General features: G+C 47.9%; 2 protein-coding genes across 3 annotated transcripts; both read right to left on the minus strand.

Moving 5' to 3' along the window:
- Positions 1-264: 264 nt before the first annotated feature.
- LOC132402532 (transcobalamin-1-like) lies at positions 265-81,518 on the minus strand. Of its 2 annotated transcripts, XM_059985387.1 has the most exons (8): positions 80,941-81,517; positions 80,331-80,415; positions 76,238-76,435; positions 72,783-72,932; positions 69,155-69,310; positions 21,287-21,462; positions 20,592-20,775; positions 265-604 (listed from the first exon to the last, which is right to left on the minus strand). In XM_059985387.1, the coding sequence occupies exons 2-8, from the start codon at positions 80,395-80,397 to the stop codon at positions 573-575; spliced, it is 963 nt and encodes a 320-aa protein (XP_059841370.1). In that variant the 5' UTR covers positions 80,398-80,415; positions 80,941-81,517; the 3' UTR covers positions 265-572. The 2 variants fall into 2 exon arrangements, with proteins under 2 accessions (XP_059841370.1, XP_059841371.1); XM_059985388.1 differs by lacking the exon at positions 80,331-80,415 and having other exon boundaries at positions 80,941-81,518.
- Positions 81,519-111,078: 29,560 nt separating this feature from the next.
- Positions 111,079-133,005, minus strand: LOC132402533 (transcobalamin-1-like). The gene is made up of 5 exons (XM_059985389.1): positions 132,956-133,005; positions 128,476-128,631; positions 120,358-120,533; positions 119,519-119,702; positions 111,079-111,474 (listed from the first exon to the last, which is right to left on the minus strand). Exons 1-5 carry the CDS (start codon positions 132,972-132,974, stop codon positions 111,443-111,445), a joined length of 567 nt encoding a protein of 188 aa, XP_059841372.1. The 5' UTR covers positions 132,975-133,005; the 3' UTR covers positions 111,079-111,442.
- Between the last annotated feature and the right edge of the window lie 9,055 nt (positions 133,006-142,060).

Here is a 142,060-nt window from a genome sequence, read left to right on the forward strand (position 1 = left end):
GGGGGATCACTGGCCGGCACGGCTCGAAGAGCCAGAAGGGCTTATTCCGTGCTGTGTCTCAGGGAATGAGAAAAATATCAGGGCAGCCTGAGGCTGTTTTATTTTCTCGAGTGGTGGAGGCTGAAAGGAAATTTCATTTATATTTATTTTATAAAACGTATGAGGCAAAGGTAGAGTAGATAGTCAGTATCTTTTTTTCCCCGAAGATTGTAATGTCCAGTATAAGAGAGCATTTATTTAAGGCAAGACGGGATAAATACAAAATAGATGCAAGAGACTTTATTGATTTAACATACACGCAGTGGTGGATCTCTGCAAAACACTATCGGGGTGGAGGTGAGGCACAGAGCATAGGCGTGTTTATGAGTCAACAGCGTTAAGGACTGTTTCAGGCATATTGATCATTGGTCAGGGTCCAGAGGAAGAGAGATTAACGGGGGTTATTGGTTTAATGATTCTGACATGGCATAGTAATCAAATGCCGTTCTATGGTCCATCTGTATAACTGCAAGGTATCCATTCTATGTAATGGACGAAAACAGCATCTTGGTCTTCATCGCTTGGTCCTCGTTTCACCTCTCATTTTCACCTTTGGGCAGATTATCTGAGAGAGAAAAAACAATATCTCGATTCAGATTCACAGTGAATAAAGTTGGGGATTTCAATATATGATGTACAAAGAAATCGAGAGTTTACCCAATGTCTTTTATTAATTTTAAACCCAATTAATTCTAACAAGTAATAAAACACAAAGGAAAAGAGAAGTTTGTCCATACAGAGGGGTGCGGGCCAAACGCGAGTGAATGGGACTGTTACAAGATGTTACCAACCGCACCAGTTTCCGGGGTTTGGACTCTCTACCTCTGGAGAACGGATAGCTGGCACAGCCCCTTCACGGGCTCAGGGTGGGCCCGCTAATTGGCAGTCATGTTTCGGGTACTCTGTATTGTGTGCCAGCTCTCACGAGGAGGATGCCAGAGCTGCTCAGGTGAGGTTGTCGGTTGCCCTCTTGTGCCGGTACATCTTCTGACCCGGGAGAGATTCGACGGAGACCTGGGTTCTTGCCGCGGATTCCTCACTCAATGCTCATGGGTGATAAAAACTGCAGCCGTCCTGGTTCCCTTCGGATCTGGAAAAGTGGCCTTCACAATCTCCATCCTCTCCTCACAAGGGCCACTGCGCGATGGGAACGAAGGTCGGAGATTTGAGCGCATTCGGAGGAGTTCATGGTCTCCATGAGAAAGGTGTTTCACCATCCCGCTGGAACAAACGGAGCCTGGCACGTTCCGATGAAGCTGCATCAGGGACGCCGGTCAGCGGCTGACTACGCTATTGAGTTCTGAACTTTGACGCAAGAGAGTGGGAAGCCTTGGCCACTCCGTACTTGCCCGGGCTCCGCGATGAGCTAATTGAAGCTCCCAACTTGGGAGAGCCTACAGGCTCCTCATCAACCAGTCGATGGGTTTGACGATCATTGAGGCTGAAGAGGGCTAGCAAGAGCCCCTCAATCCACTGTGGTTTCACCTCCCCCCACACCGCCCCCAGCCTGTTTCCTGCCTGGGGTTCTGTCAAGCCCAAGCAGATGGGTTACACCAGGCTCTCCGTCGACGAGAGGTCCCGGCGTCAGAATCAAGACTGCTGCTAATAGTGTGGGGAAGTGGGTCACTGGTGGGCCGAGTGTCGGAAGCTTCAGCAGCCTGGCAGACCGCTAAGACTGCGGTGTTGCAGATGAGGATAGGGGATCACGTGGAGATTAGCTTCTACATCATACCTGGTTATGCCCTTCGGCCTTGTGAACACTACAGCCATTTTCCAGGCCTTTGTCAACTACATGCTCCAGGATACTCTCCATAAGTATGCCTTCGTCTACCTGGATGATATCCTGATCTTCTCAAAGTCTGTGGAGGGGCATGCTGCTCACGTCTGGGACATTGCAAAGAGTCTTCTAGACCATGGACCTTATGTCAAGTTGGGGGAGTCTGAGCTTCACATGACAACCATTTCATTTTTGGGTTTCATCATCTCAAGATGGACCCTAGGAAGACCCAGGCAGACAGAGACTGGCCACCACTGTTACGCCTGTGGCCCCCTCCTTTTTGAGAATCGCAGGATCGCTATTGATTCGGGTCGGGAGACCAAGGAAATGAGAGGGAGACATGCAGATTCCTCAACGTTTGGAATGTGTCCTGGGCCTCTGAGAGACCAAGCCACAGGAAGCGGCCATTATCTCTTGGAGACGGAATTGTGTATTGAATACTGTACCATTCATCGAAGCCCCCAGGCAATGAACTGAGGGGGGGTTGGTGGAGGGATTGCATCATCCCAACCTGATTGACATCTGAGACCCTGTGAGTCAGGATAAAAGAGGGAGAGGGAGAGGGAGAGGGAGAGGAGACTGCTGGGCTTTGGCTCAGCGGGCTTCGGTGAGCCTGGGTACGTGTTTGCTGAGGTAAAAAAGGTAAGGTCAGTAGGTACTTTTTTCATTTGAAAGGCCATTAGTGTGTTTGAGTAGGTCAGTCAATGCTTTCCCATCACATAATTGGACAAGATGACCATCAGTATGGGGTGCAAAGAACATGTGATAAGAACATCAAATTCTTCCAGGTTGTCAGAGGAGATATTTAACATTATAAATAGATAAGCCAAGACAATGATACAAACCAAAATTCAATGCTTGTGGACAAAGTCATTCACCTTTGGTTTTTAAAGTTGCGCTGCACAATAACATCAATAAAATATGGGTTAAAATATCCCAGAAGGAAAGCATATGATGCACCATAGGACAAAGATCCAACTTGATCCTTCACATCCTTCAATTATGGCCTTTCACCTTTCATTTATTCTGACTAATCTGGGGTCAGGTAATGGGGGAGACAGCTAGAGCAGTGGTGTGCTCCGTATGCAGTATGTGGGAGGTCAGGGTCAACACAGTTGTCCCTGATGACCACACCTGCAATAGGTGCGTCCAGCTGCAGCTCCTATCAGCCCGAGTTAGGGAGTTGGAGCAGGAGCTGGATGAACTACGGATCATTCGGGAGGCAGAGGCAGAGATAGATAAGAGTTATCGGGAGGTAGTCACACCGAAAAGACAGGAGGTAGGCAAATGGGTGACAGTCAAGAGAGGCAGGGGGAGCAGACAGAGAGAGAAGAGCACCCCTGTGGCCGTTCCCATCAACAATAAGTATACCGTTTTGGATACTGTTGGTGGGGATGACCTACCAGGAACAAGCTGCAGTGGTCCTGTCTCCGGCACTGAGGTTGGACCCTCAACTAGGAAGGGGAGGAGGGAAGAGAAGAGAGCGGTATTGGTAGGGGATTCTATAGTCAGGGGGGCGGATAGGAGATTTCGTGGGGAAGATTGGGAGTCTCGAATGCTATGTTGCTTCCCTGGTGCCGGGGTCTGAGACATCTCAGATCGGGTGCAGGTTATTCTCGAGAGGGAGGGCAAGAATCCAGATGTTGTGGTCCATGTAGGGACCAACGACGTGGGTAGGATGAGTGAAGGGGTCCTGCGTAGGGAGTTCAGGGAGTTAGGTGTGAAGCTGAAGGGCAGGACCTCCAGGGTAACAATCTCAGGATTGCTACCTGTGCCATGTGCGAGTGAGGCAAGGAACAGAAGGATTATACAGATTAATACATGGCTGAGAGGATGGTGCAGGAGGGAGGGCTTCAGGTTTGTAGATAATTGGGCTTTGTTCCAGGGAAGGTGGGATCTGTTCCGACGGGACGGTTTACACCTGAACTGGAGTGGTACTAACATTCTTGCAGGGAAGTTTGCCAGTGCTTTTCGGGGGGGGGGGGTGGGGTTTAAACTAAATTTGCAGGGGGCAGGGATCCAGAATGCAAGAGAGGATAGCGAGATTGAAGAATAAAGGACAGGTGGGGACTACACGGTTCCGGAATATTAAGTGAGTAGTTGAGAAAGATGAGGCAGAACAAGTGATAAGGAGGACACATGTACAGAGGGATGGTCTGACAGAACATGGAGTTAAATGTGCTGAAAGAATAAATAAATTTAGGAATTCAAGGGGCGTATAGCCCGATGGGAGTTCGGGGAGCTGGGTTAAGCACAATAAGCAGCGATTTAAACAGCAGACAGACCCATTGGAATTTTCCTCTGCATCAGTGATGGGGCATAATGGCCACTGTATTAGATGTAATGCCCTGGTTCATAGTGTTTACTGTTATGTTGTATGTATTTCATTTTGTGCTGATGTGTGAGAGCAGCTTGTTTTCACCTTGCGTTTGGGTTACTGTTGAAGATAAGAGATGGGAGAATTGTGTGCCACTCATTTGTAACAGGGTAATGAATTACACACCATTCACACAAACAGGGGGTTTGAGGGGTGGGTTTGCACCTCAGTCTCACACGTTTGGCGGGGCAGAGATTGTCTTGATAAAATGCCAACACTCTGGAGGTTTGACAAAATGGCAGGGAAAGACTTTGTTTTGGTCCAGACTAGCATCGACGTTAAGGCAGTGGAACTGCCTGGTACTATTGGGGTCCCGGGAGAGGAGAGAGACTGTGGGTTGTCCATACTCTCTGGGACGAGGAGAGTGAAGGAGAGTGTGTCAAATCACAAGCTGAGTCTCCCGTAGCTGGGGGCGGAGACTTCAAAGACAGGCCGCCCTCATTTCTGCGAAGGAGTGGTCTGATTTGGAATGACTAATGAGTCCCCCAGTGAAGGGTGGGACTTCTGAGTTGGTATCAGCCCTTACCACCCTGGTGAATAACTGGCCCAGTGCCCGGGCAGAGCGTCCTAACTATCGAAAGCCGGGAATATACTCTGGGGTGAAGCCCACCCCCGAGGGGGAAGAGGAGTATGAGGCCTGGCCAGAGCAGGCCGCTCTGTTAGATGAGTGGTCGTGCTGTGATGACGTAAAACGACAGCCATTGGTTGAAAGTTTGGGAGGGCAGCTGCTGATGTAATGAGAGCTGGAAAGACACAGAACTCCTTTGCCAGCTCTGCGGCTCACATGCAAGCGGTAGAAAAGGTGCTTGGTGCGACGGGAAACCCAGTGGAGCTCATGATGGGGTTTCAGAACGTGCGTCAAGAGAAGGGGGAGAATCTTTCTGCCTACGTTTTTTGGCTAGAGAGGCAGCTAAATTGCCTGTGGCAATTCAGACGGTTGAGGTGAATCAGTGGCGAGAGGCGAATGGGCCTGATTGCTTGGGGCCTCCAAATGTCTCATAAGATGCGCTCCATGCCCTCGTTTGTCGAGTTGATCGGAGAAGTACAGGAGAAGAATGCGATGGAGGTGCAAGAGGTCTCTGTCTGTAGGGTACAGTCCTCAGTAGTCCCCTTGGCTGAGGTGAGCTCCTGGCAGGGTTTAGGACTGAGATGTCCCAGCTGTTATCAGTGGGTGTAGCCCCCCTGTGATGGAGCTGATAGGGAGGCGGACTCTCTAAAGGGTCGGACTATACAGAGGCCAGCTAGCAGTCGGGGTCCTGTGAGAAGGGGAGCGGCCGGTATTGTCTGTTATACCTGTGGTGAAGAGGGACACTTCAGGCAGGGGTGTGAACGACGGGAAGCCCCTCAGAGTGAGCCCCCTAAGCAGAGAGAGACATTGCGAAAGAGGAGAGACCCAGTGAGGGGATGGCCTGGCATATCGGGGGAACACATTCCCAGCAATATATCAAGGAACACCCTAAAGCAAAAGAAAACCAATTTCTGAAGGCTTATTGGGCCAGACTCCAGTGTATCACGATGATGGAGGGTATTTATGCTCGAGACAGGGTCGCGAGTTACTTTCTGTACTGTTCATTTCACAACCAGTATCTGACGCATTGGCCACTGATGACACTCAGTGCACTAGAGATCTGGGGTCTTAGTGCGGCTGATTATCTGTATGATGGTTATTTGTCAGTGAAGCTGGAGTTTTTGGAGGCTGATGTGGGAGTTGCTGAGGTCCTTAGTACATTGAAAATCTAGTCAAGAAGAAAAGGAGTATACAAAAGGTTCAAAAAACTAGGTGATAATAGAGATCTATAAGACCAGCAAGAAGGAGCTAAGAATGAAATTAGAGCCAGAAGGGGCCATGAGAAGGCCTTGGCGAACAGGATTAAAGAAAACCCCAAGGCATTCTACGTATGTGAAGAACGACAGGATGAGACGTGAGAGAATAGGACCTATCAAGTGTGACAGTGGAAAAGTGTGGATGGAACCATAGGAGACAGTTGAGGTACTTTTAATAAACACTTTGCTTCAGTATTCACTACGGAAAAGGATCCTGGCAATTGTAGGGATGACTTACACCGGACTGAAAAGCTTGAGCATATAGAGATTAAGCATCAAGTTGGATTCGTCACCGGGACCAGAGGGATGTTCCCCAGGCTACTGTGGGAGGCGAGGGAGGAGCTGAGCCTCTGGCAATGATCTTCGCATAATGGGGACGGGGGAGGTTCCTGAGGATTGGAGGGTTGAAGATGTTGTTCCCTTATTCAAGAAAGGGAGTAGAGACAGACCAGGAAATTATAGACCAGTGAGTCTTACTTCAGTGGTTGGTAAGTTGATGGAGAAGATCCTGAGAGGCAGGGTTTATGAACATTTGGAGAGGCATAATATGATTAGGAATAGTCAGCATGGCTTTGTCAAGGGCAGGTCGTGCCTTACGAGCCTGATTGAATTTTTTGAGATTGTGACTAAACACATTGATGAAGGTAGAGCAGTAGATGTAGTGAATATGGATTTCAGCAAGGCATTTGATAAGGTACCCCATGCAAGGCTTATTGAGAAAGTAAGGAGGCATGGGATCCAAGGGGACATTGCTTTGTGGATCCAGAACTGGCTTGCCCACAGAAGGCAAAGAGTGGTTGTAGACAGGTCATATTCTGCATGGAGATCGGTGACCAGTGGTGTGCCTCAGGGATCTGTTCTGGGGCCCCCTTCCCTTCATGATTTTTACAAATAACATGGATGAGGAATTGGAGGGATGGGTTAGTAAATTTGCTGATGACACAATGGTTCGGGGTGTTGTGGATAGTGTGGAGGGCTGTCAGACATTACAGTGGAACATTGATTGGATGCAAAACTGGACTGATAAGTGGCAGATGGTGCTCCACACAAATAAGTGTGAAGTGGTTCATTTTGGTAGGTCAAATATGATGGCAGAATTTAGTATTAATGGTAAGACTCTTGGCAGTGTGGAGGCTCAGAGGGATCTGGAGATGCGAGTCCACAGGACACTCAAAGCTGCTGCACAAGTTGACTCTGTGGTTAAGAAGGCATACGGTACATTGACCTTCATCAATCGTGGGATTGATTTTCAGAGCCGAGAGGCAATGTTATAGCTAGACAGGACCCTGATCAGACCCCACTTAGAGTACTGTGCTCATTTCTGGTCACCTCTCTACAGGAAGGACATGGAAACCATAGAAAGTGTGCAGAGGAGATTTACAAGGATGTTGCCTGGATTGGGGAGCACGCCCTGTGAGAATAGGTTAAGTGAACTCAGCCTTTTCTCCATGGAGCAAAGATGAGAGGTGACCTGATAGAGGTGTACAAGATGATGAGAGGCATTGATCGTGTAGATAGTCAGAGGCTTTTCCCCAGGGCTGAAATAGCTAGCATGAGGGGGCACAGTTTTAAGGTGATTGGAAGTAGGTACCTACAGAGATGTCAGGTAAGTTTTTTATGCAGAGTGGTGAGTGTGTGGAATGGGCTGCCGGCAACGGTGGTGAAGGCGGATACAATGGGGTCTTTTAAGAGACTCCCGGATTAGTACATGGAGCATGGAAAAATAGAGGGCTATGGGTAACCCTGGGTAATTTCTAAAGTAAGTACATGTTCAGCACAGCATTGTGGGCCGAAGGGCCTGTATTGTGCTGTAGGTTTTCTGAGTTTCTATTAGTGCTGGTTTGTCTGGACCCCGCTGAGAAGGGCGGAGTTTCAATTCTTGTGGGGACAACTACTGCTATTGTGAGGAGGTTAATGGGAGCCTGCAAGGAGAGAACTTTCTAAAAGCATTGTCCGATCACCCGGTGTTTGAGGAAGTGTGTGGCCGCGTTGGGCCAGACAATGAGCTTAGATGAGGGATTGTGTGGTTCACCCAGTCAAAACCAATCGAGTTATGCCTGGGGAAGTAGTACGAATGACGGGAAACCCCAAAGTTCTGAGAATTTTTGATGCCAAGGCCCTCTTGGTGGATGCTCCAGAAGACCATGAAGAGGAGAAGGGCTTATCTGCTGGGGTACTGGTGAGGCCCGAACTTCAGAAACCCTTTGATGTACAGGTGAACAGGATGACACATCTCTTCCCGGTGACGGTAATGCCTAATGTCCCTGAGAGACAAGCTGGGGAGAAACCCTTTTCGAGAAAGGGAAAGTTAACTGCTGAGTCATTCAACCTCGGGGACTCCCCAGTACCTGCGGATTGAAAGAGGAGGTTGACAGAGAAGATGTTGAAGGCTGGAAGGTGTCTTTTCCACTGACGAGTTTGATGTGGGTTGTTCCAAGAGCACTCGTCACACTGTCTGGGTGACCAAGGACACCCTGTTTAGAGAGAGGTCACTGAGACTGGCCCCCGCAGAGGCGGGGGAAGTTCGGCAGCATTTGTGGACGTTGAAGGAATCATCAGAGTCCCAAAGCCCCTGTGCGTCCCCAGTAGTGGTGGTCAGGAAGAAGAATGGGAAGGTACGGATGTGTGTGGACTATAGGACTCTGAGCAGGCGCACCGTCCCCGACCAGAATACGGCATCGAGGATCGAAGACACGCTGGCCTGTCTGATTGGTGTGAGATGCGCCAGTGTGCTGGACTTGAGGAGTGGACATTACCAGATTCCCATGAGGGAGGCTGACAAAGAAGATGGCATTTATGTTCACTGGGATTTTTCCAGTTCGAAAGGATGCCCTGGGGCATATCGGGAGCCCCTGCGATCCAGTGTGTCATGGAGAAAATGGTGGGGGATATGGAATTGCTTGAGGTATTGGTGCATCTGGATGACTTCATAGTGTTTGAGTCCACTCTGTAAGAACATGAAGCGAGGCTACTGAAGGTGCTGGGCTTCCTGAAAGCTAAAGGGTTAAAACTTTCCCTGGACAAGTGCCAGTTCTGCAAGACATCTGTCAGCTATGTCGGGCACATAATCTTAAGAGATGGAGTAGCTACAGATCTTCCTAAGATGGAGGTGGTGACCACAGGGCCAAGGCCCCAGACTATGAGAGCTTGGCGCTCATTCCTCGTTTCTGTGGGTACAATCGGAGGTTCGTGAAGGACTACGCAAAAGTGAGTTGCCCTTTAAATCAACTTCTGTGTGGTTACCCTCCCTTGGGGAAGAAAAGGATGAGGAGGGTAAAGAAGCCTTTTGGAGTGAGATGAATGTGAAGAGGCATTTCAGTTGCTAAAGGAGCTGCTGACACAAGTGCCTGTACTTTTGCAGACCCCTGGCTGCCGATATGTATTGCATACATATGCCAGCAGAGAGGGCTTAGGGGGTGTCCTGTATCAGGATTAGGGCACAGGGTTGCGGTCTGTTGCGTTTGTCAGCCGGAGTCTGTCACCCTCTGAGAAAAAGTATCCCATGCACACGTGTGGAGTTCCTGGCATTGAAATGGGCTGTGGTTGAGTGACTCCCTCTATGGTACCAAGTTTGAGGTGAGGATGGACAACAATCCCCTAACTTGTATACTGACCTGGTGAAACTGGATGCCATAGGCCATTGGTGGTTGTCTGCCTATGATTTCAGCCTGAAGTACCGGCTGGGAAGCAGAAACACTGATGCTGATGCTTTGTTCTGATGGGTACATGAAGGGCTGGACAGGGACGAGGAGTGGGAGAGCGGGGGGACAGGCTGGGTTTCAGCGGGACCGTGAAGGGGGTGAAGTGGAGCTCAGCCAAGTGGCAGAGGGATCCGAGTCGCAGGAGGGCACAAGTGACAGACCGGGGGAAGCCTACACATTCTGATCAGCGGTATCCCAAGGAGTGTTGGAATTTGAGGAAGTAGATGATAGACAATAGACAATAGGTGCAGAAGTAGACCATTTGGCCCCTCGAGTCTGCACCGCCTGACTCAGAGAGTAAGAAGGTCTCAAAGGATCAGGAGACCCCCAGATAGGGGAACAGGGTGCTACGGCTATCCCCCTAGCAAGATATGTCACTAGCCTTCACAAATGGATTTGACCTTCTGACATCATGAAATTCCTTTGAAAATGGTGTTATTAATGATGGGATGGCAAATTATTTCAAAGTCATGAGGACATGGCTATTTTGGTGGGGCGGAGAGTGTACGCCCTGGTCCCTGTTTTCTCACTGTTATGTTGTTCTATATTTCAGTTTGTGCCGTGCTCCGCCAGCTGCTTGTTTTCCACTGATGTTTGGCTTATTGTTGAAGATTAGAGATGGTAGGATTGTCTGCCATCCAATTAGGATGGTCAAGTTAAAGGAGGTTTCTCTTGTGAGAGACGTTAAGGTTGGGCTTGAGATTTTGGTTAGAGAGATGAAGAGACCCAGATCGGGGCTGCGATTCGACGAAGCCCGGGGGAGATCAAAGGAGGCTCGGTGACGGGGGAACCGTGAACTCCAACTTGTGCACATTAGACAGTTTATTGAAATGGGACCTTTTTTTGGTTCTTTCATTACTAACCCTTTAGTCAAACTAAGAATTATAAAGCTAAATATTTTGGTTGTATGTGGTGTGAAGCGAGCAAACCATTGATGTGTGGGAGTATTTGCTCACAGGGTGCGTGTGAAGTGTCTAGTTGTAGTAGTGCTTGTAGTTAGTGCATGCTGTCTGCCGCCTGGTACTCTCTGCTTACAGCTATTGCCGCTGGCTAGCCTTCTCGACAGAGGGTGGAAAGAGGAGCCGAGTGTGTAGGCCTCCTCCTGCCAGTCCAGAGCCTCTCCACCACCGAGACTCCTGCAGTGCCTCCTCGGGGCCACACACGGAAACTGGGTATCTTACGGTCCCAGGCTAAACTACAGGGGATCTCGGTGTAGCAGTGGGCTCCAGAGACGTGGTGTGCAGGCCCACCACTGTGTGGATACGCCCTGGTGCCTGTCAACCACTGCCCCAGCTATGGGCAAATAGCCCCACTGCCTTGTGGTAAGTCTGTTGAGACAAGGCTGAGGGAGCACACCCCGACAGAAAAGCAATAAGCGGGCCTTAACAGACCAAGGACCCGGCAGCCTCCTGCAGCCAAGATGTAGGACCGGATGTCCTGGGGTCACCCTTGCCACCGGGATTTACCTCATCAGGGTGAAGATAGTGCTACTGGGGATGGCGCACTCCCTGTGGCACTTTAATATCTTCCTTGCGCAGGTCTCCACCTCTGACCACGGTGAGCAATACCTGGACCTTACATTTGGTTGAAGTCTGTCGGCGATGGAGCGTCTGGCAATGGGAGCAGGTATGAGTGGACTGGGAGCTCCTGGTCAGAACCCTGCACAGCAGTGGCACAGGGTATTTGGTCACTAGCAGATGGGACTAAGTGGCAGCTGTTTTCGGCAGACCCCCGTGCGACTGAGCAGCCCTATTTAGGGACCGTGCTGCTCACCCCAATTGGGGAAGGGCCTAGAGAAGGTGGCTTAAACATTGCCCATTCAATCACTCAGCTGGCTAGCTTACTGTGCTTATCCGGCTGTTCCACTGCTGCGGTTGAAATCAGAAACAATACAACCTAAAACTGGCAACATGGAATGTAAGGACTCTCCTGGACTCATATGGCATCTCTGACAGACCTCACCGGAGAACAGCCTTGATCGCTGCTGAGCTGAGATGCTACAACATTGACGTTGCTGCCCTGAGTGAGACCAGGCTCCTGGATGAAGGCTCTTTAACAGAGGAAGGGATGGGTTACACCTTCTTCTGGAAGGGTTTCCCTCCCAGGTGGACAACATCTCCATGGAGTAGGATTGGCCATCAAGAACACCTTTCTACCAAGTCTCACAGAAACACCTGTTGGCATTAGTGAAAGACTAATGACCCTCCGTATCCCCCGGCAAGGAAACGTTATGCCACGCTTCTCAATGCCTACGCACCAACTTTGCCATCTGGGAATGAGGCCAAGGAATGCTTTTATCAGACATTGGATGAAGCTCTTTGCCGGATCCCTAAGAATGATAAGATCCTTTTGCTTGGGGACTTCAACGCTAAGGTGGGACAGAACAACAGGATATGGAGTGGAGTGCTCGGTAGGCATGGTATTGGCAAGGTCAATGCAAATGGCATGAGGCTACTTACTCCTTGCTCTGAGCATAACCTCACCATAACCAACACCATCTTCCAGCAGAAGGCAAAATATAAGACCTTGTGGATGTACCCTCGCTCTAAACATTGGCACATGATCGACTTCATCATTGTGAGACGTAGTGACATCAAGGACATTCTCATCACCCGTGCCATGAGAGGTGCAGAGTGCTGGACATCATATGATTGTGGCCAAGCTCCATATGAAAGTGCGACCACCCCCCCCTTGCGGCTGCAAAAACCCAATAAAAGTGACTAAATTGCAACTGCCTGAGAAACACTGAATCAAAAAGTGATTTTCGACACATCCTAGCTGAGAAACTAAGGGAGCTGAAATCTTGTCTGAGTTCAGAAAATACCACAGAACAACAGTGGACCTATATCAGCTCTGCGCTGTATGAGGCAGCAGCCCAATCCATCGGCCATAAGAGCAGAAACCACCAAGAATGGTTTGACGATAACTCAGACACCATCCACAGCTTGCTTAAGGACATGCACAAAGCACACCGGGGAACTTTAGATAACCCTTCACCCACAAGTATCAGGCAGCTTGGAGGAAAGTGCAAAATGAGAGGTGGACTGAAAAGGCACATGAAATCCAGTCCTTTGCCGATAATAATGACATGCATAGTTTTTACGATGCTGTCAAAACCATTTACAGCCCAATAAATTGATGCATTACTCCCCTGAAAGCAGCAGATGGTCTAACACTTCTGAAGAATCAGAATACCATTCTGCTGAGGTGGGCTGAGCATTTTAACACCCTGCTTAATCAGGATTCTGATGCAGACCCCACCATCCTGGACGAACTGCCTGAACTTCCACCTATCCACGACCTCAGTCTACCACCAACCTTCCAGAAGGTTCTATCAGCTGTCCATTCCCTTAAGAACAACAAGTCCCCTGGCACTGACAATATCCCTGCTGAGTTACTGAAGAACGGAGTGTACAAGTGTATGCACACCCCCTAGCAGTACATCACCAAGGCCTGGACTAATGAGAACATCCCACAGCAATGGAGAAATGCAAACATTGTTTTTTTTTAAACTTTTTAAATTAAGTTTTCAGATGATCACAGAAAGAAAAAAAATAATACCCTTCCCCCCTCCCCTTAGCCCCTCCCCCCTAACATCCCTTTCCCATTTTTGTCTTGACTTATGGACTCCTTGTTTAATTGCCTATTTTTGAATCAAGCTGTACATACAAGAAATAAATTTTTTAGTTTTTCCTTTTTGAATTAAAGTTTCTATTTCACTAGATTTCAGCAATAACATTGTTTGACCTAATTTTTCTCTCAAGTAAACCCTTAATTGGAAATAACAAAAAAGAGTGTTGTTTGATACTTTATATTTATTCTTTAATTGATCAAATGACATTAATATACCTCCTTCAAAACAATCTCCTATGTATCTAATCCCTTTTTGAAACCAGTTGTATAAAAGTTAGTTATCCATTGTAAAAGGAATAAATTTATTTTGAAATAAAGATCTCTTTGCTAATAAAGATTTCTTTATCTCATCATCAATATTTATCTTATTCCATAAATAAATCAAATGTTTTAATATTGGAGATTCTTTCTTTTCCCGTATCCATTTAGATTCCCACTTATATATAAATTCTTCTGGTATATTTTCTCCTATTTTATCTAATTCTATTCTAATCCATGCTGGTTTATCTTCATCAAAAAAAGATGCAATAAATCTAAGTTGATTTGCTTTATAATAATTTTTAAAGTTTGGAAGTTGTAACCCTCCAAGGTCAAATTTCCATGTCAATTTTTCCAACGATATTCCTGACATCTTACCTTTCCAAAGAAACTTCTTCACATATTTATTTAACTCTTGAAAAGACTTCTGGGGTAATTGTATTGGTAGTGATTGAAATAAGTATTGTATTCTAGGGAATATATTCATTTTTATGGTATTTACTCTACCTACTAATGTTATTGGTAATATCATCCATTTATCAAGATCTTCTTGAATTTTTTTCAATAATGGTAAGTAATTTAATTTGTATAAGTTCTTTATAGCATTATCAACTCTTATACCTAAATATTTTATACCATTTGCCGGCCATCTAAATTGAGTTATTAATCGACATTGACTATAATCTCCTTTAGTAAGAGGTAAAATTTCACTTTTATCCCAATTTATTTTGTAACCTGATATTTTCCCATATTCTTCTAATCTATAGGATAATTTACGCAACGAGTGCAATGGGTTTGTTAAATAAAGCAGAACATCATCAGCAAATAAGTTAATCTTGTATTCTTCCTGGTTAACTCTGAAACCCATAATATCTGGGTCCATTCTAATTAATTCAGCTAATGGTTCCATCGCCAACACAAATAAAGCAGGTGATAATGGACAACCTTGCCTAGTTGACCTTGTTAACTGAAATGATGTTGAAATTTGACCATTTGTCACTACTTTAGCTTTGGAATTAATATTTAAGGTTTTGATCCATTTTATAAAAGATACCCCTAACTCATATTTTTCCAATACCTTAAATAAAAAAATCCCATTCCAATCTATCAAATGCCTTTTCTGCATCTAAAGTAACTACCACACTCATTTCCTCCCTCTTTTGAGCCAAATGAATTATACTAAATAACCGAGTTACATTATCTGCCGATTGTCTATTTTTAATAAATCCTGTTTGATCCATATGTATTAATTTTGGTAAGTATTTAGATAGTCTGTTAGATAAGATTTTTGCTATTATTTTATAATCAGTATTTAACAAAGAAATAGGTCTATATGATGTTGGCTTTAAAAGATCTCTTTTTTTTGGGCAATACTATTAAAACAGCTGTCGAAAAAGATTCTGGAAGTTTATGCGTTCTTTCTGCTCGATGTATTAACTCCATAAAAGGGGGAATTAATAAATCTTTAAACTTCTTATAAAATTCAGGCGGAGAACCATCTTCTCCTGGAGATTTATTACTTTGAAATGATCCTAGAGCTGCTTCAACCTCTTTTAATGTAATAGGCATATCTAATCTCTTCTGTTCTTCCGTATTTAATTTTGGAAGAGTTATTTGTGATAAAATCCTTTCTATCTTGACATTATCATTTTGTGATTCTGATTTATACAATTCAGAATAAAAATTCTTGAAAGTTTCATTAATTTCTAAAGGTTTATAAGTAATTTTATTTACTCTTGTTCGAATTGCATTTATCGTTTTAGAAGTCTGGTCTGTTTTTAACTGCCATGCAAGGACCTTGTTCATAATATCTCTGTTTAGTTCTCATAATTGCTTTTTCTGTTCGATATGTCTGAAGTGTATTATATTGTAACTTCTTATTAATAAGCTGTCTTCGTTTTTCTTCTGTCATATATCTTTGAGATTCTTTTTCTAATTTTGTAATCTCTTTTTCCAATTGATCTATTTCTATCATATATTCCTTCTTAATTTTAGAAGTATAACTTATTATCTGACCTCTCAAATATGCCTTCATTGCTTCCCACAATATAAATTTATCATCAACTGAATGTGAATTTGTATCTAAAAACTGAATCTGCTTTTTCATAAAATCACAGAAATCTTGACGTTTTAGTAACATTGAATTAAATCTCCATCTATAAATTGATTCCTCTTTATCTATCATTTCCATTGTCATTATCAAAGGAGAATGATCTGACAATATTCTTGCTTTATATTCCATGTTTTTCACTCTATCTTGCATATTCATTGATAATAAGAAAAAATCTATCCTTGAATATGTTTTATGTCTATTTGAATAAAATGAATAATCTCTTTCTTTTGGGTTAATTCTTCTCCATATATCAATCAAATTTAAGTCTTTCATCAATGATAGAGTTAATTTTGCTACTTTTAATTTTGTGACAACCTTTGTTGATCTATCTAAAACTGGATCTAAACAAAAGTTAAAATCTCCACCTATTAATATTTTGCCATGTGCGTTAGCCAAATTCAAAAAGACCTCTTGTATAAATTTTACATATTTTTTGTTTGGTGCATAAATATTCATAAGAGTCCATAATTCTGAAAAAATTTGACAATGTATAATTACATATCTCCCCACCGAATCAATTAATACATTTTGTATTTTAATTGGTAAATTTTTATTAACCAAAACTGCAACTCCTCTCACCTTTGAATTAAATGAAGCTGCAATAACATTTCCAACCCAGTCTCTTTTTAATTTCTGATGTTCTATCTCCGTTAAGTGTGTTTCTTGTAAAAAAGCTATATCTATTTTCATTTTTTTAATGTTAAAATTCTTTTTCTTTTCACCAGTCCATTAAGCCCATTAACATTAAAACTTAAAAAATTCAGTAAATTAGTCATTATTTTCAATTATGTTACTCCAATCTATAATAATACCTAATCTTTCAACTTTCGTGGTATCTTGGGAAATCTTTCTAAAATTCTCCATGTTGCTATGTGTGTCCCCACCGATCTTCCAGGCAGAAAGATAGAAGAAAAATAGAGTATAAAGAAGAAAACAAAATACCCCCCTACTAATGTTGTGAAAAAAAAAGAACACAACATTACCCCCACTATTGTATGGGTCATGGCGATCGCCATGATTACACATGTGAATCCTGTAGTAATCAATCCAAAGAATCCCAGCCCCCCGCAACATAAGAAAGTATATATATAAGAAGAAAAAAAAATACTATTCTCAATTAGTATATCTGAAATTTTGCTTTTCTCTCCTATGTCGTCCTTAAATGTCCATCACTTCCATTCACTGTCTCTGTCTTCATCTTTAATCCATTACACTTGGAGATCTCTATGTGTAATTAGAAAGTATTTGGAAGTTTTTGTGCGAACTCCTCTGCTTCTCGATAATCAGTAAAAAATCTTCTTTTTCCCTCCTCAAAAAAAAATTATCAGTGTTGCAGGGTGACGCATTATAAATCTATAACCCTTTTCCCATAAAACTCGTTTCGCTGTGTTAAATTCCTTCTTTCTCTTCAAAAGGTTATAACTTATATCAGGATAGAAAAGAACTGCCTTCCCTGCTATTATCAATGGCCCGTTTCTCTTTTTGGCACATTGGGCAGCCGCCTTCAGGATCTTTTCTTTATCTTGGTATCTTAAGCATTTTATCAAAATTGATCGTGGATTTTGATCAGCTTGAGATCTTGACCTTAAGGCTCTATGAGCCTTTCAATCTCAATTAGAGTTTCTCCTTCCATTTCCAATTTTTCAGGAATCCATTTTTGAAAAAAATTTATTGAATCTTCTCCTTCTATATCTTCTTTAAGTCCAACAATTTTAATATTATTTCATCTACTAAAATCTTCAAGGTTATCAACTTTTTCCAACATTTGTTTTCTTTCTGATGTCCAGGCAGCAATATCATCTTCCATTTTATTCATTCTTTCAACCATGTCTTCCATTGTAGTTTCCAAATCTATAATTCTCTTTTCCAATTTTTCCTGTCTTTTTGTCATTTTCTCAAACATAATCTCTACATTTATCATTTTTTTGTGATTAATTTTAATGCACCTACTTTACGCATTATTTGCATCAAACTCTTTTCTATATTTCCAGAAGAACTTTTACCTCCATCTTCATCTGATTTTTCCAGAGAATCTGACTCTCCCTCAGGATCACTTTCACTTTCGGTTTCAGTCGTAACTGGGATTTGTAGTTCAGGTTGTTCTCGTTTGCGCATGCTCCTTCCTTCACGTTTGCGCAGTTCTTGTTGGTCTTTTTCTTTAGAAATGGTCAATGTTGCCGCAGTCTCCCGCTCTGCATCGCCAGTGGTACCTGAGCCCGCGGTTCTCGGCCTTGATTCTGTTCCAACTTGTGTTGTCTTCACGGTAGTAGTTTTCTTCATCTTCTGTTTATAAGGCATAACTTGAAACAATCTGGAGTAGTTTATAAGTAACTTTTAGAAAGTATTAACTAACTTTTCTTCACTTAAACATTAATTTACTGATTTTTTACGGGAGAGCTGGGTTCCAGTGTCTTGATCCTATGTCATCACGTGACGTCCCCCTAAATGCAAACATTGTTTGTAATTTATAAGAACAAGGGTGACAATGCCATCTACGGCAATAGTAGGGGCATCTCACTCCTTTCTGTTGCCGGAAAGGTCCTGACTAAGGTGATATTTCAGAGGCTCATCAGCAACATCACCGAGTCGATGCTGCCTGAATCGCAGTGTGGATTTAGGAAGAACAGGAGCACGATCGACATGATCTTCACAGCCCGGCAGCTTCAGGAAAAGTGCCGGGAGCAACATCAGGACCTGTTTATGGCCTTTGTCGACCTCTCCAAAGCATTCGACACTGTGCAAGGAGAGCTCTTATGGGATGTCCACCTCGGGTTTGGCTGTCCCAATAAATTTGTTAACATTCTCCACCAGTTCCACAATGGGATGACTGCTTGGTGACCATAGGAGGACAAGAGTCCGAGCCCTTCCTTGTACGCACGGGGGTGAGGCAGGGGTGTGTGCCAGCGCCAGTGCTCTTTAACATCTTCCTCCTGTGTTACCAAGCTGCTCCACAATGAGATTAAAGACCGCACCAGTGTGGCAGCGGATGTCAGATTAGATGGCATCAGGAAGCTCCACACAACCACCAAACTCCGCAGAGAACGGGTTCGGGAGCTGCACTATGCAGATGACCGTACTCTTGTACCCATACTCCAGAGGATCTTCAGACTGTCCTTGCTGTGGTGGTGATGGCGTACAGCAGGATGGGGCAGACCGTCAATACCACCAAGACAGAAGTGGTTTGCCAATGGAGTGCCAGTGTACAACCCACTCTACCTGCCTTCACTGTTGGTGATGAAAAGCTGTCAGTAGCGCCATCTTTCAAATACCTGGGGAGCATTCTCTCTGAGGATAGTGGCATTGACAACGACATCCAGAGCCGCATTAAACAGGCATCAGCTGCCTTTGGGAGACTTCGGCGTAGAGTCTTTCAGAACAAGAGCCTTCGTCCCTCCACAAGGGTCACTCTATATCAAGCGGTCTGTGTCACCACCCTCCTTTATGGCTGTGAAACTTGAGTAACCTACAGCCGTCACATCAAGTCCTTGGAGTGTTTCCACATAATCTGCCTTCAGTGCTTCCTGGGAATTACTTGGCATGAGCGGGTGCCTCACACTGAAATACTGATAAAGACCAACTGCAGAAGTATTGAGGCCACAATCACCCAGCGTCAGTTGCAGTGGCTGGGGCACATGGTAAGGATGCCCCCATGTCAGCTATCCCGCAGAGTGTTATACGGCCTGCTACATCATGGTCAACGCTCAGCTGGAGGGCCGAAGAAGCACTATAAGGATCAGATGAAGAATGGTTTAAGTGAGTGCAAGATCAGACCCGAGGAACTGGAGGATGTGACTGCTGAGCGTAACACTTGGCGACAGTTGTGTGGGGACGGAGTTCATATTCTGGAGACGGAAAGAACAACCAGAAGACAGCAGAAGAGAGTCAGGAGAGATACAGCCATGGTTGCCATCACTACCACCACCACCACATATACATGTCCCACCTGCAATAGGGCTTGTGGGTCCAGGATAGGACTGTATAGTCACCGCTAAAGGAGTGGACGTCGTCATCTGATTCCGATGGACAACCGAAGAAGAAGAGACTGTCTGTTATTTCATGGCACTCATTTCTACCAGGGTAACAAGTTACACAGCATCCACACAAACGGAGTTTTGGGATGGGCTCGCGCCTCAATCTCACGCGTTTGGTGGGGCCAGAGATTGTCTTTGCTAGAATTATGCAGCTGAGGAACCCCGAGTGTTTCATAAGTGATCACTACACCTGTTCATTAAGGTAAATAGTTAATCGGGCAATCATGTGGTAGGAATTCAATGCATTAAAGCATGCTGACATGGTCAAGAGGTTCAGTTATTCAGACCAAACATCAGAATGAGGAAATGATATGACTTAGATGACGTTGACCATGCACTGATGGTTGGTGCCTGATGGGGTGGTTTGAGTATCTCGGAAATTGCTGGTCTCCTGGCATTTTCATTCATGACAGTCCAGTGAGTGGCAGTTCTGTGGCCGAAAATACCTCGATAATGAGAGAGGAAGGTGGCAGCAACTCAAATAACCATATGTTATGACAGTGGTGTGCAGAAGAGCGCCTCTGAATGCACAACACATTGAATCTTGAAGTGGATGGGCTACGGCAGCAGACCGCACCAGGTTCCAGAGGTACCTGATAAAGTTGCCACTGAGAGTGTCTAAGATCTCACCCAAAGGCTAGTACTGCAATGGATCAACACGCATCAGTGGGGATTTATGCTGACGTGCATGAATCCCCACGGAGTGTGAAGGTGAAAACAGAACACTGTCAGAGGCAAGGTGTTGTCATCTAATACGTGGCTGACATTTCAGTTATTTCTCACAGTCATTTTAATGATTCCTTTAAAACGTGTTGATATCATGGTTTTGCATACTCACCCCGACGTGAACGACAACTGGGGTCTCCAACGTGCAACAGTGGTTTCCCCTCCAAAGCCAGGAGTACTGGGAAAGCTTTCTGCACTGTGTTAAATGATCCTTTATAGATCTCACTGACCAAGAGTTGCAAATTTTTTGAGCAATGGAAGAGAGTAAATTCCAGTTTTGCCTGTTCAACGAAAGCCTGGAAACAGATGACAAAAGATATTCAGAACGATATCCAATATAATTCAAAGAAGTGCATTTGGTGGACATCCAGATGTGAACGAATTTGGCTAGCAGTGAAATACGTTACACGTTCACATTGAGAGTCATAGAATTAGGCCCTTCGTCATACCAGATCCATACTAACCCATATTGCTGCATTAGGACCATGTCCTCCTTTGCCTTGTCTATTTAAGTGCCTGTATAATTGCCTCTTAAGTGTAGCAGTTCTGTAACGAGAGAGCTACAGAGGGTGGTGAACCGACGTGCAGAGTAAGGTGTAGAATTAACTCTGACCCAGATTTGAAATAAAGGAAGGGGAGAATCAAATGGGGCATGGAATACACAGTTTATCCAATGTTCTCGGTTTGCTCTGCTGTCCTTGGTCATGATTACACCCACCCTCCCTCACTCCACCACAGGATCGGTGTCACCAGTAACGAGAGCCTTGCTACTCACAGTGTAGGCATTACGTGCCAGTTTTAACTCACCTGAACAGCAAGGCCAGTATTGTAGATAGTCCCAAAGGTACCATCCATCTGCTGGTAATTTAGGAGCTGACGCAGCAAGAGCATGATGGCTTGTTCAATGTGGTGTTTCTCCATGATATCAAGGTTATTGCCATTGTGTATGCAGGAGAGAGCAAGGACGGTCATAGAGGCTGTATCTACAAATTAGAATCAGAATCGGCTTCAATATCACCAGCATATGTCCTGAAATTTGTTGTACTTGTGGCGACAGGAGAATGCAATACACAATAACTGAAAAACTGTGAATTACAATATACATCATATACACACACAGATAATGTGGGTGGCAGTGACCTTTTCCCAAGGGTAGGGGGGTCTAAAACTAAGGGGCATAGATTTAGAGTGAGAGGAAAAGGATTTAAATTTGACGTGAGGGGCAATTTCCCACAAAGGTAGTGAGTAAATGGAATGAGCTGCCAGGGGAAGTGGTTGAGGCAGGTATTGTTTAAGAAGCACTTGGACAGGTGCTTGGAGGGGTAATCCTTGGGGGGGGGGTATGGGCCGAACACAGGACATTGGGACTAGCTGGGTGGTCAGTGGAGTGGTCTGAGGCAGAGTGGACAGGTTTTGGCTCATTCGAGTCTTGGTGAGGTAAGTGGGTAGGTGGACTTCATTTTTTTTCCTTGCATTATTTTTTTGGAGCAATAGAGAGCACGTCTGTAGGGTTAGTACTTTGCTCTGAGTGTCGGATGTAGAAATCCTGGGAATCTTCCAGTCTCCCAGATGGCCACGTCTGTGCCAAGAGCACTGAGATGCAGCTCCTGAGAGGCCGTGTTAGGGATCTGGACTGTGGCTTGATGACCCACAGCTTATTGGGGAAAGTGAGCAGGAGATGGATAGGAGCTACAGGGAGTTAGTCACCCCGAGGCTGCAGGAGTTAGACAAGTGGGTGACGGTCAGGGAAGGGATGGGAAGAGCATAGATAGTAGAGAGCATCCCTGTGGCCATCCCCCTCAGGAATCACTATCTCGTTTTGGATGCTGTTGGGGGGGATGACCTGACAGAGGACGACCACGGCGATCGGGTCTCTGGCACTGAGTCTACTCCCGTGGTGCAGAAGGGAGAGAAGAAGATGGGGAATAGAGGAGGTCCTGAAGAGAGAATTCAGGGAGTTGGGTAGGAAGATGAAAAGCAGGACCCCCAGAGTCGTAATTTCAGGATTGATGCCTGTGCCACATGTTAACGAACGCAAGAGTAGCATGATCAGGCATATTAATGTGTGGCTGAGAGACTGGTGTAGGGGGCAGGGTTTTGGGTTCCTGGATCATTGGGGCATCTTCTGGGGGAGGTATGACCTGGACAAAAAGGACGGGTTACTCCTGAACTCAAAGCCCTGGCAGAGCTGACTGGGAGGGTTTAAACTAATTTGAAAAGGGGATGGGACCCAGAGTGAGAGGGCTGAGGTAGGGGAAAACAGAAATAAATCAAAGATAGCATGCAACAGAGATGATAGAAAGAGCAGGCAGGAGTTGAGGCACAATCACAGCCAGTGGGATGGGTTACAGGGCAATAGAGGTATGGTGCAGTTTAAACAGAACGCAACAAATACGGGATTGAAAATTTTGAATGCAGGCAGCATAAGAAATAAAATGGATGATCTTAAATTCAGCTACAAATAGGCAAGTATGATGTTGTGCCCATCTCTGAAACTTGGCTAAAGGATGGCTGCCAATGGGAGCTGAACGTCCAAGGAAATACAATGTGTCAGAAAGATAGATGAGAAGGCAGAAGGGGTGGTGTGACTGTATATGAAATAATATATAATTAGAAAGGGATGACATAAGATTGGAAGGTGTAGGGTCTCTGTGGGTTGAATTAAGAAATGGCAAGGGTAAAAGGACCCTAATAGCAGTTGAATACAGGCCTCCAAAAAGCAGCCAAGATGTGGATTACAAATGACAGCAGGAGATAGAAAAAGTGTGTCAGAAGGGCAATGTCACGATAATCGTTGGATATTTTAACATGAATGCAGATTGGGGAAGCCAGGCCAGTACTGGGCCTCAGGAGAGAGGATTTGTAGAAGGTCTAAAGGATGGCTTTTTAGAACAGCTTGTTGTTGAGTGCACTAGGGGATCGGCTGTGCTGGATTGGGTGGACACTAACAGGAAAAATAGTAGAGAGCAGATATATTCCAAATAAGGAGAAATTTTCAAATAGATGAAGGACACTACCGTGGCTGACGAGTGAAGTCAGAGTCAAAGTAAAAGCAAAAGAGAGGGCATACAAAGAAGCCAGAGCTAGTGGGAAGATAGAGGATTGGGAAGCTTTTAAAAACCTGCAGAAGGAAACTAAAAAGGTCATTAGGAAGGAAAAGATGAATTATGAAAGGAAGCTGGTGACTAATATTAAAGAAGATAACAAAAGCTTTTTTAAGTATATAAAGGGTAAAAGAGAGTTGAGGGTAGATAGAGGACCAATAGAAAATGATGCTGGAGATTTCGTAATGAGAGACGCAGAGACAGCAGAGGAACTGAACGCATATTTTGCATCAGTCTTCACAGTGGAAGACATCTGTGGTATACTGAATACTCAAGAGTGTCAGGGAAGTGAAGTTTGTGCAGTGAGAATTACGACTGAGAAGATGGTCAGGAAGCTTAATGGTCTGAGGGTGGATAAATCTCCTGGAGCTGATGGAATGCACCCTCGGGTTCTGAAGGAAGTAGCTGGAGAGATTGCAGAAGCATTAACAATGATCCTACAAGAATCCATAGATTCTGGCATTGTACTGGGTGACCAGAAAACTGCAAATGTTACTCCGCTATGTAAGATGGGTGGGAGGTAGCAGAAAAGGAACTAAGACCTGTTAGCCTGATGTCAGTGGTTGGGAAGTTGTTGGAATCGATAGCTAGGGATGAGATTTCGGAGTACCTGGAGACACATGATAAGATAGGTAAAAGCCAGCATAGTTTCCTGAAAGCAAAATCCTGCCTGACTAACCGATTGATATTTTTTGAGGAAATTATAAGCAGGGTAGACAAAGGATATGCAGTACATGTGGTGTGCTTGGATTTTCAGAAGGCCTTTTATAAGGTGCCGCCCAGGAATCTGCTTAGCAAGATGAGAGCCCATGGAATTACAGGGAAGTTACTAGCATGGGTGGAACATTGACTGGTCTGCAGAAAGCAGAGAGTGGGAATAAAGGATCCTGTTCTGGCTGGCTGCCAGTTACCAGTGGAGTTCCACAGGGGTCGGTGTTGGGACCGCTGCTTTTTACAATGTATGTCAATGATTTGAACTATGGGGTTAATGGTTTTGTGGCTAAATTTTCCAGTGATACAAGGAGAGATGGAGGAGCCGGGTAGTGTTGAGGAAACAGAGAGCCTGCAGAGAGACTTAGATAGTTTAGGGGAATGGGCAAAGAAGTGGCAAATTAAATACAATGTTGGAAAATGTAGGGTCATGCACTTTGGTGGAAGAAATAAATGGGCAGACTATTATTTAGATGGGGAGAGAATTCAAAATGCACAGGTGCAAAGGGTCTTGGGAGTCCTTGTGCAGGATACCCTAAAGTTTAATCTCCAGGTTGAGTCGGTGGTGAAGAAGACGAATGCAATGTTGGCATTCATTTCTAGAAGTATAGAATATAAGGGATGTTATGTTGAGGCTCTATAAGGCGCTTGTGAGACTAGACTTGGAGTGTTGTGTGCAGTTTTGGGCTCCTTACTTTAGAAAGGATAAACTGACATTGGAGAGGGTTCAGAGAAGATTCAGGAGAATGATTCCAGGAATGAAAGGGTTACCATATGAGGAATGTCTGGCAGCTCTTGGGCTGTATTCCCTGGAGTTCAGGAGAAGGTTAAAAGGCCTGAACAGATTAGATATGGCAAGGTTATCTCCCATAGTAGGGAGTCCAGGACAAGAGGGCACGACTTCAGAAACAGAGATGTGAAGAATGACTTTAGTCACAGGGTGGTAAATCTGTGGAATTTTTTGCCACGAGCGGCTGTTCAGATGAAGTCATTTAACGCAGAGACAGATAGGCTCCTGATTAGCCAGGCCTTCAAAGGGTATAGGGTGAAAGCAGGGGAGTGGGGATGACTGGAGGAATCGGATGAGCCCATGATTGAATGGCCTCTTCCTGTTCCTATATCTTATGGACAAAGTGGTCAGAATGTATTGGTTGAGCTGAAGGGCTTGTATCAATGCTGTATGGCTCTACGCTGTCATAAAATCAATTATTGCTGTGGGATGCTTAGCTTATCTTGTTTTATGAAAATGAAATAAATAATAAAAGCCTTCTGAGTCATCTGGGGTAAATCCAGCTGTCCTGATGAAGGTTCCTGGCTCAAACATTGGCTCTTTTTTCCTCTCCAGAAAAGCTGCCTGACCATCCGGGTTGCTCCAGAATTTTGTGTGTGTAGCTCCAGAACCTCCTGTGCTTCAGAAAGAAGCAACTGTGAAATGGCCGTCTACTGGGTGCAGCATCTGCTCTGAAATCTTCACAGCTGGTTTTCCATCATGGTGGCCACATGGACTGAGATACGACGAGAAGCTGTGTCTGCGTTCCAGCAGACGGATAATTCCTGTTGTGAGAGCCTATTGAGCGAGTGGTGAAGGGCCAGCAGAATGTTCCTGGTGTGAGAACCTATCGATCGAGTGGTGAAGGGCCAGCAGAATGTTCCTGGTGTGAGAACCTATTGAGCGAGTGGTGAAGGGCCAGCAGAATGTTCCTGTTGTGAGAGCCTATTGAGCGAGTGGTGGGGGCCAGCAGAATGTTGCTGGTGTGAGAACCTATTGAGTGAGTGGTGAAGGGCCAGCAGAATGTTCCTGGTGTGAGAACCTATTGAGCGAGTGGTGAAGGGCCAGCAGAATGTTCCTGGTGTGAGAACCTATTGAGCGAGTGGTGAAGGGCCAGCAGAATGTTCCTGGTGTGAGAACCTATTGAGCGAGTGGTGAAGGGCCAGCAGAATGTTCCTGGTGTGAGAACCTATTGAGCGAGTGGTGAAGGGCCAGCAGAATGTTCCTGGTGTGAGAACATATTGAGTGAGTGGTGAAGGGCCAGCAGAATGTTGCTGGTGTGAGAACCTATTGAGCGAGTGGTGAAGGGCCAGCAGAATGTTCCTGGTGTGAGAACCTATTGAGTGAGTGGTGAAGGGCCAGCAGAATGTTGCTGGTGTGAGAACCTATTGAGCGAGTGGTGAAGGGCCAGCAGAATGTTCCTGGTGTGAGAACCTATTGAGCGAGTGGTGAAGGGCCAGCAGAATGTTCCCGGTGTGAGAACCTATTGAGCGAGTGGTGAAGGGCCAGCAGAATGTTCCTGGTGTGAGAACCTATTGAGCGAGTGGTGAAAGGCCAGCAGAATGTTGCTGTTGTGAGAACCTATTGAACGAGTGGTGAAGGGCCAGCAGAATGTTCCTGGTGTGAGAACCTATTGAGCGAGTGGTGAAGGGCCAGCAGAATGTTCCTGGTGTGAGAGCCTATTGAGCGAGTGGTGAAGGGCCAGCAGAATGTTCCTGGTGTGAGAACCTATTGAACGAGTGGTGAAGGGCCAGCAGAATGTTGCTGGTGTGAGAACCTATTGAGCGAGTGGTGAAGGGCCAGCAGAATGTTCCTGTTGTGAGAACCTATTGAGCGAGTGGTGAAGGGCCAGCAGAATGTTGCTGGTGTGAGAGCCTATTGAGCGAGTGGTGAAGGGCCAGCAGAATGTTCCTGTTGTGAGAACCTATCGAGTGAGTAGTGAAGGGCCAGCAGAATGTTGCTGTTGTGAGAGCCTATTGAGCGAGTGGTGAAGGGCCAGCAGAATGTTCCTGGTGTGAGAGCCTATTGAGCGAGTGGTGAAGGGCCAGCAGAATGTTGCTGTTGTGAGAACCTATTGTGCGAGTGGTGAAGGGCCAGCAGAATGTTGCTGTTGTGAGAGCCTATTGAGCGAGTGGTGAAGGGCCAGCAGAATGTTGCTGTTGTGAGAACCTATTGAGCGAGTGGTGAAGGGCCAGCAGAATGTTCCTGGTGTGAGAAACTATTGAGCGAGTGGTGAAGGGCCAGCAGAATGTTGCTGTTGTGAGAACCTATTGAGCGAGTGGTGAAGGGCCAGCAGAATGTTGCTGTTGTGAGAACCTATTGAGCGAGTGGTGAAGGGCCAGCAGAATGTTCCTGGTGTGAGAACCTATTGAGCGAGTGGTGAAGGGCCAGCAGAATGTTGCTGTTGTGAGATCCTATTGAGCGAGTGGTGAAGGGCCAGCAGAATGTTGCTGGTGTGAGAACCTATTGAGCGAGTGGTGAAGGGCCAGCAGAATGTTCCTGGTGTGAGAACCTATTGAGCGAGTGGTGAAGGGCCAGCAGAATGTTCCTGTTGTGAGAACCTATTGAGCGAGTGGTGACGGGCCAGCAGAATGTTCCTGGTGTGAGAACCTATTGAGCGAGTGGTGAAGGGCCAGCAGAATGTTGCTGTTGTGAGAGCCTATTGAGCGAGTGGTGAAGGGCCAGCAGAATGTTCCTGTTGTGAGAACCTATTGAGCGAGTGGTGAAGGGCCAGCAGAATGTTCCTGTTGTGAGAACCTATTGAGCGAGTGGTGACGGGCCAGCAGAATGTTCCTGGTGTGAGAACCTATTGAGCGAGTGGTGAAGGGCCAGCAGAATGTTGCTGGTGTGAGAACCTATTGAGCGAGTGGTGAAGGGCCAGCAGAATGTTCCTGTTGTGAGAACCTATTGAGCGAGTGGTGAAGGGCCAGCAGAATGTTGCTGTTGTGAGAGCCTATTGAGCGAGTGGTGAAGGGCCAGCAGAATGTTCCTGGTGTGAGAACCTATTGAGCGAGTGGTGAAGGGCCAGCAGAATGTTCCTGGTGTGAGAACCTATTGAGCGAGTGGTGAAGGGCCAGCAGAATGTTGCTGTTGTGAGAACCTATTGAGCGAGTGGTGAAGGGCCAGCAGAATGTTGCTGTTGTGAGAGCCTATTGAGCGAGTGGTGAAGGGCCAGCAGAATGTTCCTGGTGTGAGAACCTATTGAGCGAGTGGTGAAGGGCCAGCAGAATGTTCCTGGTGTGAGAACCCATTGAGCGAGTGGTGAAGGGCCAGCAGATTGTTCCTGGTGTGAGAACCTATTGAGCGACTGGTGAAGGGCCAGCAGAATGTTCCTGGTGTGAGAACCTATTGAGCGAGTGGTGAAGGGCCAGCAGTATGTTCCTGGTGTGAGAGCCTATTGAGTGAGTGGTGAAGGGCCAGCAGAATGTTCCTGTTGTGAGAACCTATTGAGCGAGTGGTGAAGGGCCAGCAGAATGTTCCTGGTGTGAGAACCTATTGAGCGAGTGGTGAAGGGCCAGCGGAATGTTCCTGGTGTGAGAACCTATTGAGCGAGTGGTGAAGGGCCAGCAGAATGTTGCTGGTGTGAGAAACTATTGAGCGAGTGGTGAAGGGCCAGCAGAATGTTCCTGGTGTGAGAGCCTATTGAGCGAGTGGTGAAGGGCCAGCAGAATGTTCCTGTTGTGAGAGCCTATTGAGCGAGTGGTGAAGGGCCAGCAGAATGTTGCTGGTGTGAGAACCTATTGAGCGAGTGGTGAAGGGCCAGCAGAATGTTCCTGTTGTGAGAACCTATTGAGCGAGTGGTGAAGGGCCAGCAGAATGTTCCTGGTGTGAGAGCCTATTGAGCGAGTGGTGAAGGGCCAGCAGAATGTTCCTGTTGTGAGAGCCTATTGAGCGAGTGGTGAAGGGCCAGCAGAATGTTCCTGTTGTGAGAGCCTATTGAGCGAGTGGTGAAGGGCCAGCAGAATGTTCCTGGTGTGAGAACCTATTGAGCGAGTGGTGAAGGGCCAGCAGAATGTTCCTGGTGTGAGAACCTATTGAGCGAGTGGTGAAGGGCCAGCAGAATGTTCCTGGTGTGAGAACATATTGAGCGAGTGGTGAAGGGCCAGCAGAATGTTGCTGTTGTGAGAGCCTATTGAGCGAGTGGTGAAGGGCCAGCAGAATGTTCCTGGTGTGAGAACATATTGAGCGAGTGGTGAAGGGCCAGCAGAATGTTCCTGTTGTGAGAACCTATTGAGCGAGTGGTGAAGGGCCAGCAGAATGTTCCTGGTGTGAGAACATATTGAGCGAGTGGTGAAGGACCAGCAGAATGTTCCTGGTGTGAGAACATATTGAGCGAGTGGTGAAGGGCCAGCAGAATGTTGCTGGTGTGAGAGCCTATTGAGCGAGTGGTGAAGGACCAGCAGAATGTTGCTGTTGTGAGAACCTATTGAGCGAGTGGTGAAGGGCCAGCAGAATGTTCCTGTTGTGAGAGCCTATTGAGCGAGTGGTGAAGGGCCAGCAGAATGTTCCTGTTGTGAGAGCCTATTGAGCGAGTGGTGAAGGGCCAGCAGAACGTTGCTGTTGTGAGAACCTATTGAGCGAGTGGTGAAGGGCCAGCAGAATGTTGCTGGTGTGAGAGCCTATTGAGCAAGTGGTGAAGGGCCAGCAGAATGTTCCTGTTGTGAGAGCCTATCGATCGAGTGGTGAAGGCCCAGCAGAATGTTGCTGTTGTGAGAACCTATTGAGCGAGGGGTGAAGGGCCAGCAGAATGTTCCTGGTGTGAGAGCCTATTGAGCGAGTGGTGAAGGGCCAGCAGAATGTTCCTGGTGTGAGAACCTATTGAGCGAGTGGTGAAGGGCCAGCAGAATGTTCCTGTTGTGAGAACCTATTGAGCGAGTGGTGAAGGGCCAGCAGAATGTTGCTGTTGTGAGAACCTATTGAGCGAGTGGTGAAGGGCCAGCAGAATGTTCCTGGTGTGAGAACCTATTGAGCGATTGGTGAAGGGCCAGCAGAATGTTGCTGGTGTGAGATCCTATTGAGCGAGTGGTGAAGGGCCAGCAGAATGTTGCTGTTGTGAGAGCCTATTGAGCGAGTGGTGAAGGGCCAGCAGAATGTTCCTGGTGTGAGAACCTATTGAGCGAGTGGTGAAGGGCCAGCAGAATGTTCCTGGTGTGAGAACCTATTGAGCGAGTGGTGAAGGGCCAGCAGAATGTTCCTGGTGTGAGAACCTATTGAGCGAGTGGTGAAGGGCCAGCAGAATGTTCCTGGTGTGAGAACCTATTGAGCGAGTGGTGAAGGGCCAGCAGAATGTTCCTGGTGTGAGAACCTATTGAGCGAGTGGTGAAGGGCCAGCAGAATGTTCCTGGTGTGAGAACCTATTGAGCGAGTGGTGAAGGGCCAGCAGAATGTTCCTGGTGTGAGAGCCTATTGAGCGAGTGGTGAAGGGCCAGCAGAATGTTGCTGTTGTGAGAACCTATTGAGCGAGTGGTGAAGGGCCAGCAGAATGTTGCTGTTGTGAGAACCTATTGAGCGAGTGGTGAAGGGCCAGCAGAATGTTCCTGTTGTGAGAACCTATTGAGCGAGTGGTGAAGGGCCAGCAGAATGTTCCTGGTGTGAGAACCTATTGAGTGAGTAGTGAAGGGCCAGCAGAATGTTGCCGTTGTGAGAGCCTATTGAGCGAGTGGTGAAGGGCCAGCAGAATGTTCCTGGTGTGAGAGCCTATTGAGCGAGTGGTGAAGGGCCAGCAGAATATTCCTGGTGTGAGAGCCTATTGAGCGAGTGGTGAAGGGCCAGCAGAATGTTCCTGGTGTGAGAGCCTATTGAGCGAGTGGTGAAGGGCCAGCAGAATGTTCCTGGTGTGAGAACCTATTGAGCGAGTGGTGAAGGGCCAGCAGAATGTTCCTGGTGTGAGAACCTATTGAGCGAGTGGTGAAGGGCCAGCAGAATGTTCCTGGTGTGAGAACCTATTGAGCGAGTGGTGAAGGGCCAGCAGAATGTTCCTGGTGTGAGAACCTATTGAGCGAGTGGTGAAGGGCGAGCAGAATGTTCCTGGTGTGAGAGCCTATTGAGCGAGTGGTGAAGGGCGAGCAGAATGTTCCTGGTGTGAGAACCTATTGAGCGAGTGGTGAAGGGCCAGCAGAATGTTGCTGTTGTGAGAACCTATTGAGCGAGTGGTGAAGGGCCAGCAGAATGTTCCTGTTGTGAGAACCTATGGAGCGAGTGGTGAAGGGCCAGGAGAATGTTCCTGGTGTGAGAACCTATTGAGCGAGTGGTGAAGGGCCAGCAGAATGTTGCTGGTGTGAGAACCTATTGAGCGAGTGGTGAAGGGCCAGCAGAATGTTCCTGGTGTGAGAACCTATTGAGCGAGTGGTGAAGGGCCAGCAGAATGTTCCTGGTGTGAGAACCTATTGAGCGAGTGGTGAAGGGCCAGCAGAATGTTCCTGGTGAGAGAACCTATTGAGCGAGTGGTGAAGGGCCAGCAGAATGTTCCTGTTGTGAGAGCCTATTGAGCGAGTGGTGAAGGGCCAGCAGAATGTTCCTGTTGTGAGAGCCTATTGAGCGAGTGGTGAAGGGCCAGCAGAACGTTGCTGTTGTGAGAACCTATTGAGCGAGTGGTGAAGGGCCAGCAGAATGTTGCTGGTGTGAGAGCCTATTGAGCAAGTGGTGAAGGGCCAGCAGAATGTTCCTGTTGTGAGAGCCTATCGATCGAGTGGTGAAGGCCCAGCAGAATGTTGCTGTTGTGAGAACCTATTGAGCGAGGGGTGAAGGGCCAGCAGAATGTTCCTGGTGTGAGAGCCTATTGAGCGAGTGGTGAAGGGCCAGCAGAATGTTCCTGGTGTGAGAACCTATTGAGCGAGTGGTGAAGGGCCAGCAGAATGTTCCTGTTGTGAGAACCTATTGAGCGAGTGGTGAAGGGCCAGCAGAATGTTGCTGTTGTGAGAACCTATTGAGCGAGTGGTGAAGGGCCAGCAGAATGTTCCTGGTGTGAGAACCTATTGAGCGATTGGTGAAGGGCCAGCAGAATGTTGCTGGTGTGAGATCCTATTGAGCGAGTGGTGAAGGGCCAGCAGAATGTTGCTGTTGTGAGAGCCTATTGAGCGAGTGGTGAAGGGCCAGCAGAATGTTCCTGGTGTGAGAACCTATTGAGCGAGTGGTGAAGGGCCAGCAGAATGTTCCTGGTGTGAGAACCTATTGAGCGAGTGGTGAAGGGCCAGCAGAATGTTCCTGTTGTGAGAGCCTATTGAGCGAGTGGTGAAGGGCCAGCAGAATGTTCCTGGTGTGAGAACCTATTGAGCGAGTGGTGAAGGGCCAGCAGAATGTTCCTGGTGTGAGAACCTATTGAGCGAGTGGTGAAGGGCCAGCAGAATGTTCCTGGTGTGAGAACCTATTGAGCGAGTGGTGAAGGGCCAGCAGAATGTTCCTGGTGTGAGAACCTATTGAGCGAGTGGTGAAGGGCCAGCAGAATGTTCCTGGTGTGAGAACCTATTGAGCGAGTGGTGAAGGGCCAGCAGAATGTTCCTGGTGTGAGAGCCTATTGAGCGAGTGGTGAAGGGCCAGCAGAATGTTGCTGTTGTGAGAACCTATTGAGCGAGTGGTGAAGGGCCAGCAGAATGTTGCCGGTGTGAGAACCTATTGAGCGAGTGGTGAAGGGCCAGCAGAATGTTCCTGGTGTGAGAACCTATTGAGCGAGTGGTGAAGGGCCAGCAGAATGTTGCTGTTGTGAGAACCTATTGAGCGAGTGTTGAAGGGCCAGCAGAATGTTCCTGGTGTGAGAGCCTATCGATCGAGTGGTGAAGGCCCAGCAGAATGTTGCTGTTGTGAGAACCTATTGAGCGAGTGGTGAAGGGCCAGCAGAATGTTGCTGTTGTGAGAACCTATTGAGCGAGTGGTGAAGGGCCAGCAGAATGTTCCTGTTGTGAGAACCTATTGAGCGAGTGGTGAAGGGCCAGCAGAATGTTCCTGGTGTGAGAACCTATTGAGTGAGTAGTGAAGGGCCAGCAGAATGTTGCCGTTGTGAGAGCCTATTGAGCGAGTGGTGAAGGGCCAGCAGAATGTTCCTGGTGTGAGAGCCTATTGAGCGAGTGGTGAAGGGCCAGCAGAATATTCCTGGTGTGAGAGCCTATTGAGCGAGTGGTGAAGGGCCAGCAGAATGTTCCTGGTGTGAGAGCCTATTGAGCGAGTGGTGAAGGGCCAGCAGAATGTTCCTGGTGTGAGAACCTATTGAGCGAGTGGTGAAGGGCCAGCAGAATGTTCCTGGTGTGAGAACCTATTGAGCGAGTGGTGAAGGGCCAGCAGAATGTTCCTGGTGTGAGAACCTATTGAGCGAGTGGTGAAGGGCCAGCAGAATGTTCCTGGTGTGAGAACCTATTGAGCGAGTGGTGAAGGGCGAGCAGAATGTTCCTGGTGTGAGAGCCTATTGAGCGAGTGGTGAAGGGCGAGCAGAATGTTCCTGGTGTGAGAACCTATTGAGCGAGTGGTGAAGGGCCAGCAGAATGTTGCTGTTGTGAGAACCTATTGAGCGAGTGGTGAAGGGCCAGCAGAATGTTCCTGTTGTGAGAACCTATGGAGCGAGTGGTGAAGGGCCAGGAGAATGTTCCTGGTGTGAGAACCTATTGAGCGATTGGTGAAGGGCCAGCAGAATGTTGCTGGTGTGAGATCCTATTGAGCGAGTGGTGAAGGGCCAGCAGAATGTTGCTGTTGTGAGAGCCTATTGAGCGAGTGGTGAAGGGCCAGCAGAATGTTCCTGGTGTGAGAACCTATTGAGCGAGTGGTGAAGGGCCAGCAGAATGTTCCTGGTGTGAGAACCTATTGAGCGAGTGGTGAAGGGCCAGCAGAATGTTCCTGGTGTGAGAACCTATTGAGCGAGTGGTGAAGGGCCAGCAGAATGTTCCTGGTGTGAGAACCTATTGAGCGAGTGGTGAAGGGCCAGCAGAATGTTCCTGGTGTGAGAACCTATTGAGCGAGTGGTGAAGGGCCAGCAGAATGTTCCTGGTGTGAGAACCTATTGAGCGAGTGGTGAAGGGCCAGCAGAATGTTCCTGGTGTGAGAGCCTATTGAGCGAGTGGTGAAGGGCCAGCAGAATGTTGCTGTTGTGAGAACCTATTGAGCGAGTGGTGAAGGGCCAGCAGAATGTTGCCGGTGTGAGAACCTATTGAGCGAGTGGTGAAGGGCCAGCAGAATGTTCCTGGTGTGAGAACCTATTGAGCGAGTGGTGAAGGGCCAGCAGAATGTTGCTGTTGTGAGAACCTATTGAGCGAGTGGTGAAGGGCCAGCAGAATGTTCCTGGTGTGAGAGCCTATCGATCGAGTGGTGAAGGCCCAGCAGAATGTTGCTGTTGTGAGAACCTATTGAGCGAGTGGTGAAGGGCCAGCAGAATGTTGCTGTTGTGAGAACCTATTGAGCGAGTGGTGAAGGGCCAGCAGAATGTTCCTGTTGTGAGAACCTATTGAGCGAGTGGTGAAGGGCCAGCAGAATGTTCCTGGTGTGAGAACCTATTGAGTGAGTAGTGAAGGGCCAGCAGAATGTTGCCGTTGTGAGAGCCTATTGAGCGAGTGGTGAAGGGCCAGCAGAATGTTCCTGGTGTGAGAGCCTATTGAGCGAGTGGTGAAGGGCCAGCAGAATATTCCTGGTGTGAGAGCCTATTGAGCGAGTGGTGAAGGGCCAGCAGAATGTTCCTGGTGTGAGAGCCTATTGAGCGAGTGGTGAAGGGCCAGCAGAATGTTCCTGGTGTGAGAACCTATTGAGCGAGTGGTGAAGGGCCAGCAGAATGTTCCTGGTGTGAGAACCTATTGAGCGAGTGGTGAAGGGCCAGCAGAATGTTCCTGGTGTGAGAACCTATTGAGCGAGTGGTGAAGGGCCAGCAGAATGTTCCTGGTGTGAGAACCTATTGAGCGAGTGGTGAAGGGCGAGCAGAATGTTCCTGGTGTGAGAGCCTATTGAGCGAGTGGTGAAGGGCGAGCAGAATGTTCCTGGTGTGAGAACCTATTGAGCGAGTGGTGAAGGGCCAGCAGAATGTTGCTGTTGTGAGAACCTATTGAGCGAGTGGTGAAGGGCCAGCAGAATGTTCCTGTTGTGAGAACCTATGGAGCGAGTGGTGAAGGGCCAGGAGAATGTTCCTGGTGTGAGAACCTATTGAGCGAGTGGTGAAGGGCCAGCAGAATGTTCCTGGTGTGAGAACCTATTGAGCGAGTGGTGAAGGGCCAGCAGAATGTTCCTGGTGTGAGAACCTATTGAGCGAGTGGTGAAGGGCCAGCAGAATGTTCCTGGTGTGAGAACCTATTGAGCGAGTGGTGAAGGGCCAGCAGAATGTTCCTGGTGAGAGAACCTATTGAGCGAGTGGTGAAGGGCCAGCAGAATGTTCCTGGTGTGAGAAATTATTGAGCGAGTGGTGAAGGGCCAGCAGAATGTTCCTGTTGTGAGAACCTATTGAGCGAGTGGTGAAGGGCCAGCAGAATGTTCCTGGTGTGAGAACCTATTGAGCGAGTGGTGAAGGGCCAGCAGAATGTTCCTGGTGTGAGAACCTATTGAGCGAGTGGTGAAGGGCCAGCAGAATGTTCCTGGTGTGAGAACCTATTGAGCGAGTGGTGAAGGGCCAGCAGAATGTTGCTGGTGAGAGAACCTATCGAGCGAGTGGTGAAGGGCCAGCAGAATGTTGCTGTTGTGAGAACCTATTGAGCGAGTGGTGAAGGGCCAGCAGAATGTTGCTGTTGTGAGAGCCTATTGAGCGAGTGGTGAAGGGCCAGCAGAATGTTCCTGGTGTGAGAGCCTATCGAGCGAGTGGTGAAGGCCCAGCAGAATGTTGCTGTTGTGAGAACCTATTGAGCGAGTGGTGAAGGGCCAGCAGAATGTTCCTGGTGTGAGAACCTATTGAGCGAGTGGTGAAGGGCCAGCAGAATGTTCCTGGTGTGAGAACCTATTGAGCGAGTGGTGAAGGGCCAGCAGAATGTTGCTGTTGTGAGAGCCTATTGAGCGAGTGGTGAAGGGCCAGCAGAATGTTCCTGTTGTGAGAGCCTATTGAGCGAGTGGTGAAGGGCCAGCAGAATGTTGCTGGTGTGAGAACCTATTGAGCGAGTGGTGAAGGGCCAGCAGAATGTTCCTGGTGTGAGAACCTATTGAGCGAGTGGTGAAGGGCCAGCAGAATGTTCCTGGTGTGAGAACCTATTGAGCGAGTGGTGAAGGGCCAGCAGAATGTTGATGTTGTGAGAACCTATTGAGCGAGTGGTGAAGGGCCAGCAGAATGTTGCTGTTGTGAGAGCCTATTGAGCGAGTGGTGAAGGGCCAGCAGAATGTTCCTGTTGTGAGAACCTATTGAGCGAGTGGTGAAGGGCCAGCAGAATGTTGCTGTTGTGAGAGCCTATTGAGCGAGTGGTGAAGGGCCAGCAGAATGTTCCTGTTGTGAGAACCTATTGAGGGAGTGGTGAAGGGCCAGCAGAATGTTCCTGGTGTGAGAGCCTATTGAGCGAGTGGTGAAAGGCCAGCAGAATGTTGCTGGTGTGAGAACCCATTGAGCGAGTGGTGAAGGGCCAGCAGAATGTTCCTGGTGTGAGAACCTATTGAGCGAGTGGTGAAGGGCCAGCAGAATGTTCCTGTTGTGAGAGCCTATCGATCGAGTGGTGAAGGCCCAGCAGAATGTTGCTGGTGTGAGAACCTATTGATCGAGTGGTGAAGGGCCAGCAGAATGTTGCTGTTGTGAGAACCTATTGAGCGAGTGGTGAAGGGCCATCAGAATGTTGCTGTTGTGAGAGCCTATTGAGCGAGTGGTGAAGGGCCAGCAGAAAGTTCCTGTTGTGAGAACCTATTGAGCGAGTGGTGAAGGGCCAGCAGAATGTTCCTGGTGTGAGAGCCAATTGAGCGAGTGGTGAAGGGCCAGCAGAATGTTCCTGTTGTGAGAGCCAATTGAGCGAGTGGTGAAGGGCCAGCAGAATGTTGCTGGTGTGAGAGCCTATTGAGCGAGTGGTGAAGGGCCAGCAGAATGTTCCTGGTGTGAGAGCGTATTGAGCGAGTGGTGAAGGGCCAGCAGAATGTTCCTGGTGTGAGAACCTATTGAGTGAGTGGTGAAGGGCCAGCAGAATGTTCCTGGTGTGAGAACCTATTGAGCGAGTGGTGAAGGGCCAGCAGAATGTTCCTGGTGTGAGAACCTGTTGAGTGAGTGGTGAAGGGCCAGCAGAATGTTCCTGGTGTGAGAACCTATTGAGTGAGTGGTGAAGGGCCAGCAGAATGTTCCTGGTGTGAGAACCTATTGAGTGAGTAGTGAAGGGCCAGCAGAATGTTGCTGTTGTGAGAGCCTATTGAGCGATTGGTGAAGGGCCAGCAGAATGTTCCTGGTGTGAGAACCTATTGAGCGAGTGGTGAAGGGCCAGCGGAATGTTCCTGGTGTGAGAACCTATTGAGCGAGTGGTGAAGGGCCAGCAGAATGTTGCTGGTTTGAGAAACTATTGAGCGAGTGGTGAAGGGCCAGAAGAATGTTCCTGGAGTGAGAACCTATTGAGCGAGAGGTGAAGGGCCAGCAGCATGTTCCTGGTGTGAGAACCTATTGAGCGAGTGGTGAAGGGCCAGCAAAATGTTCCTGTTGTGAGAGCCTATTGAGCGAGTGGTGAAGGGCCAGCAGAATGTTCCTGGTGTGAGAACCTATTGAGCGAGTGGTGAAGGGCCAGCAGAATGTTGCTGGTGTGAGAACCTATTGAGCGAGTGGTGAAGGGCCAGCAGAATGTTGCTGGTGTGAGAACCTATTGAGCGAGTGGTGAAGGGCCAGCAGAATGTTCCTGGTGCGAGAACCTAATGAGCGAGTGGTGAAGGGCCAGCAGAATGTTGCTGTTGTGAGAACCTATTGAGCGAGTGGTGAAGGGCCAGCAGAATGTTCCTGGTGTGAGAAACTATTGAGCGAGTGGTGAAGGGCCAGCAGAATGTTGCTGTTGTGAGAACCTATTGAGCGAGTGGTGAAGGGCCAGCAGAATGTTCCTGGTGTGAGAGCCTATTGAGCGAGTGGTGAAGGGCCAGCAGAATGTTGCTGGTGTGAGAACCTATTGAGTGAGTGGTGAAGGGCCAGCAGAATGTTCCTGGTGTGAGAGCGTATTGAGCGAGTGGTGAAGGGCCAGCAGAATGTTCCTGGTGTGAGAACCTATTGAGTGAGTAGTGAAGGGCCAGCAGAATGTTGCTGTTGTGAGAGCCTATTGAGCGAGTGGTGAAGGGCCAGCAGAATGTTCCTGGTGTGAGAGCCTATTGAGCGAGTGGTGAAGGGCCAGCAGAATGTTGCTGTTGTGAGAACCTATTGTGCGAGTGGTGAAGGGCCAGCAGAATGTTGCTGTTGTGAGAACCTATTGAGCGAGTGGTGAAGGGCCAGCAGAATGTTCCTGGTGTGAGAAACTATTGAGCGAGTGGTGAAGGGCCAGCAGAATGTTGCTGTTGTGAGAACCAATTGAGCGAGTGGTGAAGGGCCAGCAGAATGTTCCTGGTGTGAGAGCCTATTGAGCGAGTGGTGAAGGGCCAGCAGAATGTTGCTGTTGTGAGAACCTATTGAGCGAGTGGTGAAGGGCCAGCAGAATGTTGCTGTTGTGAGAACCTATTGAGCGAGTGGTGAAGGGCCAGCAGAATGTTCCTGTTGTGAGAACCTATTGAGCGAGTGGTGAAGGGCCAGCAGAATGTTCCTGGTGTGAGAACCTATTGAGTGAGTAGTGAAGGGCCAGCAGAATGTTGCCGTTGTGAGAGCCTATTGAGCGAGTGGTGAAGGGCCAGCAGAATGTTCCTGGTGTGAGAGCCTATTGAGCGAGTGGTGAAGGGCCAGCAGAATATTCCTGGTGTGAGATCCTATTGAGCGAGTGGTGAAGGGCCAGCAGAATGTTCCTGGTGTGAGAGCCTATTGAGCGAGTGGTGAAGGGCCAGCAGTATGTTCCTGGTGTGAGAACCTATTGAGCGAGTGGTGAAGGGCCAGCAGAATGTTCCTGGTGTGAGAACCTATTGAGCGAGTGGTGAAGGGCCAGCAGAATGTTCCTGGTGTGAGAACCTATTGAGCGAGTGGTGAAGGGCCAGCAGAATGTTCCTGGTGTGAGAACCTATTGAGCGAGTGGTGAAGGGCGAGCAGAATGTTCCTGGTGTGAGAGCCTATTGAGCGAGTGGTGAAGGGCGAGCAGAATGTTCCTGGTGTGAGAACCTATTGAGCGAGTGGTGAAGGGCCAGCAGAATGTTGCTGTTGTGAGAACCTATTGAGCGAGTGGTGAAGGGCCAGCAGAATGTTCCTGTTGTGAGAACCTATTGAGCGAGTGGTGAAGGGCCAGGAGAATGTTCCTGGTGTGAGAACCTATTGAGCGAGTGGTGAAGGGCCAGCAGAATGTTCCTGGTGTGAGAACCTATTGAGCGAGTGGTGAAGGGCCAGCAGAATGTTCCTGGTGTGAGAACCTATTGAGCGAGTGGTGAAGGGCCAGCAGAATGTTCCTGGTGTGAGAACCTATTGAGCGAGTGGTGAAGGGCCAGCAGAATGTTCCTGGTGTGAGAACCTATTGAGCGAGTGGTGAAGGGCCAGCAGAATGTTCCTGGTGTGAGAACCTATTGAGCGAGTGGTGAAGGGCCAGCAGAATGTTCCTGTTGTGAGAACCTATTGAGCGAGTGGTGAAGGGCCAGCAGAATGTTCCTGGTGTGAGAACCTATTGAGCGAGTGGTGAAGGGCCAGCAGAATGTTCCTGGTGTGAGAACCTATTGAGCGAGTGGTGAAGGGCCAGCAGAATGTTCCTGGTGTGAGAACCTATTGAGCGAGTGGTGAAGGGCCAGCAGAATGTTGCTGGTGTGAGAACCTATCGAGCGAGTGGTGAAGGGCCAGCAGAATGTTGCTGTTGTGAGAACCTATTGAGCGAGTGGTGAAGGGCCAGCAGAATGTTGCTGTTGTGAGAGCCTATTGAGCGAGTGGTGAAGGGCCAGCAGAATGTTCCTGGTGTGAGAGCCTATCGAGCGAGTGGTGAAGGCCCAGCAGAATGTTGCTGTTGTGAGAACCTATTGAGCGAGTGGTGAAGGGCCAGCAGAATGTTCCTGGTGTGAGAACCTATTGAGCGAGTGGTGAAGGGCCAGCAGAATGTTCCTGGTGTGAGAACCTATTGAGCGAGTGGTGAAGGGCCAGCAGAATGTTGCTGTTGTGAGAGCCTATTGAGCGAGTGGTGAAGGGCCAGCAGAATGTTCCTGTTGTGAGAGCCTATTGAGCGAGTGGTGAAGGGCCAGCAGAATGTTGCTGGTGTGAGAACCTATTGAGCGAGTGGTGAAGGGCCAGCAGAATGTTCCTGGTGTGAGAACCTATTGAGCGAGTGGTGAAGGGCCTGCAGAATGTTCCTGGTGTGAGAGCCTATTGAGCGAGTGGTGAAGGGCCAGCAGAATGTTGCTGGTGTGAGAACCCATTGAGCGAGTGGTGAAGGGCCAGCAGAATGTTCCTGGTGTGAGAACCTATTGAGCGAGTGGTGAAGGGCCAGCAGAATGTTCCTGTTGTGAGAGCCTATCGATCGAGTGGTGAAGGCCCAGCAGAATGTTGCTGGTGTGAGAACCTATTGATCGAGTGGTGAAGGGCCAGCAGAATGTTGCTGTTGTGAGAACCTATTGAGCGAGTGGTGAAGGGCCATCAGAATGTTGCTGTTGTGAGAGCCTATTGAGCGAGTGGTGAAGGGCCAGCAGAAAGTTCCTGTTGTGAGAACCTATTGAGCGAGTGGTGAAGGGCCAGCAGAATGTTCCTGGTGTGAGAGCCAATTGAGCGAGTGGTGAAGGGCCAGCAGAATGTTGCTGTTGTGAGAGCCTGTTGAGCGAGTGGTGAAGGGCCAGCAGAATGTTCCTGTTGTGAGAGCCAATTGAGCGAGTGGTGAAGGGCCAGCAGAATGTTGCTGGTGTGAGAGCCTATTGAGCGAGTGGTGAAGGGCCAGCAGAATGTTCCTGGTGTGAGAGCGTATTGAGCGAGTGGTGAAGGGCCAGCAGAATGTTCCTGGTGTGAGAACCTATTGAGTGAGTGGTGAAGGGCCAGCAGAATGTTCCTGGTGTGAGAAACTATTGAGCGAGTGGTGAAGGGCCAGCAGAATGTTCCTGGTGTGAGAACCTGTTGAGTGAGTGGTGAAGGGCCAGCAGAATGTTCCTGGTGTGAGAACCTATTGAGTGAGTGGTGAAGGGCCAGCAGAATGTTCCTGGTGTGAGAACCTATTGAGTGAGTAGTGAAGGGCCAGCAGAATGTTGCTGTTGTGAGAGCCTATTGAGCGATTGGTGAAGGGCCAGCAGAATGTTCCTGGTGTGAGAACCTATTGAGCGAGTGGTGAAGGGCCAGCGGAATGTTCCTGGTGTGAGAACCTATTGAGCGAGTGGTGAAGGGCCAGCAGAATGTTGCTGGTTTGAGAAACTATTGAGCGAGTGGTGAAGGGCCAGCAGAATGTTCCTGGTGTGAGAACCTATTGAGCGAGAGGTGAAGGGCCAGCAGCATGTTCCTGGTGTGAGAACCTATTGAGCGAGTGGTGAAGGGCCAGCAAAATGTTCCTGTTGTGAGAGCCTATTGAGCGAGTGGTGAAGGGCCAGCAGAATGTTCCTGTTGTGAGAACCTATTGAGGGAGTGGTGAAGGGCCTGCAGAATGTTCCTGGTGTGAGAACCTATTGAGCGAGTGGTGAAGGGCCAGCAGAATGTTCCTGGTGTGAGAACCTATTGAGCGAGTGGTGAAGGGCCAGCAGAATGTTGATGTTGTGAGAACCTATTGAGCGAGTGGTGAAGGGCCAGCAGAATGTTGCTGTTGTGAGAGCCTATTGAGCGAGTGGTGAAGGGCCAGCAGAATGTTCCTGTTGTGAGAACCTATTGAGCGAGTGGTGAAGGGCCAGCAGAATGTTGCTGTTGTGAGAGCCTATTGAGCGAGTGGTGAAGGGCCAGCAGAATGTTCCTGTTGTGAGAACCTATTGAGGGAGTGGTGAAGGGCCTGCAGAATGTTCCTGGTGTGAGAGCCTATTGAGCGAGTGGTGAAGGGCCAGCAGAATGTTGCTGGTGTGAGAACCCATTGAGCGAGTGGTGAAGGGCCAGCAGAATGTTCCTGGTGTGAGAACCTATTGAGCGAGTGGTGAAGGGCCAGCAGAATGTTCCTGTTGTGAGAGCCTATCGATCGAGTGGTGAAGGCCCAGCAGAATGTTGCTGGTGTGAGAACCTATTGATCGAGTGGTGAAGGGCCAGCAGAATGTTGCTGTTGTGAGAACCTATTGAGCGAGTGGTGAAGGGCCATCAGAATGTTGCTGTTGTGAGAGCCTATTGAGCGAGTGGTGAAGGGCCAGCAGAAAGTTCCTGTTGTGAGAACCTATTGAGCGAGTGGTGAAGGGCCAGCAGAATGTTCCTGGTGTGAGAGCCAATTGAGCGAGTGGTGAAGGGCCAGCAGAATGTTGCTGTTGTGAGAGCCTGTTGAGCGAGTGGTGAAGGGCCAGCAGAATGTTCCTGTTGTGAGAGCCAATTGAGCGAGTGGTGAAGGGCCAGCAGAATGTTGCTGGTGTGAGAGCCTATTGAGCGAGTGGTGAAGGGCCAGCAGAATGTTCCTGGTGTGAGAGCGTATTGAGCGAGTGGTGAAGGGCCAGCAGAATGTTCCTGGTGTGAGAACCTATTGAGTGAGTGGTGAAGGGCCAGCAGAATGTTCCTGGTGTGAGAAACTATTGAGCGAGTGGTGAAGGGCCAGCAGAATGTTCCTGGTGTGAGAACCTGTTGAGTGAGTGGTGAAGGGCCAGCAGAATGTTCCTGGTGTGAGAACCTATTGAGTGAGTGGTGAAGGGCCAGCAGAATGTTCCTGGTGTGAGAACCTATTGAGTGAGTAGTGAAGGGCCAGCAGAATGTTGCTGTTGTGAGAGCCTATTGAGCGATTGGTGAAGGGCCAGCAGAATGTTCCTGGTGTGAGAACCTATTGAGCGAGTGGTGAAGGGCCAGCGGAATGTTCCTGGTGTGAGAACCTATTGAGCGAGTGGTGAAGGGCCAGCAGAATGTTGCTGGTTTGAGAAACTATTGAGCGAGTGGTGAAGGGCCAGCAGAATGTTCCTGGTGTGAGAACCTATTGAGCGAGAGGTGAAGGGCCAGCAGCATGTTCCTGGTGTGAGAACCTATTGAGCGAGTGGTGAAGGGCCAGCAAAATGTTCCTGTTGTGAGAGCCTATTGAGCGAGTGGTGAAGGGCCAGCAGAATGTTCCTGGTGTGAGAACCTATTGAGCGAGTGGTGAAGGGCCAGCAGAATGTTGCTGGTGTGAGAACCTATTGAGCGAGTGGTGAAGGGCCAGCAGAATGTTGCTGGTGTGAGAACCTATTGAGCGAGTGGTGAAGGGCCAGCAGAATGTTCCTGGTGCGAGAACCTAATGAGCGAGTGGTGAAGGGCCAGCAGAATGTTGCTGTTGTGAGAACCTATTGAGCGAGTGGTGAAGGGCCAGCAGAATGTTCCTGTTGTGAGAACCTATTGAGCGAGTGGTGAAGGACCAGCAGAATGTTGCTGGTGTGAGAACCTATTGAGCGAGTGGTGAAGGGCCAGCAGAATGTTCCTGTTGTGAGAACCTATTGAGCGAGTGGTGAAGGCCAGCAGAATGTTCCTGGTGTGAGAACCTATTGATCGAGTGGTGAAGGGCCAGCAGAATGTTGCTGGTGTGAGAGCCTATTGAGCGAGTGGTGAAGGGCCAGCAGAATGTTCCTGTTGTGAGAACCTATTGAGCGAGTGGTGAAGGGCCAGCAGAATGTTGCTGGTGTGAGAACCTATTGAGCGAGTGGTGAAGGGCCAGCAGAATGTTCCTGTTGTGAGAACCTATTGAGCGAGTGGTGAAGGGCCAGCAGAATGTTCCTGGTGTGAGAACCTATTGAGCGAGTGGTGAAGGGCCAGCAGAATGTTCCTGTTGTGAGAACCTATTGAGCGAGTGGTGAAGGGCCAGCAGAATGTTGCTGGTGTGAGAGCCTATTGAGCGAGTGGTGAAGGGCCAGCAGAATGTTCCTGGTGTGAGAGCGTATTGAGCGAGTGGTGAAGGGCAGCAGAATGTTCCTGGTGTTAGAGCCTATTGAGCGAGTGGTGAAGGGCCAGCAGAATGTTCCTGTTGTAAGAACCTATTGACCGAGTGGTGAAGGGCCAGCAGAATGTTCCTGGTGTGAGAACCTATCGAGCGAGTGGTGAAGGGCCAGCAGAATGTTCCTGGTGTGAGAACCTATTGAGCGAGTGGTGAAGGGCCAGCAGAATGTTCCTGGTGTGAGAGCCTATTGAGCGAGTGGTGAAGGGCCAGCAGAATGTTGCTGGTGTGAGAGCCTATTGAGCGAGTGGTGAAGGGCCAGCAGAATGTTGCTGGTGTGAGAGCCTATTGAACGAGTGGTGAAGGGCCAGCAGAATGTTCCTGGTGTGAGAACCTATTGAGCGAGTGGTGAAGGGCCAGCAGAATGTTCCTGGTGTGAGAACCTATTGAGTGAGTGGTGAAGGGCCAGCAGAATGTTCCTGGTGTGAGAGCCTATTGAGCGAGTGGTGAAGGGCCAGCAGAATGTTGCTGGTGTGAGAACCTATTGAGCGAGTGCTGAAGGGCCAGCAGAATGTTCCTGGTGTGAGAGCGTATTGAGTGAGTGGTGAAGGGCCAGCAGAATGTTCCTGGTGTGAGAGGCTATTGAGCGAGTGGTGAAGGGCCAGCAGAATGTTCCTGGTGTGAGAACCTATTGAGCGAGTGGTGAAGGACCAGCAGAATGTTCCTGGTGTGAGAGCCTATTGAGCGAGTGGTGAAGGGCCAGCAGAATGTTCCTGGTGTGAGAGGCTATTGACCGAGTGGTGAAGGGCCAGCAGAATGTTCCTGGTGTGAGAGCCTATTGAGCGAGTGGTGAAGGGCCAGCAGAATGTTGCTGGTGTGAGAGCCTATTGAGTGAGTGGTGAAGGGCCAGCAGAATGTTCCTGGTGTGAGAGGCTATTGAGCGAGTGGAGAAGGGCCAGCAGAATGTTCCTGGTGTGAGAGCCTATTGAGCGAGTGGTGAAGGGCCAGCAGAATGTTCCTGGTGTGAGAGCCTATTGAGTGAGTGGTGAAGGGCCAGCAGAATGTTGCTGTTGTGAGAACCTATTGAGTGAGTGGTGAAGGGCTAGCAGAATGTTGCTGTTGTGAGAACCTATTGAGCGAGTGGTGAAGGGCCAGCAGAATGTTCCTGGTGTGAGAACCTATTGAGCGAGTGGTGAAGGGCCAGCAGAATGTTCCTGTTGTGAGAGCCTATTGAGCGAGTGGTGAAGGGCCAGCAGGATGTTCCTGGTGTGAGAACTATTGAGCGAGTGGTGAAGGGCCAGCAGAATGTTGCTGTTGTGAGAACCTATTGAGCGAGTGGTGAAGTTGCCAGCAGAATGTTCAGGTTGTCAGAACCTATTGATCGAGTGCTGAAGGGCCAGCAGAATGTTGCTGTTGTGAGAACCTATTGAGCGAGTGGTGAAGGGCCATCAGAATGTTGCTGTTGTGAGAGCCTATTGAGCGAGTGGTGAAGGGCCAGCAGAAAGTTCCTGTTGTGAGAACCTATTGAGCGAGTGGTGAAGGGCCAGCAGAATGTTCCTGGTGTGAGAGCCAATTGAGCGAGTGGTGAAGGGCCAGCAGAATGTTGCTGTTGTGAGAGCCTGTTGAGCGAGTGGTGAAGGGCCAGCAGAATGTTCCTGTTGTGAGAGCCAATTGAGCGAGTGGTGAAGGGCGAGCAGAATGTTGCTGGTGTGAGAGCCTATTGAGCGAGTGGTGAAGGGCCAGCAGAATGTTCCTGGTGTGAGAGCGTATTGAGCGAGTGGTGAAGGGCCAGCAGAATGTTCCTGGTGTGAGAACCTATTGAGTGAGTGGTGAAGGGCCAGCAGAATGTTCCTGGTGTGAGAACCTATTGAGCGAGTGGTGAAGGGCCAGCAGAATGTTCCTGGTGTGAGAACCTGTTGAGTGAGTGGTGAAGGGCCAGCAGAATGTTCCTGGTGTGAGAACCTATTGAGTGAGTGGTGAAGGGCCAGCAGAATGTTCCTGGTGTGAGAACCTATTGAGTGAGTAGTGAAGGGCCAGCAGAATGTTGCTGTTGTGAGAGCCTATTGAGCGATTGGTGAAGGGCCAGCAGAATGTTCCTGGTGTGAGAACCTATTGAGCGAGTGGTGAAGGGCCAGCGGAATGTTCCTGGTGTGAGAACCTATTGAGCGAGTGGTGAAGGGCCAGCAGAATGTTGCTGGTTTGAGAAACTATTGAGCGAGTGGTGAAGGGCCAGCAGAATGTTCCTGGTGTGAGAACCTATTGAGCGAGAGGTGAAGGGCCAGCAGCATGTTCCTGGTGTGAGAACCTATTGAGCGAGTGGTGAAGGGCCAGCAAAATGTTCCTGTTGTGAGAGCCTATTGAGCGAGTGGTGAAGGGCCAGCAGAATGTTCCTGGTGTGAGAACCTATTGAGCGAGTGGTGAAGGGCCAGCAGAATGTTGCTGGTGTGAGAACCTATTGAGCGAGTGGTGAAGGGCCAGCAGAATGTTGCTGGTGTGAGAACCTATTGAGCGAGTGGTGAAGGGCCAGCAGAATGTTCCTGGTGCGAGAACCTAATGAGCGAGTGGTGAAGGGCCAGCAGAATGTTGCTGTTGTGAGAACCTATTGAGCGAGTGGTGAAGGGCCAGCAGAATGTTCCTGTTGTGAGAACCTATTGAGCGAGTGGTGAAGGACCAGCAGAATGTTGCTGGTGTGAGAACCTATTGAGCGAGTGGTGAAGGGCCAGCAGAATGTTCCTGTTGTGAGAACCTATTGAGCGAGTGGTGAAGGCCAGCAGAATGTTCCTGGTGTGAGAACCTATTGATCGAGTGGTGAAGGGCCAGCAGAATGTTGCTGGTGTGAGAGCCTATTGAGCGAGTGGTGAAGGGCCAGCAGAATGTTCCTGTTGTGAGAACCTATTGAGCGAGTGGTGAAGGGCCAGCAGAATGTTCCTGTTGTGAGAGCCAATTGAGCGAGTGGTGAAGGGCCAGCAGAATGTTGCTGGTGTGAGAGCCTATTGAGCGAGTGGTGAAGGGCCAGCAGAATGTTCCTGGTGTGAGAGCGTATTGAGCGAGTGGTGAAGGGCCAGCAGAATGTTCCTGGTGTGAGAACCTATTGAGTGAGTGGTGAAGGGCCAGCAGAATGTTCCTGGTGTGAGAACCTATTGAGCGAGTGGTGAAGGGCCAGCAGAATGTTCCTGGTGTGAGAACCTGTTGAGTGAGTGGTGAAGGGCCAGCAGAATGTTCCTGGTGTGAGAACCTATTGAGTGAGTGGTGAAGGGCCAGCAGAATGTTCCTGGTGTGAGAACCTATTGAGTGAGTAGTGAAGGGCCAGCAGAATGTTGCTGTTGTGAGAGCCTATTGAGCGATTGGTGAAGGGCCAGCAGAATGTTCCTGGTGTGAGAACCTATTGAGCGAGTGGTGAAGGGCCAGCGGAATGTTCCTGGTGTGAGAACCTATTGAGCGAGTGGTGAAGGGCCAGCAGAATGTTGCTGGTTTGAGAAACTATTGAGCGAGTGGTGAAGGGCCAGCAGAATGTTCCTGGTGTGAGAACCTATTGAGCGAGAGGTGAAGGGCCAGCAGCATGTTCCTGGTGTGAGAACCTATTGAGCGAGTGGTGAAGGGCCAGCAAAATGTTCCTTTTGTGAGAGCCTATTGAGCGAGTGGTGAAGGGCCAGCAGAATGTTCCTGGTGTGAGAACCTATTGAGCGAGTGGTGAAGGGCCAGCAGAATGTTGCTGGTGTGAGAACCTATTGAGCGAGTGGTGAAGGGCCAGCAGAATGTTGCTGGTGTGAGAACCTATTGAGCGAGTGGTGAAGGGCCAGCAGAATGTTCCTGGTGCGAGAACCTAATGAGCGAGTGGTGAAGGGCCAGCAGAATGTTGCTGTTGTGAGAACCTATTGAGCGAGTGGTGAAGGGCCAGCAGAATGTTCCTGTTGTGAGAACCTATTGAGCGAGTGGTGAAGTCCCAGCAGAATGTTGCTGGTGTGAGAACCTATTGAGCGAGTGGTGAAGGGCCAGCAGAATGTTCCTGTTGTGAGAACCTATTGAGCGAGTGGTGAAGGCCAGCAGAATGTTCCTGGTGTGAGAACCTATTGATCGAGTGGTGAAGGGCCAGCAGAATGTTGCTGGTGTGAGAGCCTATTGAGCGAGTGGTGAAGGGCCAGCAGAATGTTCCTGTTGTGAGAACCTATTGAGCGAGTGGTGAAGGGCCAGCAGAATGTTGCTGGTGTGAGAACCTATTGAGCGAGTGGTGAAGGGCCAGCAGAATGTTCCTGGTGTGAGAACCTATTGAGTGAGTGGTGAAGGGCCAGCAGAATGTTCCTGGTGTGAGAACCTATTGAGCGAGTGGTGAAGGGCCAGCAGAATGTTCCTGGTGTGAGAACCTGTTGAGTGAGTGGTGAAGGGCCAGCAGAATGTTCCTGGTGTGAGAACCTATTGAGTGAGTGGTGAAGGGCCAGCAGAATGTTCCTGGTGTGAGAACCTATTGAGTGAGTAGTGAAGGGCCAGCAGAATGTTGCTGTTGTGAGAGCCTATTGAGCGATTGGTGAAGGGCCAGCAGAATGTTCCTGGTGTGAGAACCTATTGAGCGAGTGGTGAAGGGCCAGCGGAATGTTCCTGGTGTGAGAACCTATTGAGCGAGTGGTGAAGGGCCAGCAGAATGTTGCTGGTTTGAGAAACTATTGAGCGAGTGGTGAAGGGCCAGCAGAATGTTCCTGGTGTGAGAACCTATTGAGCGAGAGGTGAAGGGCCAGCAGCATGTTCCTGGTGTGAGAACCTATTGAGCGAGTGGTGAAGGGCCAGCAAAATGTTCCTTTTGTGAGAGCCTATTGAGCGAGTGGTGAAGGGCCAGCAGAATGTTCCTGGTGTGAGAACCTATTGAGCGAGTGGTGAAGGGCCAGCAGAATGTTGCTGGTGTGAGAACCTATTGAGCGAGTGGTGAAGGGCCAGCAGAATGTTGCTGGTGTGAGAACCTATTGAGCGAGTGGTGAAGGGCCAGCAGAATGTTCCTGGTGCGAGAACCTAATGAGCGAGTGGTGAAGGGCCAGCAGAATGTTGCTGTTGTGAGAACCTATTGAGCGAGTGGTGAAGGGCCAGCAGAATGTTCCTGTTGTGAGAACCTATTGAGCGAGTGGTGAAGTCCCAGCAGAATGTTGCTGGTGTGAGAACCTATTGAGCGAGTGGTGAAGGGCCAGCAGAATGTTCCTGTTGTGAGAACCTATTGAGCGAGTGGTGAAGGCCAGCAGAATGTTCCTGGTGTGAGAACCTATTGATCGAGTGGTGAAGGGCCAGCAGAATGTTGCTGGTGTGAGAGCCTATTGAGCGAGTGGTGAAGGGCCAGCAGAATGTTCCTGTTGTGAGAACCTATTGAGCGAGTGGTGAAGGGCCAGCAGAATGTTGCTGGTGTGAGAACCTATTGAGCGAGTGGTGAAGGGCCAGCAGAATGTTCCTGTTGTGAGAACCTATTGAGCGAGTGGTGAAGGGCCAGCAGAATGTTCCTGGTGTGAGAACCTATTGAGCGAGTGGTGAAGGGCCAGCAGAATGTTCCTGTTGTGAGAACCTATTGAGCGAGTGGTGAAGGGCCAGCAGAATGTTGCTGGTGTGAGAGCCTATTGAGCGAGTGGTGAAGGGCCAGCAGAATGTTCCTGGTGTGAGAGCGTATTGAGCGAGTGGTGAAGGGCAGCAGAATGTTCCTGGTGTTAGAGCCTATTGAGCGAGTGGTGAAGGGCCAGCAGAATGTTCCTGTTGTAAGAACCTATTGACCGAGTGGTGAAGGGCCAGCAGAATGTTCCTGGTGTGAGAACCTATCGAGCGAGTGGTGAAGGGCCAGCAGAATGTTCCTGGTGTGAGAACCTATTGAGCGAGTGGTGAAGGGCCAGCAGAATGTTCCTGGTGTGAGAGCCTATTGAGCGAGTGGTGAAGGGCCAGCAGAATGTTGCTGGTGTGAGAGCCTATTGAGCGAGTGGTGAAGGGCCAGCAGAATGTTGCTGGTGTGAGAGCCTATTGAACGAGTGGTGAAGGGCCAGCAGAATGTTCCTGGTGTGAGAACCTATTGAGCGAGTGGTGAAGGGCCAGCAGAATGTTCCTGGTGTGAGAACCTATTGAGTGAGTGGTGAAGGGCCAGCAGAATGTTCCTGGTGTGAGAGCGTATTGAGCGAGTGGTGAAGGGCCAGCAGAATGTTCCTGGTGTGAGAGCGTATTGAGCGAGTGGTGAAGGGCCAGCAGAATGTTCCTGGTGTGAGAACCTATTGAGTGAGTGGTGAAGGGCCAGCAGAATGTTCCTGGTGTGAGAACCTATTGAGCGAGTGGTGAAGGGCCAGCAGAATGTTCCTGGTGTGAGAACCTGTTGAGTGAGTGGTGAAGGGCCAGCAGAATGTTCCTGGTGTGAGAACCTATTGAGTGAATGGTGAAGGGCCAGCAGAATGTTCCTGGTGTGAGAACCTATTGAGCGAGAGGTGAAGGGCCAGCAGCATGTTCCTGGTGTGAGAACCTATTGAGCGAGTGGTGAAGGGCCAGCAAAATGTTCCTGTTGTGAGAGCCTATTGAGCGAGTGGTGAAGGGCCAGCAGAATGTTCCTGGTGTGAGAACCTATTGAGCGAGTGGTGAAGGGCCAGCAGAATGTTGCTGGTGTGAGAACCTAATGAGCGAGTGGTGAAGGGCCAGCAGAATGTTGCTGTTGTGAGAACCTATTGAGCGAGTGGTGAAGGGCCAGCAGAATGTTCCTGTTGTGAGAACCTATTGAGCGAGTGGTGAAGGACCAGCAGAATGTTGCTGGTGTGAGAACCTATTGAGCGAGTGGTGAAGGGCCAGCAGAATGTTCCTGTTGTGAGAACCTATTGAGCGAGTGGTGAAGGCCAGCAGAATGTTCCTGGTGTGAGAACCTATTGATCGAGTGGTGAAGGGCCAGCAGAATGTTGCTGGTGTGAGAGCCTATTGAGCGAGTGGTGAAGGGCCAGCAGAATGTTCCTGTTTTGAGAACCTATTGAGCGAGTGGTGAAGGGCCAGCAGAATGTTGCTGGTGTGAGAACCTATTGAGCGAGTGGTGAAGGGCCAGCAGAATGTTCCTGTTGTGAGAACCTATTGAGCGAGTGGTGAAGGGCCAGCAGAATGTTCCTGGTGTGAGAACCTATTGAGCGAGTGGTGAAGGGCCAGCAGAATGTTCCTGTTGTGAGAACCTATTGAGCGAGTGGTGAAGGGCCAGCAGAATGTTGCTGGTGTGAGAGCCTATTGAGCGAGTGGTGAAGGGCCAGCAGAATGTTCCTGGTGTGAGAGCGTATTGAGCGAGTGGTGAAGGGCAGCAGAATGTTCCTGGTGTTAGAGCCTATTGAGCGAGTGGTGAAGGGCCAGCAGAATGTTCCTGTTGTAAGAACCTATTGACCGAGTGGTGAAGGGCCAGCAGAATGTTCCTGGTGTGAGAACCTATCGAGCGAGTGGTGAAGGGCCAGCAGAATGTTCCTGGTGTGAGAACCTATTGAGCGAGTGGTGAAGGGCCAGCAGAATGTTCCTGGTGTGAGAGCCTATTGAGCGAGTGGTGAAGGGCCAGCAGAATGTTGCTGGTGTGAGAGCCTATTGAGCGAGTGGTGAAGGGCCAGCAGAATGTTCCTGTTGTGAGAACCTATTGAGCGAGTGGTGAAGGGCCAGCAGAATGTTCCTGGTGTGAGAACCTATTGAGCGAGTGGTGAAGGGCCAGCAGAATGTTACTGTTGTGAGAACCTATTGAGCGAGTGGTGAAGGGCCAGCAGAATGTTGCTGGTGTGAGAGCCTATTGAGCGAGTGGTGAAGGGCCAGCAGAATGTTCCTGGTGTGAGAGCGTATTGAGCGAGTGGTGAAGGGCAGCAGAATGTTCCTGGTGTTAGAGCCTATTGAGCGAGTGGTGAAGGGCCAGCAGAATGTTCCTGTTGTAAGAACCTATTGACCGAGTGGTGAAGGGCCAGCAGAATGTTCCTGGTGTGAGAACCTATCGAGCGAGTGGTGAAGGGCCCGCAGAATGTTCCTGGTGTGAGAACCTATTGAGCGAGTGGTGAAGGGCCAGCAGAATGTTCCTGGTGTGAGAGCCTATTGAGCGAGTGGTGAAGGGCCAGCAGAATGTTGCTGGTGTGAGAGCCTATTGAGCGAGTGGTGAAGGGCCAGCAGAATGTTGCTGGTGTGAGAGCCTATTGAACGAGTGGTGAAGGGCCAGCAGAATGTTCCTGGTGTGAGAACCTATTGAGCGAGTGGTGAAGGGCCAGCAGAATGTTCCTGGTGTGAGAACCTATTGAGTGAGTGGTGAAGGGCCAGCAGAATGTTCCTGATGTGAGAACCTATTGAGTGAGTGGTGAAGGGCCAGCAGAATGTTCCTGGTGTGAGAGCCTATTGAGCGAGTGGTGAAGGGCCAGCAGAATGTTGCTGTTGTGAGAGCCTATTGAGCGAGTGGTGAAGGGCCAGCAGAATGTTCCTGTTGTGAGAGCGTATTGGACGAGTGGTGAAGGGCCAGCAGAATGTTCCTGGTGTGAGAGCCTATTGAGCGAGTGGTGAAGGGCCAGCAGAATGTTCCTGGTGTGTGAACCTATTGAGCGAGTGGTGAAGGGCCAGCGGAATGTTCCTGGTGTGAGAGCCTATTGAGCGAGTGGTGAAGGGCCAGCAGAATGTTGCTGGTGTGAGAACCTATTGAGCGAGTGCTGAAGGGCCAGCAGAATGTTCCTGGTGTGAGAGCGTATTGAGTGAGTGGTGAAGGGCCAGCAGAATGTTCCTGGTGTGAGAGGCTATTGAGCGAGTGGTGAAGGGCCAGCAGAATGTTCCTGGTGTGAGAACCTATTGAGCGAGTGGTGAAGGACCAGCAGAATGTTCCTGGTGTGAGAGCCTATTGAGCGAGTGGTGAAGGGCCAGCAGAATGTTCCTGGTGTGAGAGGCTATTGACCGAGTGGTGAAGGGCCAGCAGAATGTTCCTGGTGTGAGAGCCTATTGAGCGAGTGGTGAAGGGCCAGCAGAATGTTGCTGGTGTGAGAGCCTATTGAGTGAGTGGTGAAGGGCCAGCAGAATGTTCCTGGTGTGAGAGGCTATTGAGCGAGTGGTGAAGGGCCAGCAGAATGTTCCTGGTGTGAGAGCCTATTGAGCGAGTGGTGAAGGGCCAGCAGAATGTTCCTGGTGTGAGAGCCTATTGAGCGAGTGGTGAAGGGCCAGCAGAATGTTGCTGTTGTGAGAACCTATTGAGTGAGTGGTGAAGGGCCAGCAGAATGTTGCTGTTGTGAGAACCTATTGAGCGAGTGGTGAAGGGCCAGCAGAATGTTCCTGGTGTGAGAACCTATTGAGCGAGTGGTGAAGGGCCAGCAGAATGTTCCTGTTGTGAGAGCCTATTGAGCGAGTGGTGAAGGGCCAGCAGGATGTTCCTGGTGTGAGAACTATTGAGCGAGTGGTGAAGGGCCAGCAGAATGTTGCTGTTGTGAGAACCTATTGAGCGAGTGGTGAAGTTGCCAGCAGAATGTTCAGGTTGTGAGAACCTATTGAGCGAGTGGTGAAGGGCCAGCAGAATGTTGCTGGTGTGAGAACCTATTGAGCGAGTGGTGAAGGGCCAGCAGAATGTTCCTGTTGTGAGAACCTATTGAGCGAGTGGTGAAGGGCCAACAGAATGTTGCTGGTGTGAGAACCTATTGAGCGAGTGGTGAAGGGCCAGCAGAATGTTCCTGGTGTGAGAACCTATTGAGCGAGTGGTGAAGGGCCAGCAGAATGTTCCTGGTGTTAGAGCCTATTGAGCGAGTGGTGAAGGGCCAGCAGAATGTTCCTGGTGTGAGAGGCTATTGAGCGAGTGGTGAAGGGCCAGCAGAATGTTCCTGGTGTGAGAGCCTATTGAGCGAGTGGTGAAGGGCCAGCAGAATGTTGCTGGTGTGAGAATCTATTGAGCGAGTGGTGAAGGGCCAGCAGAATGTTCCTGGTGTGAGAACCTATTGAGCGAGTGGTGAAGGGCCAGCAGAATGTTCCTGGTGTGAGAACCTATTGAGCGAGTGGTGAAGGGCCAGCAGAATGTTCCTGGTGTGAGAACGTATTGAGCGAGTGGTGAAGGGCCAGCAGAATGTTCCTGTTGTGAGAACCTATTGAGCGAGTGGTGAAGGGCCAGCAGAATGTTCCTGTTGTGAGAACCGATTGAGCGAGTGGTGAAGGGCCAGCAGAATGTTCCTGGTGTGAGAACCTATTGAGCGAGTGGTGAAGGGCCAGCAGAATGTTCCTGGTGTGAGAACCTATCGAGCGAGTGGTGAAGGGCCAGCAGAATGTTCCTGTTGTGAAAGCCTATTGAGCGAGTGGTGAAGGGCCAGCAGAATGTTGCTGTTGTGAGAACCTATTGAGCGAGTGGTGAAGGGCCAGCAGAATGTTCCTGGTGTGAGAGCCTATTGAGCGAGTGGTGAAGGGCCAGCAGAATGTTCCTGGTGTGAGAACCTATTGACCGAGTGGTGAAGGGCCAGCAGAATGTTCCTGGTGTGAGAACCTATTGAGCGAGTGGTGAAGGGCCAGCAGAATGTTCCTGTTGTGAGAGCCTATTGAGCGAGTGGTGAAGGGCCAGCAGAATGTTCCTGGTGTGAGAACCTATTGAGCGAGTGGTGAAGGGCCAGCAGAATGTTCCTGTTGTGAGAGCCTATTGAGCGAGTGGTGAAGGGCCAGCAGAATGTTCCTGGTGTGAGAACCTATTGAGCGAGTGGTGAAGGGCCAGCAGAATGTTCCTGTTGTGAGAACCTATTGAGCGAGTGGTGAAGGGCCAGCAGAATGTTCCTGTTGTGAGAACCTATTGAGCAAGTGGTGAAGGGCCAGCAGAATGTTCCTGTTGTGAGAACCTATTGAGCGAGTGGTGAAGGGCCAGCAGAATGTTCCTGGTGTGAGAACCTATTGAGCGAGTGGTGAAGGGCCAGCAGAATGTTGCTGGTGTGAGAACCTATTGAGCGAGTGGTGAAGGGCCAGCAGAATGTTCCTGTTGTGAGAGCCTATTGAGCGAGTGGTGAAGGGCCAGCAGAATGTTGCTGGTGTGAGATCCTATTGAGCGAGTGGTGAAGGGCCAGCAGAATGTTCCTGGTGTGAGAACCTATTGAGCGAGTGGTGAAGGGCCAGCAGAATGTTCCTGTTGTGAGAACCTATTGAGCGAGTGTTGAAGGGCCAGCAGAATGTTCCTGGTGTGAGAACCTATTGAGCGAGTGGTGAAGGGCCAGCAGAATGTTCCTGGTGTGAGAACCTATTGAGCGAGTGGTGAAGGGCCAGCAGAATGTTGCTGTTGTGAGAACCTATTGAGCGAGTGGTGAAGGGCCAGGAGAATGTTCCTGTTGTGAGAACCTATCGAGCGAGTGGTGAAGGGCCAGTAGAATGTTCCTGGTGTGAGAGCCTATGGAGCGAGTGGTGAAGGGCCAGCAGAATGTTCCTGGTGTGAGAGCCTATTGAGCGAGTGGTGAAGGGCCAGCAGAATGTTCCTGTTGTGAGAACCTATTGAGCGAGTGGTGAAGGGCCAGCAGAATGTTCCTGTTGTGAGAACCTATTGAGCGAGTGGTGAAGGGCCAGCAGAATGTTCCTGGTGTGAGAACCTATTGAGCGAGTGGTGAAGGGCCAGCAGAATGTTGCTGGTGTGAGAACCTATTGAGTGAGTGGTGAAGGGCCAGCAGAATGTTGCTGGTGTGAGAACCTATTGAGTGAGTGGTGAAGGGCCAGCAGAATGTTCCTGGTGCGAGAACCTATTGAGCGAGTGGTGAAGGGCCAGCAGAATGTTCCTGTTGTGAGAACCTATTGAGCGAGTGGTGAAGGGCCAGCAGAATGTTGCTGGTGTGAGAACCTATTGATCGAGTGGTGAAGGGCCAGCAGAATGTTGCTGTTGTGAGAGCCTATTGAACGAGTGGTGAAGGGCCAGCAGAATGTTCCTGTTGTGAGAGCCTATTGAGCGAGTGGTGAAGGGCCAGCAGAATTTTCCTGGTGTGAGAACCTATTGAGCGAGTGGTGAAGGGCCAGCAGAATGTTGCTGTTGTGAGAGCCTATTGAGCGAGTGGTGAAGGGCCAGCAGAATGTTGCTGTTGTGAGAGCCTATTGAGCGAGTGGTGAAGGGCCAGCAGAATGTTCCTGTTGTGAGAACCTATTGAGCGAGTGGTGAAGGGCCAGCAGAATGTTCCTGGTGTGAGAACCTATTGAGCGAGTGGTGAAGGGCCAGCAGAATGTTCCTGGTGTGAGAACCTATTGAGCGAGTGGTGAAGGGCCAGTAGAATGTTCCTGTTGTGAGAACCTATTGAGCGAGTGGTGAAGGGCCAGCAGAATGTTCCTGGTGTGAGAACCTATTGAGCGAGTGGTGAAGGGCCAGCAGAATGTTCCTGGTGTGAGAACCTATTGAGCGAGTGGTGAAGGGCCAGCAGAATTTTCCTGTTGTGAGAACCTATTGAGTGAGTGCTGAAGGTCTAGCAGAATGTTCCTGCTGTGAGAACCTATTGAGCGAGTGGTGAAGGGCCAGCAGAATGTTGCTGGTGTGAGAACCTATTGAGCGAGTGGTGAAGGGCCAGCAGAATGTTCCTGGTGTGAGAACCTATTGAGCGAGTGGTGAAGGGCCAGCAGAATGTTGCTGGTGTGAGAACCTATTGAGTGAGTGGTGAAGGGCCAGCAGAATGTTCCTGGTGTGAGAGCCTATTGAGTGAGTGGTGAAGGGCCAGCAGAATGTTCCTGTTGTGAGAACCTATTGAGCGAGTGGTGAAGGGCCAGCAGAATGTTGCTGGTGTGAGAACCTATTGAGCGAGTGGTGAAGGGCCAGCAGAATGTTGCTGTTGTGAGAGCCTATTGAACGAGTGGTGAAGGGCCAGCAGAATGTTCCTGTTGTGAGAGCCTATTGAGCGAGTGGTGAAGGGCCAGCAGAATGTTGCTGTTGTGAGAGCCTATTGAGCGAGTGGTGAAGGGCCAGCAGAATGTTGCTGTTGTGAGAGCCTATTGAGCGAGTGGTGAAGGGCCAGCAGAATGTTCCTGTTGTGAGAACCTATTGAGCGAGTGGTGAAGGGCCAGCAGAATGTTCCTGGTGTGAGAACCTATTGAGCGAGTGGTGAAGGGCCAGCAGAATGTTGCTGGTGTGAGAACCTATTGAGTGAGTGGTGAAGGGCCAGCAGAATGTTCCTGGTGTGAGAGGCTATTGAGCGAGTGGTGAAGGGCCAGCAGAATGTTCCTGGTGTGAGAGCCTATTGAGCGAGTGGTGAAGGGCCAGCAGAATGTTCCTGGTGTGAGAACCTATTGAGCGAGTGGTGAAGGGCCAGCAGAATGTTCCTGGTGTGAGAACCTATCGAGCGAGTGGTGAAGGGCCAGCAGAATGTTCCTGTTGTGAAAGCCTATTGAGCGAGTGGTGAAGGGCCAGCAGAATGTTGCTGTTGTGAGAACCTATTGAGCGAGTGGTGAAGGGCCAGCAGAATGTTCCTGGTGTGAGAGCCTATTGAGCGAGTGGTGAAGGGCCAGCAGAATGTTCCTGGTGTGAGAACGTATTGAGCGAGTGGTGAAGGGCCAGCAGAATGTTCCTGGTGTGAGAACCTATTGAGCGAGTGGTGAAGGGCCAGCAGAATGTTCCTGTTGTGAGAGCCTATTGAGCGAGTGGTGAAGGGCCAGCAGAATGTTCCTGGTGTGAGAACCTATTGAGCGAGTGGTGAAGGGCCAGCAGAATGTTCCTGTTGTGAGAGCCTATTGAGCGAGTGGTGAAGGGCCAGCAGAATGTTCCTGGTGTGAGAACCTATTGAGCGAGTGGTGAAGGGCCAGCAGAATGTTCCTGTTGTGAGAACCTATTGAGCGAGTGGTGAAGGGCCAGGAGAATGTTCCTGTTGTGAAAACCTATCGAGCGAGTGGTGAAGGGCCAGTAGAATGTTCCTGGTGTGAGAGCCTATTGAGCGAGTGGTGAAGGGCCAGCAGAATGTTGCTGTTGTGAGAACCTATTGAGTGAGTGGTGAAGGGCCAGCAGAATGTTCCTGGTGTGAGAGCCTATTGAGCGAGTGGTGAAGGGAGCAGAATGTTCCTGTTGTGAGAGCCTATTGAGCGAGTGGTGAAGGGCCAGCAGAATGTTCCTGTTGTGAGAACCTATTGAGCGAGTGGTGAAGGGCCAGCAGAATGTTCCTGTTGTGAGAACCTATTGAGCAAGTGGTGAAGGGCCAGCAGAATGTTCCTGTTGTGAGAACCTATTGAGCGAGTGGTGAAGGGCCAGCAGAATGTTCCTGGTGTGAGAACCTATTGAGCGAGTGGTGAAGGGCCAGCAGAATGTTGCTGGTGTGAGAACCTATTGAGCGAGTGGTGAAGGGCCAGCAGAATGTTCCTGTTGTGAGAGCCTATTGAGCGAGTGGTGAAGGGCCAGCAGAATGTTGCTGGTGTGAGATCCTATTGAGCGAGTGGTGAAGGGCCAGCAGAATGTTCCTGGTGTGAGAACCTATTGAGCGAGTGGTGAAGGGCCAGCAGAATGTTCCTGTTGTGAGAACCTATTGAGCGAGTGGTGAAGGGCCAGCAGAATGTTGCTGTTGTGAGAACCTATTGAGCGAGTGGTGAAGGGCCAGGAGAATGTTCCTGTTGTGAGAACCTATCGAGCGAGTGGTGAAGGGCCAGTAGAATGTTCCTGGTGTGAGAGCCTATGGAGCGAGTGGTGAAGGGCCAGCAGAATGTTCCTGGTGTGAGAGCCTATTGAGCGAGTGGTGAAGGGCCAGCAGAATGTTCCTGTTGTGAGAACCTATTGAGCGAGTGGTGAAGGGCCAGCAGAATGTTCCTGTTGTGAGAACCTATTGAGCGAGTGGTGAAGGGCCAGCAGAATGTTCCTGGTGTGAGAACCTATTGAGCGAGTGGTGAAGGGCCAGCAGAATGTTGCTGGTGTGAGAACCTATTGAGTGAGTGGTGAAGGGCCAGCAGAATGTTGCTGGTGTGAGAACCTATTGAGTGAGTGGTGAAGGGCCAGCAGAATGTTCCTGGTGCGAGAACCTATTGAGCGAGTGGTGAAGGGCCAGCAGAATGTTCCTGTTGTGAGAACCTATTGAGCGAGTGGTGAAGGGCCAGCAGAATGTTGCTGGTGTGAGAACCTATTGATCGAGTGGTGAAGGGCCAGCAGAATGTTGCTGTTGTGAGAGCCTATTGAACGAGTGGTGAAGGGCCAGCAGAATGTTCCTGTTGTGAGAGCCTATTGAGCGAGTGGTGAAGGGCCAGCAGAATGTTCCTGGTGTGAGAACCTATTGAGCGAGTGGTGAAGGGCCAGCAGAATTTTCCTGGTGTGAGAACCTATTGAGCGAGTGGTGAAGGGCCAGCAGAATGTTGCTGTTGTGAGAGCCTATTGAGCGAGTGGTGAAGGGCCAGCAGAATGTTGCTGTTGTGAGAGCCTATTGAGCGAGTGGTGAAGGGCCAGCAGAATGTTCCTGTTGTGAGAACCTATTGAGCGAGTGGTGAAGGGCCAGCAGAATGTTCCTGGTGTGAGAACCTATTGAGCGAGTGGTGAAGGGCCAGCAGAATGTTCCTGGTGTGAGAACCTATTGAGCGAGTGGTGAAGGGCCAGTAGAATGTTCCTGTTGTGAGAACCTATTGAGCGAGTGGTGAAGGGCCAGCAGAATGTTCCTGGTGTGAGAACCTATTGAGCGAGTGGTGAAGGGCCAGCAGAATGTTCCTGGTGTGAGAACCTATTGAGCGAGTGGTGAAGGGCCAGCAGAATGTTCCTGGTGTGAGAACCTATTGAGCGAGTGGTGAAGGGCCAGCAGAATGTTGCTGGTGTGAGAACCTATTGAGTGAGTGGTGAAGGGCCAGCAGAATGTTCCTGGTGTGAGAGCCTATTGAGTGAGTGGTGAAGGGCCAGCAGAATGTTCCTGTTGTGAGAACCTATTGAGCGAGTGGTGAAGGGCCAGCAGAATGTTGCTGGTGTGAGAACCTATTGAGCGAGTGGTGAAGGGCCAGCAGAATGTTGCTGTTGTGAGAGCCTATTGAACGAGTGGTGAAGGGCCAGCAGAATGTTCCTGTTGTGAGAGCCTATTGAGCGAGTGGTGAAGGGCCAGCAGAATGTTGCTGTTGTGAGAGCCTATTGAGCGAGTGGTGAAGGGCCAGCAGAATGTTGCTGTTGTGAGAGCCTATTGAGCGAGTGGTGAAGGGCCAGCAGAATGTTCCTGTTGTGAGAACCTATTGAGCGAGTGGTGAAGGGCCAGCAGAATGTTCCTGGTGTGAGAACCTATTGAGCGAGTGGTGAAAGGCCAGCAGAATGTTCCTGGTGTGAGAACCTATTGAGCGAGTGGTGAAGGGCCAGCAGAATGTTCCTGGTGTGAGAACCTATTGAGCGAGTGGTGAAGGGCCAGCAGAATGTTCCTGTTGTGAGAACCTATTGAGCGAGTGGTGAAGGGCCAGTAGAATGTTCCTGGTGTGAGAACCTATTGAGCGAGTGGTGAAGGGCCAGCAGAATGTTCCTGGTGTGAGAACCTATTGAGCGAGTGGTGAAGGGCCAGCAAAATGTTCCTGTTGTGAGAAGCTATCGAGCGAGTGGTGAAGGGCCAGCAGAATGTTCCTGGTGTGAGAACCTATTGAGCGAGTGGTGAAGGGCCAGCAGAATGTTGCTGGTGTGAGAACCTATTGAGCGAGTGGTGAAGGGCCAGCAGAATGTTCCTGTTGTGAGAACCTATTGAGCGAGTGGTGAAGGGCCAGCAGAATGTTCCTGGTGTGAGAACCTATTGAGCGAGTGGTGAAGGGCCAGCAGAATGTTGCTGTTGTGAGAACCTATTGAGCGAGTGGTGAAGGGCCAGCAGAATGTTCCTGGTGTGAGAACCTATTGAGCGAGTGGTGAAGGGCCAGCAGAATGTTGCTGTTGTGAGAACCTATTGAGCGAGTGGTGAAGGGCCAGCAGAATGTTCCTGGTGTGAGAACCTATTGAGCGAGTGGTGAAGGGCCAGCAGAATGTTGCTGGTGTGAGAACCTATTGAGCGAGTGGTGAAGGGCCAGCAGAATGTTCCTGGTGTGAGAACCTATTGAGCGAGTGGTGAAGGGCCAGCAGAATGTTCCTGGTGTGAGAACCTATTGAGTGAGTGGTGAAGGGCCAGCAGAATGTTGCTGGTGTGAGAACCTATTGAGTGAGTTGTGAAGGGCCAGCAGAATGTTCCTGTTGTGAGAACCTATTGAGCGAGTGGTGAAGGGCCAGCAGAATGTTCCTGGTGTGAGATCCTATTGAGCGAGTGGTGAAGGGACAGCAAAATGTTCCTGTTGTGAGAACCTATCGAGCGAGTGGTGAAGGGCCAGCAGAATGTTGCTGGTGTGAGAACCTATTGAGCGAGTGGTGAAGGGCCAGCAGAATGTTGCTGGTGTGAGAACCTATTGAGCGAGTGGTGAAGGGCCAGCAGAATGTTCCTGTTGTGAGAACCTATTGAGCGAGTGGTGAAGGGCCAGCAGAATGTTCCTGGTGTGAGAACCTATTGAGCGAGTGGTGAAGGGCCAGCAGAATGTTCCTGTTGTGAGAACCTATTGAGCGAGTGGTGAAGGGCCAGCAGAATGTTCCTGGTGTGAGAACCTATTGAGCGAGTGGTGAAGGGCCAGCAGAATGTTGCTGTTGTGAGAACCTATTGAGCGAGTGGTGAAGGGCCAGCAGAATGTTCCTGGTGTGAGAACCTATTGAGCGAGTGGTGAAGGGCCAGCAGAATGTTGCTGTTGTGAGAACCTATTGAGCGAGTGGTGAAGGGCCAGCAGAATGTTCCTGGTGTGTGAACCTATTGAGCGAGTGGTGAAGGGCCAGCAGAATGTTGCTGGTGTGAGAACCTATTGAGCGAGTGGTGAAGGGCCAGCAGAATGTTCCTGGTGTGAGAACCTATTGAGCGAGTGGTGAAGGGCCAGCAGAATGTTCCTGGTGTGAGAACCTATTGAGCGTGTGGTGAAGGGCCAGCAGAATGTTGCTGGTGTGAGAACCTATTGAGCGAGTGGTGAAGGGCCAGCAGAATGTTCCTGTTGTGAGAACCTATTGAGCGAGTGGTGAAGGGCCAGTAGAATGTTCCTGGTGTGAGAACCTATTGAGCGAGTGGTGAAGGGCCAGCAGAATGTTCCTGGTGTGAGAACCTATTGAGCGAGTGGTGAAGGGCCAGCAAAATGTTCCTGTTGTGAGAACCTATCGAGCGAGTGGTGAAGGGCCAGCAGAATGTTCCTGGTGTGAGAACCTATTGAGCGAGTGGTGAAGGGCCAGCAGAATGTTGCTGGTGTGAGAACCTATTGAGCGAGTGGTGAAGGGCCAGCAGAATGTTCCTGTTGTGAGAACCTATTGAGCGAGTGGTGAAGGGCCAGCAGAATGTTCCTGGTGTGAGAACCTATTGAGCGAGTGGTGAAGGGCCAGCAGAATGTTGCTGTTGTGAGAACCTATTGAGCGAGTGGTGAAGGGCCAGCAGAATGTTCCTGGTGTGAGAACCTATTGAGCGAGTGGTGAAGGGCCAGCAGAATGTTGCTGTTGTGAGAACCTATTGAGCGAGTGGTGAAGGGCCAGCAGAATGTTCCTGTTGTGAGAACCTATTGAGCGAGTGGTGAAAGGCCAGCAGAATGTTCCTGGTGTGAGAACCTATTGAGCGAGTGGTGAAGTGCCAGCAGAATGTTGCTGGTGTGAGAACCTATTGAGCGAGTGGTGAAGGGCCAGCAGAATGTTCCTGGTGTGAGAACCTATTGAGTGAGTGGTGAAGGGCCAGCAGAATGTTGCTGGTGTGAGAACCTATTGAGTGAGTGGTGAAGGGCCAGCAGAATGTTGCTGGTGTGAGAACCTATTGAGCGAGTGGTGAAGGGCCAGCAGAATGTTCCTGGTGCGAGAACCTATTGAGCGAGTGGTGAAGGGCCAGCAGAATGTTGCTGGTGTGAGAGCCTATTGAACGAGTGGTGAAGGGCCAGCAGGATGTTCCTGGTGTGAGAACCTATTGAGTGAGTGGTGAAGGGCCAGCAGAATGTTCCTGGTGTGAGAACCTATTGAGCGAGTGGTGAAGGGCCAGCAGAATGTTCCTGGTGTGAGAACCTATTGAGCGAGTGGTGAAGGGCCAGCAGAATGTTCCTGGTGCGAGAACCTATTGAGCGAGTGGTGAAGGGCCAGCAGAATGTTGCTGTTGTGAGAGCCTATTGAACGAGTGGTGAAGGGCCAGCAGAATGTTCCTGTTGTGAGAACCTATTGAGTGAGTGGTGAAGGTCTAGCAGAATGTTCCTGCTGTGAGAACCTATTGAGCGAGTGGTGAAGGGCCAGTAGAATGTTCCTGGTGTGAGAACCTATTGAGCGAGTGGTGAAGGGCCAGCAGAATGTTCCTGTTGTGAGAACCTATTGAGTGAGTGGTGAAGGGCCAGCAGAATGTTCCTGGTGTGAGAACCTATTGAGCGAGTGGTGAAGGGCCAGCAGAATGTTCCTGGTGTGAGAGCCTATTGAGCGAGTGGTGAAGGGCCAGCAGAATGTTCCTGGTGTGAGAACCTATTGAGCGAGTGGTGAAGGGCCAGCAGAATGTTCCTGGTGTGAGAACCTATTGAGCGAGTGGTGAAGGGCCAGCAGAATGTTCCTGGTGTGAGAACCTATTGAGCGAGTGGTGAAGGGCCAGCAGAATGTTCCTGGTGTGAGAGCCTATTGAGCGAGTGGTGAAGGGCCAGCAGAATGTTCCTGGTGTGAGAACCTATTGAGCGAGTGGTGAAGGGCCAGCGGAATGTTCCTGGTGTGAGAGCCTATTGAGCGAGTGGTGAAGGGCCAGCAGAATGTTGCTGGTGTGTATCCACAGTTTCTGGGGGAAAGCAGAAAATCGTGACAGCAACACTGAATGCAGGAAGAGGGTTCCCGCGAACAAGTAGCACAAAAGGTCAGTATTACTTAATGGACTGAATGGCCTTCTTGTTTACGAACACCCTGCACTTTTCCATTTGCCTGGTCCATTTCTGGAAGAAGAGTGACACATAGAAAATCCTGGAGTTCAGGCAGCGTCTATGGAAAGGATAATGAGCTGACATGTTGGGCCAAAACCGTTCATCAGGACTGCAAGGGTAAGACAATGAGACATCGGAGCAGAATCTGGCCATTCGGCTCATCGGATCTGCTCTGCTATTCCATCATGGCTGATCCTGGATCCTACTCAACTGCAAAAACCTGGTGGGGGAAGAAACCATAGTAAGAAGGTGGGTGGAGTGGAAGGAGTACAAGCTGGAAGGTGATAGGTGAAGCCAGGTATACAGGTGGAGAGGGGGAATGAATTGAGAAGTTGGGAGGTGATAGGTAGAAAAGATAAAGGGCTGGAGAAGGAGGAATCTGAAAGGAGAACGGAGTGGACCATGAGAGAAAGGGTAGGTGTAGGGCCACCAGACAGAGGTGATAGGTAAGTGTAGAGAAAAGAATGGGGTTGCTGGGCAATGTGTCTCAAAGGGGTGGAAAGACCAGTCTGCACTATATTTCGAAATAATGGAGCGGAATGGAGAAAGAGAGAAGGGGCAGATATTACATAAGTTGGTGAAATTGATGTTCATGTCTTCAGGTTGGAAGCTACTCAGATGGGGTAGGAGGTGTTTCTCCTCCAACCTGAGAGTGGTCTCATCGTGACAGTAGAGCAGTCCACGGAGTGATTCGTCCGAGTGGGAACGGGGATTGGAACCGAATTCGTTGGCCATGGGAGAGTCCTAATTGTTTTGGGCCAAGAGAAGAAAGGAAGGATACTGCAGCAGCTTTTATGTCCATTGTAGCTTGTGAAGTGTGAAGAAGAATGGAGAAGCCACCAAGCACTATGCTGGATAATTCTTTCCATAGTGCAGCCTTATGAAGTGACCTGCCATTAGATGCAGATGCTCCAGGGGAAATATTAGAGCTGCCACTCCTAAAAGGCTGCTCCATTGAACCATGGGGGAGATGTTTTGAATGCTGTAGAGCTAAGCAGGTGAACAAAGGGTTGACAGAATAAACAATCTTTTTTAGAGGTACAAAGGACCAACAGGACCTGCTGGCCCAACAAGCCTGCACTGCCAATTACACTCATGTGACCAATTAACCCTTTTGGAATGTGGGAGGTAACCAGGGCACTGGGAGGAAACCCATGCGGTTACAGGGCGTATGTTCAAACTCCTTACAACCAGCAGCGGGAAATTAACCTGGTTCAATGAAATCGTAAAGGGTTACGTTAACCGCTGTGCTACCATACTCTTCCATGTTTAAGGATGTTGGTTCGGGGTATTTGGAGGCGCAGGATAAAATCACAGAAAAACCTTGCTGACAAATCTGTTGGACTACTTTAAAGAAATAACTAGCAGGATAGACAAAGGAGGGTCAGTGGATGTTGCATACTTGGATTTTCAGAAAGCCGTTGAGAACGTGCCACACATGAGGCTGCTCAACAAGAACCCATGGTATTACAGGAAAGAAACTTGCATGGATAGAGCACTGGCTGATTGGCAGGAAACAAAGAGTGGGAGTAATGGGAGGCTTTCACGTTGGCTGCCCGTGACTAGTGATGTTCCATAGGGGTCTGTGTTGGGACTGCTTCTTTTTATGTTACATGTCAATCACTTGGATGATGGAATTGGTGCCTTTGTTGTGAAGCTTGCAGACAATGTTAATATGGGTGGAGAAGCAAGTTGTTTTAAGTAGAGGCTGCAGAAGGGTCTTAGACAGACAGATAATGGCAAGGTAGCGGCAGATGAAAAATAGCTTCAGGAAGTGTATGGTCATATACTTTGCTAGAAGAAATAAAAACAAACTATTTCGTAAATGAAGAAAAAAATTTAAAAATCTTGGGAGTCCTTGTGCAGGATTCCTTAAAGGTTACTTTGCAGGTTGAGTCAGTGGAGAGGAAGGCAAATGTGATGTCAGCATTCATTTCAAGAGGATCAGCAAGAATATAAAAGGAAGGATGTAATGTTTAGTCTTTATAAAGCACTGGTGAGACCTCACGTGAGCAGTTTTGGGCCCCTTATCTATGAAAGGATGTTCTGACATTGGAGAGAGATTGATGGAGGTTCACAAAATGATTCTGGGACTGAAAGTCTGGTCATATGAAGAGTGTTTGATGGCTCAGGGCCTGTAGTGACTGGAATTCAGAAGAATGAGGGGGCGACCTCATTGAAACCAATGAAATATTGAAGCACCTCATTGGAGTGGATGTGGAGAGGATGTTTTCTCTGGTGGGGGAGTCTAAGAACAGATGATACAGCCTAAGAATTCAGGAGTGTCCTTTTAGAACAGATAGCAGGAGTAATTTCTTTGGCCAGAGAGTGCTGAATCTGAGGAAATCATTGCCACAGTCACTCTGGCGGCCATGTCATTGTGTATATGTGAGGAAAAGATTCACAGAATCTTGATTAGTCAGGGCAGGAAGGGATACAGGGAGAAGGCAGGAGACTGGGGCTGAGAGGGAAAATGGATCAGCCATGATGAAATGATGAAGCAGACGATGGGCCAAATGGCCTAATTCTGCTCCTATAAATTATGGTCTTATTTTTATATGAAACAAGCCATATTGAATTAGCTGCCCAGCGGACACCCTGCCTGATTTAACCAAAAGGCTCAGTGTGTTGTTCCCACCCTAGATTGAGGTAGCATTAAAAAAGGCACAACCTGTTGAAGCAGGAACAGGCCACACAGCCCACAGAACTGCTGAACCATTTTTCTGTACCCCTCCCATTCCCTGCATATTTATGCACTATTTAGTGCATAACTGTGCTCTTGGAAAGAGAAATCAAAATATTCACCAACCATCTCTCTGCATCCTTATTTTGAATCTGTTACCCCCTGGCTCCTGACTTCAAGCCCAGGGAAACACTTCTCCCTCAGGGCTTCTATTTGGCAAGACCTGTAAGGATTTTATATATTTCAATGTGATCACCTCTTACTGTTTTAAGCAATCAGCAGTTCAAGTCTTAAGTGCAAGAGTTTCTGCAGATGCTGGAGATGTTGAGCAATACACACAAAATATTGGACAAACCCTGCAGCTTGGGCCTCATCTTCAGAGAGGAATAAACAGTCGAAGTTTTGGGCCAAGAACTTTCATCAAATCTGCAATAAGGGAGAAGTATTAATCTGCTCATTCTCCCTCAATGTAATGACAGTGTTCTTTTTTACTGACAAAATTCAGAAGATGGTAGACATGCTGTTAGTGTCTGCATCAGTTCAGAAGTCAATGTAATCCTTACACTCACTCGGAACTAATTTAGTTAAGACGATACAATTCAAACCTATTGACTATAACACTAGATGAAATTCCGCTACATCTGAAATCCTGCTCCTGTTCCCTTGACATTTTACCTACAACCTTTTTAAATGATGTTTCTGGTTGACTGGCACCAGACATTCTGCAAATAGTCAACGCTTCCCAAAAGCCCTGAAAACTGCAGTAATTAAAGAACAATCTGGATGCCTCGGTAAATGATAAGTACAGGCCTATACCAAACTTACCATGTTTAAGTAAAACCATTGAGAAGATTGTTTATTTGCAGCTCAGCAGCTTTTTAGCTCCAAGCAACTGTATGGGTGTTTTCCAGTCTCTATTTCGACGACGTCACAGCACTGAGAGTGTTCTGCTGAAGAGTTTAAATGACTGTTGCTTCATCCACGATGATGGTCACATTTCAGTTTTGGATCTCAGGGCTGCCTTTGACACAGTAGACCATGGCATATTACCGGACAGACTGGAAAACTGGGTGGGACTTTCCGGTACAGTCCATCAGTGGTTTAAATCGTATTTAAAGGACGAAGACTATTTCTATCGATTGGTAGCTACATATCTGACCGAACAAAAATGACATGCAGAGTGTCTCAAGGGTCCATACTAGGGCCTCTTTTGTTCAACATGTATATGCTCCCTTGAACTCAATATCTTACCATAATTATGTGGATGATACTCAGATTTATATAATAGTGTCATTAAGTGACTTTGGTTCCATACAATTACTAAAGAACTGTATTAAACAAATCACTGATTGGATGTGCCAAAATTTCCTCCAGTTAAACAAAGAGAAACCTGCAATAATTGTTTTTGGTGCCAAAAAAAGAACGATTAAAAGTCAATGCTGGCTTGGAATCCCTGTCATTACAGACCACAAACCGAGCCAGAAACCTTGGTGTTGAGATAGACTCTGACTTCAATTTTAACTGCCCCATTAAGACAATTACAAAGTCAGCCTACTACCATCTTAAAAATACAGTGAGAGCTAAAGGGCTTATGTCTCAGCAAGATCTAGAAAAACTCATCCATGCATTTATTGTTCGGCTTGACTACTGTAATGGCGTTTTCACAGGTCTCTGTAAAAAAAATCCGTCAGAGAGCTGCAGCTCATTCAGATGCTGCTGCTAGAGTCCTCACTAAGACCAAGAAAACAGAAATATCACCCCAGTTCTCAGATCACTAGACCGCTTTCCTGTCCATCAGAGGATTGACTTTAAAATGTTACTACTGGTTTATACAGCACTGAATGGTCTAGGGACAAAATACATCTCCGATCTCTTGTTGCATCATGAACCTTCCCGAGCTGTCAGTTCGTCTGGGGCGGGTCTGCTTACCATCCTCGGGGTCAAAGCTAAACGTGGTGAAGCAGCTTTTAGTTACTGTGCTCCACATATCGGGAATAACATTCCAGACCATATGAACTCTGCCCCAAATTAAGCTCTTTAAAACTGAGACTGAAAACTTTTCCTTTTGCTGTGGCTTTTAATTAGAATCTCCTGCACTGTAACTTTTATTATTATGTGTGATTTCATTCTCTTTAATTGTCTGAAATTTGATGTTTGATTTTTATATCTTGTTCTATGTGAAGCACTTTGAGCTCCCCTGTGTTTGAAAAGTGCTATACAAATAAACTTGCCTTGCCTTGCTCACCACTTACAATGAAAGCCAACTTAATCATCCCTTTCTTAGCAGCCTGCCGAGTCTGCACATTAGGTAAAGAGGGGCTTTGGTGTACCGGTCTCTGTCAGTCGGGCACTGAGTGTTGAGATTGGGACATGACGTTGCAGCTGTATAAAGCATTGGTGAGGCTCTGGAATATTGTCCTCAGTTTTTACAAACGTTTGTAGTTACCATACTACAGGAAAAGGGTGGCAGGGTGGAGATTCATCTCTGCCAAGGGAGGTGTAAGGAGCTCCACCCCTCTGCTAGCCTACAGGTCACCTTTCAGCTTTGGGCAAGGTGTAGTCCCTGCTTAGTCCCGCAGTCAGGGTCGTGTGAAGCCATGGGACCAGCTGTGGGTGGTCCTTGAGCACCTGGTGCATATCACATTCCTGGGTATGTGACCACGACACCAGGCAGATAATCTCTGAAATTTCACTTACCAATAAGGAAAGGTTCTCCAAACTGATCTTTGCGACCCATAACCCTGTCGTAGATTTTCTCCACATATGCAGTAAGGACAGGTTGCTTTTCAATGCAGAGTGCCATCATTGCTAAGGAGATCTGGTAGAAATCCGTAAGAAGATGTCCTTGGGACTCTGCAATATGGAAACATGGTGTTCAGTTGCCAGGCCTGAGAGACAGTTGAGCAGCTTGGATTTTCATCCATGGTACAACTGAAGGGGCAAAGTGACCAGAGTAAACAGGGCCACCGCCCCGGTTTTAGCAATCACCATTGAGCGTGAAACAAAAGCAAGAGGTTCAAAGTGAATGAAACCCCCCCCCCCCCCAAACGTGGGGTCACAGGGTGGCAAAGAATGAGGTAAAAGAGGGTTGGAAGGAGATGTGGAGACAGATCATGGACAGAAGGTATGTGAACTGGAGCAAGCAGGAGGTACGAAAAGAAGTACTTGGACTAGAGGAGCAGAAAGGGGGAAGGGAGTAGAAAAGGGGGATTTTATACAATGAGGAAAAAAGCAAGATCATAGCAAACACACAATATGAGGTTAAAAGGGAGAAACGAATGTTCAAATACCCTGGTAGCTAAGAGTCATTACTCAGAACAATCTATCGGTTTCCTCAACATCAACTGAACACTCTCAATCTCTCCCTGGGAACGTTGGTTGGGAAGAGTCGTCCAGGTGAGCCTGAAAGAATTCACACAAGGACAGAATCACAGGCCTATATTTGAAGATGTACAAAATCAGGAAATCATGCTGTGGTCGTAACAAACTTTGGTGAGGCCACAACAACTTTGGAGTGTTGTGTAGTTCTGGTCTCCACACTACAACACTGATGTGGAGGCTTGGAGAGGGTGCAGTGGAGGATTACCAGGATGCTGCCTGGATTAGAAGGTAGTAGCTATAAGGACAGGTTGGACAAACTTGGCTTGTTTTTAATTATTTGTTGAGGTAGAGCACAGACTACAACTTTCCAGCCCTTTGAGCCATGCTGCCCAGCTATCCCCCTGATTTAATGCCAGCCTAATCATGGGACAATTTACAATGACCAACTCACCTAACAACCAGTACGTCTTTGGACCTTGGGAGGAAATCGAAGCACCCGGAGGAAACTCGCGCAGTTACAGGAAGGATGTAGAAACCCCTCACAGGCAGTGGCATGTAATTGAAGCCGGGTCGCCTGTACCGTAAAGGGCCAAACTAACCACTACATGCAAGCATGAGGAAATCTGCAGATGCTGGAAATTCAAACACCACACACAAAATGCTGGTGGAACACAGCAGGTCAGGCAGCATCTATAGGGAGAAGCACAGTCGACGTTTCGGGCCGAGACCCTTCGTCAGGACTATCTGAAAGGAAAGATACTAAGAGATTTGAAAGTAGGAGGGGGAGGGGGAAATGCGAAATGATAGGAGAAGACCGGAGGGGGTGGGATGAAGCTTCAAGAGCTGGAAAGATGATTGGCGAAAGTGATACAGAGCTGGAGAAGGGAAAGGATCATGGGACAGGAGGCCTCGGGAGAAAGAAGGGGGGGGGTAGCACCAGAGGGAGATGGAGAACAGGCAAACAACTAAATATGTCAGGGATGGGGTAAGAAGGGGAGGGGCATTAACGGAAGTTAGAGCAGTCACTCGTCCCCCCCCCCCCCATCCCTTCCCAATGATCTCCCTCCTGGCACTTATCCTTGTAAGTGGAACAAGTGCTACACCTGCCCTTACACTTCCTCCCTCACCACCATTCAGGGCCCCAGACAGTCCTTCCAGGTGAGGCGACACTTCACCCGTGAGTCGGCTGGTGTGGTATACTGCGTCTGGTGCTCCCGGTGTGGCCTTTTATATATCGGTGAGACCCGACGCAGACTGGGAGACCGTTTCGCTAAACGCAGGATCTCCCAGTGGCCACACATTTTAATTCCACGTCCCATTCCCATTCTGATATGTCTATCCTCTACTGTCATTTTGTGTGTGTTGTTTTAACCACTACACGACCAGTTTTCTCTGGTCTGTTGGAGGCTGACAGAAGTACATCAAATTGAGAGAGGAAGAGATTGAGCAGACAGGAGAAAATGACAAATACCAGAGGTGAGAGAGGGAATGCTTAAAGAAGAGTTACAAGGCAAGATCTTGTTTTAACAACACTCCCGGTAGCAGGTACCTGGAATGTGCTACCAGGACAAGTGATAGAAGCAGATACAATGGCAATATTTGAGAGATATTTAGACAGGCCCAACAAACAAGAATGGAGGGAAATAGACCTGTTTCTGTGTTGTTTTATCCTCATAAAAATCATCCAGTCTGCTTAAAGAAGTAGAGGCAATCACAACTTTAGGGAAATGGTTGATGAAAGTGACCAAACACACTTTGAAAATGGATGCTCAGATGCAATAATGAGCTGTCAACCCTGCGGACTGCGGCCTCACACTGATTCTGTTGTATTTCCTGTGGTTGCTCACAAGAACCTTAGAGTTGCATATGCTGCCATGTATGTAATTTGATAATAAATTTAATTTGAACTTTGACAACTCAGTGGTGGACATTTCCCCATCGTTGGGATAAAGAAACACAAGGAAGAGAAAATCCGAAGATGCTAAGAATTCAAGTAACGCACACAAAATGCGAGAGGAACTCTGCGGGCCAGGCAGCATCTATGGAAAAGAGTAAACAGTCGACGTTTCGGGCGGAGACCCTTCATCAGGACTGGAGAAAGAGATGAGAAATCAGAGTGAGAAGGTGGGGGGAGGGGAGTAAACAAGGGGAAGACAAGGAATCAATTCATTTTCAGACATTTCTACAGCAGGTTCACTATTTTCTTTAGCTCTGCAATTTGATGCTCATTGGCAGCAGACACGTCTCCACTTAATGCCCAGTCCCTGCTCGTTCTCACGACAGGACTGACATCCATTATAAATCCAGCTCCCAAGGCTGACTGGAGTTTTGGCGGAGGCATCTGATGGAGTCTGTGGAAGGGGATGTGTGACCTCTAAAGGAAATTGTGTAAATTTCTGAAGGAATGTTATTGCAAGGAAGAGTGAGGAATGGGAATGATTACATTATGTTTTAAAAAGGCATGAGAAGCCAAACTACTCGTTAGTGTGTGTTGCTTGATTTGAATTTTATTTATTTAGAGATAGAGCACAGTAAGATGCATTTGCCGCTGTTTGTGTGAAGAGGGAAGAGGTTTTGGGGCTTCAATGTTTCTATCATTCATTGTATGGGGTTCTTGTTTCAGGGATGTCTGTGAAGAGTATGAATTTCAGGTTATATACCAAATACATACATACTCTGATATTAAATGAACCTTTGAACCTTTCAGCAGGCCTTTTGGCCCAACGAACCTGTGCTGCCAATTAACCCACTAACCCGTAAGTCTTTGGACTGTGGGAGGAAACCAGAGCACCCTGAGGAAACCCACACAGTCACAGGGAGAACATGTGAACTCCTGGAGTTTGACATCTGGAAATGAACCCAGCTCACTGGTTCACTAACCACTAGGTGTTACAGTAACCACAACGCCACCGTTGTCCCCCAGTCATGTGGTGGTGTGCGCAGAAGCCTTCTGCTCCCTCTTGGTTGCAGTTTAACTTCGTGATGGTCTTGTTCTACAACTTACCTAGGTTTTGGAATTCCATATTGAGCTTATCTCCAAGAATTTTCACCAGATTAATCTGTGCCTGACCATTGGAGATGCTGCTTGGATTGAGGCAGCCAGCTCTAAAAGCCAGCACATAGAGAGCAACTGAACCAGTGGGCAGATCATGTTCTGCAAAGCAAGGAGAGAAAACAGAGTCAAAATTTAAAGTCAAATTATACTTAACAATAGTTATTTCTAAGGATAAAAACAAATTATCTGGGAAGGTACTAAACTGGAAGAGGGCAACTGATGACAGGATGAGACAGGAGCTCAGGGGTGTGGATTGGGAGGAGTTTCTGTCGGACATGTCGTGTCTGGCATGTGGGAGTTGTTTAAAGACCAGCTATTCCAGGTAATTTGAATTGAATGATCTTTATTGTCATTATACATAGATACAATGAAACTCTGTTTAGCTTCCTCTCAGGCAATTAAAGCTGTAGATAAAAACTAGACAGTAATAGAAAAACAGTATTAAATAGATAAGTAGCAGAAAATAAGTTGCAGCAGCACCAGAATATCACAGTAATGCACAAAGTGCCGTCAGTGCAAGTATTTGAGTCCTTGTGTGTTCTCACAGTTTCAGTCACTGTTCTGTGGGAGTGGTGTGATGGAGGCCACAGCTCTTGGTAGAAGCTGTTCCTCAGTCTATTTTTTCTGGCTTTCAGTGTCCTGAACCTTTCGCTGGACAGCAGCAGGTCAAACAGGGAGTGGCTGAGGTGTGTGGTGTCTCTGGTTATGCTGATTGCTTTCCTCCTGGGTCTGCTGGAGTAGATGGTGTCCAGTCCTGGGAGCTCCATCCTGACAATTCGCTGGGCCGCCTTCACCACGCGATGCAGGTCTTGTCACTCAGCGGCTGTGCAGCTGGCACACCAAACGGTGGCGCTGTTGGTCAGGATGGTATCAGTTGTGCTTCTGTAGAAGTTAATCAACAGCTTTTGTGGGAGTTTGGCCTGTTTCAGCGTTCTGAGGAAGAAGAGTCTTTGTTGTGTCTTTTTTACAAGCAGCGAGGTGTTGGTGGTCCACGTCAGTGAGGTGTCCGCGGTCCACGTCAGCGAGGTGTCGGTCGTCCACGTCAGCGAGGTGTCGGTCGTCCACGTCAGCGAGGTGTCGGTCGTCCACGTCAGCGAGGTGTCGGTCGTCCACGTCAGCGAGGTGTCGGTCGTCCACGTCAGCGAGGTGTCGGTCGTCCACGTCAGCGAGGTGTCGGTCGTCCACGTCAGCGAGGTGTCGGTCGTCCACGTCAGCGAGGTGTCGGTCGTCCACGTCAGCGAGGTGTCGGTCGTCCACGTCAGCGAGGTGTCGGTCGTCCACGTCAGCGAGGTGTCGGTCGTCCACGTCAGCGAGGTGTCGGTCGTCCACGTCAGCGAGGTGTCGGTCGTCCACGTCAGCGAGGTGTCGGTCGTCCACGTCAGCGAGGTGTCGGTCGTCCACGTCAGCGAGGTGTCGGTGGTCCACGTCAGCGAGGTGTCGGTGGTCCACGTCAGCGAGGTGTCGGTGGTCCACGTCAGCGAGGTGTCGGTGGTCCATGTCAGCGAGGTGTTGGTGGTCCACGTCAGCTGTTTTGACAACATAACTCCAAGGAACTTCAGGTTAATGGAAGGCTTGTGGTCTTCCTGTTTGTGGTAGGGAAGCTACTGGAGAGGGTACTAATGGACAGGATTCAGGCACATTTGGAAAGGCATGGCCCACTTAGGGATAATCACCTGGGTTCATGTGGGTCAAGTCACGCGTTACAAACTTGATCAAAACTTTTATTTTTAAAGATGTGGCAAAGGAGCTCGATGGGTGTAAGGCAGTGGATGCTATCTACATGGGATTTAGTAATGCATGAGATCCCGGGTTCGGATTCGGAACTGGTTTGCCCATGGAAGGCAGAGAGCAGTGATGGAAGACTGGAGATCCGTGCCCAGTGGTGTTCTGCGCGGATCTGCACTGTTGTTTGTGATACATAGCAGTGACCTGGATGGATGGATTAGTAAGTTTGCAGATGATTGTATGTCCATAAAGTGATTATAGGCACAGGGGTATTTCTACATAAGGTGACAGGAAAGATAAACTACTGGTGGTTGGGGGGCATGTGGTGGGTGGAGTTCTTTTCTGTTTGTGGAAAGTAATTGTTTTTGAGTCTGGTGGTCCTGGAGTGGATGCTACAGCCTCTTCCCTGATGGGAGTGGGTCAAACTGTCCATGAGCAGGGTGGGTGGGATCCTTCATGATGTTACTGGCCCTTTTCCAGCCCCTTTCTGTTTATGCCAGGTAGGCTGGTGCCAGTGATGCTTTGGAAAGTTTTGTCTACCTCTGGTAGATCCTTAATATCTGCCACAGTGCAGTTTCCACATCATACAGTGCTGACACTGGTAGGGAGGCTCTCTAATGTACACCTGTAGAATGACTTACCAGAGGTCTAGACAGGGTCAGAATCTCTTGCACAGGATAGATTCTAGCTGTCACTAGAAGACGTGATTTAAAGCTTTGGGGTAAAGTATAAAGATTGCGTGAAGGGAGTATCTTTTTCAAATAAGCACAGAGAGTGCTTGGTTCCTAGAGCAGGTTGTAGTGGAATCTGGCCATTTGGTGGAGAAGAGGGTTTAGATAGACGAGGGAACACACACCAGTCCTTATGGAGGGGTCAGAAGTGGAGAGAGTGAGCAACTTCAAGTTCCTGGGTGTCAAGATCTCCGAGGATCTGACCTGCCCCCAGCATATCAATGAAACTACAAAGAAGGCACAACAGCAGCTATAATTCATTAGGAGTCTGAAGAGATCTGGTAGATATACTTGCTGTAATTCACATTTCTCCCCCTATGCATTGCATTGTGCTGCTGCCACGAAGACAGCAAATTTCATGACATATGCAGGTGATACTAGACCTGAGTCTGACACACAAATATGACGGGAAGGGGAGAGACCAATGACACACTGAAGGACATTCAGTGTAAATTGGTATCAAATTGGCACAACGTTGTGGGCCAAGTGGACTGTCCAGGACAGTTCTGTGTTCCCTTTGCTACAAGGTCAGTTACAATCAACAGTCGGTGGGACAACGTGAAGTGTTTCACAAACTTGGATGTTGCCACCATTCAGCAGCCTCTGCAAATTGTGATCGAATGCAAGGAAAGCCATTGAACTGACCAGGGCCAGAGAGCAGATCGTATTAATGGCATGTATCTCTCTCACATATTCAACTCCATACCACTCCAATCAGTCTGTATCTCTCCTCCCAGTCCACCAGTATCTTATCCTTTGGCTCTTTCTGTTGATGCACTTGCTTTTGGGGTTTTATTTATGCAGGTTGTAGCTCTTGGTTTTGTTTTAACCTTCGAGGTGCCTGATGGTCCTCAGTGTGCCAGCTGACTGATACTATTTCACAGTTTTACACCTCTAGCCAAGTCCACCACAACAAAATCACCGAGTGAACGTCTTTCAGTGCCGTACCTCTTCCCTGAGTCACTTTCCGAATGGCGGCTGCTTTAAGCCGCTCCAGGAAATGCTCTTCAAGTCTCTGGTCGTGTCTGTGAGCGGAGCGCAGGCCGAGGTAGGTGGCGGGGTCTGGGTCCGCAGACTCGTCCTCTGCGCTCTCTTGTAACACCTGCATCAGGGTGTCAACGGCAGCCTGCTCAGAGTCGGAAACAGCTGGGAAAACACAACAGGGCAGATTTAACAGCAACTTCCTCGGTGAGAGCGTGGGCCAATGTCTGGATGATGTTATGCAAAGAATTCCAGCCCATCTACCTGTGCTAGCTCCCTCCAACATTGTGAAAAGAACTCTTCCCCGGGTCATTTTCACAGTTGTGTCGGAAGCTGCAGATATTTCCCACTTGCAGAATGTTCCCTTACAGCCAGCAATGCCACCTCTACTCACCAATCAAATCATCCCCAACATAGTTCCAAATCCCTTCTTGCTTTCTTTCACTGAAAATGCCCCAAGCGTGGCAGTGACAGTTACAGTTCTGACAGGGTTAACAGTCTACTGTTGGAGGTGGGAGTGGCAGATGATGTTCAGCTGGTTAAACGCCTGCTTGCTCCTAAACCAGGGGTTCCCAACTTCTTTGTACCATGGAGCCCTACCACTGACCGAAGGAGTCGTGGACCCCAGTGCTAAACCCTCTGGTTGATGAAGTTTGGCTGCCTTGTCCAATGTGTGTATGGTTGTGATTCAGGTTTACCTTGTGAACCCTGCCTCAGTGCTCTCACCTCTGTGTCTGAGACCTAGGCTCAATTCCCACTGCCGTCTGTATGGAATTTGTATGTTTTCAAAGACAAACAGGTTCTCGGGTTAACTGCTCACATGGGTGTGTGTAATTGGGTTGTGTAGACTCGTGGGCCGGAAGGACCAGTTACTGTGCTGTATCTCTTACTAAAGTGGATTTGAATTCCTGGGATATTGCAATAAGCTTGAGAGAGGTGGGAACTGTTCCCATAGGATGGGTTCTACCAGAACAATGCTGGGACTAGCTTCCCGGTGAATCTGATAACCAGCGCTGTGGTAGGGCTTTAAACTAAAGAGTACTGTGGGAGGGTGGAGGAATAAAGAGTAAGACAGAAATGTTAGAAAGGGATGAGAATTTAACTTCTGGCAACATGGAGAAGAGGGGTGGTGAATGCAGGACTGAACATGTTGTGTTTGAATGCATGCACCATACAGAATTGGTAGACAAGCTTACAGCACAGTTGGCAGGTTGGCACTCTGTGGGCATCACAGAGTTGTGGCTGAAAGAAGATCACAGCTGGGAGTAAATGTCCAATGATGCACATCCTATCGAAAGTGGGGGTAGGTTGGCTTTGTTGGTAAAAAATCAAATAAAAACCTTAGCAAGAGTGACTGGGTCAAAAGATGTAGATTCCCGTGAATAGTGTTAAGTAACTGCAAGTATGGAAAAACGCTGATGGGAATTCTATAAGGCCTCATCACAGTAGTATAGATGTGTGGTACAAATTACAACGGTATAGAAAATGTATATAAACGGGGCAGTGTTACTATAGTCATGGGAACTAAACATACACATAACTTTGGAAAATCAGGTTGGTGATGGATTAAAATAGAAGGGATTTGTAGAATGTCTAAGAGATGGCTTTTCTGGAGCAGTTTGTGATCAAGCCCACTAGAGAAAAGGCAATTCTGAATTGGGTATTATGTAATGAACCACAGTTAATTAGAGAGCTTAAGGTAAAGGAACATTTAGGAGCCAGTGATCAGAATGTAACAGAATTCACTCTGCAGTTAAACATAGAAACATAGAAAAAAGGTGCAGGAGTAGGCCATTCGGCCCTTCGAGCCTGCACCGCCATTCAGTATGATCATGGCTGATCATCCAAGTCAGAATCCTGTACCTGCTTTCTCTCCAAACCCCCTGATCCCTTTAGCCACAGGAGCCATATCTAACTTCCTCTTAAATATAGCCAATGAACCAGCCTCAACTGTTACCTGTGGCAGAGAATTCCACAGATTCACCACTCTCTGTGTGAAGAAGTTTTTCCTCATCTCGGTCCTAAAAGGCTTCCCCTTTATCCTTAAACTGTGACCCCTTGTTCTGGACTTCCCCAACATCGGAAACAATCTTCCTGCATCTAGCCTGTCCAATCCCTTTAGAATTTTATACGTTTCAATAAGATCCCCCCTCAATCTTCTAAATTCCAGTGAGTATAAGCCTAGTCGATCCAGTTGTCCTTCATATGAAAGTCCTGCCATCCCACGAATCAATCTGGTGAACCTTCTCTGTACTCCCTCTATGGCAAGAATGTCTTTCCTCAGATTAGGGGACCAAAACTGCACACAATACTCTAGGTGCTGTCTCACCAAGGCCTTGTACAACTGCTGTAGAACCTCCCTGCTCCTGTACTCAACTCCTTTTGCTATGAATGCCAACATACCATTTGCCTTTTTCACCGCCTGCTGTACCTGCATGCCCACCTTCAATGACTGGTGTACAATGACACCCAGGTCTCATCGCACCTCCCCTTTTCCTATTCGGCCACCGTTCAGATAATAATCTGTTTTCCTGTTCTTGCAACCAAACCTCACATTTATCCACATTAAATTGCATCTGCCATGAATTTGCCCACTCATCTAACCTATCCAAGTCACGCTGCATCCTCTTAGCATCCTCTTCACAGCTAACACCACCGCCCAGCTTTTTTGGAGATGCTGCATTTAATTCCCTCGTCTAAATCATTATATATATTGTAAACAACTGGGGTCCCAGCACTGAGCCTTGTGGTACCCCACTAGTCACTGCCTGCCATTCTGAAAAGGTCCCGTTTATTCCCACTCTTTGCTTCCTGTCTGCCAACCAGTTCCCTATCCACATCAATACCATACCCCCAATACCATGTGCTTTAAGTTTGCACAGTTGAGAGAGAGTCGGAAATATCAGATATATCTGTATTACAGTAGAGAAAAGTGAACTGTAGAGGCCCGAGATAGGATCTGCTCAATACTAATTGGAAGGAGGAGAGTAGAACAGCAATTGCAGGCGTTTCTGGGAACAATTCAGAAGACGCAAGACCATTTCATCCCAATGAAAACCTTTTCAAAAAGAAGGTGGCTGATAAGAGAAGTTAAGGACAGTATAAAAGCAAACGAGGGGACATGCAACACAACAAAATTTAGCAGGAAGCTACAGGAATGGAAACTTTTAAAAACTAATAGAAGACAACCGAAAAAGCAATAACAGAAGAAAAGATGAAATATGAAATAAGTTATTCAATATAACTAATAATAAAGAGGATAGCAGTAATGTATTCAGATATACAAGGAGTAAAAAGGTGAGGTATTGGACTGCTGGAAAATAAAGCTGAAGAGGTAGTAATGGGGAACAGAGATACATTGCACTCAATCCAGTCAGTTCTCAAAAGACAGGTTGGGTTAATTTTGTCACAAGTTTTTCCAAAGCTAATTAAAGTACTGTGGCTTTGCATAAAACATGTGACCAATTCCTCCATTATTTAATTGGACGAGGGCATGGGGTTGTTATGTTGATGATCAGAGGAGTTAGTGTAGACACAGTAGAAGGACACTTGTGGGCAAAGCTCTCCATCTGGGGGAGGGGGAGGGGAGGAGGAGGAGGAGAAGGAGGGGGTTTAGGGGAACAGTTACTGTGCTCGTGGCGGAGTGTGGGAAATGTTCTCCATTCAGGTAAGGTCCATACTGACCTGGAAAGGAAAGAAGTGCATGAGAACTGAGTAGCATTGAGAACTTGGGCAAGATTACATTTTAAAACTTCAAGAGGGGAAGCAGGTTGACAGTGAAGAGAGATAGATGCACAGAGAAATGTTGGGTCAAGTCAAGGGGATGTCCATCTTTGTGTGGATCCATGCTCCTGCTATATGGCGGCTGGACAAGAACACAAGAAATGTTCAGAGGAGCATTCTCTGTGGGAACATCGTGGGGAAGATGGGGAAGGGGATGGCAAAGTGAGGAATGGGTCTGGAGAAGGGAGGCGTTTCACAAAACTCCAGCCACACCGAGCACCGTGTGAGGGGTGAGGGAGGAAGGGGATATGTGTATAAATCAGCGGTGATCACTTACAGCATTGCTCAGTGAAACATCCAAAGATGCTTAGAAGTAAGAAGGTGATAACTCTGAAAATGGACATTGCTTCTTCATCCAAAATCTAAATACAGATGAAAAAGAACACAGCAGAGTGAATCTTCAAGCATCCTGAAGTCTTCAGTCAACTAACATTCATTTAGAGAGTCATAGAGTACAGCCGAGAAACAGGCCCTTCAGTCCATCTATTCCATGCTGAAACCACTTAAACTGCCTTCTCCTATTGACCTGCACCGATTCTCCATATCCCTTCTATCCATGTGCCTATCTAATCTCTCCAATTTGTGCAGTTCATCAATGACGTAAGCTCGGGCTGCACCCACTCTGTTCTGTACTTGGTCAGTAATTCTGTAAATTGGAGTTCTGTAAATTCCACCCAAGTATCTAATACATATTAATAAGGTAGTCTGCCTTCGTATATACCAGTGTTTGGTTTGGAACGAAACGGAACCTGGGGCCAGTATAACAAGACGCCATGCCTGTCCATCAGTGTGGTCGCGTAAAACACTCAGAATCCTAAGGAAAAGTCGCTGGCTACCCTGTGTGTGTTGTGAAGCGCCGTTCTACCTGTCAGCCGGTGTTTACTCACCACAGCATGATAACGAGACGCTCACCGGCCAATTACCATGAGAGAGACGCTGTGACCGCCCCGGAGCTTCCTTCCCGGCTGAAGGAGTTGTTCAGCGAGCGATTGATCAGTGCTCGGCGGGGAACAAAGTTCCCTCCCGCTCACGGCGGCACAACTGCCCCCAAGCACTTTCGAATTAATCCGAACGTTCTTTGAATAGCAGTGTGAATGAAATTACTGTTCGGGTGAAGTCGAAGTGCTGTTATTGCTCCGGAATCTCGCTGCTACACTGGGCAAGGCTCCGCCAGAGGTTTGTTAACACCAGGACTCCGACTTGAGATGTTCCCGTGTCAACAGGAGAGACAAACAGAATCTCAACAATACCGTCAGGCATGGAGTCGATCTTCCTGCTCCAAGACAGTCCCACAACTGGTTTCACCTGTTCTTGCAGCCCAGAGCTTTTTGCAAGAGTTTCTCGGGCGAGTGTTAACCCTTTCAGCGCCAGATGAAGCCACTGGAGAATGTGTAACAGTTTAACCTGGTCCTGATGAAGGGTCTCGGCCCGAAACATTGGCTCTTTCTTCCTCTCCAAAGGTGCTGCCTGACCTGCTGATTGCCCGCAGCATGTTGTGTGTGTCGTTCTGGGTTCCCAGCATCGGTAGATTCTCTCGTAGTTTTAAACAAGTGGTACTTCCTCAGCGAGCGGATTAATCCATTTTAGTTCTTAGTTATATCAGATTGGTTGAAAGGTTAATTCGATCCCTGCAGGACTTACTGAAGCTTCTTCACAATGTGTTGATACAGAAAGTGTTACGGGAGGGTCCCGACCGCGCCAGCTTCCCGGAGGTCGGCGCTCGAACTCCCAGAGTCCGCACAGCTGGCGCGGCTCCTTTAAGGCCCCTGATGTGCTGGAAGCGACCTGCAGCAATGATAGGGCAGAGTTTTCTTTGTGTGAATTTACGAAAGCTATTAATAGTACATGTCAGGATGATATATGTTTTGTATGTTGAATCATATGGCTGACGGCTCTCTTATGATAATATTAAAAATTTTAAATCATAGTTGGAGTTAAGGCCATCTTCCCTCCTCATGGAAAAGGACAGTAATAGTGCCTATTCTAAAACCCGGAACCCCCTGTCGATTCTTTCTGGTTATGGACCAATATCAATAACATCCCATTTGTGTAAACTTAGGGAATGTTTGGTAATTGAGAGGTTGAGTTATGGTTTGGAAAAAAGAGGATATCTAGCATTTCATTACAGTGAGTTTCAGAAGGGTAAAATGACTTTGGATTCAGTTTTAAGTTTGGAAGATGATATTAGCAGTAGACGTGGTGTACAGGTACCTGGATTTTCAGAGGGCCTTTGACAAGGTGCCACACATGAGGCTGCTTAGCAAGATAAGAGCCCATGGAATTACAGGGGAGTTAGTAACAGGGGTAGAGCATTGGCTGGTCGGCAGAAAGCAGAGAGTGGGAATAAAGGGACCCTATTCTGGCTGGTTGCCAGTTACCAGTGGAGTTTCGTATGGTTCGGTGTTGGGACCACTGCTTTTTACGATGTATGTCAATGATTTGGATTATGGGATTAATGGATTTGTGGCTAAATTTGCCGATGATACAAGGATAGGTGGAGGAGCGGGTAGTGTTGATGAAACAGAGCCTTCAGGGAGATTTAGGTGGTTTAGGAGGAATGGGCAAAGAAGTGGCAAATGAAATACATTGTTGGAAAGTGTATGGTCACACATGTTGGTGGAAAAACTGAACAGGCAGACTATTATTTAGATGGGGAGAGAATTCAAAATACAGAGATGCAAAGGGACTTGGGAGTCCTCGTGCAGGATACCCTAAAGGTTGAGTTGCTTGTGAAGAAGGCGACTGCAATGCTGACATTCATTCGGAGTACCGTGTGCAGTTTTGGGCTCCTTATTTTAGAAAGCATATACAGACATTGGAGAGGATTCCGAGAAGATTCAGGAGAATGATTCCAGGAATGAAAGGATTACCGTCTGAGAAACATCTGGCAGCTCTTGGGCTGTATTCCCCGAGTTCAGAGAATGAGGGGGGAATCTCACAGAAACATTCCAAATGTTCAAAGGCCTGAACAGATTAGATATGGCAAAGTTATTTCCCATGGTAAGGGATTCTAGGACGGGGGCAGGACTTCAGGATTGAAGGACATCCATTTAGAACTGAGACGCAGAGAAATTACTTTAGTCAGAGCCTGGTAAATCTGCGGAATTGTCATGGTTCGGTCCATGAAGTCCACAATCCAGTTCACGGTCTGGTCCGTGGACTCCAGACTCCAGGTCTTCCAGCTGTCCCTTGGTTCAGTTGGGTTCAATCATATGCACCTGATGCTGGTCTTGGGGCCAGGAATACAAGTGACCCTGGGTTTGAGTGTGGGTGCTGGTTCATTTTGTCAGTGTCCTGTCCTCGCCTCTGTGGGGTAAGTCAGGCCGTCTTTGCCATTACCTTGCCTTTGGATCTGTCCCTTCCTGTTCTTGCCTTCTTTGGGTAAGCCAGGCTGTCTTTACCATTACCCCGAGGCTGGATCGTTCCATTCCCTTCCCCTTCTTTCTGTAGCCCTCACCCAGAGCCCCACCTACATCCTTGCCTATTCTTGTTGTCTAGTTCAACCGCCGGAACAAAACCAGAGTCTTGCTGCGTCCTGATAAGGAACCGTCTTTCGTTGTTTAGAACCGTCTCTGTGTCCATGCTTTCGCTAGGTAGGTCCAGCCATTTGTTGCTACCTAGTGTTGAGAACTGTCTCGTCGTGTTCAGCTTTCGGTGTACGAGTCCCAGCCCTACATCCTGTTCCCAAGGAGGGCTCTGTGCTCCGCGTTCCCGTCTGCCGAGACCGAGGCTCTGTGTTCCGCGTTCCCGTCTGCCGAGACCGAGGCTCTGTGCTCCGCGTTCCCGTCTGCCGAGACCGAGGCTCTGTGTTCCGCGTTCCCGTCTGCCGAGACCGAGGCGCTGTGCTCCGCGTTCCCGTCTGCCGAGACCGAGGCTCTGTGCTCCGCGTTCCCGTCTGCCGAGACCGAGGCTCTGTGCTCCGCGTTCCCGTCTGCCGAGACCGAGGCGCTGTGCTCCGCGTTCCCGTCTGCCGAGACCGAGGCTCTGTGTTCCGCGTTCCCGTCTGCCGAGACCGAGGCTCTGTGTTCCGCGTTCCCGTCTGCCGAGACCGAGGCTCTGTGTTCCGCGTTCCCGTCTGCCGAGACCGAGGCTCTGTGTTCCGCGTTCCCGTCTGCCGAGACCGAGGCTCTGTGCTCCGCGTTCCCGTCTGCCGAGACCGAGGCTCTGTGCTCCGCGTTCCCGTCTGCCGAGACCGAGGCTCTGTGCTCCGCGTTCCCGTCTGCCGAGACCGAGGCTCTGTGCTCCGCGTTCCTGTCTGCCGAGACCGAGGCGCTGTGCTCCGCGTTCCCGTCTGCCGAGACCGAGGCTGTGTTCCGCGTTCCCGTCTGCCGAGACCGAGGCTCTGTGCTCCGCGTTCCCGTCTGCCGAGACCGAGGCTCTGTGCTCCGCGTTCCCGTCTGCCGAGACCGAGGCTCTGTGCTCCGCGTTCCCGTCTGCCGAGACCGAGGCTCTGTGCTCCGCGTTCCCGTCTGCCGAGACCGAGGCTCTGTGCTCCGCGTTCCCGTCTGCCGAGACCGAGGCTCTGTGCTCCGCGTTCCCGTCTCCTGAGACCAAGGCTGTGTTCCGCGTTCTGACAGGCTTTCCCGACAGAGGCAAGGGACAGGAAGGGACAGAACCACCCAAGGGGTAACAGCAATGGCCTGGCTCACCCGATGGAGGCGAGGGAACAGAAGGGAGCTGGGTCTAGGGTGAGCCGCAGGACTACCGTGATACACAGGAAAATTGGGAAAGGCAACCGACGGTGTGACAGCACAGGCAAGGCAAATAAGGCATACCAGCACACACGAGAGAAGCAGGAGAACAAGACCAACTGAACAGAACTGATACAGAGCAGGACGACGACGACAACAACCCCCCCCCCCCCCCCAACTAGGCTCAGTCCCCCCCCCCAACTAGGCTCAGTCCCCGAGCCCCTTATAAACACCTGCCCCCAATAGGTGACAGGTGTAACTCCTTAAGCCAAGATGATCCAATAGCTCTGGGTGACAGGAGGGCTGGCTGCAAGGCCCGGAGTCCGGAGTCCGCGGACCGGAGCAAGACCCGCAAGGCAGGCTTCGGACCGGAGCCTAATAGCTTTCAAGAAAGAGTTAGATAGAGCTCTTAAAGATAGCAGAGTCAAGGGATATGGGAAGAAGGCAGGAACAGGGTACTGATTGTGTATGATCAGCCATGATTGAATGGCGGTGCTGGCTCGAAGGGCCGAATGGCCTACTCCTGCACCTATTGTCCAAGTTCCTAGTTCCTAGTTCCTCGTTCAGGCTCCGCTTTCCTAGTCTAATCCTAGCCCAAGCCTTGTATCCTAGACTCATCCAGGGCCTGAGTCTTGTCCAGCGTGGTTTCTTCCCCAACTCCCTTGCTTTCTTGACATACCTAGCGCTGTCCCAGTACTTCAGTGTCTGTGTCTTGCAGTTGGGTCTGCTCTCAACGCCCACCTTATGACAGGAATTTGGTGCCACGAGCAGCTGCGGAGGCCAAGTCATTGGGTGTATTTAAAGCAGAGATAGATAGGTTTTTGATTAGCCAGGGCACCAAAGGGTATGGAGAGAAGGCAGGGGAGTGGGAATGACTGGAAGAATTGGATCAGCGCATGACTGAATGGTGGAGCAGACTCGATGGGCCGAATGGCCTCCTTCTGCTCCTCTAGCTTATGGTCTTATGAAAGCACAGGTAAATAAAGATGTTGTAATAGCAACACATTTTGATACAGAAAGAACATGATATGTTATGGAATGAGGGCATTTTGGTTAAATTATGGAAATTAGGAGTGAGAGGAAGGCTCTATAATTTTTTTTGAGTTCTGAATTTGGACAGACTGTTCTGTTAAGGTATATTCGAGTTTCTATGAGATAGAGAATGGGACCCTATGAGGCAGTATTTGTAGCCATTTATTGTTTGATATTATGATTAATGATATTTTCTCTGAGATAGGTACTGGGGTGGGTAAATCAGCTTTTGCAGATGATGGAGCTTTTTGGATCAGAGGTAGAAATTTCAACGTTAAATATATAGGATGCAATTAGCGATGAATAAGGCTGAACAGTGGTAAATAGATGGTGTTTTAAGCTTTCAATAGCCAAAGCACAAGTTATATGTTTTGCAAAAAGGATCACAAGGTCATGCACTTAACTTGAAACGATATAGTCAAACTTTGGAAGAAGTGTCAGTGGTAAGATTTCTTGGCATGTGGCTGGATAATAAGCACCATATCAGTAAGATAACTGACAAAAGTAAAGGGGCATTGGATATCCTTATGTGGGTATTCTTCGGGTGCTACACAAAATCTCTGTTGACTGTGTGTGTGAGAGATATATATATATATATGATTAGATCTGTACTTGATTATGGCTGTGTGGCTTATGGATCAGCTTCATCATCAAATTTAAAAGTCTGATTGTGATACAAGCACAGGCATTAAGTGTGATAAGATTGGCCCCTATTTCAGCTTTACTGGTTGAAATTGCCCTTACAGCTGAGGAGGTTGAAGTTGTTGTTAACATAATCGATTAATTTGAGGGGGCAGAGGAATGAACACCCTATTAAGTGTGATTGAAGATTGTTGGGAACATCACAAGAAGATTATTTTTGGTTTTTGTGGCTGGGTCTTAATCACGCCAGGAATATGGGTTTGCTGGATTTCACGATATGTCCTACTGTAGCTTTTTCGGTAAAATCAACATGGATTTTTCCAATGACTTTAGTTGATTTTAGGTTGCATGACTTGTTGAAGTCCAAGGATGCTGATATGTCTGAGAACCTGTTGGTTTATCAATATGTTAAGAAAAATTATTGTGATATGTTAACCATTCTTACTGATGGATCAAAAGATTATCTAACTAGGATTATCAGTGTGGCTGTTTTTATGCTTGAATTCCTGGTAACAATAAGGGAACGTTTTACTAACCAATTACCAGTTCATACTGCAGAGTTGGTTGCCATCTATTTGGGCTTGCAGTGGCTGGAGGAAATCTGTCCTTGCAAAGTTATACTTTGTTCAGATTCTTTTCAGGTTTGACTAGTCTAGAACAGGTCATTCTAGCAGTAGGTCAGATTTTTTGCCAGAAGCGCTTCAAATTTTATTTCCTATTCAAAGTATTGGTCTTCGTGTCTAGTTCTTATGGGTCCCTGAGGAGTTGAGGGGAATGAGCAGGTTGATTGTTTGGCCAAAGAAGCTGATAAAAGTTTATCTGTGGATGTCGACCTACCTCTTAGCAAATCAGAAGCCAAGGGGTTGGTGGGGCTAAGAGTTAGGTGATTATGGCAAGACTTGTGGGATGATGGGTGTAAGGAGAGACATCTTTACAGAACATGTAAAACTGTTCGATTGATGGGAGAAGGGGGTAAAACAAGAAAGGAAGGAATTGTATTAACTTGACAGATTTGGACATACTATGCTTAATTATTCCTTACTGGTGTGTGTGGGTTTTGTCATCATTATGAAACAGTTGAACATATTCTTTTACAATATGAAGCACATAAAGTTGAAAAAAAGTAAATGCGGGCCGCACTACTAGCTTTGAGGGTTCATAGTTTCATTTGAAAACTTTAAATTATGGAAGTGACTTTAATTTACAATAATGTCTTTCATTAATTACAATCTAAAGGGCATTTTGGGGTAGTTTTCATTCAATAAATAAACAGTAGGGGTTTTATTTTTCAACTCTACACCACACTCCAGTCCAGTTGGTGGCAGTAATGCACCTTTAAGTTGGACTGCCAACTGCCATTAAAGGTCAGAGATAGAAGAATTAGTAGTTTCGGTGTTCGGTCGTAAGCTCTACTAGTGATTTTGTCTGGTGTTTATTTTGTGCTCATTTCTCAATCCCAATCCTTGCTTTGGATAATCCTGCATTTGGGTCCAAACCATCCTTATCAAGGGGTTTTGTCACAGTGCAATTGAGTTATCGTGGACCTAGTGGGGTATTGGAGCCTTTTGTCAGCTGTGACCAGCCACAGCCAGAAGATTTTAAGACAGAGTCTGGAGATACAGGACCTCCTAGCTGCTGTGTGCCAACTATTGTAGGGAGGAGGCTGAAGTCACTCAGGTGAGACTGTCTGTCACTCTACGGGGCTGGTTTATCTTGCAACCCCAGAGAGATTTGACTGTGACCCAGGTTCTTACCACAGCTTCCTCGTCCGATGTCCATTAGTGTTAGAACTCCAGCTGTCCTGCTTCCATTCGGAACATGGAAAGGTGCCCTTCATTATCTCTCTTCTGATTGGACGAGCCCTGGCCTCGGTCACCACACATAGGGAAGGTGGGTCTGAGGTTTGTTCGGATTCGGAGGAATTCGTGGCTGTCATGAGGAAGGTGTTTCATCATCCTGCCGGAGCCAGCCAAGCCTTGGACTGCCTGATGAAGATCTGACGGAGGGACAGTCAGCGGCCGACAACGCGATTGAATGTTGGACCTTGGCCCACAAGTGCGGTTGGAACTGGGAGCCCTTGGACTCCAAGATGAACTGAAGGATGCCTTCGCCTTGGGAGAGCCAGCAGAGAACTTGGAGGTGCTGATCAACCAGTCTATCTGTCTCGATAATCTCTTGGCAGAGCGAAAGTGGGACCACTGCAGGAGGTTGAAGAGAGACAGTCCCTACGCATCGCAGTTTCGCTCCCCAACCTTGGACCACGACCGGCCGATTGCCTGCCCAGGATCCAGCTGAACCCGTGCAGGTCGGTTTCACTAGACCAGAGGTCGGCAACCTGCGGCTCCAGAGCCACATGCGGCTCTTTGATCTCTGTGATGCGGCTCCCCGTGGTTTGTTAGCTTTTGAAATGTAATTCGAAATTTGAAGATTATGGTGATCTTGTACAATATGAAAACTTTGCGGAGACATCGTTTCCTGGCACATCCGAACCGGCTCACAATTAGCCACCGTTCTGACTAAGGGTGATAGCCTACGGGGGTTTGTGAGTACGTGTCTTTTGGAGCATCCGTGCCCACGGGGACGGGTTGAGGGAGGCTTTAAAGCAAGGCTGTTTAGTTCGAATAAAGTTACCTTTGACTGCAGTGTCTTTATTTTAGCGCTGCGTGTAGCGCTACACCGCTACAACGTGTTTTTTATCGCTATTAATATACATCACAACTGCCAATGCCTGACACCCGCCAGTGCGCGCTTTCTTTTAATTCTTCGATCCAAGGTAGGCTAACTATGGAGTAACCTTCAACCCAACGTCTTTTTTTCGGAGTTCAAAATGTTTTTGTTGCATGCAGAAATGTAATTTCGTTTTCTCTGCAGGAGTTCATCAATTTCAAAAATGCAACACATTATAGTTTGTTTATACATAGCATAAAGGCAAAAAAAAACCCGTTGTATGCAGTGTTATTTCATTTTGTGGCTCCCAGTGTTTGCTTTTCTGTGGGAAATGGGTCCATATTGGCTCTTTTAGTGGTAAACGTTGCCGACCCCTGCACTAGACTCTCCGCAACGAGAGGTCCCGTCGTCGGAAACCAGGTTACTGCTTTTACTGAGGGGAAGCAGGCCACCTGTGGGTGGAACGTCCGAGGCTGCAGCCACCTGGAGATGTCCAGTGTCGTGAGGACTGTGACGGTAGCAGCCATTACACACAGTCCAACGGGTTCTTGTGTCAGACTGAAGGCAGAGTTCACCTGGAGTAACAACTTGAGGCAGGCGAAGGCTTTTGTGGACTCTGGGGCAGCAGGTAATTTTCTGGATTTACAAACCGCCCGTCGGTTCAACATTTCGCTGTGAGAGTTGAGCCAGTCCATGCTCACAGAACAACACAGCACTCGTGCTGCGGCCAGACCAGTATCGTGTACGATCTCTCTGTTTCTGTCCTGTGTACCCCGGCTAATGAAGAAGGGCATCCCATATGGCCGTTTTAACCACCTTGTCGCCTCTGCTGCCATCTCCAGGGAATCTGGCCATGGTACGCCATGTTCTCCCTGTTCCTCAGCACATCTTGTCGCCTCTGCTGCCATCTCCAGGGAATCTGGCCATGGTACGCCATGTTCTCCCTGTTCCTCAGCACATCTTGTCACCTCTGCTGCCATCTCCAGGGAATCTGGCCATGGTACGCCATGTTCTCCCTGTTCCTCAGCACATCTTGTCACCTCTGCTGCCATCTCCAGGGAATCTGGCCATGGTACGCCATGTTCTCCCTGTTCCTCAGCACATCTTGTCACCTCTGCTGCCATCTCCAGGGAATCTGGCCATGGTACGCCATGTTCTCCCTGTTCCTCAGCACATCTTGTCACCTCTGCTGCCATCTCCAGGGAATCTGGCCATGGTACGCCATGTTCTCCCTGTTCCTCAGCACATCTTGTCACCTCTGCTGCCATCTCCAGGGAATCTGGCCATGGTACGCCATGTTCTCCCTGTTCCTCAGCACATCTTGTCACCTCTGCTGCCATCTCCAGGGAATCTGGCCATGGTACGCCATGTTCTCCCTGTTCCTCAGCACATCTTGTCACCTCTGCTGCCATCTCCAGGGAATCTGGCCATGGTACGCCATGTTCTCCCTGTTCCTCAGCACATCTTGTCACCTCTGCTGCCATCTCCAGGGAATCTGGCCATGGTACGCCATGTTCTCCCTGTTCCTCAGCACATCTTGTCACCTCTGCTGCTATCTCCAGGGAATCTGGCCATGGTACGCCATGTTCTCCCTGTTCCTCAGCACTCCTGGGGGATCAACAGGTCACTCTCTACTAACTATCCTTTACGTCATCAGAAAGTCGTCACATCTGAAAGATATGCAACGCCCTGGTTAAGATTTTCACTGCTATGCTATTTTAGCAGTTCTGTAAGAGTTGTCCATTCTGCCGTCACCTTGTTGGGTTTCAGCTATGATAAGAGGCTTGTTATTCACCTGAGGAATGTGCTTTCAGCCAATCAGGATGGTGGAATTGGGAGAAGGTTCTGGAGAACGCAGGGCTGAAGGTCTTGGTTGGCGGGAGCTGGAAGAAGACGGGGAAAAGATGGCTGAGGACGCCATCCCTGTTGCACGAGTTGCTTGATGCAGATGAATGGCTTCAAGAAGGAAGAAGCAGTACTCCCGTGGGAAACCCGTTTGTTCGAGATGGATCACGGGCAACGTTCGGAAGGTGGTGTGTGCTTTCACGCAGACTGAGGGTCTGGCGTGTGAGTGACAGACAAGTTCAAGATGAACTCCAACTTCAGTGCACATTTCACTGTTCTAGAGTAATGGGCCCTTTCTGTTTTTCTTTTATTTAATAACTGCTTAAATTAACATTATTAAATATACTTGTAACAGTATGCAGTGCAGATCTCTTATTTCTTGCCGGGGGCAGTAAGTCACACAGCATTCATACAATCCCACCATCACGGGTTTGGCGGGACCAAAGTTGTATACGCCCGGAATGTACGAAGCCGGGTTTATCGGCGCGGAACCCAGCGACCGTCAGCGAGGGACTAGGGAGCCGGTTTTCCAGAGACGCTCAGTATAAGCGGGTTCCAGATGTTTAACACCGTTTAAAGATAAGGTTCTCCAATCTTCCTTGGCCATTGGAAGTTCACTTTCTTGCAAAAGCTGTTTGAGGATACAGTGCTGTCCCCTGACTGGGCTGCGTGGCGACGGAGTGTTGTCCACTGCGTTGGTTCTGAATGCAGTGAGTCCGTCCCTGGAGACGGCGCTTGTCAAAACTTTCGGATTTGCCCCACAATAGACAGTAGGTGCAGGAGTAGGCCATTCGGCCCTTCTAGCCAGCACCACCATTCACTGTGATCATGGCTGATCATACACAATCAGTGCCCCGTTCCTGCCTTCTCCCCGTATCTCTTGACCCCGCTATCTATAAGAGCTCTATCTAACTCTCTCTTGAATGCATCCAGAGACTTGGCCTCCACTGCCTTCTGGGGCAGAGCATTCCACATATCCACCACTCTCTGGGTGAAAAAGTTTTTCCGCATCTCTGTTCTAAATGGCCTACCCCTTATTGTTAAACTGTGGCCTCTGGTTCTGGACTCACCCATCAGTGGGAACATGCTTCCTGCCTCCAGCGTGTCCAATCCCTTAATAATCTTTTATGTTTCAATCAGATCCCCTCTCATCCTTCTAAATTCCAGTGTATACAAGCCCAGTCGCTCCAATCTTTCAACATATGGCAGTCCCGCCATTCCGGGAATTAACCTTGTGAACCTACACTGCACTCCCTCAATAGCAAGAATGTCCTTCCTCAAGTTTGGATACCAAAACTGCACACAATACTCCAGGTGGGGTCTCACCAGGGCCCTGTACAGCTGCAGAAGGACCTCTTTACTCCTATACTCAATTCCTCTTGTTATAAAGGCCAGCATGCCATTAGCTTTCTTCACTGCCTGCTGTACCTGCATGCTTGCTTTCATTGACTGATGTACAAGAACACCTAGATCTCGTTGTACTTCCCCTTTTCCTAACTTGACTCCATTTAGATAGTAATCTGCCTTCCTGTTCTTGCCACCAAAGTGGATAACCTCACATTTATCCACATTAAACTGCATCTGCCATACATTTGCCCACTCACCCAACCTGTCCAAGTCACCCTGCATTCTCATAACATCCTCCTGACATTTCACACTGCCACCCAGCTTTGTGTCATCAGCAAATTTGCTAATGTTACTTTTAATCCCTTCATCTAAATCATTAATGTATATTGTAAACAGCTGTGGTCCCAGCACCGAACCTTGCGGTACCCCACTGGTCTCAGCCTGCCATTCCGAAAGGGACCCGTTAATCACTACCCTTTGTTTCCTGTCAGTCAGCCAATTTTCAATCCATGTCAGTATTTTGCCCCCGATACCATGTGCCCTAATTTTGCCGACTACTCTCCTATGTGGGACTTTATCAAAAGCTTTCTGGAAGTCCAGGTACACTACATCCACTGGCTCTCCCTTGTCCATTTTCATAGTTACATCCTCAAACAATTCCAGAAGATTAGTCAAGCATGATTTTCCCTTCATAAATCCATGCTGACTCGGACTGATCCTTCTACTGCTATCCAAACGTGTCGTAATTTCCTCTTTTATAATTGACTCCAGCATCTTTCCTACCACTGACGTCAGGCTAACCGGTCTATAATTCCCTGTTTTCTCTCTCCCTCCTTTCTTGAAAAGTGGGACAACATTAGCCACCCTCCAATCAGCAGGAACTGTTCCTGAATCTATAGAACATTGGAAAATGATTACCAATGCATCCACGATTTCTAGAGTCGACGGTTCTCTGACATTATATATATTAAAAAAGTGAGGTAGTGTCCAAGGGTTCAATGCCCATTTAGGAATCGGACAGTTCTCTGACTTTAATGAGACCTGTTGCAGAATTTAAAGGGAAAGGAAAATAATGAAAGTGAGACCAACAACAGGACCGTTAACTATAACTCTCAAACTGAAAGTAAAATGCCAATTGTTGTGGCTGCAGCAACAACTAATACTGAATGAATTCCACTCCTTTCCAGCGTCTGTCGGAACGGCAGTCTTCTCTCCTGGAGAACGATGAGGGAGCGTGAAGGTTGGTGTGCTTTTGGTCAAGTCTCGAAGTTAAATACCACCATGATGGACACTGATCAGCTGTCACAAGTGTGATTGTTGAACCTGCTGCACAGGCGCATAGACCCTGCAGTAGAGGCTGTGGTTGTGTGACAGCATTGTCTGACGGCCCCGGCGGGTCCGGGGGTGACCGGTGTGTCTCACGGCCCCGGGGGTGACTGGTGTGTCTCACAGCCCCGGCTGGTCCGGGGGTGACCGGTGTGTCTCACGGCCCCGGGGGTGACTGGTGTGTCTCACGGCCCCGGCGGGTCCGGGGGTGACTGGTGTGTCTCACGGCCCCGGCTGGTCCGGGGGTGACTGGTGTGTCTCACGGCCCCGGCTGGTCCGGGGGTGACTGGTGTGTCTCACGGCCCCGGCTGGTCCGGGGGTGACCGGTGTGTCTCACGTCCCCGGCGGGTCCGAGGGTGACCGGTGTGTCTCACGTCCCCGGCGGGTCCGAGGGTGACCGGTGTGTCTCACAGCCCCGGCTGGTCCGGGGGTGACTGGTGTGTCTCACGGCCCCAGCGGGTCCGGGGGGTGACCGGTGTGTCTCACGTCCCCGGCGGGTCCGAGGGTGACCGGTGTGTCTCACAGCCCCGGCTGGTCCGGGGGTGACTGGTGTGTCTCACAGCCCCGGGGGTGACTGGTGTGTCTCACGGCCCCGGGGGTGACTGGTGTGTCTCACAGCCCCGGGGGTGACTGGTGTGTCTCACGTCCCCGGCGGGTCCGAGGGTGACCGGTGTGTCTCACGGCCCCGGCGGGTCCGAGGGTGACTGGTGTGTCTCACAGCCCCGGCTGGTCCGGGGGTGACCGGTGTGTCTCACGGCCCCGGCGGGTCCGGGGGTGACTGGTGTGTCTCACGGCCCCGGCTGGTCCGGGGGTGACCGGTGTGTCTCACGGCCCCGGGGGTGACTGGTGTGTCTCACGGCCCCGGCGGGTCCGGGGGTGACCGGTGTGTCTCACGGCCCCGGCTGGTCCGGGGGTGACTGGTGTGTCTCACGGCCCCGGCGGGTCCGGGGGTGACTGGTGTGTCTCACAGCCCCGGCTGGTCCGGGGGTGACCGGTGTGTCTCACGGCCCCGGCGGGTCCGGGGGTGACCGGTGTGTCTCACGGCCCCGGCTGGTCCGGGGATGACTGGTGTGTCTGACGGCCCCGGCGGGTCCGAGGGTGACTGGTGTGTCTCACAGCCCCGGCTGGTCCGGGGGTGACTGGTGTGTCTCACGGCCCCGGCTGGTCCGGGGGTGACCGGTGTGTCTCACGGCCCCGGCTGGTCCGGGGGTGACCGGTGTGTCTCACGGCCCCGGCTGGTCCGGGGATGACTGGTGTGTCTGACGGCCCCGGCGGGTCCGAGGGTGACTGGTGTGTCTCACAGCCCCGGCTGGTCCGGGGGTGACTGGTGTGTCTCACGGCCCCGGCTGGTCCGGGGGTGACCGGTGTGTCTCACGGCCCCGGCTGGTCCGGGGGTGACCGGTGTGTCTGACGGCCCCGGCGGGTCCGAGGGTGACTGGTGTGTCTCACAGCCCCGGCTGGTCCGAGGGTGACCGGTGTGTCTCACGGCCCCGGCTGGTCCGGGGGTGACAGGTGTGTCTGACAGCCCCGGCTGGTCCGGGGGTGACTGGTGTGTCTGACAGCCCCGGGGGTGACTGGTGTGTCTCACGGCCCCGGGGGTGACCGGTGTGTCTCACGGCCCCGGCGGGTCCGAGGGTGACTGGTGTGTCACGGCCCCGGCGGGTCCGGGGGTGACCGGTGTGTCTCACGGCCCCGGCGGGTCCGGGGGTGACCGGTGTGTCTCACGGCCCCGGCTGGTCCGAGGGTGACTGGTGTGTCTCACGTCCCCGGCTGGTCCGGGGGTGACTGGTGTGTCTCACGGCCCCGGCTGGTCCGGGGGTGACTGGTGTGTCTCACGGCCCCGGCTGGTCCGAGGGTGACCTGTGTGTCTCACGGCCCCGGCGGGTCCGAGGGTGACTGGTGTGTCTCACGGCCCCGGGGGTGACTGGTGTGTCTCACGGCCCCGGCTGGTCCGAGGGTGACCGGTGTGTCTCACGGCCCCGGCTGGTCCGGGGGTGACTGGTGTGTCTCACGGCCCCGGCGGGTCCGGGGGTGACCGGTGTGTCTCACGGCCCCGGCTGGTCCGAGGGTGACTGGTGTGTCTCACGGCCCCGGCTGGTCCGGGGGTGACTGGTGTGTCTCACGTCCCCGGCTGGTCCGGGGGTGACTGGTGTGTCTCACGGCCCCGGGGGTGACTGGTGTGTCTCACGGCCCCGGCTGGTCCGAGGGTGACTGGTGTGTCTCACGGCCCCGGCGGGTCCGGGGGTGACTGGTGTGTCTCACAGCCCCGGCTGGTCCGGGGGTGACTGGTGTGTCTGACAGCCCCGGCTGGTCCGAGGGTGACCGGTGTGTCTGACAGCCCCGGCTGGTCCGGGGGTGACTGGTGTGTCTGACAGCCCCGGCTGGTCCGAGGGTGACTGGTGTGTCTCACGGCCCCGGCGGGTCCGAGGGTGACTGGTGTGTCTCACGGCCCCGGCTGGTCCGGGGGTGACTGGTGTGTCTGACAGCCCCGGCTGGTCCGAGGGTGACTGGTGTGTCTCACGGCCCCGGCTGGTCCGAGGGTGACTGGTGTGTCTCACGGCCCCGGGGGTGACTGGTGTGTCTCACGGCCCCGGCTGGTCCGAGGGTGACTGGTGTGTCTCACGGCCCCGGGGGTGACTGGTGTGTCTCACGGCCCCGGCTGGTCCGAGGGTGACTGGTGTGTCTCACGGCCCCGGCGGGTCCGGGGGTGACCGGTGTGTCTCACGGCCCCGGCTGGTCCGGGGGTGACCGGTGTGTCTCACGGCCCCGGGGGTGACTGGTGTGTCTCACGGCCCCGGGGGTGACTGGTGTGTCTCACGGCCCCGGCGGGTCCGAGGGTGACTGGTGTGTCTCAGGGCCCCGGGGGTGACTGGTGTGTCTCACGGCCCCGGCTGGTCCGAGGGTGACCGGTGTGTCTCACGGCCCCGGCGGGTCCGAGGGGTGACTGGTGTGTCTCACGGCCCCGGGGGTGACTGGTGTGTCTCACAGCCCCGGCTGGTCCGGGGGTGACTGGTGTGTCTCACGGCCCCGGGGGTGACTGGTGTGTCTCACGGCCCCGGCTGGTCCGGGGGTGACCGGTGTGTCTCACGGCCCCGGATGGTCCGAGGGTGACTGGTGTGTCTCACGGCCCCGGGGGTGACTGGTGTGTCTCACGGCCCCGGGGGTGACTGGTGTGTCTTACGGCCCCGGCTGGTCCGAGGGTGACTGGTGTGTCTCACGGCCCCGGCGGGTCCGAGGGTGACTGGTGTGTCTCACGGCCCCGGGGGTGACTGGTGTGTCTCACGGCCCCGGCTGGTCCGGGGGTGACTGGTGTGTCTCACGGCCCCGGGGGTGACTGGTGTGTCTCACGGCCCCGGCGGGTCCGAGGGTGACTGGTGTGTCTCACGGCCCCGGGGGTGACTGGTGTGTCTCAGGGCCCCGGGGGTGACTGGTGTGTCTCACAGCCCCGGCTGGTCCGGGGGTGACTGGTGTGTCTCACAGCCCCGGGGGTGACTGGTGTGTCTCACAGCCCCGGCTGGTCCGAGGGTGACTGGTGTGTCTCACGGCCCCGGCTGGTCCGAGGGTGACTGGTGTGTCTCACGGCCCCGGCTGGTCCGAGGGTGACTGGTGTGTCTCACGGCCCCAGCTGGTCCGAGGGTGACTGGTGTGTCTCACGGCCCCGGCTGGTCCGGGGGTGACTGGTGTGTCTCACGGCCCCGGCGGGTCCGAGGGTGACTGGTGTGTCTCACGGCCCCGGCTGGTCCGAGGGTGACTGGTGTGTCTCACAGCCCCGGCTGGTCCGGGGGTGACTGGTGTGTCTCACAGCCCCGGGGGTGACTGGTGTGTCTCACGGCCCCGGCTGGCCCGCGGGTGACTTGAGCGTCTGACAGCAATCAGGGACAAGATATCCTGGACTCTGGCCTGCCGCTCGCTGGGGAGAAAGTGCAGGCGACTGTGGGAAGCATAACGGGGTCTCTACTCTGACTACCCATCCCACAGGATGATGATTGTTCCTTTCAGTCAGTCATTGGGGTTTGATATGTGCGTCCTGGAGTGGCTGTACAGGCCGATCCCTGACAGGCACTGCTTGCCACATACTTGGCAGATGAGGCCTGGAGGGGCAGCAGGGGCAGAAGCTCTGTTGTTCCTTTCCTTAGCAGCGTCCACACCTTTCCTGATGGCATCGCTCCACTGTGAGCGATCTTGAGCCAGATCCTCTCATGTTGATGGGGCAATGTCAGCTTTCTTGAAGCTCCTGTGCGTAATAGGTACAGTTTTACTGACAGACTGAGAGAAACGGAAGTGTGAATCTTTCTTCCCTCTGCAGTCATCTATCTGATTTCCAACAGCACATCTGTTTTGTGAAGGAATTTCTTGCCTGAATTAATTTCAATTATATATCAAAGCTCAGAAAACGGACCCTATTTTAGGAGAAATGTGAGCTTCTCGGAATTACCGTTTTCTGCCCTGTGGAGGGGTTTTGGAGACGTCCTTTTTAACCTGATGAAATCTGCTGATTTCCTGCTTTTCTCCATCTCTTAATATTACTGGTGAAAAGAATCAACTAGAACTCTGCCATCAATTTTCTTCGTTGCAACCGGTTAACAAATGAATCCACTAACTTGTAAATGTAATTTGTTGTGTGACGTACTCCACGTTCAGAGCTGCAGATGGAGGGGACTGACCGCTTCAAAAGTACAGAATTGACCCTTGTATTGCCTTGAAAATGTTGACAAATTACTCAGTGCTTTTAAAGTACACATTTCACTTACAACCTCTCCATCACAGCCTTTAATGTGAACCCTCCCTGTGGACTTTGATGTTCCATTATGTTTGTTCGATGGTAATCTCTTTATTCTCCCCATGCACTGTGATTAGTTTCCTCTGTGCGTTCATGATTAAAACTGAGTTTGACTGTCTCACGCCCACTCTGTACTGATATGGAGGAGTTGTTACCATATACATGAGCTGCTAACTGGGTCTGTTTCCATTCAACATGGCCTGAACAAGGGAGTGCTTTGCTCAAGCAGATCACAACCCGCAGGTGGAGCTGGACCGGTGTAGTCAGGGACAGTGGATTTTGGCGGTCAAGTTTCGACTCCAACATAAAGATTGTTCTCTGATGTCACCTGGGGTCTGTCATCTGTGGCGTCCTCAGGTGTGTTTGATGGTGGGGGTGTTGATGGGGAGCTGCCTTTGGCTTCCCCACCGGGGATCTGGGGTTGGGACCTGAGGTGGTGGTCATTCAGTTCTTGTTGTCTCCCATTTGCCCTCTTCTTCCCTCACCAACATGTCTGCACCTGGCCTCTACTGCTACAATGAGGCCAAACTCAGGTTGGAGGAGCATCGCCTCATATTCTCTCTGCGTAGCCTCCAACCTGATGGAATGAACACCGATTTCTCTAACTTCGGGTAATCAATCCCCTCTGTTTTCCCCACTCCCCTCCCCACACATTGCTTGTTTTCACCCCCCCTTCCGTTTCTTCCATGGTCCACCCTCACTTCTATCAGGTTCCTCCTCCTCCAGCTCTTTACCTCTTCCACCTACCTCCCAGTTGCTTATTTCATCACCCTCCCCACCTTCCCTCCTCACCTGGCCTGACCTATCATCTGCCAGCTTGTATTCCTCCTCCTCCTCCCCCCCCACCTTCTTATTCTGGTTTCTGCCCCCTTCCTTTCGGGTCCTGATGAAGGGTCTCGGCCCAAAACACAGCTGTTTGTTGCTTTCCCCAGATGCTACCTGACCTGCGGATTTCCTCCAGCATGTGTTTGTGTTACTCACCAACGTGCAGGACCAGGTGAGTTGGAAAGGCAGGTGTTGGCACTGGAGGCGAGGGTCGGGCCAGTTCTGCTCACCGCTCGGCTGTGCCTACTCTGCCGTTCGCTGCGCTGGGGCTGGGGCAGTGGGCCTGTAGTTCGATGTTAGGGACAGTGAAGTAGGGACAAGCAGGAGGTACAGGGAGGTAGTCAGCCCAAGGCCACAGGAGGCCGGTAAGTGGATGACTGTCAGGCGAGGGAAGGGGGAACTTCAGATAGTGGAGAGCTCCACTCTGGCTGTGCCCTTTAACAATAGGTACGGTGGGTGGGCGGGGGTCTGGCCCTGTGGCTCGGAAGGGTAGGGAACTGAAGAGGATGGCAGCAGTGATAGGGGGCTCCTTAGTCAGGAGACAGATAGGTTATTCTGTGGAAGTAAAAAGGAAACATGGATGCTAGTTTGCCTCCCAGGTGCCAGGGTCCATGATGTTTCTGGACACGTTGACAGTATCCTGAAAAGGGAGGGTGAGCAGCCAGAAGTCGTGACATATTTTAGTACCAATGACATAGAAAGGAAAGTGGAGGTGGTCCTGAAAACAGAAGACAGGGAGTTGGGAAGGAGGCTGAGAAGCAGGACCTCCAGAGTAGTAATCTCGGGATTGCTGCCCGTGCCTTTCGACAGTGAGGATAGGAATAGAATGAGGTGGCTGAAGAATTGGAGTAGGAGGCTGGGATTCAGATTTCTGGATAATTGGGACCTCTTGTGAGGCAGGTGGGACGTGTACAAAAGGGACAGGTTGCACTTGAATCTGAGGGGGGGGGGAACCAATATTCTTGTGGCTGGGTGTACTGGAGTAGTTTGAACTAACATGGCAAGGGGGTGGGAGGCAGTACGACAGAGCTGAGGATCAGCCAGGAGGTTTACAAGTAGGTGATGGATATAAGGAAGGATAAGCCAGTGACTGGGTACAAATACAGACAGTGCAAGGGTTAGATTGTACCACAGAGGCAAAATTCAAAAGGGTGAAGAATGCAGGACTGGAGGTGAATGTACGTAGCATCCGGAATAAGGTGGATGAACTTGTTTCGCAGTCAGAGTGACATTGTGGACCTCACTGAGACGTGGCTGAAAGAAGGCCACAGTTGGGAGCTTAACATCAAAGCATATACTCTGTATCAAAAGGACAGGCAGGAAGGCATAGTGGTGTGGTTCTGTCGGTAAGAGATGGAATTACATCTTTAGAAAGAGGTGACAGAGGGTCAGAGAATGTTGAATCTTTGTGGGTGGAGTTAAGAAACTGCAAAGGTAAAAAAAATCATTCTGGGATTCAAATATCAGCTCCAAATAGTAGCCTAGATGTGGGGTTGCAAAGGGAGCTGGAAAGGGCATGTAATAAGGGTAATGACACAATTATAATGGGGGACTTCAATGTGCAAGGGGATTGGGAAAATCAGGTTGGTGTCAGATCGCAAGAGAAGGAATTTGTTGAATGTCTATGAGATGGCTTTTTGCAGTAGCTTGTGCTCGAGCCTACTAGAGGTAAGGCTTTCTTAGGGTGGGTGTTGTGTAATAACCCTGATCTTATTCGGGAGCTTAACATAAAGGTACCCTTTGGAGGGAGTGATCATAATATGACTGAGTTCATACTGCAGTTTGAGAGGGAGAAGCTCATGTCACGTGTATCAGTATAGGAATGGAATAAAGGGAATTACAGGGGCATGAGAGAGGAGCTTGCCCAGGTGGATTGGAGAGGGATACTGATGGGGATGACGGCAGAGCAGAGATGGCTGAAGTTTCTGAGAATAGTTCACAAGGTACAGGATAGAATGGATCTCAAATGGCAGGGGGTGGCAACCGTGGCTGACGAGAAGTTGACTGCTTAAAACCCAAGGAAAGGGATCATAAGTTGGCAAAAGTGAGTGGGAAGTTGGATGATTGGGAAGTTCTTAAAATCCAACAACTGGCAAGTAAAGAAGCTCTAAGAAGGGAAAAGATGAAATATAAGGGTAAACTAACCCATAATATAAAGCTGGAATCTAAAAGAGTTTTCAGTTGTATAAAGAGTAAAAATTGAGGTGAGAGTTGATACTGGAAAATGATGCCGGTGTTGTAATAATGGGGGACAAAGAAATGGCAGATGACTTAATGAGTATTTTGCATCAGTCTTCACGGTGGAAGACACTGGCAGTGTGTTGGAGCTCCATGAGTGTCAGGGACCAGGGTGAGTGCCATTGCTACTACAAAGGAAAAAGTGTGAGGCAAACCAAGAGGTCTTAAGGTGGATAAGTCTCCTGGGTGAGATGGTCATAGTCCTGAGAGTTGTTGAAGAGATAATGGTTGCATTGGTCATGATCTTTCAAGAATCACTTGATTCTGGCATGGTCCCAGTGGAGTGGAGAATTGCAAATGTCAGTCCACTCTTTAAGAAGGGAGGAAGGCAACAGAGAGGAAATTATCGGCCAGTTAGCCTAACCTCACTGCTGGAGTCTATTATTAAGGATGAGGTTTTGGGGTACTTGGAGACTAATGATAAAAGCGAAGAAAAAGCAATTCAGGATGTGTATTGTATATATTTCTCTTGTAGCGATGTGCTACACACGGCGCTGAAATAACGACACGCAGTCGGTAAGTCGCTTCGAGACTAGTTTATTCAAACTTCGCGGTGCCGTTATTTAAATCCCGAGCGAGCGCCCGCCCTCTCCGGGCGGAAATGACGTCAGAGGCACGTTACCAACGTCTCCCCCCCCCCCGCGCGCGCTGGCGATTTGTGAGCCTGCGCAGAAAGTGGGTCGCCACTCTCTGACATTAAATGTACCTTTGAAATCAGTGGAAGTCAGCATGGTTTCTGCCAAGGGAAATCTTGCCTGACATATTTGTTAGAGTTCTGACCAGAGTGGAGAAAGGAGAGGCCGTGGATGTCATTTACTTGGATTTTCAGAAGGCATTTGATAAGATGCCACACGAGGCTGCTTCACAAGATAAAATATTATGGCGTTTCAGGGAAGCTACTGGCATGGATAGAGGGTTGGCTGACAGGCAGAAAACAGCGACTGGGAATAAAGGGGGCCTTTTCTGGTGACTGCAAGTGACTAGTGGTGTTCCTCAAAGGTCAGTATTGGGACTGATACTTCTCACATTGTTTGACAATGATTTGGATAATGGAAATGACGGCTTTGTGGCAAAGTTTGCAGATAATATGAAGATAGATGGAGAGGTAGGTAATACTGAGGAAGCAATGTGATTGCAACAGGAACTAGACAAATTGGAGAATGGGCAAGAAAGTGGCAGATGGAATGTAGTGTTGGGAAATGTATGATAACACACTTTGGTAAAAGGAACAAAAGTGTGGACTATTACCTAAATGGGGAGAAAATTCAAACATCAGAGGTGCAAAGGGACTTAGGAGTCCTCGCGCATGACTCCCAGAAAGTTAATTTACAGGTTGAGTCTGTGGTAAAGAAGGCAAATGCAATGTTGGCATTTATTTCAAGGGGAATAGAATATAAAAGCAAGGAGATAATGCTGAGGCTTTATAAGACTCTAGTCAAGCCACACACGGAGTATTGTCAACAGTCTTGGGCCTCTTATCTCAAAGGATATATTGTCATTGGAAAGAATCCAGAGGCGGTTCATGAGAATGATTCCAGGAATGAAGGGGTTAATATATGAGGAGTGCTTGGCAGTTTTGGGCCTGTACTCACTGGAATTTAGAAGAGTGCAGTGAGATCTCATTGAAACCTACCGAATGCTGAAAGCACAAGATAGGGTGGATGTGGAGTAGATGTTTCCTTTGCTGGGGGTATTTAGACCTAGAGGGCACAGCCTCAAAAGTTAAGGCCAACCATTTAGAAAAGAGATAGAGGATTTTTTTTAACCAGAGAGTGATGAAACTGTGGAATGCTCTGCCACAGACTGCGGTGGAGGCCAAATCCATTTTGTATATTTAAAACGAACGTTAATAGTTTCTTGTTTGGTCACGGCATCAAAGGATATCTTGAGAAGGCAGGTATATAAGTGTTGAGTTGTATCCAGGATCAGCCATGATGGAATGGCAGAGCAGACTCGATGGGCTGAATGGCCTAATTCTGCTCCTATGACAGTCCCCAGTAAGTATATTTCCACGGATTCTGCTCGATCCACTGAGTGATTTGATACTCAAGTTTAATTGTCATTTGACCTTAGATCAATACAGCCAAATGAAATGGTCCCTCCAAAGCCAAGGTACAGCACTGAGAGATTGCTGCACCTTTGATGAAAATTGTTGTATCCTGACTGGCCACAGGAGTAGAACCAGATAATTGGAGGGTGACAAATGTTCTTCCTTTGTTCAAGAATGGGAGTAAAGAGAACTCTGTGAATTATAAGCCAGTGATTTTTTTTTACTTCAGTGGTGGGCAAAATATTGGATAAGATTCTCAGAGACAGGACTTGTGAGCTTTTGGGATTAGGGACAGTCAGCGTTGCTTTGTGAGGGGCACTTTATGTCTCACAAGCCTGACTGAATTCTTTGAGGATGTGACAAAGCATGTTAAGAAGGTAGAGCAGTGGATGTGGGTATATGGATTTTAGTAAGATGATTGTTGAGGTTCCCCATGGTGGGCTCAATTACAAAGTCAGGAGGCATGGGATCCAGGGAAACCTGGCTGTGTGGATAATGAATTGGCTTGCACAAAGAAGACAGAGGGTGTAGTAGATGTGGAGTATTCTGCCTGGAGGTTGGTGACCAGTGGTGTTCCACAGGGATCCGTCCTGGGACCCCTGATCTTCGTGATTTTTATAAATGACTTGGATGAGGAAGTGGAAGGGTGGGTTAGTAAGTTTTCAGGTGACATAAAGAGAAGCCATTTTTTTTACTTGCTCGGGGAAAAGAGGACAGACATTGCAGGTGTGTGACGTAGAGCACCAAAGGTTTAAAAAGATGACCACTATATACAGCAGGCAGCGGTGTCCAGTGTCCCTGACAACGACACCTGCAAGAAGTGCATCCAGTTGCAGCTCCTACCAAACCGCGTTAGGGAACTGGAGCAGGAGCTGGATGACCTCTGGATCATTCGGGAGACTGAGGAGTTTATAGAAAGTAGCTTCAGGGAGGTAGTTACGCCAAAGGGTCAGCACACAGGTAATTGGGTTACCGTCAGGCGAGGGAGGGGGAAAGGGCAGGCAGAGCAGGGCTCCCTGTGGCCATTCCCCTCAACAACAAGTATATCGATTTGGATACTGTTGGGGGGGGGGGGGGATAACTTACCTGGGACAAGCTGCGGCAGTCTGGTTCTGCAGTGCAGAAGGGAGGGGGGAAGAAGAGGAGAGCGGTCGTGATAGGGGACTCAATAGTTAGAGGTACAGACAGGAGGTTCTGTGGTCATGACAGAGACTCCCGGATGGTTTGTTGCCTCCCGGGTGCCAGGGTCAGGGATGTCTCTGATCGCGTGCACAACATTCTGAAATGGGAGGGTGATCAGCCAGATGTCATGGTTCACATCGGTACCAATGGCGTAGGAAGAAAGAGTGAGGAAGTCCTGAAGAGTGAGTATAGAGAGCTTGGTAGGAAGGTAAAAAGCAGGACCTCGAGGGTGGTAATCTCAGGATTGCCAGTGAGGGTAAGAGTAGGATGCTCTGGAGGAGGAACATGTGGCTGAGGAACTGGTGTAGGGGGCGGGGTTTCAGGTTTTAGGATCATTGGGACCTCTTCTGGGGCAGGTGGGACCTGTACAAGAGAGATGGATTACACGTGAACTAGTAAGGGACCAATATCTTTGCAGGGAGGTTTGTTAGTGCTATTAGAGTGGGGGGGGGGGGTTTAAACTAGATTTGCAGGGGGATGGGAACCAGAGTGCCAGAGCAGATAGTGGAGCGGGGGTGTAAATAAATGATGTTCAACGTTCATGCAAAGTCACAAATAGAAGGGTTGTGTGCGGTGGTAATAATCTTCTGAGGTGTGTCTATTTCAATGCGAGGTGTTCTGTGGGGAAGGCTGACGAGCTGAGGGCATAGATTGTCATGTGAAATTATGACAGTGTAGCCATTAGTGAAACTTGGCTACAGGAGGGGTAGGACTGGCAGCTTAATGTTCCAGGGTTCCAATGTTTCAGACGTGATGGAGGCAGAGGGATGAAGGGTGGGTGGGTGGCATTGCTAGTCAGGGAAAATATTACAGCAGTGCTCAGGCAGGACAGATTAGAGGGCTTGTCTACTGAGGCCATATGGGTGGAGCTGAAAAACAGGAAAGGTATGACCACATTAATGGGGTTGTATTATAGACCACCCAGTAGTCAGCAAGAATTGGAGGAGCAAATCTGCAGAGAGAAAGCAGACAACTGCAGGAAACATAGTTGTGATAATAGGGGATTTTAATTTTCCACACATTGATTGGGACTCCCATACTGTTAAAGGTCTAGACAGGTTAGAATTTATAAAATGTGTTCAGGAAAGTTTTCTAAATCAATATATAGAGGTACCAACTAGAGAGGATGCAATATTAGATCTCCTATTAGGAAATGAGTTAGGACAGGTGAAGGAAGTATGACTAGGGAAACACTTTGGTTCCAGTGATCATAACACCATTAGATTCAACTTGATCATGGATAAAGATAGATCTGGTCCTTGGGTTGGGTTTGAAACTGGAAAAAGGCCAAATTTGAAGAAATGAGAAAGGATCTAAAAAGTGTGGATTGGGACAGGTTGTTCTCTGGCAAGGATGTCATTGGTAAGTGGGAGGCCTTCAAAGGAGAAATTTCAAGAGTGCAGAGTTCACATGTTCCTATCAGGATTAAAGGCAAAATGAATAAAAATAAGGAACCTTGGTTCTCTAAGGATATTGGAACTCTGATAAAGAAGAAGAGAGAGATGTATGACATGTATAGGAAACGGGGAGCAAATAATGTGCTTGGAGTATAAAAAGTGCAAAAAAAAATTAAGGAAGAAATCAGGAGGGATAAAAGAAGGCATGAGGTAGTTTTGGCAGTCAAGGTGAAGGATAATCCAAATATACAGGTATATTAAGAGCAAAAGGATAGTAAGGGATAAAATTGGTCCTCTTGAAGATCAGAGTGGTCAGCTATGCATGGAACCAAAAGAAATGGGGGAGATCTTAAATGAGTTTTTTGTGTCTATATTTACTAAGGAAACTGGCGTGGAGTCAATGGAAATAAGGCAAACAGGTTGTGAGGTCATGGAACCGATACGGATTGAAGAGGAGGAGGTGCTTGCTATCTTGAGGCAAATCAGAGTAGATAAATCCCCAGGACCTGATAGGGCATTCCCTCGGACCTTGAAGGAGACTAGTGTTGAAATTGCAGGGGCCCTGGCAGATATATTTAAAATGTTGGTATCTATAGGTGATGTACTGAAGGATTGGAGGATAGCTCATGCTGTTCCATTGTTTGAAGATGGCTCTAAAAGTAATCCGGGAAATTATAGGCCGCTAAGTTTGACATTGGTAGTAGGTAAATTATTGGAAGGAGTACTAAGAGATAGGATCTACAAGTATTTGGATGGACAGGGACTTAGTAGGGAGAGTCAACATGGCTTTGTGTGTGGTAGGTCATGTTTAACAAATCTATTAGCTTTTCAAGGAGGCTACCAGGAAAGTGGATGAAGGGAAGGCAGTGGATGTTGTCCACATGGACTTCAGTAAGGCCTTTGACAAGGTCCCACATGGGAGGTTAGTTAGGAAGATTCATTCGCTAGGTATTCATGGTGAAGTAGTAAACTGGATTAGACATTGGCTCAATGGGAGAAGCCAGAGAGTGGTAGCGGAGGATTGCTTCTCTGTGTGGAGGCCTGTGACTAGTGGTGTGCCACAGGGATCAGTGCTAGGTCCATTGTTATTTGTCATCTATATCAATGATCTGGATGATATTGTGGTAAATTGGGTCAGCAAATTTGCTGATGATTCAAAGATTGGAGGTGTAGAGGACAGTAAGGGAGGTTTTCAAAGCTTGCAGAGGGATTTGGACCAGCTGGAAAAATGGCAGATGGAGTTTAATACAGACAAATGTGAGGTATTGCACTTTGGAAGGAAAAACCAAGGTAGAACATACAAGGTAAATGGTAGGGCACTGAAGAGTGCAGAAGAACAGAGGGATCTAGGAATACAGATACAAAATTCCCTAAAAGTGGCGTCACAGGTAGATAGGGTCATAAAAAGAGATTTTGGTACATTGGCCTTTATAAATCAAAGTATAGAGTATAAGAGTTGGAATGTTATGGTCAAGTTGTATAAGGCATTGGTGAGGTCAAATTTGGAGTATTGTGTGCAGTTTTGGTCACCGAATTACAGGAAGGATATTAATAAGGTTGAAAGAGTGCAGAGAAGGTTTACAAGGATGTTGCCAGGACTTGAGAAACTGAGTTACAGAGAAAGGTTGAACAGGTTAGGACTTTATTCCCTGGAGCGTAGGAGAATGAGGGGAGACTTGATAGAGGTGTATAAAATTATGATGGGTATAGATGGAGTGAATGCAAGCAGGCTTTTTCCACTGAGGCTAGGGGAGAAAAAAACCAGAGGACATGGGTTAAGGGTGAAGGGGGAAAAGTTTAAAGGGAACATTAGGTTGGGGGGCTTCTTCACACGGAGAGTGGTGGGAGTGTGGAATGAGTTGCCAGATGAAGTTGTAATTGCGGGCAGACTTTTAACATTTAAGAAAAACTTGGACAGATACATGGATGAGAGGTGTACGGAGGGATATGGTCCAGGTGAAGGTCAGTGGGACTAGGCAGAAAAATGGTTTGGCACAGCCAAGAAGGGCTAAAAGGCCTGTTTCTGTGCTGTACTGTTCTATGGTTCTAAAGGTTATTTGAGCTGTGGATAGTATGCAAGGTTGTTGTAGGTTGCAGCAGGACATTGACAGGATGGAGAGCTAAGCTGAGAAGTGGAATATGCAACTTAGAAAAGAGTGAACTGACTCCTTTTGGAAGGTTGAATTTGAAGTCAGAAAACAAGGTTGTTGATAGGCTACTTGACAGTGTGGAGGAACAGAAGGACCTTGGGGTCCACGTGCAGAGATCACCAAAAGTTGCCAATTAAGTTGATAGGGTTGTTAAGACGACTTATTTTGTGTTGGCCTTCATTAGTTGGGTAATTTTGAATTCAAGAGGCACAAGGTAATGTTGCAGCTCCCTCAAACCCTGATTAGAGCACACTTGGAATATTGTGTTCAGTTCTGCTCAATTCATTCCAGGAAGGATGTGGAATCTTTGCAGGGTGTGCAGAGGAGATTTACAAGGATGCTGCCAGTCTTAAGAAGATGCATAGATTATGTGAATGAATGAAGGAGTATGAGAGCTGACTTGATAGAGGTGTACAAGATGATAGATAGACCAGATAGATCGAGTGGACAGCCAGAGATTTTTTCCCAGGACAGAAATGGCTAGCACAGGAGGGAATAATAAGGTAATTGCAGGGAAGTATAGGGGGATGTCAAATATATATTCCTGACACAGAAAATGGTGGGTGAATGCCCTGCCAGTGGTGGTGGTACATTAGGGGCACTTAAACTTTTAGATAGGCACATGTTGGCACAAGATCATGTGCCCAAGAGCCTGTCTTGTGCTGAAGTGTTCTATATTCTATGTTCTCTCCGGGACTGCGTGAGTTTCCTCCCACATTCCAAACATGTATGGGTTAGGGTTAGTAAATTGTGAGCGCGCTATCTTGTGGTCAGAAGCATGGAAACACTTGTGGGCTGCCCCCAGCACAATCCTCAGACTGTGTTGGTCATTCACTCTGTGTTTCAGTGTTCACGTGACAGATAATGCTCATCTTCAGTCTTTAACCAATCCCTGTCTGTGCAAAGAATTGTTACTGAAGGAAGACAAGAGATGTCTCAGGGCATCTGCAAGGGGGAAGGGGGAGCAGCCGGAGGTTGTGGTGTACATTAGCATCAATGAGATGGGTAGAAAGAGGGATGAGTGTAGGGAGTTAGGAAAGAAATCAAAGAACAAGCTATCAGGAGTAGTTACCTCGAAAGCCTTGTGCTGGTGAGGAGAGGAACAGAAAGTTGGGGCAGATAAATGCCTGGCTGTTGAGCTGGTGCAGAGACAGGGTTTCCAATTTCCGGATCATTGGAACCTCTTCTGGGGCAAGGGTGACCTGTACAAATGGGAGATGGATTACACCTAAACTGGATTGAAGCCAACATCCGACCTGGGAGGTTCACTGTTACTACCCAGGAGAGTTTAAGCTAGATTGACAGAGGGATGGGAAGCTGACAATCAGGCACAGAATGAAAGGATTGAAGCTAAATTAGGAGTAGCGAGCAGCAATACTGTAAGTAAGGATTGCCTGGAGCTAGGGGATATAAACAACATGACAGATGGATTGAGATGTGTTTGATTCAGTGTCAGGAGTATTAATAATAATGGTGATGAACTTGAAGCATGGATCGGTAGATGGAACTATAATGTATTGGCAAATGCAGAGACCTGGTTGAGTGACGGAGAGGACTGATGGCTTAACGTTCTGGGATTTTGATGTTTTAGGAGGAATGTGTGGGGGTGTTAAATGGGGAGGGGTTGCATCACTAGAGGGGAATAATATCACAGCTGTACCCTAATGGGGAGAAATGGAAGGATCATTGACTGAGTCGATATGGGTGGAACTCAAGAGTTAGAAAGGTGCTGTCACTCAGATGGGTTTGAACTACAGACGCCCAAACAGCCACTGTGACACTGAGCAGCCAGGATGCAGACAGGTTAGGGAAAGGTGTAAAAACAGTAGGATTATCATTGTGGATGATTGAACTTCTCCTCACAGACTGGGAACACCTCAGTGAGAAAGGTTTTAGATGGGCTAGAGTTTGGTAGATGCATCCTAGAGGGTCTCTTGAATCCCCAGAGCCTATGGGATATACCCTGAGTTTCTGAGAGAGGTGAGTGAATACACAACCCTTAAGGATAGGACTCCTGAACACGTGGAGAAACATGATGACTGCCAGCATAGTTTTGTACAGAGTAGATCCTTTCTGGCTAATCTGACGGAGTTGGATTGAAGAAGGCAGAGCAGTGGATGCTGTCTACATGGATTCCACAAGGCTCATCCAGAAGATAAGGATATGTGCGATACATTTTCTATGCCTGTAGAAGTCATTAGGTAGTGGTGGATCTCAGGCTGTCTGTGACTCAGGGTGTTCCACAGGGATCTTCGTTACTTACTGTATATGTGGTCGGGTGGGCTACAAGGTTCACACACCAGATAAAGATTGGTGGTGTGGATAGCACGGAAGACTGCCGACGGATAAAACAGAACACAGATCCATTGCAGCTGAAGGTTAATCTGGGCAATGGTGAAGTGTTGCAGTTTGGGAGATCCAATATAGAGAGAAGGAACACAGTGGGGGGGGGGGGGGTGGAGAGGAGAGATCCTTAACAGTGTTGATGTACAGAGGGATCTTGGTATCCAGACACCCTGAAAGTTGCGGTACAAGTTGACAGGGGTGTCTGGTGTGCTCTGGTTTCCTCCCACAGTCCAAAGACCTACCGGTTGGTAGGATAATTGTTCATTGTAAATTGTCCCGTGAGTACACTGTGGTTAAGTGGGGGATCACTGGCCGGCACGGCTCGAAGAGCCAGAAGGGCTTATTCCGTGCTGTATCTCAGGGAATGAGAAAAATATCAGTGCAGCCTGAGGCTGTTTTATTTTCTCGAGTGGTGGAGGCTGAAAGGAAATTTCATTTATATTTATTTTATAAAACGTATGAGGCAAAGGTAGAGTAGATAGTCAGTATCTTTTTTTCCCCGAAGATTGTAATGTCCAGTATAAGAGAGCATTTATTTAAGGCAAGACGGGATAAATACAAAATAGATGCAAGAGACTTTATTGATTTAACATACACGCAGTGGTGGATCTCTGCAAAACACTATCGGGGTGGAGGTGAGGCACAGAGCATAGGCGTGTTTATGAGTCAACAGCGTTAAGGACTGTTTCAGGCATATTGATCATTGGTCAGGGTCCAGAGGAAGAGAGATTAACGGGGGTTATTGGTTTAATGATTCTGACATGGCATAGTAATCAAATGCTGTTCTATGGTCCAACTATATAACTGCAAGGTATCCATTCTATGTAATGGACGAAAACAGCATCTTGGTCTTCATCGCTTGGTCCTCGTTTCACTTCTCATTTTCACCTTTGGGCAGATTATCTGAGAGAGAAAAAACAATATCTCGATTCAGATTCACAATGAATAAAGTTGGGGATTTCAATATATGATGTATATTGAAACCGCCAGTTTCCGGGGTTTGGACTCTCTACCTCTGGAGAACGGATAGCTGGCACAGCCCCTTCACGGGCTCAGGGTGGGCCCGCTAATTGGCAGTCATGTTTTGGGTACTCTGTATTGTGTGCCAGCTCTCACGAGGAGGATGCCGGAGCTGCTCAGGTGAGGTTGTCGGTTGCCCTCTTGTGCCGGTACATCTTCTGACCCGGGAGAGATTCGACGGAGACCTGGGTTCTTGCCACGGATTCCTCACTCAATGTTCATTGGTGATAAAAACTGCAGCCGTCCTGGTTCCCTTCGGATCTGGAAAAGTGGCGTTCATGATCATCCGTGGATTGCAGGGTGGATAGAATCAGTGCTTGGACCAGTCATAATAAAAGGGTATGTTTGTGGTGTGGTGTTTTGACCCCAGAATTTCCTGAGACCAAGATCAGCAAGGGGACAGACTTCAGTTCGAGGTAACCCGAAGCCCAAGAGATCCAGAAACCAGATCCCAACTAAAGTGAAGATTTTGAAACGCAGACCCTTTGAGTGTGTTCCTGGGGGGTGCAGAGGCCATCTGTAATGCCTTGTTGCCACGAATAAGCTTTGTGAGTCTAGGGAGAACCTGTCGGATCACCCACGCCACCCTGGAAGCATCAAGAGTTATCTTCGAAGGAAGATCTGGAGGCGATGGCAACACTCAAACTGGTCAATATTTCTTTCATCTACAAGGACTTGGAGGAGGCCTTCAGTGAGGGAAAGGCCTCGAGTCACCACCACACCAACCCGACAATTGTGGCATAGACTTACTGCCTAGCACTCATCTCCCGCACTGAAGCCCAGAGAGAGACACAATAGAGGAATCGATAAAGGAGGGCCCTCCACCTCACCTGGCAGTGCAGGCTATTCTTTGTACAAAAGGAGGATGGGAACTTGTGACCCCTACAGGAGATTAAACTGCATAACAACCAAGAATCATTACCCTCTTCCACTTATTACCACAGCCTTTGAGATGCTCCAAGGGGCGAGGTATTCACAAAACCAGACTTATGGAGTGCATACTATCTGGTCCATATAAGGGAAGACTACATTTAATACACCAACAGGCCACTACGAGTACCTAGTTATGCCCTTCGGCCTTGTGAATACTCCAGCCATTTTCCAGGCCTTTGTCAAGACATTCTCCAGGATACTCTCCATAAGTATGCCTTCGTCTACCTGGATGATATCCTGATCTTCTCAAAGTCTGTGGAGGGGCATGCTGCTCACGTCTGGGACATTGCAAAGAGTCTTCTAGACCATGGACTATGTCAAGTTGGGGGAGTCTGAGCTTCACATTTCATTTTTGGGTTTTATCATCTCAAGATGGACCCTAGGAAGACGCAGGCATTCAGAGACTGGCCACCACCATCCAGTATCTAAAGGCAAACAATTCCTGGGACTTCCGGTAAGATGGTGATTGTTTAGTTGCTCCGAACTTTTGCTCCGTTATTCTTCTTACCTTTGCACTATATGTCTCCCTTCTTAAACCTTAGTTAGGTATTTTATTAGTTCTCTTTTACCTGCCTGCGAACACATCTATCTTATAATGGCTACCAAAAGTACTAAAACTGGGAAAAAGGAAACTTCTACGGCTTTGTCGGCTGACATTCTCGCTGTTCTGGAACAACATCGACAAGATACTTTAATGGATTTTAGAACTGAATTTAGAACTTCTTTCAACCAGCTGAATGCCAAATTGGATCAGATTAATGCTAGAGTGGATGAACATGCTGAACATTTATCTCGCATTGACGTAACTTCTGACGATTTAAAACGCCGTGTTCAATATCTTGAAACTCTCTGCTCCAGCCTAGATGAGAAGACCAGTAAACTTTTTTCTAAAATGGTGGATCTTGAAAATTGGAGCAGACATTGCAATCTACGAATTCTTGGTTTGCCAGAGGCCACTGAAAAGGGCTCTCCCATTGAATTTTTTTCTAAGTTTCTCTGTGAGATCTTCGGGAAAGAATTCCTTCCGACTTTACCTGAGCTTGAAAGGGCACACAGGATCTATGTTCCTCGAGCAATTCTGGGTTCCCGCCCACGGCCGATTATTTTATGCTTTCATCAATACCAGGTGAAAAACCGTTTGATGATGGAGGCACGCCGCAGAGGTACTTTTGCTTTTCAAAATACGGTCATTCATTTTGTGGAGGATTTTGCCCCCCAGGTTCTGAAGATGTGTGCTGAATTTAAAGGTGTAATGAAAGTGCTTTTTGATCGTAGATTCAGACCCTCTCTCCGAAATCCAGCCGATCTTCGAATTACGCTTACTACTGGAGATTATAAGTGGTTTAAATCAGTGAAGGAGGCTGAGGCGTTTGTTGGAAGTCTTCCGGCCACCTCGTCTTCTTCGGAACCGGCCTGACCTTCTAAAATGGTTGATAAGTACTTCCCGGAGTAAAACCATTTTTTCCGAACTCAGACTTTACTTGAATAATTCAGTCATTATCTATTGAAGTTCTAAGGGCTGTAGTCAATCTCTCCCTGGACTTGGTGCGTTTTTTCTAAATAGATAATTTAAGTTTAATGTTTCCCTGCGAACTTTTAGATTTTACTTGTGTAATCTATTTTATTTTTGTATAACCTTATCTATAGAGAACTACAATTGTCTTTAACTTGTTTTGGAGGTTTGGAGATTTTATTGAAGGCCTCCCTGTTGGTTGATTCATAGTTTAAGTTTTGCTTTTTTTTTCTGTAAATGGTTGATAAGGACTCTCTTTGAATTTTATAATTTCCCCCTTTCTCCCTCCCCTTTTTTTTCTCTTTTAATCTTTTATAATTTTTCGTGGGTAGATTAGTTCTAGTTTTCTTCTGATTTTCTTTGTGTTAAGTTTTATACTTCTGTTGAAGTTGTTCCTATTTGTAATTCTGTTTTCTAGTGCATAAATTAGTTATTATTTGCTATATTATTTATACGGAACTTTTGTTAACGACACAGAACTGGAAGTCATACTTGGGTTAACTTTTTTGGTAGAGCTAGCTGCTTTTTTAGGTAGCCGTCTAATTCTGGGTTGCGGGGGTGGGGGGGATGGGTTCTCCAGTTCCAACACCACTCACCATTTCTTTTGTTTTCTTTTGTTATTCAGGACATGTCTCTGTTTTGATTCTATGGATCTATGTTTACATTTTTGCTCCCAGACTGTTATTGTACTGCTTGATTTTTTATGTGCCTGCTACCTTCTATGCACTAACAATTGATAATGGTTAATTCACTTAAATTTGTGAGCTGGAATGTAAAGGGATTGAATCATCCTGTTAAAAGAAGGAAGGTCTTCTCGCATATTAAACAACTCAAAGCTGATATTGCTTTCCTTCAAGAAACTCATATTCGTAGTTTTGATAATTCTCGGCTTCTGTCAAAGTGGGCGGGTCAGCATTTTCATTCATCCTTTGCTGCCAAAGCTAAGGGGGTCTCCATCCTTATTAATTCAAATATTCCTTTTGAACTCCATAATAAGATATCTGATACAAATGGCCGTTTTATTATTGTTTCTGGTAAATTATATAATACTAAAGTTGTACTAGCAAACCTGTATACTCCCAATTTTGATGATGTTAATTTTTTGAACGTTTTTTCTCCTCACTACCAGATTTAAATTCATACTCTCTTATACTGGGTGGCGATTTCAATTGTTGGTCAGATCCTAATTTGGATCGATCGTCCTCTGTTACTAGACTACCTACTAAATCTGCCTTAGCTATTCACTCTTTTCTCTCTAATTATGGTATCTCTGATATATGGTGTTTCCTTCATCCTACTGAGAGAGACTATTCTTTTTTTTCACATGTTCACCATACCTTTACTAGAATTGACTACTTTTTACTCGATAATCAACTTACTCCATTTGTCTATTCTTGTGACTATCAGAGTATACTGATTTCTGACCATGCCCCAATTACTTTGTCTTTAAATTTTCCTGGTCTTCCTCAGAGGAATAAACACTGGCGTTTTGACTCGACTTTACTATCGGATGATGATTTTCTAAAATTTATTAAAGATCAGATAACCTTTTATTTTAACACCAATACATCATCTGAAATGTCATCCCAGATTGTCTGCATATTTGAGGGGTCATCCCAGATTGTCATCAGATTGTCACCAGATTGTCCCAGATGTCATCCCAGATTGTCTGCATATTTGAGGGGTCAAATAATCTCCTGTACAGCAAATCTTAATAGAAAGTCCTGTACAGATTGATTAGACCTCATTAATCAGATTAAAGAATTGGATCAACTGTATGCTCAAACTAAGAATCCTGAATTATACAAGAAGCGTGTAGAACTTCAAACTAAATTTAATCTTCTGTCTACTCAACTTGTTGAACGCCAACTTCTTGAAAGTAAGAGTCGCTTCTATATTCATGGTGACAAATCTGGTAAATTTCTAGCCAATCAGCTGAGACGTTCCAAAGCCAAACAACATATTACAAAGATCCGGAAGGAGAATGGAGACTTTACATCGGATCACTTAGAAATCAATGACGCATTTAAAAATTTCTAATCTCGACTTTATTCCTCTGAATCTTTGAATGACAATATCTCTGTTGATCATTTTTTAAATAATCTGAATATTCCTTCACTTTCATCTGATTTTAAAGCCAAACTTAACGCGCCTATATCATCAGAAGAAATATCTTTTGCAATTTCTGCATTGTCTTCAGGGAAATCTCCTGGACCTGATGGGTTCCCCGTAGAATTTTATAAATCATTCTCTTCACTTCTTTCTCCTCAGTTATTCTCAGTATTGTCTGACTCGTTTAATAACGGTAAATTGCCACCCTCTTTTAATGAGGCATCTATTATTCTTTTACTAAAAAAGGGTAAAGACCCAACAGAGTGTTCCTCATATAGGCCGATTTCTTTGCTTAATGTTGATGTTAAAATCTTGGCCAAAGCTTTGGCTTACAGATTAGAAACTGTTATTCCCTCTATTATTTCTGATAATCAAACTGGTTTTATTAAAAACCGTCTTCTTTTTTTTAACATTCGGCGTTTATTTAACATTTTATATTCACCTCCAACTGGGATTCCTGAATGTGTTATTTCCCTCGATGTGGAGAAAGCATTTGATCGTATAGAGTGGAACTACCTTTTTGCAGTTTTAGAAAAACTTGACTTTGGTCAAAGTTTTATCTCTTGGATCAAATTGCTGTATTTGTGTCCTACTGCCTCTGTTTTGACTAATTTCCAGAAATCCCAGTTATTTAACCTCCAACGTGGCACCCGTCAGGGATACCCTTTAAGTCCCTTTCTCTTTGATTTGGCTATAGAACCTTTGGCGATAGCATTTCGAAATTGTCCTGAATTGACCGGGATTTGGATTTGATTTTGAGCATAAAGTTACCCTTTATGCTGATGACTTATTACTTTTTCTTTCAAATCCGTCTACATCCTTACCTCCAATGTTTTCACTTCTTGACCAGTTTAGCCAGTTCTCTGGCTATAAACTTAATTTACATAAGAGCGAACTTTTCCCAATTAATAAAGAAGCATGAGAATTAACATTTTGTGATCTCCCTTTTAAAGTAGTTCATAATCAATTTACTTATCTTGGGATTACAGTCACAAAGAAGTTTAAAGATCTCTTTCGTGAAAACTTTGCCAATCTTTCATATACTATAAAACAGAGTCTGTTACAGTGGTCACCTCTATCTATGTCTTTGGTAGGTCGTATTAATGTTGTTAAAATGTATGTTCTCCCTAAACTTTTATATTTATTTCAATCAATCCCAATTTTTATTCCTAAATCTTTTTTTGATTCCTTAGACTCTATTATTTTGTCATATTTGTGGAAGAATAAGCGCTCTAGAATTAATAAAGTTTATCTCCAAAAATCTAAAAAAGAGGGTGGCATGGCTTTACCTAACTTTCGTTTATATTCTTGGGCAGCCAATATACGTTGTGCTACCTTTTGGTCTTTTTTCCATGGCCAACCCGAGTGCCCTAATTGGGTGGCAATGGAGTTGAGTTCCACTAAAGATTTATCTATCTCTGCACTTCTTGGCTCTGTACTCCCTAGTAGCTTGTCCAGATTAATTGTTAATCCTCTTGTTAGACACACTTTGTGTATATGGGCTCAGTTCAGGAAATTTTATGGTTTCCATGGTTTTTCCTTTTCTAGCCCTATCTTACATAATCACCTTTTTTTACCTACTACGTATGATTCAGCATTCCATGATTGGTATAGGAAGGGCATTAGACATTTTGAAGATCTTTTTATTGATAATCGTTTCACATCTTTTCAACAGCTCTCTGCTAAGTTCAATCTGCCCAATGCTCATTTTTTTAGATATCTCCAAATTAGACACTTTATTAATCCTTTAATTCCTAACTCCCTTGAAATGCCTGAGAAAAATGTTATGGATTTCTTTCTTTCTATTAATCCACTAGGTAAAGGTTTAATATCATTTATTTGTGATAAATTAGCATCCTTTCGGCGTGCCCCTGTGGATAAAATTAGAATGGCTTGGGAGCATGATTTAAATATCTCCTTATCTGATGAGACTTGGGACTCAACTCTCAAATCAGTTAATTCAACCTCTCTTTGTGCTTGCCATTGCCTTTTACAGTTTAAGATTGTTCATAGTTTAGATTTAGACATATTGGCTCTATCTCGATTTTACCCTAATATTAGTCCTCTTTGTGATAAATGCAAAAGGGGCGAGGCCTCTCTCATTCATATGTACTGGTTTTGTCCTAGCTTGGAGAAATTTTGGAAAGATGTCTTCACAACGTTATCGTATATTCTGAATCACCACCTAGAACCTAACCCTTTAATTGCTTTGTTCGGTTTCTGGGGTGAGACAGATTTACGTCTGAGTTCGACCAAGTGTCGAATATTATCTTTTGCCTCTCTCCTGGCTAGACATTTAATTCTCCTTAGGTGGAGAGATGTTGCCCCGCCCACGCATGCTCAATGGCTTAATGATATTATGTCCTGCTTAGACCTTGAAAAAATTCATTATTCAGTTCTTAATTCGGATACAAAGTTCCATAAGGTCTGGGGACCTTTTATTGAGTACTTTCATAACCTTCCTCTTAACTAAGGTTTTTTTTCGGTCCCTTGCTTTCAGCTCCTTTTTTTTTTGGTAGTAGGCATTATTATCTTCTGTTTTCAAGTGTATTTACAGTTTTGGGGGTTTGAATGTCCTGATTTATATTCTCTATATTGTGTTGTGGTTGGTCTGGAGTTTTTTTTTGTTGTGGGGCTTGGGGAGGATTCTAACTTTACATGTCTTCAATTTGGGTGCTTTCTCAATTATCTTCTTTTGTATTATATTATTATTGTATGTTTATTTTTGCACTGTATTAATGTTCTTCATTTCGATCTGGGTTTTTTTATCTGTAGCGATGTAGAAAATGTATAAAAAAACTAATTAAAAAAAAAACAATTCCTGGGGTTCTACTGGAAGATCATCAGAAACTTCAGCTCAGTGGTTTGATTATATAAGAAATTGCTGATCTGGGGCTTTCACACATGACAATCTCTAGAGTTTACAGAGTGGTGCGGAAAAAAATCCAGTGAGTGGCAGTTCTGTGGCCGAAAATACCTCGATAATGAGAGAGGAAGGTGGCAGCAACTCAAATAACCATATGTTATGACAGTGGTGTGCAGAAGAGCGCCTCTGAATGCACAACACATTGAATCTTGAAGTGGATGGGCTACGGCAGCAGACCGCACCAGGTTCCAGAGGTACCTGATAAAGTTGCCACTGAGAGTGTCTAAGATCTCACCCAAAGGCTAGTACTGCAATGGATCAACACGCATCAGTGGGGATTTATGCTGACGTGCATGAATCCCCACGGAGTGTGAAGGTGAAAACAGAACACTGTCAGAGGCAAGGTGTTGTCATCTAATACGTGGCTGACATTTCAGTTATTTCTCACAGTCATTTTAATGATTCCTTTAAAACGTGTTGATATCATGGTTTTGCATACTCACCCCGACGTGAACGACAACTGGGGTCTCCAACGTGCAACAGTGGTTTCCCCTCCAAAGCCAGGAGTACTGGGAAAGCTTTCTGCACTGTGTTAAATGATCCTTTATAGATCTCACTGACCAAGAGTTGCAAATTTTTTGAGCAATGGAAGAGAGTAAATTCCAGTTTTGCCTGTTCAACGAAAGCCTGGAAACAGATGACAAAAGATATTCAGAATGATATCCAATATAATTCAAAGAAGTGCATTTGGTGGACATCCAGATGTGAACGAATTTGGCTAGCAGTGAAATACGTTACACGTTCACTGTGTTAACTGGATATCAGAGAGGGGGCGTTTATCAGGTGGGAATGATGGTCTGATCATCTGGTGTTCCACCTTCTGTCCAGGTCAAGGTCACTTGAACCTTTACCTTATTGAGAAATAATGCAGTGAACAGAATAGTGTAGATATTGAACTTCATAGAATTAGGCCCTTCATCATACCAGATCCATACTAACCCATATTGCTGCATTAGGACCATTTCCTCCTTTGCCTTGTCTATTTAAGTGCCTGTATAATTGCCTCTTAAGTGTAGCAGTTCTGTAACGAGAGAGCTACAGAGGGTGGTGAACCCACGTGCAGAGTAAGGTGTAGAATTAACTCTGACCCAGATTTGAAATAAAGGAAGGGGAGAATCAAATGAGGCATGGAATACACAGTTTATCCAATGTTCTCGGTTTGCTCTGCTGTCCTTGGTCATGATTACACCCACCCTCCCTCACTCCACCACAGGATCGGTGTCACCAGTAATGAGAGCCTTGCTACTCACAGTGTAGGCATTACGTGCCAGTTTTAACTCACCTGAACAGCAAGGCCAGTATTGTAGATAGTCCCAAAGGTACCATCCATCTGCTGGTAACTTAGGAGCTGACGCAGCAAGAGCATGATGGCTTGTTCAATGTGGCGTCTTTCCATGGTAGCAAGGTTATTGCCATTGTGTATGCAGGAGAGAGCAAGGACGGTCATAGAGGCTGTATCTACAAATTAGAATCAGAATCGGCTTCAATATCACCAGCATATGTCCTGAAATTTGTTGTACTTGTGGCGACAGGAGAATGCAATACACAATAACTGAAAAACTGTGAATTACAATATACATCATATACACACACCGATAATGTGGGTGGCAGTGACCTTTTCCCAAGGGTAGGGGGGTCTAAAACTAAGGGGCATAGATTTAGAGTGAGAGGAAAAGGATTTAAATTGGACGTGAGGGGCAATTTCCCACAGAGGTAGTGAGTAAATGGAATGAGCTGCCAGGGGAAGTGGTTGAGGCAGGCATTGTTTAAGAAGCACTTGGACAGGTACGTGGAGGGGTAATCCTTGGGGGGGGGGGTATGGGCCGAACACAGGACATTGGGACTAGCTGGGTGGTCAAAGTGGTCTGTATGTGTTGGTTAAGCTGAAGGGCTTGCATCAATGCTGTTTGACTCCCTGGCTCTATTAAAACCAGTTATTGCTATGGGACTCTTAGTTTATCTTGTTTTATGAAAATTAATTAAATCATAAAAGCCTTCCAAATCTACTGAGCTAAATCTAACTATCCTACATTATAGACTCTTGGTGCTGTGGGGGAATCAGAGGGATTTTGGGCTCCATGTCCTTAGGATTCACAAAGCTGCTGCGCAGGTTGACAGTGTTAAGAAGGCATATGGTGTGTTGGCATCCATTAGCTGTGGGATTCAGTTCAAGAGCCGTGAGGTAATGTTACAGCTATGCAAGTCCTTGGTCAGACCCCACATGGAGTAGTGTGTTCAATTCTGGTCACCTCACTCCAGGAAGGATGTGGGTATTATAGAAAGACTGCAGAGGAGGTTTACAAGGATGTTGCCTGGATTGGGGAGCATGCTTTATGAGAATAGATTGAGTGAACTCGGCCTTTTCTCCTTGGAGCAACGGAGGACGAGAGGTGACCTAACAGAGGTGTATAAGATGATGAGAGGCATTGATCGTGTGGATAGTCAGAGGCTTTTTCCAGGGCTGAAATGGTTAACACAAGGGGACATAGTTTTAAGGTGCTTGGAAGTAGGTACAAGGGGGATGTCAGAAGCAAGTTTTTTCACACAGAGTGGTGGGTGTGTGGAATGCACTGCCAGCAATGGTGGTAGAGGCTGATACAACAGGGTCTTTGAAGAGACTCTCGGATAGGTACATGAAGCTTAACAAAATAGAGGGCTGTGTGATAGAAAGATTAGAATTGAGAGTAGGTTACATGGTTGGCACAACCTTGTGGGCCGAAGGGCCTGTAATATGCAGTAGATTTCTGCGTTCAGTGTCCTGATGAAGGTTCCTGGCTCAAAACATTGGCTCTTTTTTCCTCTCCAGATAAGCTGCCTGACCATCCGGGTTGCTCCAGAATTTTGTGTGTGTTGCTCCAGAACCTCCTGTGCTTCAGAAAGAAGCAACTGTGAAATGGCCGTCTACTGGGTGCAGCATCTGCTCTGAAATCTTCACAGCTGGTTTTCCATCATGGTTGCCACATGGATTGAGATACGACGAGAAGCTGTGTCTGCGTTCCAGCAGACGGATAATTCCTGTTGTGAGAGCCTATTGAGCGAGGGGTGAAGGACCAGCAGAATGTTGCTGGTGTGAGAACCTATTGAGTGAGTGGTGAAGGGCCAGCAGAATGTTCCTGTTGTGAGAACCTATTGAGCGAGTGGTGAAGGGCCAGCAGAATATTCCTGTTGTGAGAGCCTATTGAGCGAGTGGTGAAGGGCCAGCAGAATGTTCCTGGTGTGAGAACCTATTGAGCGAGTGGTGAAGGGCCAGCAGAATGTTCCTGGTGTGAGAACCTATTGAGCGAGTGGTGAAGGGCCAGCAGAATGTTTCTGTTGTGAGAACCTATTGAGCGAGTGGTGAAGGGCCAGCAGAATGTTCCTGGTGTGAGAACCTATTGAGCGAGTGGTGAAGGGCCAGCAGAATGTTCCTGGTGTGAGAACCTATTGAGCGAGTGGTGAAGGGCCAGCAGAATGTTCCTGGTGTGAGAACCTATCGAGCGAGTGGTGAAGGGCCAGCAGAATGTTCCTGGTGTGAGAACCTATTGAGCGAGTGGTGAAGGGCCAGCAGAATGTTCCTGGTGTGAGAGCCTATTGAGCGAGTGGTGAAGGGCCAGCAGAACGTTCCTGGTGTGAGAACCTATTGAGCGAGTGGTGAAGGGCCAGCAGAATGTTGCTGGTGTGGGAGCCTATTGAGCGAGTGGTGAAGGGCCAGCAGAATGTTCCTGGTGTGAGAACCTATTGAGCGAGTGGTGAAGGGCCAGCAGAATGTTCCTGGTGTGAGAACCTATTGAGCGAATGGTGAAGGGCCAGTAGAATGTTCCTGGTGTGAGAACCTATTGAGCGAGTGGTGAAGGGCCAGCAGAATGTTCCTGGTGTGAGAACCTATTGAGCGAGTGGTGAAGGGCCAGCAGAATGTTCCTGGTGTGAGAGCCTATTGAGCGAGTGGTGAAGGGCCAGCAGAATGTTCCTGGTGTGAGAACCTATTGAGCGAGTGGTGAAGGGCCAGCAGAATGTTCCTGGTGTGAGAACCTATTGAGCGAGTGGTGAAGGACCAGCAGAATGTTGCTGTTGTGAGAACCTATTGAGCGAGTGGTGAAGGGCCAGCAGAATGTTCCTGTTGTGAGAACCTATTGAGCGAGTGGTGAAGGGCCAGCAGAATGTTGCTGTTGTGAGAACCTATTGAGCGAGTGGTGAAGGGCCAGCAGAATGTTCCTGGTGTGAGAGCCTATTGAGCGAGTGGCGAAGGGCCAGCAGAATGTTCCTGGTGTGAGAACCTATTGAGCGAGTGGTGAAGGGCCAGCAGAATGTTCCTGGTGTGAGAACCTATTGAGCGAGTGGTGAAGGGCCAGCAGAATGTTCCTGGTGTGAGAGCCTATTGAGCGAGTGGTGAAGGGCCAGCAGAATGTTCCTGGTGTGAGAGCCTATTGAGCGAGTGGTGAAGGGCCAGCAGAATGTTCCTGTTGTGAGAACCTATTGAGCGAGTGGTGAAGGGCCAGCAGAATGTTCCTGGTGTGAGAGCCTATTGAGCGAGTGGTGAAGGGCCAGCAGAATGTTCCTGTTGTGAGAACCTATTGAGCGAGTGGTGAAGGGCCAGCAGAATGTTCCTGTTGTGAGAACCTATTGAGCGAGTGGTGAAGGACCAGCAGAATGTTGCTGTTGTGAGAACCTATTGAGCGAGTGGTGAAGGGCCAGCAGAATGTTCCTGGTGTGAGAACCTATTGAGCGAGTGGTGAAGGGCCAGCAGAATGTTCCTGGTGTGAGAACCTATTGAGCGAGTGGTGAAGGGCCAGCAGAATGTTCCTGGTGTGAGAACCTATTGAGCGAGTGGTGAAGGGCCAGCAGAATGTTCCTGGTGTGAGAGCCTATTGAGCGAGTGGTGAAGGGCCAGCAGAATGTTGCTGGTGTGAGAACCTATTGAGCGAGTGGTGAAGGGCCAGCAGAATGTTCCTGGTGTGAGAACCTATTGAGCGAGTGGTGAAGGGCCAGCAGAATGTTCCTGGTGTGAGAACCTATTGAGCGAGTGGTGAAGGGCCAGCAGAATGTTCCTGGTGTGAGAGCCTATTGAGCGAGTGGTGAAGGACCAGCAGAATGTTCCTGGTGTGAGAACCTATTGAGCGAGTGGTGAAGGGCCAGCAGAATGTTGCTGGTGTGAGAACCTATTGAGCGAGTGGTGAAGGGCCAGCAGAATGTTCCTGGTGTGAGAGCCTATTGAGCGAGTGGTGAAGGGCCAGCAGAATGTTGCTGGTGTGTATCCACAGTTTCTGAAGGAAAGTACAAAAATATGACAGCAAAACTCAATGCAGGAAGAGGGTTCCCGAGAACAAGTGGTACAAAAGGTCAGCATTACTTAATGGACTTAATGGCCTTCTTGTTTCCAAACACCCTGCACTTTTCCATTTGCCTGGTGCATTTCTGGAAGAAGAGTGACACATGGAAAATCCTGGAGTTCAGGCAGCGTCTATGGAAAGGATAATGAGCTGACATGTTGGGCCAAAACCATTCATCAGGACTGCAAGGGTAAGACAATAAGACATCGGAGCAGAATAACAGATAGGAGGCAAAAAGTGGGAATATGAGGAGCCTTTTCAGGTTGGCTGTCAGTGACTAGTGGTGTTCTGCAGTGGTCTGTGTTGGGACTGCTTCTTTTTATATTATATGTCAATGACTTGGATGACGGATGGCTTCGTTGCAAAATGTGCAGGCGATATGAAGATAGTTGGAAAAACAGGTAGTCTTGAAGTAGAGGGGCTGCAGAAGGATTTAGACAGACTTGGAGAATGGCAAGGTTGTGGCAGATGGAATATAGTGTCGGGAAGTGTATGGTCTTGCACTTTGGTAGAAGAAATAAAAGCATAAACTACTTTCTAATGTAGCGAAAATTTTTAAAAATCTGAGTTGCAGACAGACTTGAGAGCCCTTGTGGAGGATTCCCTAAGGATTAATTTTCAGGTTGAGTCATCAAGGGTATAATGGTGAGGCTTTATAAAGCACTGGTACTATCGTGAGCCATTTTAGACCCCTTTGAAAGGATGTGCTGACATTGGAGAGGGTCAAAGGAGGTTCACGAAGATGATTCTGGGACTGAAAGTCTGGTCATATGAAGAGTGTTTGATGGCTCAGGGCCTGTACTGACTGGAATTCAGAAGAATGAGGGGGTGACCTCATTGAAACCAATGAAATATCGAAGCACCTCATTAGAGTGGATGTGGAGAGGATGTTTTCTCTGGTGGGGGAGTCTAAGAACAGATGATACAGCCTGAGAATTCAGGAGTGTCCTTTTAGAACAGATAGCAGGAGTAATTTCTTTGGCCAGAGAGTGCTGAATCTGAGGAAATCATTGCCACAGTCACTCTGGCGGCCATGTCATTGTGTATATGGGAGGCAAAGATTCACAGAATCTTGATTAGTCAGGGCAGGAAGGGATACAGGGAGAAGGCAGGAGACTGGGGCTGAGAGGGAAAATGGATCAGCCATGATGAAATGATGAAGCAGACTTGATGGGCCAAATGGCCTAATTCTGCTCCTATAAATTATGGTCTTATTTTTATATGAAACAAGCCATATTGAATTAGCTGCCCAGCAGACACCCTGCCTGATTTAACCAAAAGGCTCAGTGTGTTGTTCCCACCCTAGATTGAGGTAGCATTAAAAAAGGCACAACCTGTTGAAGCAGGAACAGGCCACACAGCCCACAGAACTGCTGAACCATTTTCCTGTACCCCTCCCATTCCCTGCATATTTATGCACTAAATAAAGTCAGCAACCGAGACTCAACTGTGCTCTTGGAAAGAGAAATCGAAATATTCACCAACCATCTCTCTGCATCCTTATTTTGAATCTGTTACCCCCTGGCTCCTGACTTCAAGCCCAGGGAAACACTTCTCCCTCAGGGCTTCTACTTGGCAAGACCTGTAAGGATTTTATATATTTCAATGTGATCACCTCTTACTGTTTTAAGCAATCAGCAGTTCAAGTCTTAAGTGCAAGAGTTTCTGCAGATGCTGGAGATCTTGAGCAACACACACAAAATATTGGACAAACCCTGCAGCTTGGGCCTCATCTTCAGAGAGGAATAAACAGTCGAAGTTTTGGGCCAAGAACTTTCATCAAATCTGCAATAAGGGAGAAGTATTAATCTGCTCATTCTCCCTCAATGTAATGACAGTGTCTTTTTTACTGATAAAATTCAGAAGATTAGACATGCTGTTAGTGTCTGCATCAGTTCAGAAGTCAATGTAATCCTTACACTCACTCGGAACTAATTTAGTTAAGACGATACAATTCAAACCTATTGACTATAACACTAGATGAAATTCCGCTACATCTGAAATCCTTCTCCTGTTCCCTTGACATTTTACCTACAATCTTTTTAAACTACTGTAGGATTTCTCTGTAATTTTAACTACTAAGGCTAATGTAATGGCTTCTCTGTAATGTAAACTGATGAGGTAATGTAGCAGCAATGTTAGGGTTATAACTACTGATAACGGGTGGCTATCCAGTGGGAGAAATGTTATTCTTTCTTGTATGTCTGGGAGCCGGGGTTTTCGCGGGCTTTCAGTCGAGGAGAGTGAAGAATGCAGGGAGACCACCGGTTGGCATATACCGGAATCTGAGGGTCAGTGACATTCTGGCAGAGGTCGTTTGTGGAGGAAACTGCTGAGTGAACTCTCTATTTCGACGACGTCACAGCACTGAGAGTGTTCTGCTGAAGAGTTTAAATGACTGTTGCTTCATCCACGATGATGGTCACATTTCAGTTTTGGATCTCAGGGCTGCCTTTGACACAGTAGACCATGGCATATTACCGGACAGACTGGAAAACTGGGTGGGACTTCCTGGTGCAGTCTAACAGTGGTTTAAATCATGTTTAAAGGTGATGCACCATCAATAACTCTCGGAGACATGAGGTGAGAAATAGGCTTTTATTAGCAGGAAGAGAGCAGTCAGCAGCAAGAGAGCATCACACAACATCCTGGAGACTGAGGGAGGAGCAATGCCTCCAATCGCCTTTATACAGGGGTCTGTGGGAGGAGCCACAGGAGCAGTCAGCGGGCGGTGGGGGGGTTGTGTACAGACAGGTATATGTAGTTCACCACAAAAGGACAAGGACTATTTCTATCGATTGGTAGCTACATATCTAACCGAACAAAAATGACATGCAGAGTGTCTCAAGGGTCCATACTAGGGTCTCTTTTGTTCAACATGTATATGCTCCCTTGAACTCAATATCTTACCATAATTATGTGGATGATACTCATTTATATAATAGTGTCATCAAGTGACTTTGGTTCCATACAATTACTAAAGAACTGTATTAAACAAATCACTGATTGGATGTGCAAAAATTTCCTCCAGTTAGGCTTGACTACTGTAATGGCGTTTTCACAGGTCTCTGTAAAAAATATCCATCAGAGAGCTGCAGCTCATTCAGATGCTGCTGCTAGAGTCCTCACTAAGACCAAGAAAATAGAAATATCACCCCAGTTCTCAGATCACTAGACCGCTTTCCTGTCCATCAGAGGATTGACTTTAAAATATTACTACTGGTTTATACAGCACTGAATGGTCTAGGGACAAAATACATCTCCGATCTCTTGTTGCATCATGAACCTTCCCGAGCTGTCAGTTCGTCTGGGGCGGGTCTGCTTACCGTCCTCGGGGTCAAAGCTAAACGTGGTGAAGCAGCTTTTAGTTACTGTGCTCCACATATCGGGAATAACATTCCAGACCATATGAACTCTGCCCCAAATTAAGCTCTTTAAAACTGAGACTGAAAACTTTTCCTTTTGCTGTGGCTTTTAATTAGAATCTCCTGCACTGTAACTTTTATTGTTATGTGTGATTTCATTCTCTTTAATTGTCTGAAATTTGATGTTTGATTTTTATATCTTGTTCTATGTAAAGCACTTTGAGCTCCCCTGTGTTTGAAAAGTGCTATACAAATAAACTTGCCTTGCCTTGCTCACCACTTACAATGAAAGCCAACTTAATCATCCCTTTCTTAGCAGCCTGCCGAGTCTGCACATTAGGTAAAGAGGGGCTTTGGTGTACCGGTCTCTGTCAGTCGGGCACTGAGTGTTGAGATTGGGACATGACGTTGCAGCTGTATAAAGCATTGGTGAGGCTCTGGAATATTGTCCTCAGTTTTTACAAACGTTTGTAGTTACCATACTGCAGGAAAAGGGTGGCAGGGTGGAGATTCATCTCTGCCAAAGGAGGTGTAAGGTGCTCCACCCCTCTGCTAGCCTACAGGTCACCTTTCAGCTTTGGGCAAGGTGTAGTCCCTGCTTAGTCCCGCAGTCAGGGTCGTGTGAAGCCATGGGACCAGCTGTGGGTGGTCCTTGAGCACCTGGTGCATATCACATTCCTGGGTATGTGACCACGACACCAGGCAGATAATCTCTGAAATTTCACTTACCAATAAGGAAAGGTTCTCCAAACTGATCTTTGCGACCCATAACCCTGTCGTAGATTTTCTCCACATATGCAGTACGGACAGGTTGCTTTTCAATGCAGAGTGCCATCATTGCTAAGGAGATCTGGTAGAAATCCGTAAGAAGATGTCCTTGGGACTCTGCAATATGGAAACATGGTGTTCAGTTGCCAGGCCTGAGAGACAGTTGAGCAGCTTGGCTTTTCATCCATGGTACAACTGAAGGGGCAAAGTGACCAGAGTAAACAGGGGCACCGCCCCGGTTTTAGCAATCACCATTGAGCGTGAAACAAAAGCAAGAGGTTCAAAGTGAATGAACCCCCCCCCCAAACGTGGGGTCACAGGGTGGCAAAGAATGAGGTAAAAGAGGGTTGGAAGGAGATGTGGAGACAGATCATGGACAGAAGGTATGTGAACTGGAGCAAGCAGGAGGTACGAAAAGAAGTACTTGGACTAGAGGAGCAGAAAGGGGGAAGGGAGTAGAAAAGGGGGATTTTATACAATGAGGAAAAAAGCAAGATCACAGCAAACACACAATATGAGGTTAAAAGGGAGAAACGAATGTTCAAATACCCAGGTAGCTAAGAGTCATTACTCAGAACAATCTATCGGTTTCCTCAACATCAAAAGAACACTCTCAGTCCTATTTGTGACAGATGTAACGCAGAAGTGGCTACTCTAACTCATATGTTTCGGTCATGTGCAAGTTTAATTAATTTTTGGAGGGATGTGTTTGGAGTATTATCTAAAGTTATAGATATGGATGTTCAACCTAATCCACTTACAGCAATTTTTGGGATTATTCCAGAGGAAGCAAGCAAAGTGTCTGCTTCTGCCCAACATGTGATAGCTTTTTCAACTTTACTGGCTAGGAGGGCTATTTTGCTACACTGGAAAGAATCTAACCCACCTACTGTTTTCAATTGGCTCTCCTCCATTATGTAATGCCTAAGCTTGGAGAAAATTAGAAGCCAGATATTTGATACATCCTTTAATTTTGAACAAGTCTGGCGACCCTTTATTCAATATTTTCCCATGATTTAATTTATTTTAATTTATTTATTTTTCTTTATTCTCTTTTGGGGAAAATCCTTATCCATGAAGGTTCAGAGATGACTGGAAGGATATGGTTTTTTTCCTCTTGTTTTTCTAATTTTATCCTCAATTGGACTACCCAATCTTTTTTCTTTCCTTTTTTTCTCTTTCTTTTTTTTTGCTTCAGTTTAGTTAGTGGGTTTTTTTTTTCCTTATCAATAGAATTTCCAATCTTTTTTTTATGATTGTTATGAGGAGTTGTAGTTTTTTTTGACTATTGTATATATAACAGTGTAATATTTTACTTATTTGATTTTGACATTATATACTTTCTGTTTTTATTATTGCTATTTATATGTCTTTTATATTATCTACTTGTTAAACTCCTCTTCCGATCTGTATATTCTTTATTTGGAAATCAATAAAAAAGATTGAAAAATGAAATGAAAAGAACACTCTCAATCTCTCCCTGGAAACGTTGGTTGGGAAGAGTCGTCCAGGTGAGCCTGAAAGAATTCACACAAGGACAGAATCACAGGCCTATATTTGAAGATGTACAAAATCAGGAAATCATGCTGTGGTCGTAACAAACTTTGGTGAGGCCACAACAACTTTGGAGTGTTGTGTAGTTCTGGTCTCCACACTACAACACTGATGTGGAGGCTTGGAGAGGGTGCAGTGGAGGATTACCAGGATGCTGCCTGGATTAGAAGGTAGTAGCTATAAGGACAGGTTGGACAAACTTGGCTTGTTTTTAATTATTTGTTGAGGTAGAGCACAGACTACAACTTTCCAGCCCTTTGAGCCATGCTGCCCAGCTATCCCCCTGATTTAATGCCAGCCTAATCATGGGACAATTTACAATGACCAACTCACCTAACAACCAGTACGTCTTTGGACCTTGGGAGGAAATCGAAGCACCCGGAGGAAACTCGCGCAGTTACAGGAAGGACGTAGAAACCCCTCACAGGCAGTGGCATGTAATTGAAGCCGGGTCGCCTGTACCGTAAAGGGCCAAACTAACCACTACATGCAAGCATGAGGAAATCTGCAGATGCTGGAAATTCAAACACCACACACAAAATGCTGGTGGAACACAGCAGGTCAGGCAGCATCTATAGGGAGAAGCACTGTCGACGTTTCGGGCCGAGACCCTTCGTCAGGACTATCTGAAAGGAAAGATACTAAGAGATTTGAAAGTAGGAGGGGGAGGGGGAAATGCGAAATGATAGGAGAAGACCAGAGGGGGTGGGATGAAGCTTCAAGAGCTGGAAAGATGATTGGCGAAAGTGATACAGAGCTGGAGAAGGGAAAGGATCATGGGACAGGAGGCCTCGGGAGAAAGAAGGGGGGGGGTAGCACCAGAGGGAGATGGAGAACAGGCAAACAACTAAATATGTCAGGGATGGGGTAAGAAGGGGAGGGGCATTAACGGAAGTTAGAGCAGTCACTCGTCCCCCCCCCCCCCCATCCCTTCCCAATGATCTCCCTCCTGGCACTTATCCTTGTAAGTGGAACAAGTGCTACACCTGCCCTTACACTTCCTCCCTCACCACCATTCAGGGCCCCAGACAGTCCTTCCAGGTGAGGCGACACTTCACCCGTGAGTCGGCTGGTGTGGTATACTGCGTCTGGTGCTCCCGGTGTGGCCTTTTATATATCGGTGAGACCCGACGCAGACTGGGAGACCGTTTCGCTAAACGCAGGATCTCCCAGTGGCCACACATTTTAATTCCACGTCCCATTCCCATTCTGATATGTCTATCCTCTACTGTCATTTTGTGTGTGTTGTTTTAACCACTACACGACCAGTTTTCTCTGGTCTGTTGGAGGCTGACAGAAGTACATCAAATTGAGAGAGGAAGAGATTGAGCAGACAGGAGAAAATGACAAATACCAGAGGTGAGAGAGGGAATGCTTAAAGAAGAGTTACAAGGCAAGATCTTGTTTTAACAACACTCCCGGTAGCAGGTACCTGGAATGTGCTACCAGGACAAGTGATAGAAGCAGATACAATGGCAATATTTGAGAGATATTTAGACAGGCCCAACAAACAAGAATGGAGGGAAATAGACCTGTTTCTGTGTTGTTTTATCCTCATAAAAATCATCCAGTCTGCTTAAAGAAGTAGAGGCAATCACAACTTTAGGGAAATGGTTGATGAAAGTGACCAAACACACTTGGAAAATGGATGCTCAGATGCAATAATGAGCTGTCAACCCTGCGGACTGCGGCCTCACACTGATTCTGTTGTATTTCCTGTGGTTGCTCACAAGAACCTCAGAGTTGCATATGCTGCCATGTATGTAATTTGATAATAAATTTAATTTGAACTTTGACAACTCAGTGGTGGACATTTCCCCATCGTTGGGATAAAGAAACACAAGGAAGAGAAAATCCGAAGATGCTAAGAATTCAAGTAACGCACACAAAATGCGAGAGGAACTCTGCGGGCCAGGCAGCATCTATGGAAAAGAGTAAACAGTCGACGTTTCGGGCGGAGACCCTTCATCAGGACTGGAGAAAGAGATGAGAAATCAGAGTGAGAAGGTGGGGGGAGGGGAGTAAACAAGGGGAAGACAAGGAATCAATTCATTTTCAGACATTTCTACAGCAGGTTCACTATTTTCTTTAGCTCTGCAATTTGATGCTCATTGGCAGCAGACACGTCTCCACTTAATGCCCAGTCCCTGCTCGTTCTCACGACAGGACTGACATCCATTATAAATCCAGCTCCCAAGGCTGACTGGAGTTTTGGCGGAGGCATCTGATGGAGTCTGTGGAAGGGGATGTGTGACCTCTAAAGGAAATTGTGTAAATTTCTGAAGGAATGTTATTGCAAGGAAGAGTGAGGAATGGGAATGATTACATTATGTTTTAAAAAGGCATGAGAAGCCAAACTACTCGTTAGTGTGTGTTGCTTGATTTGAATTTTATTTATTTAGAGATAGAGCACAGTAAGATGCATTTGCCGCTGTTTGTGTGAAGAGGGAAGAGGTTTTGGGGCTTCAATGTTTCTATCATTCATTGTATGGGGTTCTTGTTTCAGGGATGTCTGTGAAGAGTATGAATTTCAGGTTATATACCAAATACATACATACTCTGATATTAAATGAACCTTTGAACCTTTCAGCAGGCCTTTTGGCCCAACGAACCTGTGCTGCCAATTAACCCACTAACCCGTAAGTCTTTGGACTGTGGGAGGAAACCAGAGCACCCTGAGGAAACCCACACAGTCACAGGGAGAACATGTGAACTCCTGGAGTTTGACATCTGGAAATGAACCCAGCTCACTGGTTCACTAACCACTAGGTGTTACAGTAACCACAACGCCACCGTTGTCCCCCAGTCATGTGGTGGTGTGCGCAGAAGCCTTCTGCTCCCTCTTGGTTGCAGTTTAACTTCGTGATGGTCTTGTTCTACAACTTACCTAGGTTTTGGAATTCCATATTGAGCTTATCTCCAAGAAGTTTCACCAGATTAATCTGTGCCTGACCATTGGAGATGCTGCTTGGATCAAGACAGCCAGCTCTAAAAGCCAGCACATAGAGAGCAACTGAACCAGTGGGCAGATCATGTTCTGCAAAGCAAGGAGAGAAAACAGAGTCAAAATTTAAAGTCAAATTATACTTAACAATAGTTATTTCCGAGGATAAAAACAAATTACTTGGGAAGGTACTAAACTGGAAGAGGGCAACTGATGACAGGATGAGACAGGAGCTCAGGGGTGTGGATTGGGAGGAGTTTCTGTCGGACATGTCGTGTCTGGCATGTGGGAGTTGTTTAAAGACCAGCTAATCCAGGTAATAGAAGGCTTGTGGTCTTCCTGTTTGTGGTAGGGAAGCTACTGGAGAGGGTACTAATGGACAGGATTCAGGCACATTTGGAAAGGCATGGCCCACTTAGGGATAATCACCTGGGTTCATGTGGATCAAGTCACGCGTTACAAACTTGATCAAAACTTTTATTTTTAAAGATGTGGCAAAGGAGCTCAAAGAATGCAAAGCAAGTGAATGCTATCTACATGGGATTTAGTAATGCATGAGATCCCGGGTTCGGATTCGGAACTGGTTTGCCCATGGAAGGCAGAGAGCAGAGATGGAAGACTGGAGATCCGTGCCCAGTGGTGTTCTGCGCAGATCTGCACTGTTGTTTGTGATACATAGCAGTGACCTGGATGGATGGATTAGTAAGTTTGCAGATGATTGTATGTCCATAAAGTGATTATAGGCACAGGGGTATTTCTACGTAAGGTGACAGGAAAGATAAACTACTGGTGGTTGGGGGGCGTGTGGTGGGTGGAGTTCTTTTCTGTTTGTGGAAAGTAATTGTTTTTGAGTCTGGTGGTCCTGGAGTGGATGCTACAGCCTCTTCCCTGATGGGAGTGGGTCAAACTGTCCATGAGCAGGGTGGGTGGGATCCTTCATGATGTTACTGGCCCTTTTCCAGCACCTTTCTGTTTATGTCCTTTATGCCAGGTAGGCTGGTGCCAGTGATGCTTTGGAAAGTCTTGTCTACCTCTGATAGATCCTTAATATCTGCCACAGTGCAGTTTCCACATCATACAGTGCTGACACTGGTAGGGAGGCTCTCTAATGCACACCTGTAGAATGACTTACCAGAGGTCTAGACAGGGTCAGAATCTCTTGCACAGGATCGATTCTAACTGTCACTAGAAGACGTGATTTAAAGCTTTGGGGTAAAGTATAAAGATTGCGTGAAGGGAGTATCTTTTTCAAATAAACACAGAGAGTGCTTGGTTCCTAGAGCAGGTTGTAGTGGAATCTGGCCATTTGGTGGAGAAGAGGGTTTAGATAGACGAGGGAACACACACCAGTCCTTATGGAGGGATCAGAAGTGGAGAGAGTGAGCAACTTCAAGTTCCTGGGTGTCAAGATCTCCGAGGATCTGACCTGCCCCCAGCATATCAATGAAACTACAAAGAAGGCACAACAGCAGCTATAATTCATTAGGAGTCTGAAGAGATCTGGTAGATATACTTGCTGTAATTCACATTTCTCCCCCTATGCATTGCATTGTGCTGCTGCCACGAAGACAGCAAATTTCATGACATATGCCGGTGATACTAGACCTGAGTCTGACACACAAATATGACGGGAAGGGGAGAGACCAATGACACACTGAAGGACATTCAGTGTAAATTGGTATCAAATTGGCACAACGTTGTGGGCCAAGTAGACTGTCCAGGACAGTTCTGTGTTCCCTTTGCTACAAGGTCAGTTACAATCAACAGTCGGTGGGACAACGTGAAGTGTTTCACAAACTTGGATGTTGCCACCATTCAGCAGCCTCTGCAAATTGTGATCGAATGCAAGGAAAGCCATTGAACTGACCAGGGCCAGAGAGCAGATCGTATTAATGGCATGTATCTCTCTCACATATTCAACTCCATACCACTCCAATCAGTCTGTATCTCTCCTCCCAGTCTACCAGTATCTTATCCTTTGGCTCTTTGTGTTGATGCACTTGCTTTTGGGGTTTTATTTATGCAGGTTGTAGCTCTTGGTTTTGTTTTAACCTTCGAGGTGCCTGATGGTCCTCAGTGTGCCAGCTGACTGATACTATTTCACAGTTTTACACCTCTAGCCAAGTCCACCACAACAAAATCACCGAGTGAACGTCTTTCAGTGCCGTACCTCTTCCCTGAGTCACTTTCCGAATGGCGGCTGCTTTAAGCCGCTCCAGGAAATGCTCTTCAAGTCTCTGGTCGTGTCTGTGAGCGGAGCGCAGGCCGAGGTAGGTGGCAGGGTCTGGGTCTGCAGACTTGTCCTCTGCGCTCTCTTGTAACACCTGCATCAGGGTGTCAACGGCAGCCTGCTCAGAGTCGGAAACAGCTGGGAAAACACAACAGGGCAGATTTAACAGCAACTTCCTCGGTGAGAGCGTGGGCCAATGTCTGGATGATGTTATGCAAAGAATTCCAGCCCATCTACCTGTGCTAGCTCCCTCCAACATTGTGAAAAGAACTCTTCCCCGGGTCATTTTCACAGTTGTGTCGGAAGCTGCAGATATTTCCCACTTGCAGAATGTTCCCTTACAGCCAGCAATGCCACCTCTACTCACCAATCAAATCATCCCCAACATAGTTCCAAATCCCTTCTTGCTTTCTTTCACTGAAAATGCCCCAAGCGTGGCAGTGACAGTTACAGTTCTGACAGGGTTAACAGTCTACTGTTGGAGGTGGGAGTGGTGGATGATGTTCAGCTGGTTAAACGCCTGCTTGCTCCTAAACCAGGGGTTCCCAACTTCTTTGTACCATGGAGCCCTACCACTGACCGAAGGAGTCGTGGACCCCAGTGCTAAACCCTCTGGTTGATGAAGTTTGGCTGCCTTGTCCAATGTGTGTATGGTTGTGATTCAGGTTTACCCTGTGAACCCTGCCTCAGTGCTCTCACCTCTGTGTCTGAGGTCAGTGTGTTTATGCCTCTCTCCAAAGATGAGAGAGATTCCCCCAATGCTCTAGTGTGGCACCGAGGGAGAGCTGCAATGTGGAGACACCCTCATTTGGAAGAGGGTTTAACCCAAAGTCACATTGGTCTTGCCCCATGGAAGACACAGAATTTGGTAGCATTCACTGTGGAAGAGCAAGGGGCCATTCTACAGCTCATAGTCAGTACACAGACAATAAACAAATTCATAAGGATAACAGCCCACATTTTATGTGCAACCTGACTGTGGTCACCAGCTGTGACCAAGTTTCAGAAGTACTTGACCTTCCAATGTTGTTGGACATGAAACTCGTGATGCTGCCTCTCCTTTCCTTTTTCAGCAGCTTAAGACAGAAACTCGTCCTTCGGAGGTTCCGTCATCAGCACAACCAGGTCACTCAGGCTGCAAACACGAGATTCTGCCAATATTGGAAATCCAGAGTACCACACACAAAATGCTGCCGGAACTCAGCAGCACCAATGGAGAGGAATAAAGACCGAATGCTTCGGGCTATGAAGGGTCTTTATTCCTCTCCACAAATGCTGCCTGACCTGCTGAGTTCCTCCAACCATTTTGCTCATTCGGCTCACACCTTTGTTTGGACCCAAGGAGTTGCTTAAGCACTGGCATCAGCTGGTGAATCCCCCCGACAAGACAAATAACATGTCCCCTCCTGATGTAACCAGGAGCCTTATATTACTCCACCAAGGCACATTGTAGTACAATTTCCCACCCACAACCACCCACCACCATCTGGCTCATTATGTCTTTCTGTTTGTTCCTCTTTTATCAACTACATGTCTCTGTCTTCCTATTCCAACCTGGCCCCTCCCCTACCTGTTATAGTTCAACCCCCCCCTCAGTCCACCAGGGACCGACTGACTGCTTTACGATTTTGACAGTAATGGTGAGCACTCTGATCTTTGATTCCAGCAATCGATTTTCAAATCTCCGTGGAACCTTAATGATGAGGGGCAGCATGGTAGTGTAGCCGTTGCATGACTTTATTGTAGTGCCAGCGACCTGGGTTCAGCTTCCGCTCTGTATGTTCTCCACGTGACCATGTGGGCTTCCCCCAACATTCAAAGACAAACAGGTTCTCGGGTTAACTGCTCACATGGGTGTGTGTAATTGGGTTGTGTAGACTCGTGGGCCGGAAGGACCAGTTACTGTGCTGTATCTCTTACTAAAGTGGATTTGAATTCCTGGGATATTGCAATAAGCTTGAGAGAGGTGGGAACTGTTCCCATAGGATGGGTTCTACCAGAACAATGCTGGGACTAGCTTCCCGGTGAATCTGATAACCAGCACTGTGGTAGGGCTTTAAACTAAAGAGTACTGTGGGAGGGCGGAGGAATAAAGAGTAAGACAGAAATGTTAGAAAGGGATGAGAATTTAACTTCTGGCAACATAGAGAAGAGGGGTGGTGAATGCAGGACTGAACATGTTGTGTTTGAATGCATGCACCATACAGAATTGGTAGACAAGCTTACAGCACAGTTGGCAGGTTGGCACTCTGTGGGCATCACAGAGTTGTGGCTGAAAGAAGATCACAGCTGGGAGTAAATGTCCAATGATGCACATCCTATCGAAAGTGGGGGTAGGTTGGCTTTGTTGGTAAAAAATCAAATAAAAACCTTAGCAAGAGTGACTGGGTCAAAAGATGTAGATTCTCGTGAATAGTGTTAAGTAACTGCAAGTATGGAAAAACGCTGATGGGAATTCTATAAGGCCTCATCACAGTAGCATAGATGTGTGGTACAAATTACAACAGGAAATAGAAAATGCTTGTAAAAGGGGCAATGTTACTATAGTCATGGGAACTATAACATTCACATGGATTTGGAAAATCAGGATGGTGATGGATTAAAACAGCAGGGATTTGTAGAATGTCTAAGAGATGGCTTTTCCAGAGCAACTTGTGGTCAAGCCCACTAAAGACAAAGCAATTCTGAATTGAGTGTTATTAATGAACCAGACTTGATTAGAGAGCTTAAGATAAAGGAATGCTTAGGGGTCAGTGATCACAATATGGAGGAATTCATCCTGCAGTTTGAGAGGGAGCAGATATATCCGTATTACAGTTGAGTAACGTGAACTGTAGAGGCATGAGACAGGATCTGCTCAATACTAATTGGAAGGAGGAGAGTAGAACAGCAATTGCAGGTGTTTCTGGAAACAATTCAGAAGACGCAAGACCATTTCATCCCAATGAAAACCTTTTCAAAAAGAAGGTGGCTGATAAGAGAAGTTGACAGTATAAAAGCAAACGAGGGGACATACAACACAACAAAATTTAGCAGGAAGCTACAGGAATGGAAACTTTTAAAAACTAATAGAAGACAATTGAAAAAACAATAACAGAAGATGAAATATGAAATAAGTTATTCAATATAACTAATAATAAAGAGGATAGCAGTAATGTGTTCAGATATACAAGGAGTAAAAAGGTGAGGTATTGGACTGCTGGAAAATAAAGCTGAAGAGGTAGTAATGGGGAACAGAGATACATTGCACTCAATCCAGTCAGTTCTCAAAAGACAGGTTGGGTTAATTTTGTCACAAGTTTTTCAAAGCTAATTAAAGTACTGTGGCTTTGCATAAAACATGTGACCAATTCCTCCATTATTTAATTGGACGAGGGCATGGGGTTGTTATGTTGATGATCAGAGGAGTTAGTGTAGACACAGTAGAAGGACACTTGTGGGCAAAGCTCTCCATCTGGGGAAGGGGGAGGGGAGGAGGAGGAGAAGGAGGGGGTTTAGGGGAACAGTTACTGTGCTCGTGGCGGAGTGTGGGAAATGTTCTCCATTCAGGTAAGGTCCATACTGACCTGGAAAGGAAAGAAGTGCATGAGAACTGAGTAGCATTGAGAACTTGGGCAAGATTACATTTTAAAACTTCAAGAGGGGAAGCAGGTTGACAGTGAAGAGAGATAGATGCACAGAGAAATGTTGGGTCAAGTCAAGGGAATGTCCATCTTTGTGTGGATCTATGCTCCTGCTATATGGCGGCTGGACAAGAACACAAGAAATGTTCAGAGGAGCATTCTCTGTGGGAACATCGTGGGGAAGATGGGGAAGGGGATGGCAAAGTGAGGAATGGGTCTGGAGAAGGGAGGCGTTTCACAAAACTCCAGCCACACCGAGCACCGTGTGAGGGGTGAGGGAGGAAGGGGATATGTGTATAAATCAGCGGTGATCACTTACAGCATTGCTCAGTGAAACATCCAAAGATGCTTAGAAGTAAGAAGGTGATAACTCTGAAAATGGACATTGCTTCTTCATCCAAAATCTAAATACAGATGAAAAAGAACACAGCAGAGTGAATCTTCAAGCATCCTGAAGTCTTCAGTCAACTAACATTCATTTAGAGAGTCATAGAGAAGTACAGCCCAGAAACAGGCCCTTCAGTCCATCTATTCCATGCTGAAACCACTTAAACTGCCTACTATTGAGCTGCACCGATTCTCCATATCCCTTCTATCCAGGTACCTATCTAATCTCTCCAATTTGTGCAGTTCATCAATGACGTAAGCTCGGGCTACACCCACTCTGTTCTGTACTTGGCCAGCAGGGATAAATTGGACCCAAGGACTTGTTATTCTGCTGTACAACTCTAGGACTGAGACTCCCAACATTGCCATCTACGTCAGACAGTGGGCTGCTGCACCGTCTGTTGTCTAATCCTCTCCTCTGGCAGTCCCTGGTACTTTGAGTCATTTGGAGTGACACACTCAAAATGCCAGAGGGGTTCATCAGCTCAGGCAGCATCTATCGAGAGGAATAATCAGGCCTAATGAAAGGCCTCAGCCTGAGAAGTTGACTGTTTATTCCCCAACCTGCTGAGTTTCTCCAGAACTCTGTGTGTGTTGCCCTGGATTTTCCAGCATCTTGTGTTTATGAGTTTGAATTACCTTGCTGCCATTGGATTTCCATTCTTTGATGACAAGATTGTTGTTTGTCTCCCACACTCCTGGGTTATGGCTGTGGTCATACTAAATGGCACAACTAAAGAGTTAAATCCATCGGTGTTCAACGGAATGACACGTGACCCAAGCAGGGTCATTGCAGAAGGATTTTACAAAGCCACTTGTCCCATGACAATCCTGCTCACCTTTTCAACTTAATCCAAGATCTCCACTGGGCCTGACTGGACTTGAACTTATGGGCGGGGAAGTGTGGCACGGCAGCTCGAGCTGCGGTGAAGGAAGATCCCTTCTTCATTTTACGGCAGCACCTGGTTTAAGGTCTGGGCCCTGTGTCACACTAGTAGAGTGCTAATAGGGCAGGAGCTTCTGGGGTTTTAAGTCTGGCTGGAGAAGCTTGTGGCAGGGGTGGAGAATGGAATGGGTAGCTGGAGGGTGAACAGGTTGTAGGGGTTGCTGTGTTCCCGTTTACATTGCCAGGCAGAGAGCAAACACCCCTGCTCCCCAAGCCAGCAAGAAGCATTTGGCAGGCTCCTGCTGTACCTGCACAATCAGCCAGTGATACACATCCTATTCAAAGAGAGGTGGGTGTGTAGAGGGGGTGGGTTAGCTTTGTTGGTAAAAAATAAAGATCAATTCCTTAAGAGGAGTGACTGGATCAGAAGATGTAGTATGTAGAGTTAAGAAACTGCAAGTGCGGAAAGACCCTGATGGGAATTCTATAAGGCCTCATCACAGTAGCCTAGATGTGTAGTGCAAATTACAACAGGAGATGGAAAATGCATATAAAAGGGGCAAAGTTACTGTAGTCATTACTTTGTCATGAAGTTCTCATACCTTCTAAGTCTATAGTTACTATAAATGTAGGAGCAGCATGAGGCCATTTGGCCTATCGAGCCTGCTCCATCATTCATTCATGGCTGATCCCTTTTTCCCCTCCTCAGCCCCACTCCATGTAACCTTTGATACTGTGTTCAGTCAAGAACCTATCAAGCTCTGCCTTAAATACACCCAATGACCTGGCATCCACAGCTGCCTGTGGTTACAGATCCCACAAATTCACCACCCTCTGGCTAAAGAAATTTCTCCGCATTGACGCCCCTCTATCCTGAGGCTGTGCCCTCTTGCCCTAGACTCTGCCATCATGGGAAACATCTTTTCCACATCTACCCTTTCAACATTTGAAAGGTTTCAATGAGATCGGCCTCATCCTTCTAAATTCCAGTGAGTACAAACCTAGAGCCATCAAATGTTCCTCACGATAACATTCTCACTCCCAGAATCATCCTTCTGAACTTCCTTTGAACTTTGTCCAATGCCAGCTCATCTTTTCTTCGATGAGGAGCCCAGAACTGTTAACGGTACTCAAGGTGAGGCCTCACCGGTGCCTTATAAAGCCTCAGCATCACATCCCTGCCCTTGTATTCTAGACCTCTTGAAATGAATGCTAACCTGGCATTTGCCTTCCTCACCACCGACTCCACCTGCAAGTTAACCTTTAGGGTGTTCTGCACAAGGGCTCCCAAGTCCCTTTGCATCTCAGATTTTTGGATTTTCTCCCAATTTAGAAAATAGTTTGCACACTTATTTCTTCTACCAAAGTGCATGGCCTTGCATTTTCCAGGATATCACCACTCTTTTCTAACGGATGCTGCCTGACCTGCTGAGTTCTTCCAGCGTTGTGTACGTATTCTATTTTCCAGGGTATTCTGTCAGGGTATCAAAAGCCCTGCATTCAAACAAACTGAGTTTGTTTTAATCAAAATCTAAAATCCAAGCTACACTGCTCTTGCTGAGAGAGGCTTGTCCCTATAAATGCCTGCACCCACTCTCTTACTGTTCTAATTTTTCGATAATATTTGAGTAATTTTGTAAGTACTGTGCGGTAGCGTGATGACGTAGGCAATTCACGGGTTTTTGCATATAACCCATAATGAATTATTTAAAGGAACAAAAGTGCTTAATTAAACAATATACTGTACAGATAACACTCAAGATTAATTTATTATCAAAAAATGTATAAATTATACATTCTTGAGATTTGTTTGTTCACAGGTAGCCACAAAGCAAGAAACCTGAAAGAACCCAATTAAAGAAAATAATAAAAATCAAAAGACACAACTCTCAATTCGCAAGAAAAAGAAAAGTAAAAATCAT

This window comes from Hypanus sabinus, chromosome 12, assembly GCF_030144855.1.
Source record: "Hypanus sabinus isolate sHypSab1 chromosome 12, sHypSab1.hap1, whole genome shotgun sequence".
NCBI classification, from domain to species: Eukaryota; Metazoa; Chordata; class Chondrichthyes; order Myliobatiformes; family Dasyatidae; genus Hypanus; species Hypanus sabinus.

What these genes read in the sequence shown, in the direction of transcription:
- LOC132402532 (XM_059985387.1), bottom strand. Translation starts at nt 80,397, where the DNA reads ATGTCCATTTTCAGAGTTATCACCTTCTTACTTCTAAGCATCTTTGGA. An exon ending in ATGTTTCACTGAGCAATGCT is followed by an intron (nt 76,436 to 80,330) that starts GTAAGTGATCAC and finishes GTGTTTTCCCAG; the next exon opens with CTGTTTCCGACTCTGAGCAG. An exon ending in TATGGAATTCCAAAACCTAG is followed by an intron (nt 69,311 to 72,782) that starts GTAAGTTGTAGA and finishes TCCATATTGCAG; the next exon opens with AGTCCCAAGGACATCTTCTT.
- LOC132402533 (XM_059985389.1), bottom strand. An exon ending in TGGAGAACCTTTCCTTATTG is followed by an intron (nt 120,534 to 128,475) that starts GTAAGTGAAATT and finishes TCTAATTTGTAG; the next exon opens with ATACAGCCTCTATGACCGTC. An exon ending in CAGTTGTCGTTCACGTCGGG is followed by an intron (nt 111,475 to 119,518) that starts GTGAGTATGCAA and finishes TTTCTCTCTCAG; the next exon opens with ATAATCTGCCCAAAGGTGAA.